Source organism: Schistocerca piceifrons, chromosome X (genome assembly GCF_021461385.2).
Source record: "Schistocerca piceifrons isolate TAMUIC-IGC-003096 chromosome X, iqSchPice1.1, whole genome shotgun sequence".
NCBI classification, from domain to species: domain Eukaryota; kingdom Metazoa; phylum Arthropoda; class Insecta; order Orthoptera; family Acrididae; genus Schistocerca; species Schistocerca piceifrons.
This window is the reverse complement of record NC_060149.1, coordinates 898,161,259-898,305,437: the sequence shown is the minus strand read 5'-3', so window position 1 is coordinate 898,305,437 and position 144,179 is coordinate 898,161,259. Positions and strand designations below refer to the sequence as shown.

The 144,179-nt window shown below is 42.1% G+C and overlaps 1 protein-coding gene across 1 annotated transcript; it reads left to right on the top strand.

The window, feature by feature from the left end:
• The first annotated feature begins 29,669 nt into the window (after positions 1-29,669).
• On the top strand, positions 29,670-137,523 carry LOC124721429 (ras-related protein Rab-4B). Its single transcript, XM_047246403.1, has 6 exons — positions 29,670-29,901; positions 30,519-30,599; positions 60,243-60,357; positions 72,846-73,063; positions 110,237-110,332; positions 135,387-137,523. Exons 1-6 carry the CDS (start codon positions 29,886-29,888, stop codon positions 135,497-135,499), a joined length of 639 nt encoding a protein of 212 aa, XP_047102359.1. The 5' UTR covers positions 29,670-29,885; the 3' UTR covers positions 135,500-137,523.
• The last annotated feature ends 6,656 nt before the right edge of the window (positions 137,524-144,179 follow it).

Sequence of the window (144,179 nt, the reverse complement as noted above, 5' to 3'; positions counted from 1 at the left end):
AATTCACTATCATCCAGTCTCTATTCTAAATAATATCAATTATTTGTCTATAATTTTATAAATTATAAAATGCTCAACTCTCCACCGTGTCCTGGAAGCATCTGACTGCTTCAGCTTTCAGCTACTATGGGTGCTACTGAACTCACTCACCACCCCCACAAAATTCTCAACACCCATTCGTTCATCCTAAGATCATGTGATACTAAGTCATCACACTTATATAAGGAGTCACCCCCTGGTCATCTTTCTCACTCGTCTTGTTGTCCGCCGCATCGTTCATTTGTTTTTCGTTGCTTTTTCATTGTTCTCTGCAGTTCTCTCGCCCATCCTTTTAGTCAAGTACATCAGCAGCAGGCCCTCAACACCCAAGAGGCGTAGAGTCCAGGATACGCCATTACCCAGTAAGTAAATAATTTTTATTTTTCATTCTCCATTTACCTGTATATCTTATATATTCCGCTTATTAATTATATATACCTCATTGTTATAGTGGACCTCGCAGACTTGATCCTCGATTGCGAGGAGAGGACTGGGGTCCAACAGGCTCCTGTGCTCGAGACACAGCCATAATTGCCTTGTGAGCACAATTTTAATATCTAATCTGTTCCTCACTTATATTACCCATTTAATTTTTTTTTATTTTGTATCTCTTTTTTTTCTTTGTTTCTAGATCACTTATGGCAATTCCAGCTCGAGTTGGAAGCAAAGCTGGGGGGTGTCCCATATAGTCCCCTACATAATTGGATTCACCCCCCACTTCCATGTGCCCCAGAACACAACCACTCATGTAAGTATAGAGAAAAATAAATCGTCTTTTACTCTAGCTAACCTTTCAAAATAACTAAAATTAGTATATCTCATTGTTTTACAGGAAACGCTATTGAGGACCTTATGGCTGTCGATAGACAGATTGAGGCCATTCAACAGCAGATACATCATCAGCCTAGTTGTAAGTTTAAAAAAAATTAGATATCTCTAATAATATTAATATACTTATGTCTTTTTCTCCAAAAATTCCATTTATAAATATCTTGTTTGTTCTAGGTGATTATAAGCACTTATTGGACGATGGATAGACGATTTTTTTGACGGTGCCATAGACTGCCTGCATGAATTGTTCATGGCGTGGAGTCAGAGCCACAAAGGTAATTACTCACTCTCCTTATAACCATGTCTGTGACTGTTAGAATTCACCACGGTAGACAATGTACTCATTTACTTTATCTCTACAGCGGATGACTCTCAGTACACTGTGGTGCGCATGCTTGTGGCGGCGGTCAGCAGTGCCCGCAGAGACATGCCTCCCTGGTGAACATGCCGCTGCCAAGGTCAGACAGCCTGGCTGTTTGCACTCGGGCTCTCCCCAACCACCACATGCGCCAGCTGCCGCGCAGGAAGCTGCCGCCACTGCCTTCGCCAAGATCACGGAGTCCGTGCCCTACTGTTCGCACTGGGGGGCGCCCCGGCCACCACTTGCGTCTTCTCCTCCTCCACCGACACCATCCTGCGAAGTACAGAGCGCACCAGCTAGTTGCACTAGCTCTAATTATAGCAGTATTATTAGTGATGATCCTGTGGCTAGTGGCAGTTCTCTCGCTCATCCTTTTAGCCAAGTGCATCAGGTTGGTCACACCATACCACAGTTGCAGTACTCAGTGATTGTGGACGCCTTTGAGGAACGAATCTCGCTCTCTAGGATCGAAAACCTGGCCAGGTGGTATCACGATCCTGTTGGATTTCTAAACGCATGCCTTCCTGTCATGGAAACAGAGCTCCTCAAGGTAGTCAATGATCCGTGGTATTCCGCCATTAAATGCAGCGCAGTGCTATGCATTGAATTATCGCACCCCCCCCCCCCCCCCAAAAGTTGAGTCTGTTGATGGAGAGACTAGTAATCATTATCTTTGGGGGGAAAATGGAGTGATAACGCGGATCACATCAATCGCCAGTGGTTTTGTAAATCCACCTTTAGTGCTATATTGGGCCAGTTTTCCAAGATGGAAGTCAATGGCTCAGCGAAAGCACTCAGCAGAATTCTACACCTGGACATCTATATACATGTGTATGATTCGGTAAATGGAGGGTCTAGCTATATCAAGCTCCCTAAAGATATAGCTAATAAGCATGCATGCATTAGTGTCGAAAATAGAAAAGATCAGGCTTGTTTTCCATGGCCAATTCTGGCTTGCGAAAAGATAGTACAATTACAGAGCTCATCCTAAGCGTCCCAGTACATACAATGTAGGTCATAATATTCATTCGTGTTATAGCTTTGATGGTATAGAGTTCCCCACCAAGATCCAGGACATACATAAATTTGAGGCGCAGAGTACCGGCATATCGGTTCATGTTTATGGCCTGGAGAAGAAGAAAAGCAAGTCAGATGAGCAAGACAAGCATATCGTCGTCGGCCCCCTCCATTTTTCAAAATTTGGCAGTGAGCGTGAGTTGCATGTAAACATGCTGCACTTCTCTGAAGGTGATAATTATCATTACGTTTGGATCAAAGATATGTCCCGACTTCTTTCCTCCCAACTGTTAACTAATTGTCGTGTGAAACATTTTTGTTTAAGGTGCCTCAGTTATTTCTCCTCTGAAGAGTTATTAGCTACGCATCTAGTAGACTGCACCTCCAAGGATCCGGTACGTGTTATTATGCCTACTGAGCAAAACAAATTCATGACGTTTAAGAATGCTCACCACCAGGAGCGATGTCTGTTTGTAGTGTACGCCGACTTTGAGTGCCTCCTCGCTCCTGTGACCCACTGTGAAGGCGACCCTACAACCTCACACACCACCTTTACAGAGAAACACGTACCATGTGCGACAGCGTACCAAATTGTATCGTCACTGACTCCAGCCCTAACCGATACAGACCTTATGTCAGGGATAATCGTGCGGTTTGATTGCTCTCTGAGATTGAAAAATTTTAACAGGAAGATGACACACTTTACAGTGGCAACGTCCCCATGACCAAATCGAAGGAGAATGAAGATTTTTATAATAGCGCCACTGATTGTCATATTTGTGGGCCTCCTTTAGATAGAAAAGCGGAAACGTCGCGTAGGGTCCACTGTCATCTTACGGGGAAATTCCGTGGCACAGCTCACAACGCATGCAATTTGAAGTACCAGTTACCTAGACACATACCCGTGTTCTTCCACAATTTAAGTGGGTATGATGCTCACTTTCTAGTTGAGTAGTTGGCTGATTTCGCCTTGGAGAAAGATCAAGTTAGTGTCCTACCTGAGAGCGTCGAGAAGTATATTTCATTCTCCAAACAAATGACGTCAAGAATTACGCTCCGCTTCCTTGCTACACTACGTTTTATGCAGGCACCACTACAGAGACTTGTTGAGACTCTATCTCTGGGGGATATGCATATCACTCAAGCTGAATTTCCCGATGAGGAAAAGTTTCAACTTGCGACTAGGAAGGGGGTTTTTCCATATGAGTATGTGGATAGTATGGCCAAACTCAACGAAACCAGGCTACCCGACATAACTGCATTCTCCAGCAATCTCACAGGTGACGCCAAACGAATGCAGAGTATGAGCATGCCATGAATGTCTGGCGCGAATTCAATATTTCCACTTTCGGAGAGTACGCACGGCTTTACATGGACACAGACGTGCGCTTGCTTGCGGACGTTTTCGAGATGCTCCGGAGTCTAAGTATGACCACATATTCTCTGGACCCCACCTTTTATTACATGGCACCTGGGTTGTCTTGGGACGCGATGCTCAAGAAAACGAAGTGCAGCATCGAATTATTGACTGATCCTGACATGCTTCTTTTCTTTGAGCAAGGGATTCATGGGGGACTTTGCCAATGTGTCCATAGACACGAGAAAGCAAATAACCCACGGATGGGTCACAGATTCAACGCATCCCTCGATTCAAGTTATATAATGTACCTCGAAGTCAATAACTTATACGGGCACGCAATGGGGCAATCACTGCCGATTTCCGAGTTTCGGTGGCTGTTCGAAGATGAATCCAAGGGATTAGGTGGAAAAATCATGGGGGGTATGGCAGCTGATGCTGATGTAGGGTATGTGGTGGAGGCAGAACTCACATATCCTGTTAGTTTGCATGATGCGCATATCGATTTGCCGCGGTGTCCAGAGCAACTAGTTCCGCGAGGAGGTTCCACACCAAATGTGATGACAACGCTCGGGGATAAGCAGAGGTATATAGTTCGCTATCGTAACCTCTAGTAATGAGTAATGCCTCAGTTTGGGTCTGTAGCTGGTTAAAATCACACGGGCCACTTCCTTCAAGCAGTCCCCCTGGTTGAAGGGGTATATTGATTTGAATATGAGACAGAGAGCTTCCACGATGTGTGACTTTGAGAAAGATTTTTATAAATTAATGAATAATTCAATTTTCGGTAAAACTATGGAGAATTTTAGGGGGGGGGACGTGAAATTTTTATTAGAACCGAATGGGATGGTTGTTATGGCGTAAGAAAATGCAATGCCAGGCCAAATTTTAAGCGGCTCACCATATTCAATAATAACTTTGTTGCTATGGAGATGGCGAAAACTGCAGCAGAGTTTACTAAACCTATCTATGTGGGGATGTGCATACTAGACCTGAGCTCGAAGCTCAGAGATTATCGAAACAACCTCATTCGAATGAGCTGTATTGCCCGCAGCAGCCGAAGCCATCAACAGTCGAAGTCTGTCCAATAGTTCATCCGGCTCATTGTGATATATATACTGCGAGAGTTGACTGCTCACCCCTTTATGCTGAAAGTTTACACCCTCACCAATGCTTTTAGGTTGCTCATTCAGTAAAGGTTGTATAATGGTTGTGTATTTAGAGTTTTGCGGGTTTCTCAGTGTTCCGTCAGGATTTTTATACAGCTCAGTCACTTGTAGTATTTCACTATACACTTTGCGATCATTGGTAGAGTATTTTAAGTTTTTGAGGGCCTTAGGAAGATTAGATTCATTAAGCCAGGTGTTCTTTTAAACTCTGTATCCCCGATGGGTATTGTGCTATCGGATAAACTTATAGTCTGAGAGCCTAGCATGTACGGTCACTCCTGGCTGCCACCAAATGTTCTATCTTTGGTGAATTCTGCTGTTGGATCATTATCACGCGAAGCCATCTTACTGATAGATTGGGTAAGAGGTTTAAAAGTTTCTCTTAGTGTTTGCTCGTGATCCATATGTCCCAACCTCAGCAAACGTAATTTCTCTCGAACTGCTTTGCGCGCCTGAATGACTTTATGCTTTGTCAACATCTCGGAGCATACTAATCAGAGCTCTACATATCACTTGGTTTTATATATACTTTGTTGTTGTTCTTCTTATTCATGTTTCCTACACCTCCTTCTTCAATAACAACAACCTCAGCTTCTGTCTTCCCCTCAACTGCGCTAATTCTATTCTCTTGCCGATTTTGGTTAAGTGCAAGAAGTTTCTGAGTGTCCTTTAATTCCCTTACAACCTTACCGAGTCTTGCCTCGAGATTCTTAAATTTCATATCAGTGTACATGCGGGCATTCGGTCTATGCACACCTAACCTCTCAGACTGAGCATTCGCCATGCGTGCGAATTTGTCCATGGTGTAGTGTCTAGTGACGCACTCAGCTATTTTGTACATTTATATATGGAGAAACTCCTGGAAGTTCCAGCAACACCTACCATCATTCAGTTTCCGACTTTTATCAAAAACGAGAAACCCGCATTGTACGTGGTTCCAACAATTAAGAACATATCTTTACAAATTAATTGTATGATATGTCGGTCCCTACATGAGCTCGGTAAATGTCTTTTAAATTGAGATTGTGTTGTTTGAAGGCTATAATGAGGTTGGCATTATCTCTCACCAACTGTTTTGGGATCCTGGAATATGTCTGACTCAGATAAAATACGTCAACACTCATATGACGACCAAAGCAGAAATATCTACGAATTTGACCCTGCTTTTAACAGTCACATCGTCAAATATGAATACAGTGTTAGACTTTACCTCCTCAAGAAGGCAGATGTCGTCGCTTTCACTGAATGCTCTGTATGTTACACCATCTACCTCATCTAATATTTTCTGCAGTAACTGGTACTTGGGTTGAAAGAGTATTTTGGAGAAGACGAAAAGGTGCTCGAAGCGGCTCCGTCTATGTATGTTAACAGAGCCACGAGGACATTTGTCTTGCCACAGTTGGAAGGACCTACAATTATCGCTCGTTTGCTGTCGGGAAGGAGTACTCCATTCTTCTTATTGGTCTTCTGGTCTTGGTCATCATCACACGACCAGTCACCTACACCAAAGTCATTGCGGCGAGGGTGCTTCACCCAGCCTGCCATGATACCTACTGTACTAGGCACTGGGGTGCAATAGGCTTTTATATGATAAATAATATGTGGTGGTGGTTGTTGGGATGTTTAAGGGGGACTAAACAGCGAAGGTCATCAGTCCCCCAAATAATATGTGTGTGTAGCCACTATAGCGCAGTCACCTTACCAACTGAGCCACAATGGCGGCACGATAGAATGAAGTCCAAGTGGTATATTTAAAGGGAAGAGTGTCACATACATTAATGTACATAAACATATACTAATGTGTATTAAGGTATGTGACATTTTTGTCTAGAGAAATAAAAAAGACAAAGAGAAATTTAATATTATAAATATATTTATTTATTCATGATATACAATTATGATCAGCATGGAAAACAATAAGTTCAGTCTTTTTTAAACGATGCATCAGAAGTACAGTATTTCGAAAGTAGCTGAACTCAAATTCAACACGTATATCTCGTAATGTTATAGGCTCATTGCAATAGTCTTGTATTCCATCAGTAAATTTGAGTTCAACATTTTCAACACCTATTCGAGGAGTAGCACAAGACTTCGGCACTGCAGTTATACAGGTACTAAAACAATGATCTATATCTTCTATGTGAATGCTACATGTGTGAAGCAACTTAATGATGTCACTGTATACAGCTTGAACATATGGACGCCATCTATTTAGTCTCTCTATTGTACTAGTTACTGCCATGTCTAGATTGAATAAGTTATCAATAGTCGAGTGCTGCATGAAAATACTATGACCCTCAGCACTTTTAATTCTTAGTGTAACATCATCATACATTGATAGAATACTCACAGTTAGACTGCTGCAGTACATGTCCTGGTAGGAGTGGGATGGAGCGTATTCGGTAGTTATATGCTTCTTGATGAATTTTTTCAGATGACAGAGTTCATCCTACTCGTTGTCAGAAAACCTAACTTTAATATTTTTGGGTACATTTTCGAGTACTAACGCAGTTGACAGGCTACTGTCTTGTGAGACTTCAAGTCCTACATGAAGATGCTTTGAACCACTAACTGTTAACACATAGCATGAGGCGAACAGTAAAGGCTGTGGTGCACTGAGGGTCGGTATCTTTTCATCCACAACATCCACACCAGCACAGTTAGCCACATGTTCTTGCACTGATGGTTGTACGTCTCTTGTGTGATGATCAATGGATGGCGCATATGAAGGAGTCCGGTACTGTGAAGCCACCTCAAATGCAGTCTCTGGGACTGACGTTAGCACCTCGTTATCCTGCTCCAGCATGCTGAGAAGCTGTACTACAGGATCCTGCGTGGAAGAGTCCGAGGTCATCACATGTGTGGGCCCCAACAGGTTGGAACCTGCTGATGCTAATGTCACGGGTGAAGCTAGTGGACAAAGAAGAATATTCATAAGCATAATATGCTGCTGTTACAGAAATAATAATAATAATAATAATAATAATTTTGCGAAATAGATACTTACTTTTCTGCTGCTTTCTCCTCCTATTCTGCTGCTGCTGCTGTTGCTGCTGTGGTGACTGACACTTCATCTTGACTGACTGACTGACCTGAACAGAGATCGAACAGCTGCTGAGTTCTCTTTACATACCATCCACCTACGTCATCATGATGCTATGTTCATATTGGCTGAATCATGGGATCACATGACCTATTGAAGCGCCCTCTAGCAGTGAGCTCATGAACTAGATCAGTTCTTCGGTCTGCTGGATCGGAGGCAGTCATCTCTTGTGGGCTGGGAGCTTATATGGTGCTTTTAGAAAAGGCAGACAGGTCCAATAATAGCAGATGTTTCCATGAGATGGGTAATGCATCTTTAAAGAATCTCGCTGCAATGCATTTATTTGCAGCACTGTATTCTTCCTCTTCATATGTTCTAGAATTAATGTGCGCTTCGATTCAGCATGTAGGAGGCTATGGGGGCAGTCTTCAACTGTATGCTTACAAACAACATAGCTGTTAAACTCATCCCACTCAAACACCAATAACTCATCAATGGAACACATTAGGCGTGGCCACAAGGATGGGGGGATGAGCAGCTGATCTTCAATGGTATATACGAGGTATATGAATATGCTTAGACCGAAGCAAATTGATATCAACTGGACGTCTCTTCCGTTTTGGGAGAGTGAATGCTTCATGATGAATATCTCGGCAGTTTGCTCATGCATATGAGCATGTGCTGTTTACGATATGCATCCTGTCTCCATCCCTATGCATTGCCGAAATCTGCTGAACAGAATTCTTGTACTTATTCCTCCTACACTCCTCCATTATCATACTCTTCCATATGTTATGTAGTGAACTGTGGCCACAGTCCTCCCTCTAATGTCTACATGTAATGCATCTATTGAAAGCTGCTCTATCCTTCACATTCATCTCGATGATCAAACACGTGACGATGGTTTGACAACGACAGCTCAGTGAAGACTGAATGTGCAACGAAAATTCAGGTCATCTGAGTGGCAAAAAAAAAGGGTCGCCATCTTGGATAATGGTAGTTGAGTGGACGTGGTCCAGTTGGCCTTTTTCCAGCCAAAATTCAAACTTACTGTCAAAATCCGCCATCTTGGATTACGTCATGGTGGCGCTCTCTGGTGGCGATGATATCAACTAAGCCAGCTGGACTCCTGACCTCGTGGCGAACTCACTTTCATGATATTGTTTAAATAATAATAAAGACAAGTCCGGTTTTCTCGCCATTATCGTGCTGGAATTTGAGCTTCACACCATTTTTCTTGGGGAGAGGGTTAGGTTAGTGGAGGTAGGCAAAGTGCACTATCTTACACCATGTGGTGAATACACTGGGTGTAGCCATCTTGACTGACATCACGGTCGTCATCTTGGATGACGTCACGGTTGCACCGTCTAGTGTTAACAAAATGTACTAAGTCAGTTGGAGTCCAGACCTAGTGGTGAATATACTGGGTGTCGCCATCTTGGATTACGTCACAGATAAGGGCGCCCTCTGGTTGTGGCGATGTGTACTAAGTCAGTTGGAGTCCTGACCATGTGGTGAACACAACTGCATGGAATTGCTTAAATAAAGTATTACGTTCAAGTCCTTTTCCCACAAATCCTTAGGAGGTGCCGCAGTCTGGTGACTGAGGTTAGTAGAGTGTACTTTCTTTCACACCTTTTTTTTAGTTTAGTAGACATATGGGAATTGAATTTTGTTTACCGCAAAAATTAAATGTTGGTGCCAGTTGGTAGGAAGAGGTGGTGGGCAGGTGACTTAGGTTAGTGGAGGTAGGCCAAATGAGCTACTCTTGTGTGATTTTCTTTGCTTAGTAGAGATAAGAGCGGTGTGGTGCATTATTGTGTTGGAATTTGAACTTCCCGCCATTTTCTAGGGGGTTGGGGGTTAGGTTAGTGGACGTAGGCCAATTGGTCTATTTTCCCACCTTTTTCGTGGTGTGATTCATTATCATGCTGGAATTTGAATTTCGCGCGAATTTTTTTCTGGAGGGTTAGGTTAGTGGAGGTAGCAAAATTGACCTATTTTCCCACCAAAATTCAAACTTCCCGCCAAAATCCGCCATCTTGGATGACGTTATGCACTGTTGCCAAGTCTACAAGACGCCATCTTGGATGACGTCATCGCCGCCATCTTGGATACATCTGGCCACAGTGGCATGTGGGGTAGCACATACTTTGTCCCACTACTCACTGCATGTGGCTCCACATTGGCGAGCCTAGAGATTCTGGGCCCTTGCGCTGGTTCAGATAATATATTGCGGAGCTCGTAGAAGGGCGATCATGTGCACATTAGGTTCGCTTCGAATTTTCACCATATCGCGAAAAACGCTGTTCCGGCGAGCAAAGAGGACGCTTCTGGAAAATTTTGGGCAGTTGTTTGGACTGCAGGTAAGATCTTGCAGAGGATGTCGAACGCAATCTAGCACATTAGGTCCGCTTCCGAGTTTCACCACCGCCAGACCATCGAACCGAATTTTTGAAATAGAACACTCATTGACTGGACAGTGTCTCGTCAATTAGGCAGAGTGGGGGAAATGGCATCGCATCTCATAGAGGCAAAATCGCGAATTCTCTCGCATGGTCCGAGCTTCCACCTTTTTCCAGACTGGTGTTCTTGCACCAAATTGTTGTAAACTTGTCTAAACTGTAAAATTAAGAGACTGGCTCAAGAAACAATAAACGTTTCGGAAGAAAGAGAGAAATGTTTGGTCTGTGGCCTCTTATCGGCAGGGTTTCTAACTTTTTGTTTGATTGGGCAGCCAGTACTTTTTGCGGTCTTACTGCACAGAGTTCAGACGAGCGTCATTTTTAAGGTACTCTGGTGTGGGACGTGAAGAAAAGATGAAATCTTTTTTGGGACGCGTAGTAGAGAAATTCTAGTTTCAAGGTGCGGAAGGAAGCAGAATGGCACCGAGCAGTAGCAGTAATCTTCAGCTGTATCGTTGCTGTGGCGAGAGATCCTACTTCTGTGCTGGCCGTGGGCAGCAGTTGCATCGCAGATCCCTTCTGCAGTTGCTGAAATAGCAGCCCATCTCCTCGACTATTAATGATGGTAAGTTCTGACAGGAAAGCAAGACGTGGTGTTTGTGATGCAGATGAAGGCACGTTTACAGTTAAAGCGTGGGGGAAAACATTTTTAATCAGGTTCTGACAGCTGATGGCTTAACTGTGTCTCAGTTATTTGGCTTCCTGCATGTATTTTCCTAATCCCACCGGAACAACGTAGTCATCATGACCAGTGCAAAACCCTGTAATTAATTTACTTGAATCACCTCATGAGTTGGTTACCGGACTACTTTCCTGCCTTCCCTCCAGCCTTTGCTGTTCGGTTTTGGTCAACTGTTTGATTATATGGATTTTATGTTCCGACTTCTATTCACCTCCAGTGTGTGTAAGAGCTAACTATGACATTTGTTTATCATGATCTGTTTCCCCATCGATCTTTTAATTCAGTATACAGAAAGAGATGAACCCACTTATACCCGTTTTCACTATTACTTTCAACAAGAAGCACACCCACGACTCACTTGTCGACGCCAACACGTTTCCATCTGTTTCCATTGTGTGCAGTTCATTAAATACATCTGAGTCACAGGGGAAACGGGATGGGGTGAACATTGTATCTATGATAATTTTAAGTTGTGGGGGTGCCTTCAGCACTGCATGCGTAAGTTAATGTGGAGTTTGTTTCAAAATTGGTGAAGGATGAGTGAAATATAAGATATTATGGGGAATTTAACGATGTTATGCTCAAACAATTATGGGGCATTTTGAGTTGCTATTTAAGGATTACGTTTCAGGGAGAGAGATAATTTTATTGGTAGCAGCACTTCTTTAAATTTTATGTGTTTCCTGTCAGCTTTGACAGTTCTTCAGCATTGTATGTGTCAGATCCACATGACGTTCTGCACGGCATTGACACAGTGCTGCAAAATTTTGGGAGGATATTCTGACGTGTAGCGTAATTGTGGGAAAGTCTTGGTAGGGTGTACGTATTGAATTGAAGGTATTGGATGATGTTCAGTTTGTGGGGCACTCAACTGCGCTGTCTACAGTGCCCATACAAAGTCCCGAATTTTTCAAACTCCAATGTTTACACAGTCCAATCTAGCTAATGTCACGAATGACGATGATGATGATGAAATGCTGAGAACAACACAAACACCCAATCCCTGGGCGGAGGAAATACCAAACCTCACCGGGAATCGAATCCAGGAACCCATGATACAGAAGCAGCAACGCTAGCCACTAGATCACGAGCTGCGGAAGAATTGGAGGTATGAACATCAGTTTATTACATGACATCCAAGCGAATATACTTGAAATCGAAGTAACGAAGGAATAAGTATGTCTCAGCAACAGGTATCGAAGGACAAACCCATCGATGAGGGACTAGCGAAACTTTATAAGGCATTTCGAAGTAATTCCAGGGAAGCAGATGCTGTCTGCACGTCATTTAGTGTTAAAAGTGGAGTCTGACAAGGCATAGGGCACAACGCGATCAGTTTACGTCAGGTTTCGTTTGGTATGCAGACAGTAAGGAGTTTGTGGTAAATGTGCATGGTTGACCATGAGACGGAAGAAGTAGGTATGCCAGTTGGTTGCAGAGGTCTAGGAAGCCTGCTGAGAGGAAATGGAGAAGATGAGGATGATTGCATAATATGAATAAAAATGTAATCATTGTAAGTAAAAAGTTTCTTTTAGAGTACTATAAGTGTCGCCCACAATTTGAAAGCCGCAGTGTCTGGGTGATTACCATGGTGGGCAAAATGACAAGGCCACCTATAAGTCAGCTAGAGGTTAGAAACCACAGCTCAGTGTTTTCCTTCTTGACATACTTTGTAATAGTGAACAAGGGGTTTGGTGATCCCAACGTGGGTTGCCTCATGGTGGTAGTGGGTTACATGATTTGCCAGTATAGTATGCGTTCAATGCAATGCCACATTCCTAGTAAGTTGCACATGACTGCCGAGCTGTTTCGTTATGAATATAAAGCGCAGACCCTGCCACACCAGAGAATGGAGAAGATTAGGATTAGTGATTACGGTGACTCAGAGGAAGTGCACGAGGTTGTAATCAAGAAAAAAAAAACAGGTCGTTGGCCGAAGTGAGTTAATCGGTAATCAAATGATGTATACTACAGAGGATCATTCTACCACTGATAAACCTGAAATAGAAGGAATAGTTGAAGTAAGTGTTGATGTGGAGGAGTCAGTAGAACCTATTAAGACAGAAGGTAAGAATGAACTTGAAGAGGTTGTTTCCGATGGAGGGACGCGTGAACGAGAACAAGGTAGAATCTTCGAATGCGAGTGTTTGTACGTAGCGAGCAGTATTAGGTACGAGTCTGTCACCCTTCTGGAGGCTCATTCGAGCATCATCGGTACGTCTTCCGCCCTTTCTTGTAACGGAGAAGGCCAATGTGATGCGATAGAGATAGTGGTACGAAAAGTGACTCGAAAAGCACAGAGTGAAGCTCAAGAAGTGAAGGAAACGTGTGATGAACATGGACAACCAGATTAAAAGCATGATGAAGAAAATGTCTGAAGTCATGGCTGGAATGATGAAGAGTATGAAGGATGGTACAAATGAGATGGTGACAAAAATTGGTCTAGAAGCGAAAGAAACAAGGACAATGGTTGAAAATATGGGCAAAGTGACAAAGGAGATATTGGCAAATCCCGAGGAACAGTTAGGGGTTTTAGCCCCGCAAGTGGCACAAATTCCCCAGTTGCAACAACATATTGACAAGGCTGAGCAGTTACAAATTGCATGAGGAGGCCAAATCAAAAAGCTAGCAAATCAATTATAGCAATTAGAAGAGAGGGTGAACCAGGAGTCTGTGGACACTGAATAGTGATTATCCAAGACGATAGAGCACCTGAAAATTATGAATGGAGAAACAATGGAACAAGCTTTCAGAAAGAGATGCAAGGAATGGGGCAAAGTGAGCTGAAGGCATCTGTTGATCAACAGCCTGCCCTCTTGTCATTATAACAAGAGCTAGTTGACCATGAACATTACCTGCTCATCCAAAAATTCCATACCTTTACAGATGACAGCAGAGGATTACATTCAAAAGCCTGAATTTACCAGTTCAATCGCTCTTTCCCCCTCCTTGACCTGTGAGGCAATATTTGGGATCGATATGAGACTATCTTGATATCAATGCCACTATGAACATGCATGAAGTGAGATTATTCTGCACCTCATACGTGAAATTCAGGAGAGCATTTTTAGCCCAGTACGGGCCACGAGAAAAGCAGGAGTGATTTGAGTAGGGCATCATGGCGATAAGCATGTATGTAGAATAAGGATACGGTAATACGATGAAGTTTTTGGATGAGATGGTGCTGATAATCAGTTCCTCAATGTCCCCCTTACTATATCTGATATCATCAGGATTTGTTATGAGCAGTTACCAATACGTAATAGTTTCTGGTGGTGCATTATGAAAGCTGTTTGGAAGTTTTTCAAGAAATTCTGGAGGAGTTATGATCCATAAAGTGCCAGGAAAAAGAATGAGTCGCTGTGGTTGTCATGTAGGAAGAAATTGGAGACTGACTACTGAAAACAGCGAGAATGGAACCCTCTATGGTAGAAAAGGGACTGGAATGTATCAGGGGAGAGCCACATATTCTGTATCTTTTCAAAACAGGTCGCGGCAGAATTAAGTGTAATGGGTGTATGTTTCGGAGACTGGCGTAAGGGAAGGATGATGACTGGTTATACATAGCTTAGTGCTAATGTACTTTTGCATGTTAGGTGTAGGGAGTTCTGTTAATTAGCTTAGTGAAGGGTAAGAGAGAACAGTACGCCACAGTACTGTACAAAAAGGGTTTTGAGCTCCAGTGTATGAGAAAGCGTGATTACGAGGGAAAGAAGTTAGTATACTGGACGTCCCAGGAGATGACGGCATTATAAGGTCATTTGGCGAAGGGAGAAGTGATAGTGTTGTGAGTGTATTGATAATGGTGTAAGTGATCATTCGTGAGAATTTAGTAGACTGATTCGTGGGTTCGAGCTGTGATGGCGTATGCATAAGATAATGGTGTTCAGTAGTTTTCACCGTGAATGAAAATTGGTGCAAGGAAGTGTCTTCTCTTGTGATCGACGACTCAAGCGGGCAATAACCAGACAGTGATTAATTTGTGATGAAGTTATGGAAAGAGATGCTGTGGATCTAACGTGGAAACTTTTGTTGATATTGATGACAACGTAGCTAGTATAGTGAAGAGATGCTTAAGAGAATTTGTGTAAGAGATTTTATAGAAGAACTGGAGAGAATTTGTGTAAGATGTTTTTGTGGAATTTATTGTGGAGTATGTTTTATGGATTAATTCCCTCAAAAAGTTGAGGAGGGGTGGTTGATGAATAAAAGGTTGTGAATAGAGTTGGTTTCTGATGGGATCTTATTACTTGATCATTTCTGACCAGATTAGGAGTCAGATATTGTGTGCTGATATAAATGCGCAAAGAACTACTGTAACAAACCATAAAGAACCACAGCATGTTGTTGGCATGTTACTAAATATGGAATGGAATAGCCGACACAGAGCAGTTTATAAGACCTGCTCGGGATCGATTGACCAGAGTCTGGTGGAACGAAAGGGATGACTTTACCTTACATCTCGTGCCTGGATGAGTAAGAATAACGGCGTTATTGTTGGTGTTTGTATTTGGTATTAGAAATCTGTGGGGTTCGATCGTTATCAGGATCATACGTAATATAGGTATTTTGAGTCTATAGTGGTAATGTCTCTCCTCTCATATTTGTAAATAATGAAGAAAATAATTGGTTAGTTGGTAAGCTTGTCCTGTCACTTAATGGTATGATATCGATTTTATTGAAGGGATGTGTTGATCACATGATGGATATGGCTACAGTAATTGCACAAGCAGCAAGAGAAGAAAAGTTACGATTACAGGCATACCCAACCTTGTATGGGATGATGTTTCAGTAACTGGAGAAGGATATGATGGGAAAGGAGAGCCTTTAACCTCATTACAAGTGACACATCAGAGTTGAGAGTAATAGTTGTAGGTGTTGGTGATCAATGTAGATCAAAGTCAGCCCGATTGTTCCTTTGTGTGTGGAGGTATTTAACCTATATGTAGTCACGTTTACGTTGTAGCCATAGCTTAGTATAGTTTTTCTCCTTCTGCCATTCTGTTCTTGAGGACTAATTATCTTCATTAGCAGGAAGACTACTGTGATCGAGATGGAATCGTTGAAGTCACTGAAATCTTGTTGGACACATAATTATCAGTAATATTAAAACATGAATTGAATAAAAGTATAGGTAAGAAATGACAAGCACGTCTTTCATGCTTGGTGCTCTGAGATGAATATCACGTTTCCTATATAAAATGAACAAAATAATAAAATAAATTTCCTTGATCACGAAATTATAAGAAATAGAACAATGCACAAATTCAACATCTACAGAAAACAAACATAATAGTTCTTGTCATTCAAAAGCCAACAAAGAAGCATATTTTCGAACCTGTATAGAGAGACCAATAAAATATCCATTTAGTAAAGAAAACATAGCATCTGAATTAAAGATACTAACAAACTCAGCAAAACATAATGGTTACAACCCACCATAATCAACAAAAATTATACCAGACAACTACACACAAATGAAAAGAACGTAAAAGACAGCATTACCTTAACAAGGACAAACTGTAGCAAACACATACACAAATCACAGTCACGCCACACTGGGGAAAGATTTCACAGAACACAAAACTCATTGCTGTAACAAATTTGTTATAATATAGAAAAATCCTGTAAATTTACTCATTCAGGTTCTGTAAGTTAAAAGGCGATAATTGTGAGGAAATTTACATAAGAAACACCGGACGAAATTCGAAAATAAGAAACTCATTGGCCTGAACCTGTCTTTGTTTAGTACACACTTAGAAGAATGGACCCATACAGTCAGTGACATGACACAATGCCTACCAGTCCTAGATACTGAAATTTTTTTGAAAGGAATAGTAGTTTTCACGTAGATAACGAAAGATCCTGACATTATTTTAAACAAACAGATCTATCTAAAAAAACAAATTCGTCGAAAACTCGCTAGTGTACCTTAAGGAAAACACATTTCTTCATTCTGCCAACACAGATAATACAAATTAGAAGTAACATTATATATATTCTATGATGTCGACCAAAAGAAATCTGTGCATGTACAGCAACTGCGAATGAGTGCTGCATATACACTCCTGGAAATGGAAAAAAGAACACATTGACACCGGTGTGTCAGACCCACCATACTTGCTCCGGACACTGCGAGAGGGCTGTACAAGCAATGATCACACGCACGGCACAGCGGACACACCAGGAACCGCGGTGTTGGCCGTCGAATGGCGCTAGCTGCGCAGCATTTGTGCACCGCCGCCGTCAGTGTCAGCCAGTTTGCCGTGACATACGGAACTCCATCGCAGTCTTTAGCACTGGTAGCATGCCGCGACAGCGTGGACGTGAACCGTATGTGCAGTTGACGGACTTTGAGTGAGGGCGTATACTGGGCATGCGGGAGGCCGGGTTGACGTACCGCCGAATTGCTCAACACGTGGGGCGTGAGGTCTCCACAGTACATCGATGTTGTCGCCAGTGGTCGGCGGAAGGTGCACGTGCCCGTCGACCTGGGACCGGACCGCAGCGACGCACGGATGCACGCCAAGACCGTAGGATCCTACGCAGTGCCGTAGGGGACCGCACCGCCACTTCCCAGCAAATTAGGGACACTGTTGCTCCTGGGGTATCGGCGAGGACCATTCGCAACCGTCTCCATGAAGCTGGGCTACGGTCCCGCACACCGTTAGGCCGTCTTCCGCTCACGCCCCAACATCGTGCAGCCCGCCTCCAGTGGTGTCGCGACAGGCGTGAATGGAGGGACGAATGGAGACGTGTCGTCTTCAGCGATGAGAGTCGCTTCTGCCTTGGTGCCAATGATGGTCGTATGCGTGTTTGGCGCCGTGCAGGTGAGCGCCACAATCAGGACTGCATACGACCGAGGCACACAGGGCCAACACCCAGCATCATGGTGTGGGGAGCGATCTCCTACACTGGCCGTACACCACTGGTGATCGTCGAGGGGACACTGAATAGTGCACGGTACATCCAAACCGTCATCGAACCCATCGTTCTAACATTCCTAGACCGGCAAGGGAACTTGCTGTTCCAACAGGACAATGCATGTCCGCATGTATCCCGTGCCACCCAACGTGCTCTAGAAGGTGTAAGTCAACTACCCTGGCCAGCAAGATCTCCGGATCTGTCCCCCATTGAGCATGTTTGGGACTGGATGAAGCGTCGTCTCACGCGGTCTGCACGTCCAGCACGAACGCTGGTCCAACTGAGGCGCCAGGTGGAAATGGCATGGCAAGCCGTTCCACAGGACTACATCCAGCATTTCTACGATCGTCTCCATGGGAGAATAGCAGCCTGCATTGCTGCGAAAGGTGAATATACACTGTACTAGTGCCGACATTGTGCATGCTCTGTTGCCTGTGTCTATGTGCCTGTGGTTCTGTCAGTGTGATCATGTGATGTATCTGACCCCAGGAATGTGTCAATAAAGTTTCCCCTTCCTGGGACAATGAATTCACGGTGTTCTTATTTCAATTTCCAGGAGTGTATTTCATAAAAATTCCTCATGCTGATTACATATCGGTATATACAAATCATGTAGTCGTATTATTTCATGAACATTGTGAAATATTGTCATTGGGTAATGCTAGAGAACATAATGTATAAAGCAAGTCGAATTACAATGAAATGAAAAATCACATACGCATAAAACGCTACAACACACACTGTAATTAGCTTATTATAAGAAATATGTTTGTTTTGTGTAATACTGATACCACTGATCATGGGAAACGCCTGAAATTAGATCAGTGAAATAATATATTGCCACAAAGCAGTTTTTGTCCAACAAAACAATTACTGAATAACATGACATGACATATTTACATAAAAGATATAGTTTAACAGCGTAATTAGGTCATTGGGGATAAATTTATTTTAGTATATTAGTGAATTTTATCTTCCAATATCATCATCAATGAACGCTTTAACATGTGTTCACCATAAATTGGGTGGTCTACTGCAATCCATATTGAAGTGTGTGGGCCACGAACGTTCACGACACTTGAATGCTTTTGTATATATGCGCTGTGCAAACTCTTGAGATCTTAACTTCAGTATAGCACCCCAAACATATTCTAAATAGATTCACTGCTTCTATTGCAGCTGAAGGCATCGAAGTCTTGAAGGAATGGTTTGCAATTTAGTGTTATCCAATCCTCGATGTATTTCAGCTTGCTGTTTAGTTGATGCCACTCCATCTCAGCGAACTGCAAATTCCTATCCCACTGAACATTCTCTTCTTCTACTACAACTTTTACATCTATGTAAGGTGCTGTAGCAACATTAACATCTTCTGGCGGTCAGCTGAAGTACAGGTGAACAGCAACATTCTGAAACGAGCTAGCTAGATGAATGTTGTTGCCATTTGGTATTTCCTCGCCAATTTAAACTGTATACTGTACCAAATAACAACAACCATGCTGCACATGTTTTAATTATTATGGAGGTGAAATTTTATATTTCACTGACGCCGTTTGGTTTTATATTAGCGTACTTCATCCACAATATGTAATCCTGTTGTCAATATCTCCTTCTGAAGAAGACGTTTTTATAAATGTTGAAACATGAGAAATGGGTTTTAATGAACTTCCCATTTTGCAACTGATTGGCTGTTTACTATTTCTACTAAAATAAATAGCCATGGTAGGATGTTACTAAGAGTTTGTCAACAAAATTTACTGTTGTATCTACTGCTTTCAGGCAACAATATTTCACTCTTGGTACCTCATCAGACATATTTTAGTCATTCAGAAGCAATGGAACAAATCATCATTATTTTCTATGGTATGATACGTTTTACTCATTTCGTAATGAAATCAAGCATTCAGTTCCATTCTCAGTAAATTTAGATCAAACTTCATTTGCATTATCACTAAAAATTCACATAAATCAAAGTCCTTCGTCAAAGTACAGTTGACATTACAAAGGCTATGATGGTACTGGGTATGAGGAAAATAGATAAAATGATACCGAAATTGTTTGTTTCTCTCTTCCACCACTTGTTAGCAATGGAAGCCTATTACTTGACAAGTGAAATGGCGGATATGATATTCTGCTATCGATTAGCAAATGCACGTAGCTTGTGAGCCCATGCCCTCTACACTGAAAAATATACACAGCGTAGAGTACACTCTGATAAGCTGTTCAGCAGACTTTTCCAGTGTCTGAGGCACGCACGTACCCTTGCACCTCGAAGACTGAGAGTGGGAGGTCCTGCATAGTATGCATGCCTGATGTGGTGATGTGTGCTACGTTCGGTGGAAGAAACCCCTGGGACCATGGTGCGCTGATTAGCAGCAGCAGAAGGCGTGTCTTACGCTCTTATGTGGGGGATACTTCATGAACAGTTGCTGTACACATATCATTTACAGTGCATTCAGGCCCTAAGGCCACAGGATCATCATGGTAGATGGCGGTTCTGTGAATGGCTGTTGCAGATGTGTACCACAGACCCACTGTTCACATCCAAGACTTTATTTACAGATGAGGCTGGATTCACAAGAGATGGTGTTGTGAATTTCCATAGCCAGTATGCATCGGCAGATGTAAATCCCCAAGAAATTCAGGAAAGAGGGTATCAACACCAATAGGGTCATACATGCTACCACAAAGATTAACTGGGGCGCATTATCTTTACTTTCTCATTAATTTATTGCTGACCTTGCTGGGGGCTGTGCCATTGCAGCAATGAATACAAATGTGGGTCATGCATGATGTCACACCAGCACATTTTTGTCACAATGTGTGCGAACATCTGATGCTGACATTTCAGGACCACTGGACTGGTAATGGGCGGGGGGGGAGGGGGGCACACCTTGGCCCACTCGTTCCCCAGGCCTCATTATTCTAGATTTTGGTTATGGAGACATTTGAAGGAACTGATCTACGCCACGCCAATCAACGATGTGCAAACACTACAGGTTCGCATCTTCAATGCATACCAGCAGATACAGCAACAATGGGGTGTGCTTCAAAGGGTGTGTCATTCCTTATGCTAGAGGGCAGAAGGGTGTGGGTGCATTGTCATGAATGGACGCGACATTGAACACCTCCTGTAAAGTATGCATTTCTGGATCCATGTTTATTGGACTTCTTGTTTTGATGAGTAATATTATCCCTCAAAGTATTCGACACTTTTTTGAACATTCTGATGGTAGAGCACTTGTCCGTGAAAGGCAAAGGTCCCGAGTTCGAGTCTTGGTCTGGCACATAGTTTTAATCTGCCAGGAAGTTTCATATCAGCGCACACTGCGCTGCAGAGTGAGAATTTCATCCACCCTGTATATTATACATCAATTAGCATGTAACTTTAATCAGCTTTCCATTGCTATTTTCTGCTAAGTTCAGAAGTTCATTTTGTTTCCTCCTTTCAAGACGATGTTTATTCTGTTCAGTTACTCTTCCAATTCCTTTGCTGTATCTGTCTGAATTACAGTGTCGTTGGCAAACCTCAAACTCCATGTCAGTGACCTCAGTAGTCATTTGATATTGTGAGAGAACAGAATGGGGCGCTCTGGGGAACTCACGGCTTTGAATGTGGTCAGGTGACTGGGTGTCACTTGTGTCATACGTATGTACGCGAGATTTCCACACTCCTGAACATCCCTAGGTTCACTGTTTCTGATGTGATAGTGAACGGAAACGCGAAGGGAGATGTACAACACAAAAGCATACAGGCCGACCTCATCTGTTGACTGACAGAGACCGCCGACAGTCGAGGAGGCAGACATCTATCCAGACCATCACACAGGAATTCCAAACTGTATCGAGATCCACTGCAAGTACTATGACAGTTAGGCGGGAGGTGAGAAAACTTGGATTTCATGGTCGAGTGGCTGCTCATAAGCCACACATCACGCCAGTAAACGCCAGACGACGCCTCGCTTGGTGTAAGGAGCGTGAACATTGGACCATTGAACAGTGGAAAAACGTTGTGTGGAGTGACGAATCACGGTACACAATGTGGCGATCCGATGGCAGGGCGTGGGTATGGCGCATGCCCGGTGAACGTCATCTGCCAGTGTGTGTAGTGCCAAACGTAAAATTCGGAGGCAGTGGTGTTACGGTGTGGTCGTGTTTTTCATGGAGGGGGCTTGCACCCCTTGTTGTTTTACGTGGCACTATCACAGCACAGGCCTACACTCATGTTTTAAGCACCTTCTTGCTTCCCACTATTGAAGAGCAATATATCTATAATATTGCATTCAGCTTCGTCTCCCTTGTACAGACACACTACATATTCTTTCCACATTTCAGCTTTCCCTTCATTGCTTAGTACTGGTTTTCCATCTGAGGTCTTGATATTCGCACAGTTACTTCTCTTTTCTCCAAAGGCCTCTCTACTTTCCTGTAGGTGGTATCCATCTTATCCTTAGTGAATTATGCTTTTAAATTCTTACATATGCCCTCTGCTTAGCCATTATGCATTCTTGTCAATCTCATTTTTTAGACTTTTTTATTCCCTGTCACCTGCTTCATTTGGTGCAGTTTTGTATTTTGTCCTTTCATCAAATAAATTCAATATGTCATATGATAGCTAAGAATATCTACTCGGTCTTGTCTTTCTACCTATTTGGTTCTCTGCTGCCTTCAATATTTCATCTCTCAAAGCTACTCATTGTTCTTCTACTTTATTCCTTGTTTTTTTTGGTCTCTTTCCTTCCATTGATTGGGCTTAACGTGTTGTCGCTTTTAACTTATTTTACTTATTAGTGTTCTAAGTATGACCTAAGCTGTTTCTGCACCCAACACCAAAACCTAAAAAAATTGTATTCCTTTCCTCTGTTCTAATAAAGTGTTGCATAATGCTCCCTCTGAAACTGTCAACAACCTCTACTTCTTTCAACTTTTCCATTCTAATCTCATTAATTTCGTATCTATTTGCAATTTCTTTAGTTTTTGTCTATAGTTCATAAAAAATAAATTGTGATTCAAGGCCACATCAACCTCTGGAAATGTCTTACAGTTTAAAATCTGGTTCTAAAATCTCTGTATTGCCATTATATAATCAATATGAAACTGTCCAGTGTCTACAGGTATCTTCCAAGTATACAACCTTCGTTTATGTTTCTTAAACCAAGTGTTAGCGATGATTAAATTATGCTCTGTGCTGAATTATACAAGGGGACTTCCTCTTTCATTATTTCCCCCAGTCCATGTTCATCTACTATTTCTCCTTCTCTTCCTTTTCCTACTATCGAATTCTAATTCCCCACCACAATTAAATTTTCGTCTCCCTTAACTTTCTCAATAACTTCTTTTAGCTCATCAAACATTTCTTCAATTTCTTCATCTGCAGAGCTAGCTGGCATATAAATTTGTACTCGTGTGGTGGGTGTGGGCTTAGTGCCTGTGTCGATAGCATGTTCACTATGCTGTTCATAGTAGCCTTCCTACATTCTTATTTTCTTATTCATTATTAAACCTACTCTTGCATTACCCCTATCTCATTTTGTATTTATAACCCTGTATTCTTCTGACCGGAAGTCCTATTCCTTCTGACACTGAATTTCACTAATTTCCACAATATCTAACATCAACCTACCCATTTCCCTTTTTAAACTTTCTAACCTACCTACCCAATTCCAGGCTCTACCATTCCATGCTCTGACCTGTACAATACAAGTTTTGAATCTCCTGATGATGACATCCTCCTGAGTGGTCCCACCTAGAGGTCCAAAGGGGAACTATTTTACCTCCAGAATATTTTTCATAAAAGGATGCCATCATCATTTAACCGTACAGTTGGGCTGCATGCCCTCAGGAAAAATTGCAGCTGCAGTTTCCTCTTGCTCTCTGTCATTCACAGTTACAATTACAAAATGTTTCAAGCAAATGTTCTTTATCCATCAGTGGGACATCAATCAGCATATCAACAGTGGTACGACTTTTTTAAATACGACCCTGTATTTTTTGTTCGGTAATTCATTTCCTCTCATAAAGACCTATTCAAAAATGGATCACTGTGTACCATTCACTGAAACACAACGTTATTAATTACATAACACAATATTGACGTTGATGCTCCCAGCGCTTAGTGCACGTACTCTGGGTAATGGATCACATCCACGTGCTGACACTGACAGAGGACAAATGTAAACATAAGTAGACTGCACACCCATCATTCCAACAACCATCGCCAGTTGAATAGTTGTGTGAATAGAACGTACACCAACGAAGAGAAGGTAGAAATGCTACTCATCTATGGGGAATGTTAAGTATTTGCAATACTGTCTTCTTATGTTTGGGTACATTTAGTGCAGTAGTTTAGTCCTTTTAAATACTGTTGTGTAGAGTAGTCATACGCTAAAGACTGTCCTTCCTACAAACCGCATCGACATTACGTTTCTTTTATTATTATTATTATTGTTGTTGTTGTTGTTGTTGTTGTTGACGGTAGGCGAAATGCTACGCAGGCAGCGGAACTGTACAGAGAGCGATATCCTGACAAGAACCCACCTTCCCGATGGATTTTTTCTTGTCTTGTTGCGATGCTTCAGGAAACGGGAAGTTTCAGCCCACGACAATGCAATCGTCGTAGCACTCGCACAAACGAAGCTGCCGAAGTTACTGTTCTCGCTTCCGTTGCTATGAATCCACATGTGAGCACACGAAAGCTTGAACACGAGACTGGCATTCCCAAAACCGGCGTACATCGTATTCTTACACGTCATCGTTTCCATACTTAGCATGTACACCTACATCAAGAATTGCATGGTAATGATTTCCAGAATCGTCTACAGTTCTGTCAGTGGGCACAGCAGCAAATATTCGCCAACCCGGACTTTTTCGCCAATGTTCTATTTACCCATTAATGTTCCTTCTTAAACAAGGGACAGGTAAATACAAGGAACATGCATTATTGGTCCAGCGACAACCCACGATGCCTTAGACAGGTGGAACATCAGCGTCAATGGAGAGCCAACGTCTGGTGTGGGATGCTTGGTACAAGTAGTGGCCCTTATTTCATCAATGGTAGTCTAAACGGCACAGCATATGCCAACTTTCTCAGACGAATTCTTCCTCCTCTTCTGGATGATGTGGCGCTAACAACCAGAATGCTTATGTGGTATCAACACGATGAATTTCCTGCACATAATGCCTTGCATGCACGTCGTGTTCTAAACTGAAGGTATCCTGCCAGATGGATTGGTCGAGGAGAAACAATTACTTGGCCTGCTGCGTCTCCTGATTTAAACCCTCTGAACTTTTATCTTTGGGGATGCATTAAAGACGTTGTCTATCGCTATATTTCAACAACTCCAGAGGACGCGCAGGAACGTATCGTGCTTGCTTGTAATTCTCTTCAGCAGGCAACACTGGAAGCAGTAATAATTCTTTCATTCAACGAGTGCACCAGTGTATCGGGGTCCAGGGTCACCACTTTGAGCACCTTTGAGTGTTCTACTCCTGGGCAATGGTACAGGAGAGTCAAAGTCATTTCCTTGTTACGTTTTTCCTTGGTTTTCATTTGTTTTCTGACAACTCCAGCAAGTGGACGAGTTTGTGATTCCGGGCTCAAAGTCAATGTTGTGTTATGTAATTAATAACGTTGTGTTTCAGTGAATGGAATGGAAATGCCGTGTGGCTGTGGCCTCCTGCCAGGTAGACTGTTCGCCTGGTGCAAGTCTTTGGAGTTGACACAACTTCGGCGACTTGCGTGTCGATGGAGATGAAAAGATGATGATCGTACAACACAACTCCCAGTCCCTAAGCGGAGAAAATCTCCGACCCAGCCGGGAATCGAACGTGGGCCGTTAGGTATGACATTCCATCGCGCTGACCACTCTGCTACAAGGGGCGGTCTTTCATTGATACATTTTTAAATAGGTCTTTAGGAGAGGAAATGAATTACGATATAAAAAATACAGTGTGTCATTTAAAAAAGTCATCCCAATGTTCATATCTTTGTAAAAAAACAAAGCTACAACGAAGGCAACCATGCCGATTGATGTCCCCCTGACAGCTAAAAAACATTTTGTAATTTGCATCTGGACAAAGTTATTTTGGGTGGTCAAGATAAATGGGACACCACAAGGGTGTCTCCTCTGAGGGTCGTCAGGTTGCATTTCCTCTGATGTTTTGGCAGATATTTGCAATCTATTTTTTGTAGTGTGTAGCTGGAATCAGCCCAAACAAATATTACTCAACACATATGTCATGCATTGCACAGTGTCGACATGTACCGCAGGTTCATTTCCACTGTAAACAAAATAATTTTTAAAGTAAAATTTTACTTTCCTATTCGATAGCGTGATCCAAAATTAGTCTAGTGTGATATTTTAATTTATTGAAATGTACTAACACTGACTGTTAAATATGGGCAGTTTAAGACAGGATGGGACATTAGACAGAGGAAGTTCTTTACGTTTTCTGCTCCTTTTAATGCTGATCTCTAAAGTGAATATCTCGCCAGACTAATTTGGAAGCACTCTATCGATTGCGCACACCAAATTGCACATTAAAAATGTTTGTGACGAGAAAAAAACCGAGGTGCTCTGTTGACACTGGGAAACGTTGTATTTATTTAGGCTGGCTCCAACTACAGTTTGCAAAAACGACATTGAAAATATCTGCTGAAACATCCCTATATATATATATATATATATATATATATATATATATATATATATTAAAAATATCTGCTGAAACATCCCTATATATATATATATATATATATATATATATATATATATATATATATATATACAGGGTTATTACAAATGATGGAAGCGATTTCATAAATTCACTGTAGCTCCATTCATTGACATATGGTCACGACACACTACAGATACGTAGAAAAACTCATATAAAGTTTTGTTCGGCTGAAGCCGCACTTCAGGTTTCTGCCGACAGAGCGCTCGGGAGCGCAGTGAGACAAAATGGCGACAGGAGCCGAGAAAGCGTGTGTCGTGCTTGAAATGCACTCACATCAGTCAGTCATAACAGTGCAACGACACTTCAGGACGAAGTTCAACAAAGATCCACCAACTGCTAACAGCATTCGGCGATGGTATGTGCAGTTTAAAGCTTCTGGATGCCTCTGTAAGAGGAAATCAACGGGTCGGCCTGCAGTGAGCGAAGGAACGGTTGAACGCGTGCGGGCAACTTTCACGCGTAGCCCGCGGAAGTCGACGAATAAAGCAAGCAGGGAGCTAAACGTACCACAGCCGACGGTTTGGAAAATCTTACGGAAAAGGCTAAAGCAGTAGCCTTACCGTTTACAATTGCTACAAGCCCTGACACCCGATGACGAAGTCAAACGCTTTGAATTTTCGGCGCGGTTGCAACAGCTCATGGAAGAGGATGCGTTCAGTGCGAAACTTGTTTTCAGTGATGAAGCAACATTTTTTCTTAATGGTGAAGTGAACAGACACAATGTGCGAATCTGGGCGGTAGAGAATCCTCACGCATTCGTGCAGCAAATTCGCAATTCACCAAAAGTTAACGTGTTTTGTGCAATCTCACAGTTTAAAGTTTACAGCCCCTTTTTCTTTTGCGAAAAAAACGTTACAGGACACATGTATCTGGACATGCTGGAAAATTGTCTCATGCCACAACTGGAGACCGACAGCGCCGACTTCATCTTTCAACAGGATGGTGCTCCACCGCACTTCCATCATGATGTTCGGCATTTCTTAAACAGGAGATTGGAAAACCGATGGATCGGTCGTGGTGGAGATCATGATCAGCAATTCATGTCATGGCCTCCACGCTCTCCCGACTTAACCCCATGCGATTTCTTTCTGTGGGGTTATGTGAAAGATTTGGTGTTTAAACCTCCTCTACCAAGAAACGTGCCAGAACTGCGAGCTCGCATCAACGATGCTTTCGAACTCATTGATGCGGACATGCTGCACCGAGTGTGGGAGGAACTTGATTATCGGCTTGATGTCTGCCGAATCACTAAAGGGGCACATATCGAACATTTGTGAATGCCTAAAAAAACTTTTTGAGTTTTTGTATGTGTGTGCAAAGCACTGTGAAAATATCTCAAGTAATAAAGTTATTGTAGAGCTGTGAAATCGCTTCAATCATTTGTAATAACCCTGTATATATTCTAACTCTAGTTTCCAAATGTTTAGGGTTCAGGATGTTATCTATAGTGTTTTCAAAATATTTTTGTTGACTCGCAAGCTCTATGTCAAGCTGAAGTCTTGTGTACATAAATTTCATTTCCTCAAACTAGGCTGTTCTTTCATATTGTTGCTCTCATTGCACTTAACTTTATACTTCACCCATTACTTTAAAAATTTAATTCCTGCACATTCAAGAATTTTTTTTTCACTTCAAGCCATGCATTTTACATTTGTACTGATCTTTCTTGTAACAATTAGAAAAAACCTGATGTTTCACAAGTCACCAAATGTGGATCACTTTCTTCATTGTTAGTCACGCCTACTGAACACTGATTTTTGATAAGACATGCACTGTTTTCACCTGTTTCTTCTCCAGCTGCTCTTTTCTTCAGCCAATTCATCAAATCCATGATGCAAAATAAAAATACAATATAAAAGTAAAGTTACTTATTCTTTAATCATCACATGGGTCACTTTGCAAATGAAGGTATTAATGCCACTTCTGGGCTCCAACGAAAGTGGAATTAACACTAGTGTCGCTTTAGTGTTTCACAAATACCGATCGAATACCATTTGTGTGTCCAATGAAAATGGAGTTAACACTTGTGCTGCAAGTTTAACTCCAGTGTAGCTGTAGCCTGCAGTCATTGGAAAAGACATGTTACCTTGCATTCAGTTAATTTCGTGATTGTTGATGGCAAAAAAATTATATTGACATGGTTTCGGATGAATATTTCCAGTAAGTCATTCCCACCCATTTTCATCCAACTAAAGCATTGGGAGTAATAATATGTTCAGAATGGGGACACTTATAGTATCGAGTTCCGCAGGACCTGACTTTTGGACCACTGGCCTTTTTCCTTTACATTAATAACCTGTTACTGTCTTTAAATAATAAGGTAAAAATAGTGGCATTTGCTTTCGATACGAGCAATTGATCAAGGGGTTTTGCTCCACAGCTCTGGTTACATCTGAAACAACAAATGTGTCTGGGCGAGAAATGAGGTAAACATTTAGGAGCAGCAGCGAAAGAATGAAAATTTGACTTTATCTAAAGTCGTTTCCGCACTAAATAAAAGATTTTGTTGAACGATGCTTACCAATGCTGAAAACTTAGTAGTAAGTAAATGCACGTTATAATACCTGTTGAGCTGCAGGTTGTACGCAACTTTGAAACCTACACAATATCTTCCTCTAGTTTTATTTTTTTAGACAGTTGACTACGTCCAAAGTGATATAAAATCTCCATCAATCAAAAGACTATAACTGCTGTTCATACTACAAATAAATAGAGAAAACTAACGGTATCAGAACGCCGATAGTGAAACAAAACATTATGTTTTCATGTGTTCACCTTTAAAAAAAGACTATTTTACGAATAGTTTTGAATCCGTCAATCGATCGAGATGATTCTAATTTATGTTTGTTCTAAATAATAAAATTTCGACACTTCTTCTGAGACAGAAGCTAGAAAAGCGGTTAGATGTTTGGGTACAATATCCTTCAATTTTTTTTTTTTTTTTTGTAGTATTGATGAAAAACTTCTGACGTGAATAATGTAATCGAATGTAGCCACGATCAACCATGAAGTTCTATGGAAATTCGGGGAAGCTTCTGTTTTGTAGTATCTTTGTATTGTTTCCGTGTGTTTGTAATTATTGAAAGTTGTTGATTGGTGCTTAGTTTGAGTGTAGCGTCTGACGTATGTGAAGTGTTGTTGGAGGAGAAATCGAACGCAGTTCTGGAGAAATAAATGCGTCGGAGTAAATTTTGCGGCAAAGGCGTAATAAATATGTGATCTACAGAAGTTTGAAATTAAATGTAGTGACGTCAATGTTGAACGATGTCAGAGTCGTACGGTAATTATTACATTAATTATACTGTAACAAACAAATGTCATTACTTCGTATAATTAGGCGATGGTTTTCATTTGTCATGACTCTGCATGGTTGGGTAAGGGAAACAGATAGCGTTGTTTCTACGTTTACTGACAACACTTTACCTTTTTCCTTTCTGTCTGAATGTTAATACGAAAAATGAAAATTACTTTTTTTGTTAGATTGAGCACGCAATACTTATGGATTTTAAAAAAAAATTATGTTATAAACGAACGTTGACGGTGTTTACGTTTCAGCCTTAGAGTTGAGTAGCATCGGGCTTTGAGTGTGAGATAATGCACAAATTTCGCGATTTATTTGTGTTGACCATTATTGTATTTGTTTGATGAATGTTTATATTGTCTGAGGGGAAAACATTCGTCACGTAAAGTAAGACTGAGAGCTGTATAACAATGCTAATGTTTTACACTTGCATATGTTGTGCCTGTTACTAAGTTCTGGAAAAAAATTTACTACCAATATGCTTTCAAAATGAAAGAGACATTTTCACCTGTAGGTGATCCAGTATTTCAGTGTTGCATATTCCATTAATATACCACTAAGCCCTGGTTACTTATTAAAATTGATTTTTATTTCAGATTTCCTGTTTAAATTTTTAGTTATTGGCAGTGCTGGTTCAGGAAAATCGTGTTTATTGCACCAGTTCATAGAATGTAAATGTAAGTATTCATAAATAACTATACTAATGTGTGTGTGTTTTGGAGAAAATTTTACTATCGGGTATCTTTTTTTTTTTTTTTTAAATCATGTTTGTAGAAAACCTAGTAGTCCACATACAACTAAAATATTAGTAGCTCTATTTCTAAAGCACATTATTTTGTGTATATAATGGATGAAGTGACAAGTACAGACAATAAATATTCATTTCTGCGGTATAAAATTACCATGTTGTGCTACTGATGGATATTTTTCTTGTAAGTACATTGTCAGGATGCCTCTTACATTCTCCCAGGCCAACCATTTGGCTCGAATGAGTGTGTGTACCCTGCCTCTCCCCTATAAATGTTGATTGTGATGACAGACTGATCTGTTGTGTAGCTGGAGGTCTGGGTTAGAGTGAAACGTGGCAATTTGATTGAGAGCTAATAAAGTGAGCTAATGTGAATATGAAATATAGGTTGTGGTAATAGATTGAACTGCACCATGGTCAGAGGTGTATGTTTGTTCCCTAGAAAACAAATTTTCATCACAAGTATGTAACACTACAATTCATAAAATTGGTGTTACATGGTAGGCAAATCTTCAGGTACTGTTTTGGTGCATATTGTGGGTGAGGGGAGGGGGACCTCACTATATAACTCTTACGCTCAATTTCTGTTCAATGTAGGATGTTTCATACAGTGAACACACAAATGCTGCCATCAAAGTGACTGATATCTAGATATTATTTAGGATTAAAAAATGCTTGCAGGTTTGTTAGAGAGTTGTCAGGCCTTCTAGTGTCTTGTCGTAAATGGGTCTAATACACTGGTATAGAAATATTTCATTATCTTAACAATTTGTTGATATTAATATGTCCTTTATAAATATCAATTTATATATCAGAAAGTATAGCATGAATATTATCATTGTAATGTTCAAAGGTTTTCAATTAAAAAGTTTTTTTCAGTGTGGTCATTGAAAACTTTTTTGAATAAATTGCCTTGTTTCCTGTAACATGTAATATCATACGTCTGCTTTAAGTCATGGTCAAAAGGCAGACCACTCATCAGAATCCAATATGCACAAAATATCCTCCGCAGCACGGATTTTAGTTATTCTCATGACACCATATTTGTTGGCTTTGCCAACTTCTAATGAAAATGTCCCTTTTCAGTGTAACCTACAACTCAAATTGCACTACAGATCACACTGTCACAGCAAACTGCAGTGCACAGAAATGATATAGAAGCAAAATAAAAATGTTTAGTGGTATCTTCTGTCTGTGCAAGTCACCACATGCCACATTAACAAGGCAGTGCTTGGTATCAGTAGGTTCAACCCACACGTTTTTACATTGCATAACAAAACTGCCTTTTAAAGCGGTATGTAACCCATTAATGCTGTCTCTCTTTTTCTGGTATCAAGTAACTTCAAAGAGCCAGTCATCGCCACTTGGCATTCTCCGTCCCCTCTGTGCCACCCTCCTCCGTGTTTTCAGGTGCATAAAATAACTTTTTAAAGTATCTGCAAAAGCAACCAAATGAAAACAGTGGGGCATAGGATATATATCTGGGAGAAATGAAACTCAGATGCCAATCTAATTTTAATATGGATTTTTGTTGTCACCAAAATAAACAAATTGCACGACAGTTCTTAATGCAGGACAGTATTCAATTCAGATGCTCATCTTCATTATTGAAAACAATTCCACTGGTCAGTATTCACCTCACCACCTTAAAAACATGCTGGTCACTTTGGACCAGTATAGATGGTGCAGTACTGGTACCAGGCAATTATTTAACCCACCACCCCATACGTAAGTCATGCCAGCGAAATGGTTTGTATGTGCCAGTCTGTAGTATGCAATCATTTCAGTAAGGTGGAGACATGATAGATCAGTAAAGAGGACTATCAAGTTTTCCCTGTAGGTCTCAACATTGGTTCTGAAACCAACTCATCTCGCTCTGTTCGTCCACGAGACCCAGAAAGCAGTAGGTACCAGCACCCAGGTGGATGCTTGACTTCTGTAAGGTACCGGATACAGTCCCGCACTGGCTAATGAACAAAATACAAGTGTACTGAATACCAGACCAAATGTATGATTGAACTGAAGAGTTTCTAGCGAACAGAACCCAGCATGCCATTCTCCAGGGAGAGGTGACTTCAGGCGTATCTTAGGGGGGTTTTATAGGTCCATAATTTCCACAATAAAATACATATGAGATAACATCAGAAGTTCCAGGAGGCTCTTCGCAAACGATGCTGTTATGTACAGAACGATCATAATGCTAGAAAATTGTAATAAAATTCAGGAAGACCTGCAGAGGAATGTAAGTTATTGCATATACATAGATAGAAAGACCTATTACCGTATGCTAATGCAATTGCAGATAAATTGCTGGAAGCAATTATATCTATAAAATGCCCAGGAGTTTGCATATGGAGCGATTTAAAGTGGAACAACCACTTAAAAATTATTGCAGGAAAGGCAGATGCCAGACTGAAACTCATTGGAAGAATATTCATGAAAATGTAGTCTACCACCAAAGAAGGTAGTTTACAAAACCATCATTTAACCAGTACTTGAATAATACTCGTTAGTATTAGGATCCGTACCAGATAGGATTGATAGAGGAAATACAAAAGATCTGAAGAAGTACAGTGTGTCTCGTGACAGATTAAGTTAGCGAGCATGAAAGTACCATGAAGATGATCAACCAACTCCAGTGGCAGATGCTAAGAGAGAGTCAGTGCATGGTTTGCTGCTACAGTTCTGAGAGCATACATTCTTAGAAGAGCCATCAAATATAATGCTTCCTCCTATGTATATCTCACAAAAAGACCATGAAAATAAGAGATTGGAGCCCAGATGAAGTCTTACCAGCAATCGTTCTTCCAGCTAACCATTCTCGAATGGAACAAGAATGGGGGGGAGGGGGGATGACAGTGGTATACAATAATAATAATAATATTTTATTCTCGTTAAGCTTACAGAAGCAATAGACAATGTCAAATTAGAAAATATAAACAAAATTACTTGCAGGAGTTATAAGTACAATATTACAGTAGTTTTATAAATAGTCAATAGACAGGAGATACAATATATAAAGTGAGGTAGTACAACCAAATCAGTCAGAATGTACCAGTACAAAAAACAGGAAAAAGTCAGAATACAGAATACCAAGACAGGAAAACATATTATATACAAAGAAATATTACATCAGATTATAATAACTGCCCTTTGCAACTGTGCAGAGAAAAACAGATTAATGCTTATTACTAGCTACTGACAAATAGGTAACTAGAACTGCTAATGAAATAATTAATGTAGTATATCGGGAGCAGCCAAACTTTATAATATTATTTGTTTTTGACTGCAATCAAGAAATTCATCAAGGGAATAAAAAGGATGCTTGACCAGCCACTCATACAGTTTTGGCTTTATCTTTTCAATAGGACAATCGAATTTGCAAAGAGAAAATTTATTGCAACATTTGGAACCTATTACATGATAGCTTTTTAAAGACTTAAGTTAAACGTTGAAAAGGTACATCGACGTGTTTCCTGTTTCTCATATTATACAAATGTATATTTTCTTTTAATTGCTGGTTTGGTAAATTGTTCATGGTATGTGGAACATACGTATATATGAGAGAGAGAGAGAGATGTTAACAACAGTCATAACTTTAAGTTTCACAAACAATGGCTTGCAGGAATCTAGTCTACCAGAATAAGTGATAATTCTTACAACTTTTTTTTTTTTTTTTTTTCAGTAGAAGAATATCATGTACATGGCTACAGTTTCCCCATGATAGTAAACCATAAGAAATAATGCTCTGAAAGAAGGCAAAATATGCTGATCTGATACACAACCTTTTAACCTTCTCAACAAATAGATTACTCTAGAAAGCCTAGCAGATATATAGTTTATATGGTAATTCCAATTAAGTTTACTACATACCAAGAAATTCAACATTATTTGAAACATTCAGAAATAAGGTATCTCTTGAGCTGAAAAACATGAACTGTGTTTTATTTTCATTTAATAAAAAACCGTTTCCTCTGAACCATTTTGATGCTTCACTGATGGTATTTTCTGTTATATTTTTTAACAGTTCCATGGCAGGGTCATTGTTGATAAAGGTTGTATCGTCAGCATATAAGATTGAATGGGAACTTACATTAGATGGTAAATCATTAATCGTAATCAGAAAAAGCAGTGGGCCAAGCACCGAGCCCTGGGGCACACCACACAGGACATCGGCTACATTGGATCTATCTTCATTAATACAAACAATCTGTTTACGGTGCTCCAAAAAAGACCTAAGAATACAGAATCCACTGTTTTGAATACCTAAAATCTTTAATTTATGCAGAAGTAACTTTTGGTTCACACAATCAAATGCTTTACTCAGATCACAAAGGTGACCAGAGCAAACTCCTTATCTTCGAATACCTGGAGAACCTTTTTAACGAGCGAATCAATAGCGTGAGTGGTTGAACTATTTTTCCTAAAACCAAATTGCTCATTGGAAGTAATAGAATTATTATCTAGAAAGTTACACATTTGGTTGTACATAAGTTTCTAATACTTTAGAAAAAACAGGAGTGAGGGTAATGGGGTGGTAACCAGATGGACATTTTCCATCTCCTTTCTTATACACGGGAACAACTCTGCATAACTTCAGTACATTGGGGAAAATTCCCTGTGTCAGCCACTTATTTATAACACAACTTAGAGGGCCGACAATGCATTAAATAACATTTTACAATATCTTACAGGATATGCCGTATATATCGGCACTGCTCGAAGACTTAAACTTATTTGCAATATTTAAAACCTCCTGCTGCGTCACTTCAGAGAACACAAAATTATGTCTGTCATGCCTTAACCCCAAATTACAATTTTCCATCATTTGAGCAGCAGTTTCTGCGGGTTTAATGATATTTTTCTGAATATCCCTAACTGACTGTATACAGAAATTGTTAAAATCATTTGCTGAGACAGCTACCTCTTTTGGTTTGTTATTTTTGGCGACTGAGTTTATTATATTCCAAGCTTTTTTACATTTATTTTCTGATGCCTCGATACTTATAGTGTTATGTTGTTTTTTTGCTTCAATAATAGCTGCCCTATATTTTTTCTTAGCTTCTGTAAAGAAAAATTTGGATTGATGAGTATTAATCTTTTTATTTGGATCAAAGAACAATGTAACTTTATTATTCTTTAAATTGGCTAATTTGGGAGTAAACCACTCTTTATTTCTCTTTTTGGTTTTAGATTCACTGGCGGTCACTTTAATTTTACATTTTCTTTGCGGAATAATCATTTCAAGCAAAGTATTGAATATTGAAAAAATTCTCAAAAACACAGTTAGCTGACAAATGTTCTGTTTTAGCAAACATATCAAACCAATTGAAGGAACTAATCTGGGATCTAAAATTAAACAATTTTGTGTCATCTACAGGTCTTGTTGCAAAAATACAAAGTACCCCGGCCACACACTGCAAGGTGGGTTACAGACTATAGATGTAGACATGACCGTGACATGCCTTGAATGAAGTTGTCTTATTTGTTGGTTATTAGCCATTCATTCATTCACACATTGTGTTCTGTAATAATGGGATGTGAATGAGTCATGTTGTACATTGACAGAAGCAACCATGGCTGGCTACTTTTGTAAAGCATACTGACAACAAATTTTACATAATGTACTCAAACTTATGATGCTAAGTTCATCCTAAATTCATTCTTGTTATTAACCACAAACAACTTATGAAATACGTGTGTTGGCATGTAAATGTAAGAATCCTTAGGTCCCTCAAGAGGCTTCTATCAATTTAGCCTTCCCAACTTGTCTACAAGGAATGGCATGTCACTCACAGCCATTAAACACTGAATGCGAACAGTGGTTATAAAAAATCCTAACTGACGAGGACCAGAGACAAGTTTCGTGCCTTATCAATGACAATTGGTTGCAAACCCAACAGTAATTACTTCTGCCAGTGAATGCAGGTCCATCTCTACTACTTTCTGATGGAATATGGCAAAGGGAACTGCATGCAATGCCCATTGGGTGCCTTGCAAAAGGCCATTGCTCACAGAAGCCTATAAAGCTGAACATAAATGAATGTAACATATTGCACAAACATAGGAAAATAAATTCACTACTGTACAGCTACATTATTGATGGTAAACAGCTGGAGACAGTGTCTGCCGTAAAATATCCACGCGGGACTATCCGAAGCGACCTTAAGTGTAATGAGCATATAGTTTTGTGAATTTCTGCGAATTTGTTTTATTCATCTCATAACTTAAATTTGCAATCCATCTAGTTTGCACACAGGAGACATGTGAAACATTTATGTTACAGTTACAATGATTTTTACATTAATAAATAATAGCACTACAATAAATAATAACACTGTAAGGATATTACTTGGAGTATGTAACACATTGTATCCAGCTCAAATTTTTAGTTTGTCTTGCATGTATTCATCCACTGAGTAATAACACTTCAGTGTCAGTACCTCATATAGCTTTCTTTTAAGTGAACCTAAATTCATCTGCATCAACTCGTTCCCTTTTAATTTATTACATATTTTCGTTTCCATGTATTGAGGTCCCTGGGCATATAGTCTGAGACGGTGGGTGGGGAGCTTCAAATTTTCTTTGTTTCTGGTATCATGTGAATGGACAAAATGGTTTCCCTCAAATACTTCATATCTGGAGTACAAAAATATAATAATCTCATATATGTATAAGGATGACAGAGTTAATATTTTAAGTTTTCTAAATAATGATCATCATGTTTCTTTGTGATTTGTTACGGTGCATATATTTCGAATGATTTTTTTTCTGTATTTTTAGTATCCGCACTATGTTTGTTGAGTTACCCCAAAAAACAATACCATACCTAATAATGGATTCGAAGTAGCTTGTATATGCTACTTTTAATGTGTCCATGTCAGTTGCAGTTGATAATATTTGCATTGCAAATGCAAAGCTGCTCAGTTTGTTTGCTAGGTATTCAGTGTGTACCTACCTGCCAGCTCAAATTTTTATCTACATTTAAACCTAAGAATTTGGCTGAGTCAACTTCTTCTATATCTTGGTTGTTGTGTACAGTCGTAATCTGCTCGCATTTTGACTGCTTGGTTTTTAAATGCATCATGTGAGTCTTAGATGTGTTTAGTTCAACCTATTTAGCTGAAACCAAGTTTCTAAGGTACTGATCACAGATTTGGAAATTTTTTCCGAATCCCGATCTTCATCTATGACAGAAACAGTGGGAAAAGCAGACACCAGACTCGGATTCATTGGAAGAATCTTAAGGAAATGTAACTCAGCCATGAAAGAAGTGGCTTACAAGGCACTCGTTCACCCAATTTTTAGTATTGTTCATCTATCTGGGATCCCTATCGGGTACGACTGAAAGAGGAGATAGAGAAGATCCAACGAAGAGTAGCACGTTTCGTCATGGGATCATTTAGCTGATGAGAAAGCATTACAGAGATGCTAAACAAACTCCACTGGCAGACATTACAAGAGAGGCATTGTGCATCACGGTGAGAGTTACTGTTGAAACTTTGGGACCGTACTTTTCAAGACGAGTCAGACAGCACATTACTTCCTCCCATATATGTCTCGTGTATTGGTCACGAGGAGAAAATTCGAGAAACTAGAGCCAATACAGAGGCTTACTGAAAATCATTCTTCCCACGCACTATTCACGAGTGGAACAGGGTTGAGTGGATCAGATAGTGGTACCGAAAGTACCCTCTGCCACACACCATTAGGTGGCTTGCGGAGTATGATGTAGATGTAGATGTCATAATTGGGCCAGACAGCACAGAAATTGGGAAGTTACTGACTGGAGGAATATAATGGGATCCTACCAGTCACAATTTTGTGCCTTGTAAAATGTTGGAAGATTTTGATTGCACTGCAGTGACAGCCCAATGATACAGTTAACCTGCAGTGCATTAATTGTGTTATGGTTTTCCTCAAATGACGACTAGGTTGGTCACAGTGTTGTGCTTTCTATAACATCTTCACGATTAGTATGCTGCAGATATTTCTGTCTTGCAAGATAACTACTGGGTCCACAGGGCTGCACAGATAGCTTCCTGGTTTGACAAACATTCAGGTTCTGTGTTGTACCTTGACTGGCCCACTAAATCTTCCATTCCTAATACTGTAGAAAATGTTTGGTGCTATTTGGAACAACAAGTGAAAGATAGAAACCAACATCCGTGCAATGAGGTACCTCAGTGGGATGTAATCATCAATGACTGGATTTAGTTAGATATTCCATACTCGAGTAAACTTGAGGACTCTGTTCTTCGCCAAATTAAGACTAGAAGTGATGCTACATGGCATTAGTATGATTTCTCTTGTGGGGTGACCACTTTTTGGTCTAGTTTGCTAATTTCATTAATGTCCAGCAGCGGGCTATTAAACTTTCAGAAAATTTTACATACAGTAAATGTGTGCAATTTAGCCCATATCTCCCACAAGTGCTGCAGACACATACTGTACTGGAAAGTGAGAAGTATGTTAAGATCAGTAAGAAAGTTCTGCGCTTCCAATATATTATTATTATTATTGTTATTATTATTATTGTTATTATTATTGTTATTATTGTTATTATTATTGTTATTATTATTATTATTATTATTATTATTATTATTATTATTATTATTATTATTATTATTATTCAAAATAATTCATTACTCTCAGTACTACTCATTAAATCTCTCACTTTTTGTTTGTTTCTTTCTTTTCCTTGTTTATAACTGCTTGCAGATAGGCACATGCATCACCACGAGACACTTCATGTGTCTGAAATTAGGTGCTTTCAGCTGATGACTCGTCACTCGTGAGATTTGGTTTGGAGAGGAGGGGAAAGGGGAAGGGGGCAGCAGAGCATCAGGGAGAGTAGTCAAGAACTGTGAAGCTTATTGTTCCTAAATAAGTCGATACAAATGTTTGACAGAGGCTATGAGAGAACTGTGTGTTGGAGTTGAATCTTCAGAAAATGTTAAGTGTCTCAGCATCTTGAAGCAGGAATTTCTTTACATGCCAGTCTATCAAAACCGGCTTTAGTAGCCTGTAATAGTCAGTGACATTTATTAATAATATTTTAACAAATTACGTATTTGAAGATATTTATAAATTTTGCATAGATTTAGGCATGTGGGACCACTCTGCATTATTCATTGAACTACCAAAAATTAGCAAAGAAATTTCGTGTAACAAAAGCCATATGAAAAAGAACTTTGCTGAAAAAAATTCAGCTATATTTATTAATAAGTTAAGAGAGGATGAATTGCCTTACAACAGCTGTGTTTCAAGTAGTAATACCTTTGGAAATTTTTAAGTAGCTGTCTTGAAATCTTTAATGATACTTACTTCTCCACTTAGAACCACATGCAACAAAACGACTAATAAACTTAAATGGATAATTGAGGGTTTAACAATTTCTGTTACCAGGAAGAGGCAATTCCACAATGAACTAAAATATAATAAAAACAGACATTTTACTGAGTATGTTTGACATTTTAATCCCATATTTAAAAAAGTTATGAAGGTAGCCAAACAAATGGCAAAAAGTGACTTCATTGTATAATATAAAAATAAGACAAAAGCAGTGTGGTCTGTTGTCAGATCTTAGTTAGGTGTAATGAAATATCAAGTATTAAAGCAGATGGTAGCCTTATTGTAAACCCAGCTCAAATATCGGAGTGTGAATTCTTCATAAAGGTGGCAAGTCAGAGGCCGATACATCAGAGTAAAGTAAATCCCTTTCTACTCCACCAAGAAGCTAAATAGCTCACAGATTTAAAAAAAAAGTCACAATAAAGGATGTGAAAAATGTTATATTATCATTAAAAAATAAAAACTCTTCTGGGTGGGATGGCATACCCACTAAAGGGATTAAAACAGTGTGTAACATACTAGCACCTCTCCAAACTAAAATAATCAATATTTTGAGCAGGGATGCTTTCCTGATGTGACGAAGTATGCCAAAGACAGACCTCTGTTCGAGAAAGGGTTGCGGGAAGGCATGAGAAACTGTCACCCTATTTGTACTCTTCCAGTCCTGTCGAACATGTTAAAGTAGTTGCAAACCAGATCAAAAATTGTATTGTAAAAAATATAATTATAAGTAACTAACTTGGATTTCAACCAGGAAAAAACACTATGGATACAGTGAATAACTTTTCAAAAAAGTTATGCAAATGATTGGAGCGGGGGAGTAAAGTTCCTGGTATCTTATGTGGTCTTACAAAAGTGTTTGACTCTGTGAACCATGCCATGGCTATATACAAATTAGATAAATATGGGATTAAGGGCAACTTGCACAACAGAAAACATAGGGTAGCTATCACTTCAAGTGCAGTGAATTACTATTGTAAATTATGTACAGTATCACAAGATATGCCTCAATGCCCCATTTTGGGCAATCCTGTTCCTATTCTGTGTAAACATTTTACCCAAATATGTAAATACCCCATCAGTTCTGTTTGAAGATAATATTTCTGTTTTAATTGAAGATGACGGTGCAGAAAAAATTCCTAGCTGCATTGTAACCACCCTGGATACATTAGGAAACTGGTTCCAGTTAAATGGGTTGAAACTGAACATTGCAAAAACCCATTTGGTACATTTCAAAACCAAACATTTGAAATGGGTCAAACTTAAAATGCGACATAACAATCAACTTGTGGAAGTAGTTGACACGATCAGATTTCTTAGACTAAATGTGGACAAGAACTTAAGCTGGAATACACATATTGACTTCCTGTCAAATAACTGAAGCAGTTTTGCATTTGCGATGCAAATACTAGTGAATTCCTTTGACTTGAGTACACAAAAAATAGCATATCATAGTTATTTTGAATCTGTCATTAGATATGGTATAATTTTCTGGAGAAGTTCAAATAGTGTACCTCAAGTACTGAAAGTGCAAAAGACAATTATCAGATACATGTGTACTGCACAACAAATAGTATCTTGTCGCCCACTATTTCGGAAACTACAAATCCTAACTGTTTCCACGGTATACATGTATGAAATTGTAATCTTCCTACACATCAGACAAAAATTATTTGAGGAGAATCATTTTAACCACACATGTAACACGAGTTATAAAAATAATTTTATGCTATCCATGCACCAGTTGAAATTATACACACAGACTCCACAGGATATGGGGATGACGATTTTGTTAACATCAGCTGTTCTATGTTTATGGTGAAATTTTACCATGGCTTTGACATATCTCCTGTACCTGAATCAAATGATTTAGACTATGTACATTATGAGATTAATAAACCACAATTCACAATACTGTTCCAATTGCTGGTATTTGTTATGATATCCACAAAGGGAAAAAAAAAATCTTTCTTACCCTGTTGTCTTGCAGCATGCTGTGAATTACACAGACGAGTCGATGAATCCCTTTAATTATTAGTATGGTACACACCAATCCTCTTCCATCCTTCTATGTTGTCACTCGTGGAACACTTTGTGTGGCTCTCCTTATGCTCACTTTGGCTTCATATAGTTTTTGTTTCTCAACAAGGCTTTGGTTACTTTTAAATCTATGGTGAAGCTATCTGTGCTTTTGGAGAAACTTTCTAAGATGGTTATTAAATCGTAAAAAAGTCATTTCAAACCCCCACAAGTTCGCTCATAGCATGCTTGTAAGGCTTATTATACAATACTCTTGAATTTTATTCATTTGTACTTAACATTTTCACTCTCTCAGATGGATGTGTGATGTTAACTGCTCAGGTAATCTGTATTCTGTTTTTTGTTGCAGAAATATTTTTTACCCTTAAAATTTCCATTTCCATTTACCAAAGATGCTGTAACAGCCTTATGACCACTGGTTCTGTGCTCTGCAGTAGCGGAGTCAAAAAGTTTGGTCGTCTGATAAATGGCCCAAAGTAATTTTGATGTACAACTTATAGGTCAAATATCAAATGAACACAAAATCTTAAACATTGCTGTGAAACAGCAGGTGTGTAATTCAGAATAGATTAAAAATCAGCTAACCATTTGCAATTAAAGATTTATTATCCCTTGGCCATAGTTTCAATATTTGTTAAAATATCTTTCTTCAGAAGGCCAACTGCAGTTGGCCGTAGTCCCTTAGATACAGTACATGTAACTTACGCAAATATTTTATCTGGGGATGCCTATTGCATCATGTGATGTAAGAGGCCAATACTTCTGATGAAGGTATTTTTACAAATATCGGAACCGTTGTTGTTGTTGTTGTTGTCTTCAGTCCCGAGACTGGTTTGATGCAGCTCTCCATGCTACTCTATCCTGTGCAAGCTTCTTCATCTCCCAGTACTTACTGCAACCTACATCCTTCTGAATCTTCTTAGTGTATTCATCTCTTGGTCTCCCTCTACGATTTTTACCCTCCACGCTGCCCTCCAATACTAAATTGGTGATCCCTTGCTGCCTCAGAATATGTCCTACCAACCGGTCCCTTCTTCTTGTCAAGTTGTGCCACAAGCTCCTCTTCTCCCCAATTCTGTTCAATACCTCCTCATTAGTTATGTGATCTACCCATCTAATCTTCAGCATTCTTCTGTAGCACCACATTTCGAAAGCTTCTATTCTCTTCTTGTCCAAACTATTTATAGTCCATGTTTCACTTCCATACATGGCTACATACAAATACTTTCAGAAACGACTTCCTGACACTTAAATCTATACTCGATGTTAACAAATTTCTCTTCTTCAGAAATGCTTTCCTTGCCATTGCCAGTCTACATTTTATATCCTCTCTACTTCGACCATCATCAGTTATTTTGCTCCCCAAATAGCAAAACTCCTTTACTACTTTAAGTGTCTCATTTCCTAATCTAATTCCCTCAGCATCACCCGACTTAATTCAACTACATTCCATTATCCTCGTTTTGCTTTTGTTGATGTTCATCTTGTATCCTCCTTTCAAGACACTGTCCATTCCGTTCAACTGCTCTTCCAAGTCTTTCGCTGTCTCTGACAGAATTACAATGTCATCGGCAAACCTGAAAGTTTTTATTTCTTCTCCATGGACTTCAATACCTACTCCGAATTTTTCTTTTGTTTCCTTTACTGCTTGCTCAATATACAGATTGAACAACATCGGGGACAGGCTACAACCCTGTCTCACTCCCTTCCCAACCGCTGCTTCCCTTTCATGCCCCTCGACTCTTATAACTGCCATCTGGTTTCTGTACAAATTGTAAATAGCCTTTCGCTCCCTGTATTTTACCCCTGCCACCTTTAGAATTTGAAAGAGAGTATTCCAGTCAACATTGTCAAAAGCTTTCTCTAAGTCTACAAATGCTAGAAATGTAGGTTTGCCTTTCCTTAATCTATTTTCTAACATAAGTCGTAGGGTCAGTATTGCCTCACGTGTTCCAACATTTTTGCGGAATCCAAGCTGATCTTCGCCAAGGTCGGCTTCTACCAGTTTTTCCATTCGTCTGTAAAGAATTCGCGTTAGTATTTTGCAGCTGTGACTTATTAAACTGATTGTTCGGTAATTTTCACATCTGTCAACACCTGCTTTCTTTGGGATTGGAATTATTATATTCTTCTTGAAGTCTGAGGGTATTTCGCCTGTCTCATACATCTTGCTCACCAGATGGTAGAGTTTTGTCAGGACTGGCTGTCCCAAGGCCGTCAGTAGTTCCAATGGAATGTTGTCTACTCCCGGGGCCTTGTTTCGACTCAGCTCTTTCAGTGCTCTGTCAAACTCTTCACGCAGTATCACATCTCCCATTTCATCTCCATCTACATCCTCTTCCATTTCCATAATAGTGTCCTCAAGTACATCGCCCTTGTATAGACCCTCTATATACTCCTTCCACCATTCTGCTTTCCCTTCTTTGCTTAGAACTGGGTTTCCATCTGAGCTCTTGATATTCATACAAGTGGCTGTCTTTTCTCCAAAGGTATCTTTAATTTTCCTGTAGGCAGTATCTCTCTTACCCCTAGTGAGATAAGCCTCTACATCCTTACATTTGTCCTCTAGCCATCCCTGCATAGCCATTTTGCACTTCCTGTCAATCTCATTTTTAAGACGTTTGTATTCTCTTTTGCCTGCTTCATTTACTGCATTTTTATATTTTCTCCTTTCATCAATTAAATTCAATATTTCTTCTGTTACCCAAGGATTTCTACCAGCCCTCGTCTTTTTACCTACTTGATCCTCTGCTGCCTTCACTACTTCATCCCTCAGAGCTACCCATTCTTCTTCTACTGTATTTCTTTCCCCCATTCCTGTCAATTGTTCCCTTATGCTCTCCCTGAAACTCTGTACAACCTCTGGTTCTTTCAGTTTATCCAGGTCCCATCTCCTTAAATTCCTACCTTTTTGCAGTTTCTTCAGTTTTAATCTACAGTTCATAACCAATAGATAGTGGTCAGAGTCCACATCTGCGACTGGAAATGTCTTAATATTTAAAACCTGGTTCCTAAATCTCTGTATTACCATTATGTAATCTATCGGATACCTTCTAGTATCTCCAGGATTCTTCCATGTATACAACCTTCTTTTATGATTCTTGAACCAAGTGTTAGCTATGATTAAGTTGTGCTCTGTGCAAAATTCTACCAGACGGCTTCCTCTTTCATTTCTCTCCCCCAATCCATGCCGAATTCCAGTCACCCATGACTATTAAATTTTCGTCTTCCTTCACTACCTGAATAATTTCTTTTAGCTCATCATACATTTCATCAATTTCTTCATCATCTGCAGAGCTAGTTGGCATATAAGCTTGTACTACTGTAGTAGGCATGGGCTTTGTGTCTATCTTGGCCACAATAATGCGTTCACTATGCTGTTGGTAGTAGCTTACCCGCACTCCTATTTTTTTATTCATTATTAAACCTACTCCTGCATTACCCCTATTTGATTTTGTATTTATAACCCTGTATTCACTTGACCAAAAGTCTTGTTCTTCCTGCCACCGAACTTCACTAATTCCCACTATATCTAACTTCAACCTATCCATTTCCCTTTTTAAATTTTCTAACCTACCTGCCCGATTAAGGGATCTGACATTCCACACTCTGATCCGTAGAACGCCAGTTTTCTCTCTCTTGATAGCGACATCCTCTTGAGTAGTCCCCGCCCGGAGATCTGAATGGGGGACTATTTTACCTCCGGAATATTTTACCCAAGAGGACGCCATCATCATTTAACCATACAGTAAAGCTGCATGCCCTCGGGAAAAATTACGGCTGTAGTTTCCCCTTGCTTTCAGCCGTTCGCAGTACCTGCACAGCAAGGCCATTTTGGTTAGTGTTGCAAGACCAGATCAGTCAATCATCCAGACTATTGCCCCTGCAATTACTGAAAAGGCTGCTGCCCCTCTTCAGGAACCACACGTTTGTCTGGCCTCTCAACAGATACCCCTCCAGTGTGGTTGCACCTACGGTACGGCTATCTGTATCACTGAGGCACGCAAGCCTCCCCACCAACGGCAAGGTCCATGGTTCATGGGGGTAGGATCGGAACCATGCTCAAGGAATACTAGCTACAGATTGGTGGGTGGTACAGACAGGTATTCATTTGAGAAGAGATTGAAAGATCAGTCAACCAATTGCAAATAAAGGTTTATTATCGGAACCATGGTCAAGGAATAGGAAACTTTTATTTGCAATTGGTTGACTGATTTTTCAATCTCTTCTCAAATGAATACCTGTCTGTACCACCCACCAATCTGTAGCTAGTAGGATGAACTTTCTCTCTAATATGGTAATATTCAGAAATTTTTTGTTTGTCCTCCAAATTTTCCCACAAATGTTCTGCCTCTATTGCCACAGTGGCGAGGAGTCTGTAAAAGTACTAGATTACTATGCTTGACACACACACACACACACACACACACACACACACACACACACACACACACAGCGCGCGCGCGAGCGTGTATTGTACACAGGAGTGTCATTTAAACACTTTGTCTTAGCTTTTCTCACTGTTTCTATGAGCCTTCATAATACTCATTTTCCATTTGCTGGGTTGTCTATCCTATGCTTCTCCTTCATATTTATTATGTCCTGCAAGAGATAAAATAATACTTTTCTGATGTAGGTCTACAGCATGTGTGTTAATCATCAATAAGAGGAGCTAAATAGAAAATGTTACACTTTTCGTTAGAGCCACACTGAAAAGTCACAATCACTGGTATTTGACTCGTGTGAACTTCTATCAACAATCCATCATCTCACTCAGTATGATACATTTTGTCATCGCACATAACTGTAGGGTTGCTGTGCATGAAGGATATCATTAAGAATGATGCCCTTCACTTTTTCCACATAAACAACTGTGATATAATGCGTGATTTGCCATTGCAGACTGCAAATGTTTATATGAGGGTAAGTCAATTATTGTCTGCAAAGTAGTTATAAAATTTTATTGTAATCAAATAGGAAACTTCCAAGAACATCATTTTTCGACATAGTCTCCTTGCATTTCAACACACTTGGTCCATCGTTGTACAACCTTTCTGATGTCCCCATAAAAGCAGGTTCTCGGCTGAGCTGCAAGCCAGGAATGCATCACTTCTTTCACTGCTTCGTCCGAGGCAAACCGACGGCCCCTTAATGCCTGTTTGAGGGGACAAAACAAGTGATATTCAGAAGGGGCAAGATCAGGACTATATGGAGGATGATCCAGTATTTCAAATTTGAGTTTCTGGAGCGTTTCAGCAGTGTGGGCAGCAGTATGTGGACAGGCATTGTCGTGCAACAACACAACACCTTTTGACAGCAATCCTCGGCATTTGCTTTGAATTGCAAGCTTTGCGTGGCAGTAAGCATCTCACTGTAACATACACTGTTTATTGTTGTGCCCCTTTCCCCATAACATTCCAGTACTGGACCTTGTGCATCCCAAAAAACAATAAGCATCAGTTTTCCTGTGGATGATTGGATCTTGAACTTTTTCTTGCACAGCAAATTTGGATGTTTCCATTCCATACTCTGCCGTTTACTCTCTGGCTCGTAATGATGGATCCATGTTTTGTCACCAGTAATGATCCTGTCTAAGAAGTTGTCCCCTTCATTACCATAGTGATCCAAATGCTTTTTGCAGATGTCCAAGTGTGTTTGTTTATGCAACTGTGTGAGTTGTTTTGGGACCCACCTTGAACAAACTTTATGAAACCCAAGTCTGTTGGGAATGATTTCATAGGCAGAACTGCGACTAATTTGCAGACGATGTGGCACTTTGTCAATAGTTAATCATCTGTCTAAGAGAATCATTTCACGTGAACACTGGTTTCTTCATTTGTGGTGGAAAATGGTCATCCAGCTCCTTCATTGTGCGTAACACTTGTGCAACCATTTCGGAATTTTTGAATCCATTTGTAGACACTCCGTTGTGGCAAAACACTGTTCCCGTACTGTACCTAAAGTCTTAGATGAATTTTAGCCCCTGATACACCTTCCGACCACAAAAAGTGGATCACTGAATGTTGCTCTTCTTTGGTGCAAATAGACAGCGGAGCAGCCATGATTAACAGCATGGCAGCAATAATGAAACTAACCTAGCAGCTTGAAAATTGCAAAGATGTAACAACAAATAAACAAAGCATGTGTCATCAATGTAAAATGACAGTACTACCAAAATAAACAAAAATATAACTAAATTGTGGATAATAATTGACTTACCCTCGTATGTATAGTACATTCATGGTAGCATGCAGTTCTCCATATAGTCTTCACTCTCCTAACAAAAAGACTACCTAAAAGTCCAAAAGGTGCTTTTCATTTGTGTTACAGTCGACCATGCTTCATTTGTTTATATTTCAACATTCAGCAGAAATACACATTTTCTGTTCCACAAAGTGTTCACATTATCATTGTTCAGGAGAAAAGTCTGTAATTTAATCCTGAGTGTCATACATAATGACTAATACATACATTACTTTCATTATTTGCTATATCTGCAAACAAAGGATTCATATTTATAAACACGTTATATAAGTTTTATCTGAATGCTGTTTGTAGATTTTTAGCAGTTCTTTACATGCCATAGATGAAGTTGAGACAATGAATATTTTGCCATTTCAATACTGCATGTCTCATTTCTGTCCTTTTATTATATGCTTGTTTGTCTTCTTCATGCCAGCATTTTTTTTATGGTTATATTTTGTCACATGGTCATTAACTGAACATCAATGAGGAATGGATAACTAATAACCAAGTAGGACATTTACATCAATGAGTATTTCGTAAATACACAAGATTATGATGAAAACTGCACAATTCGGACAGATCATCACTTCTCGTACATCTTCCAGCAATCCTTCATGGATTGATGTTTTCTCAACCACTTTCTTAATATGTTCACAGTTTGAGATGAGTCATGGGGGGGTGACATTACCAATAGCTTCTTTTGTCAGCATTTTTGTCTCATTAAGAATAAACATTTTATTGTTCCTTGCCACTATTTTTCTCCTCGGCCCATTGAAGTTCAATTCAACTGAAATAGGCATGTTACAGATGAAGTCCGAGTATGCTCCAAACTTTCATTGTATCTAGTTTCTATTTGCTTCATTTGCACTTTCAGAGCTTTATTTAACACAGTGAAGCAGTATGGTCCATTGTCCACTTCTGTCATTGATTGTTATTGTTAAGAAATTTCCAAAAGTCTCCAAAATAATCATGAAAAGTCATTTCAAATTTTTTTTTAAATGAATAAAAATTGTTCAAGACCACATTAGCTGCGTATAGGTTCTTTTATTAGGCAACACAACTGGTTTTGCACCATTATTGGTGCAGCTTCAGGTGATAATCTGTACTGAATATATGACCAAAAGTGTAGGGCAGAAAGATGGCGTGAAACAAAGGATTCTGAATGTAGGAACTATGAGTAGCAGCTGGATATTTTCGGTGCTACAGGAATGTAATGGAAATCTGACATATGGACATATTTACACAAAATGAAATGTAACTCACAGAAAATATGTACATAGATGAAATGTGTGGACTAACCAATCATCACAGTGAGAACATGAAAACTTTAAAGCATCACATACACGTTTTGTACTTAGCTGACACACCCTATAACACTTCTTTAGAAATGAAAGCAATCATATGTCCATGTTTGATGTTTAATTATGTCCCAAAAAGTTTGAAGTAAATAAAAAGTGAGTATACTCTTGTACATGGACTTCCCACCACTTAATTAACATAAGTATGTCATAGCAAATGATCAAACTGACCGCCGTTTTCGTGCTGGCACAGACCCCCTAGATCCTATACTCAAATTCCTCCACTTGATGCTTTCTTTCTGCCCTACACTTTGTGACAGTGTGTATACACGCTGATGGAAAAAATCTCAGCACCAAAAAATGTAAAGTAATTTCAGAAACACATTAGTGTAGGTAACAAATTTAAGTAATTAACATTGTAAGATCATAGGTTAATGCAAGTCCAAAGTAAGCCATTGCAAATGTGAAATGCTGTTACATTAATAACTGGTGAAACTGCCAGACCGTTGAATGCAAACATGCATGCATTGTGTTGTATAGGTGCCGGATGTCAGTTTGTGGGATGGAGTTCCATGCCTGTTATATTTGGTTGATCAATACAGGGATGGTTAGTGCTGTTCATGGATGATGCTGGAGATGTCGTCTGATGATGTCCTATGTGTTCTTGACTGGAGACAGATCTGGTGATCAAGCAGGCCAAGGCAGCATGTCAACACTCTGTAGAGCACATTAGGCTCCAACAGCAGCATGTGGGCAAGTGTTATCCTATTGGAAAGCACCCCTTGGAAAGCTGTTCATGAATGGCTCCATGACAGGTTGAATTACCAGATTGACGTACAGTTTTGCAGTTAGTGTGTTTGGGATAACCACGAGAGTGCTCCTGTTGTCATATAAAACCGCACTGCAGACGATAACTCCAAGTGTAGGCCCAATGTGTCTAACATGCAGACAGGTTGGTTGCAGGCTCTCAACTAGTCTCCCAGTTGTTAGTGCAAAAATATAGTTTGATGCCAATCTGAAAAAATACTGTCAACATCCATATATATTATAAAAATGGTTGGATGTATGTGTGTGTTCCACATCTCCTCCTAAACCACAGGATCAGTTTCCACCCAACCCTTACTATCAGGCAACAATAGATGTTGGGCTAAGAACCACCAACCTATCATGGTTCAGGAGAAATGACTTCATAAACAATGAGATGTGTGGAAAACTGTTGCATCATGCCTGACGTTTAAATTTATTACTTCTTTGCTACTAACAATATTCATAATATAGTTCACAGACAGTATCCACATATGCCACTGAATGTACCTGCATAAATATATTGTTGTACAACAGATAGTTCAAGAGATGTGACATCATAAACACTGAGATGTGTGAAAAAATGCCTCATGGTGCATGAAGTTTTAATACATGTATTCTTTACTACCACGACACTCATACAGTTTAGTCAGTTTAAGGAAATCCTAGAAACATGGCACCACTTTTGACAGCTTTCAACTGCAAAGTGCAAATGGCTTTAGGCAAAAATAATAGCTATCTATAGAGGTATGAAGAGGTGTTGTCATAGCGACATTTACAAAATTGTGTTGCAGACATGTGAAACAGCTGCACCCAGCATGCAGAAACTGTACGCTACCGATACAGTTTCATTTTTTGTTTTCATTTCTTTTAGAAAATTGTCAAAATGAATTCCTGGGCAGTGTTGGGTTTGTCAGACAGCATTTAAATAAATACAACAAACGTCCTATCAAATATACAATATGCAATAGGGAGCATTTAATTTCTAATTGGTCACAGATATCTATTCCTACAGATACCAATGTGATTTCTCTCAATATGAAAAACATGTACTCTAACGTTCTGACCAACCAAGTTTGCGAAATCATATCTAGTAATTTACAGATTTGTGGTAGATGCCCTTGTGATGAAATACGAGGGTAATCCCAAAAGTAAGGACTCCTTTTTTTTAATATATAAGTACATCAGTTTACAGCTTGAAAATTTAGCTATTTTTCGACATAATCATCATTTCTGTCAATGCATTTTTGTGCCCGTGTCATACCAGCTTGCCGCCATGCTGTTCAGAAAGTTATCAACCTCTTCTTTCACCTCATCGTCGGAGCTGAGTTGCTTTCCAGCCAAATGTTCTTTTAACCTAGGGAACAGGTGATAGTCACTGGGCGCCAAGTCAGCCAAATGTTCTTTTAACCTAGGGAACAGGTGATAGTCACTGGGCGCCAAGTCAGGACTATAGGGTGGGTGGGTGATTATGTTCCACTGAAACTGTTGCGGGAGAGCAACAGTTTGCCGAGTGATGTGTGGGCGAGCGTTGTCATGGAGAATGTGTACACCCTTGCTCAACATTCCTCTTCTCCGGTTCTGAATTGCCCGTTTGAGTTTTTTCAGAGTCTCACAGTACCTATCAGCATTAATTGTGGCCCCAGTTGGCATAAAGTCGACCAACAATACCCCTTTCTGATCCCAAAAAACGATTGTCATGACTTTACCGGCAGACTGTGTTTGTTTGAATTTCCGTGGCTATGGCGACGAAGGATGCCGCCACTAGCACGATTGTTGCTTGGTCTCAAGTGTAAAGTGGTATGCCCAGGTTTCGTTACCCATGACAATTGAGTCCGGAAAGTTGTCCTGTTCGGCTGCAACGCAGTGAAGAAATGCGCGGGAAGCATCAACTGGTTGCCGCATGTGATCCTCAGTCAGCATATGAGGCACCCATCTTGTGCACACCTTCTAGTAGTTCAATGTTTCCATTAAAATTCTGAGCAGTGCTTTGGGAAACCTCCACTTCCAATAATGTGGTTGACACATACATTTGGTTTCACAGGTTTTATTTCTATAACTGTCAGGCACCCCTCACTGAATTAGTTATGGACAGTCCATCTCTTAATTAAGTAATTAAGTCTCCTTTGCTAGATACACACATTCTGCACCTTCTAATTATATTATGATAGATAGTCACTGTGCAGTATAGCATAACTAACCTACAACAGTCTGACACACATTAAATGATACATGTGGCACTTAAATAAAAAAAGTTAATCAGCAATCATTGTTAATTGTCTTACTTCACAGTCCATTTACTTATTCACAAAACTAAATCATTGCACCATTAAATCTTGGAACAGACTGACTTTAAAATGCCTTCAGGCTCAGTGCTTATATAGCTTACAAAATGACTACTAAAGTTTCAGATAAGTATGTGTCAACCACATTATTGGAAGTTTTTGAATGCAAAGGGCACTGCAAGTAGACAGTGCTGTACCCACCCATATTTATGACCAATTTTTTGCCATGGCCACTGGCACCCGGGAACTATAAGCTGATACATGACACGGTATGTCACAGTTTGGCCAACTCCAAAGTCTGCCATTGCTTCGCATTTCCACAAAACAGGACACACAATTTCTGGTATGGAGAATAATTTAAAAGTTTTACGTAAAGAGGATGTAAGATGAACATCAACAAAAGCAAAATGAGGATAATGAAATGTGTTTCTGGAGATGAGACATTTGTTAACATTGAGTATAGATTTAGATCTCAGGAAGTCCTTTCTGAAAGTATTTATATGGAGTGTAGCCATGTACGGAAGTGAAACATACACGACGAATAGTTTAGACAAGAAAAGAAAAGAAGCTTTTGAAATGTGGTTCTACAGAAGAATGCTGAAGGTTAGATGGGTAGATCACATAACAAATGAGAAGAAACTGAATAGAATTGGGGAGAAGAGAAATTTGTGGTTCAACCTGACTAGAAGAAGGGATTGGTTGGAAGGGCACACTCTAAGGCATCAAGGGATCACCAATTTAGTTCTGGATGGAAGTGTGGGGGAGGGAGAAGGGGAGGTGGGGGGGTAAAAAATCGTGCAGAGAGATTGAGAGACTGAGAGATGAATACAGTAAGCAGATTCAGAAGGATGTAGGTTACAGTAGTCACTCGGAGATGAGGCTTGCACAACATAGAGTAGCATGGGGAGCTGCATCAAAGCTGTCTTTGGACTGAAGACGCAACTACTACAACATTTAAAGAAAACAAAGGGAGCACCTTAAACATTTTAGAAGTGCAGATTGAGATCTTTGAAGCAGTCAGCCACCCACACCTTGATAAACCAAACTGAGTTGAAACACCATAGCATTTTGATTAATTTTGATTGCCCAAACTCCCAGAAATTCGCCATCTTCAGATCTTGCATACCAGATATGTATTGATGTTTTAAAGCCTGCTTAATATAGAAACAATGAATATTTTTCAAATTTTTTTTAAAAAAAAGTTCATACTGTTTATACTTTCAAATTCATTCAATCACCACAGTGCTTTTGCTTTGTGTATTTATCATTTAATCCTCTAATATGATTCTCAGTTTTCAGTTATTCACAGAGTAAATGGCAATCTGTTCTCTGTGCCGTGTCACGTTATGCCTGCTCAGCATGTGTTCAGTTCATATTAGTACCTCTGTGTGACCTCTTCTACCACGTGACTGTCACAATAACCCACTGTAATGGATACCATACAAGATGGACTCTCAATAGCCTGGTGCAAGAACCTATCATTATATGACCACTTTAAACTTTCATAGCTCCTTCATCACTGTCTTAAAGCTGTTGTCACAGGGGATGAGGCAGCTAACGTTGACATGCATGCTAACACAATATCCAGTGTCACGAGACAACAGTGCCATCGGCACAGGGAACAAACTGGTTAACATTGTTTTGTGAAGTCCAACAGCAGTTGTCAGCTTTATTTGGCTCGCAAACTATGCAGTTTGTTCATGATAATCAACGTATGTAGAATTCCAATGTTAGCTCTATTAAAACGCACATTTCCTTTCTTGAGAACATGCTAGTTATGTTGTTCTGTCTGTAACATATATAAATAAAAACTTAAATATCTGTGAATAGACAAAAATAAAAGATATATATCTATTCGGTAAGGATATCAGCTTATAAAAGTTCACCAAATCGAACAAACTCATGCCTGACAGAGTGTGCACTTACATGTACATAACATCAAATATTACACAAATCATTTCTATTAATTTCATAGGAACGTCCCACAACCTTTTAGAAAATGTGAAAGGGGGGGGGGGGGATTGTATACAGGATGATGTGAACCCTGTACTGTTCCACCATCGGTTCCGTGCCGTGATGCCTCAACCAAGTACACTACGGTGAAACTCAGCTTTCAGTGACCTCGAATTTTATAAGTGTTTTCTACATGCTTTGATCATTGAAACGTCATTGACATTTAATTATAAGAAATCTTTAAAGAACAACAAATTTTCATGAGTCTTCAGTGGGTCATGATACACGAGTTACAAAGCGAAAATAACTAAATATGAAAGTCCTTTAACCATCAACATAACCTTTCCAGTCATTTTATTACAGTAAATTGTACCAATAATCACTCATTCTAGTGACATTCAAAGTGCTGTTGGTTAGAAACAGCACATATTTATAGGGAGTAACATATAACGTAATACCGACCGAATATGGGCCTCTACTCAATGTGGCAAGTACAGTATGGCACCTTGCTTTCTGCTTGTGGTTTTGGGAGCGTTCTTGCTTCCTGTTGGTTCTACTTTATGTTGGCAAACTATTGCAGAACTTATTTTGTGTTTCACATGACAAAATGGCTTCTCAACAAGAAATAGCAGAAAGTTATGTCACAAAATTCGTAGAGCACCACATCAGTATTAGCTAACATGTTCTGTGTGCTGAGAGGTTTAGCACAGTTTAATTGAACTTTCTGAAAAGTTTTTTCTTATCAATTCTTCCTGGTTAACATGTGTTCTCTTGCTGCCCCATTTTTTTTCTGTTTATGCTGGACTGAAGTCGGTTTAAAAAAATTCCAGTTCATTTTTGTCTGTAGATAATTTATGTAAACTGTTTGTATCCACCTGGCGGAGATCTCGTATGTGCTAGCTGCAATCCTCTTTCACTAGGGCTACGTTTAGTAATGAGTCAACTTTTTAGACCTCGAATCAGTGATATCTTTCACTACACAGTGTCTGTTACCACTATTTCTCACTCCATAAGCATTTTATTGGAGCAGGAGTATCAATTACCACTGTTTCTGTCCCGTATATTCTAATTTGCAGGGATTTGCTCTTGTTTCCAAGGTATTTTATTTGAGCGTGATTATTGACACTTTCACCATTCGCATTATGGTGTATAAATTCAGAGTTTAGCCATTCAGTGATCCACCTTTTACGAGCTAATGCAATTAATCTGTTCATAACTCAAACACTGGGACATCGTACATTCTCTCTAGGCTTATGAAGCAAAAATCGGTGAGTAAAAACCAGTACCTATTTGTTGCTGTTATATGCTATGTATTAACAGCCTTTCATTTAAAAGAAGTAGTCAATACAGATTCTCAAAATGGTTCAAATGACTCTAAGTACTATGGGACTTAACATCTGAGGTCATCAGTCCCCTACACTTAGAACTACTTAAACCTAACTAACCTAAGGACATCACACACATCCATGCCCAAGGCAGGATTTGAACCTGCGACCATAGCAGCCGCATGGTTCCAGACTGAAGTGCCTTGAACCGCTCGGCCACTGCGGCCAGCACAGATTCTCACCTGAATATACTCCCATAATGGTACATTGCCTAATAAAAGATCCCGTATACAACTAATGTGACAATGAATAAATTTCATTCGTTTTCACAATTTTTTTCAAATGATTCTTTAAGATTATTCTGCAGAATTTTTGAAAATTTGTTTACGGTAATAATGTGTAATCTAAACTGTGGTTGCCCTAACTACAAAATAGCCCATCATTGATGCTGGAGGAGGGGGGGGGGAGGGGGATATTTTGGAACAGGAAATGAAAAAGCCAGTCCGTAAAAGACTGTGGTATTCATTTTCTCACAATACTCATTTCATTTCCCAGAATAGAACCCTAATAAACAGTTTGGAATGAAGCCATGAGCTGAGGCAGCGTAAAGTCCAATTATCATGCCATGCTTCCTAACAGTGCTTTGGTCGTTGCTTTTGCTGTGCTTTCTGTCAAGGTACACAAAGTCTTCGAACAGAATGCTTCTCACAGCATGCAGATACAGGTATCACCAGGCCTGTCTGTCAGTTTTCTTGATGGTAATCTTTTTATTCTAAGAACCAAGCCAGTTAAGACACTTTTTAAGAGACAAGTTTAATCTCATTAAACAACTATGTTTCTTTGAGACTAAAAAGAAGTTTGTTTAACATAGGGTACTCCTTGCAATGATGATGATGATGATGATGATGATGATGATGGTGATTCTATACATGTCTTCATGTTACATTGTGCTGAATGTGTTCCTCTTGGTTACCCACCTGTTTTATCCTTTTTTTGTTTTTCTGTGCTTCCAGGAGAGCCTTTCCCCATGCTTCCAGGAGAGAATGGTCTGATGATGCTTCATCATTCTCGTCTTTCTTCCTCCCCTGATTATTTCCTCTTCTCAGCATTGTGGAGTTATGAATGTTATGTCCAGTTACTGTTCTGTCCAGTACTCTTGTAACTTCTAACATTGAACACCCCACTGTTGTAATCCAGTTGGCAGTGCTCAGTCTAAGAGCACACAAATTCACACCCTTTTCTGTGGAAAGGGACTCCCTTCAATACCTGTAGAAGCTGGCAAATGTGTTCTCAGATAATCTTTTTTATGACAAAACTTGGTGTTGGGACTTGACAAAATTACTGTTAAAACAGTGTGTTGTGTACCTAGTTCTGCGTAGTCAGCGCGTACACAACTTTCCCACTAGAGCGTGCTCCGCTAAGCACAACAGCGCTGGCGCATCGCTCGTCCGTCTCCGCACTACGAGATGGCGCTGTCTTAGAGACGGACCAACTTCTGCTTCCGCCGATCCGCGTATTAATATGTCATGCAGCCAATGAGATTGCTGCTAACGTAGAACCCTTTCTTCTCGCGGATCACACTCGCGCAGTGATACCTGAACGCGTGAGGTATTATAACGAGTGTACAGACCTCCGAGTAGTCAGTCTGCGTTAGTCTGTAGCCAAGTTTCAGTCTGCTCCTAATAAGATTATCATATTCCTGTACATAGCCATGAAGATAAATGTATAGACACTTTGTCATGTATCAGAGATATGTGAGAATAAGATTAACGTACCAAGACCAAAGGAACTGCAGATTGTCAATTGTAAATAGCATCCAGAATCAAGTTAAGTAAGGTTTATGATTGTTATTATTTTAATAAATGTGTGTGAAAATTAATCAAGTTTTGTTTAAAGTTGGTCACCGTCAATCTGCTACTCTAAGCGTGCAAGTGGCATTTCTATCGTCTGACCTAACAGCAGAAGATAAACATGCCACCATAAGACCACGAGACCTATTGCTGACACTCGCCTACTTTGTTAGAGCGACAAGTCAAATAATCTGATGGTGTGTGTACCGAAGGTCTTACAGTACGCACATCACACAGTGCTAATATAAAAACACTAGGTCACAGCGACAGCTGATGAATTCACAGTATGGTACATTTCACGAGAGCTGAGGAGCATGAAAGCACCTGATACTCAACCCTACATACTACTGTGTAATAGTGGCGTGCAATACACTGAAGTGACAAGTCATGGAACACTGATATGCACATATACAGATGACTGTAGTATCGCGCACACAAGGTATAAAAGGGGAGCATGGACAGCTGTCATTTGCACTTGGGTGATTCATGTGAAAAGGTTTCTGGCATGATTATGACCACACAGTGGGAATTGACAGACTTTGAATACGGAATGGTAGTTGGAGCTAGGCAGTTGTTGGGAAATTTAGTATTCCAAGGTGTGCTGAGAATACCACATTTCAGGCATTACCTCTTACACTGGACAACAAAGTGGTCGACGGCCTTCACTTAATAACCAAGGGCAGCAGTGTTTGTGTAGAGTCATCAGTGCTGACAGGAAAAAAAAATGCTGCATAAAATAACCACAGAAAACATTGTGTGACATATGATGAACCTATCAGTTAGGGCAGTGTGGCAAAATTTGGCATTAATAGGCTGTGGCAGCAGGTGACCGATGCAAGTGCCTTTTGCTAACAGCACTACATCGCCTGCAGCACCTCTCCTGGGCTTGGGACCATATCAGTTGGACACTAGATGACTGCAAAACTGTGAGCTGATCAGATGAGTCCCAATTTCAGTTGGTAAGAGCTGATGGTAGGGGTCAGGTGTGGCACAGTTCGCACGAGGCCGTGGACCCAAGTTGTCAACGAGGCACTGTGCAAGCGGGTGGTGGTTCTATAATGGTGTGGACTGTGTTTATATGGATTGGACTGTGGCCTCTGGTCCAACGGAACCTATCATTGATCGGAAATGGTTATGTTTGGCTACTTGGAGACCATTTGCAGCCATTCATGACTTTGTGTCCCCAAACAACAATGGAATTTTTAAGGGTGAGAGTGCAGCATGTCAGAACATTCTGGCCAATTCGAGTGAGTGATTTGGCCACCCAGACACAAATCCCATCGAACATTTATGACACATAATCAAGAGGTCAATTCCTGCACAAAATCCTGTGCCAGCAGTACTTTTATGATTATGGATGGCAACAGAGGCAGCATGGCTCAATATTTCTGCAGGGGTCTTCCAACAACTTGTTGAGTACATGCCATGTCGAGTTGGTGCATTACGCCAGGCAAAAGGAAGTCAGGCAAGATGTTAGGATATCCCATGACTTTAGTCACCCCAGTGTAGCATGTGCATAACTTCCTGATTTGTCAGTTGGGGATGCTGGGTCATTGTTGGTGTTCTGTCAGCAATAACTTCCTGTCCTGTCCACCAGGCTGTAACGTCCAAAGTTGCAAGTTGTTATAATTGCACTGTAGTGTCATTTTAAGTCCTTGTGGAACTAATAATTCCTACACCTACAGTGATGAATTTTATTTCAATAACAATTTGAGTAAAAGTAAATTCAGCAACTTATATATGTTTTGTTACTGCTGCTGCATGATAAGTGTTCACTATTGACATCATTTCCAGTGGAAGTGGATAGTGATAATTGTACAAGTATTCTTGAAAAAAGAGGTAGCAGTCTGTTCATGATTTCAGTGGTGATTATTAATGGTAGCCAATTTCCTAGTTGAAGCACTGTTTGACTACTAAGAACAGAAAAAATAAACATTGAAACAGTGCTGTTTAATCTTTGGCCCAGAGTACCATGTACACTCGTTTTCATTATTGTTTTCTGTTGAAAAGTTGTGTCAGTCATGTTCCCAGAAAAGCGTTAGAATTGAAAGTTATGTTGAATTTCAGGACTGGAACATCTGTTTTTTTTTTCCCCTATCATTCATGGCACACTGTAATTTGTAAGAAGTTACAAAATTTTTCTGATTACCTATGCATACCACATTCTTTTTCCTCTTATGATATTTCCTACAAAAAGAAGTGTTTATTTCAGTTTTCTTATTTGGGAAAACTATGGAAATTGTTTCTGGTTGGACTGTCTAAATCATATATTTCATGATCTCCCCTTTCAGAGTGTCTTTAAAAAAATCAGTAAACAAATACAAGTGTTACTATAGTGTGACTACAATAAACATCACATACAGAAATGTTTGAGATTTAATTTCTGTTTCAGAATATAATTATAAAATTTGTTTCAGTTAAGGATGAAAGTAGTCACACGATCGGTGTTGAGTTTGGATCTAAAATAGTGAATGTTGGAGGAAAATCTGTGAAGCTACAAATATGGGACACAGCAGGTCAAGAAAGATTCAGGTGAAATAATTATCTGAATTGCTGCACAAACATAGCATTTAAGTATTATTTTTGTAACAGTTCTTCAGTTTTCTAGCTCTAGCTCTACTTGTCTAGTTTCTGTAAATCAGGTATTGTACAATACTTTAAGAATATTTCAGTAACACTAACTGTTTTTACTGAGGGTTGTTTGCATAGTATAAATAAATATTATTCGTAATGTATTTTATTCCATTATTTATGTGTAAAAATGCCGTAACATCGGAGCTACTCATTTTTTATGGCAGATAGTTTGTAACGCAATCCAAAGTTAACAGGATTCTACATTGAAATACAACTTCCATACTATTCTAAGAATGCGTGGGAAATTGGTTGTGTCTCTCACGTTTCTACCATCTTCCTCAGTGATCATATTTGTGGAAAGTTGAACCTGATTGAAACAAAAATTATTTTCAGTTTAATTTTTACACATGGGACTTTGTGAGACTATTGCCACTCCTTTGTAATTAAAATTAAATTATTTAACTGAAGAAGAAAAAAATTCACCACGCAAGAGATATATTACCTTTCATTGAACTATGCATAAAATTCTAAATCTAAATGTATAACTGATGATCTGGATGGTACGTCGTCAAAAGAGAAGTATTTCTGAGGTTTTCCTAAACCAGTAATATGAGAATATAAAAGCCAGGTGGTTTGAGGTAGCATGTCTACAAGGAGAATATTGGCTAAAGAAGCACAGTCAAATGATGACAGTGTGCAAGACAGGAGGAGGGCAAGTGTCTTTACAGTTAGTTAGTTCATGCACAAATCCCATAATGAAGCAAAGCCTTCAGTGTTGTGGAACAAGTAAACAACTTCAAGTTACGTCCTCGTGCACTACTCACTTGGTGTTTCATCTACTACTTCATGCTAAGGAGTTATGTGACGTTGCTGATTACAGACAGCCTATATACTTGATAATTTAAAAATCTGTATAATACAAATGTTAGTATTAGCTGGAATTTGCAACCTCAGGTACAAATATACTAATAAGTCATACAAGTCATTAATAAGATACTCTTTTACTCGATTTTGGTTTTCTGGTGATTTGTCATTTCCTGTCTACTTGCCAAGGAATTTAAATGCCATTCTGAACATTACGGGTACACACAATCTAAGTGGAAATTAATTTCACTTCTAGTATTGTGGCTGTGATTTTCATAGTTCATGATAAATTATCATGTTATTAACCACAAATACAGTTGACCGTTGGGGAGTAAGTGCATTAACACATGAATGTAAGAATCCCAACAGCCTTGTAAAGGCTTCTGCAAGATGTTCGGTTATCAACTTTAAACAATATTCTAATTACACACTTCTGTAGAGTACATACTGCTTGTTTACTTTAGCTGCATCACTTCAGGACATTATGCCATCACATAGTATTGCGTGAAAGTGTGCTAGCAAATCCCATCTGCGAGTCAACACGATCGGAGAAATTTCTAAGTGTAAAACAGACATAACCAAGTTTCTTGGTTAACTTACCAACTTACTGGTGCTATTTCAGTTTCTTATCCATCTCGATGCTTAAAAACTTCACACATAGCATTTAATTTTATGTGTGCGCATTTACCTCTACCAATGCTTCTTTATAAGTCATTTTCATTTGTTTGAATATTATTCTGAATGCTTCAGCAAATCAGTAATGCAAGTAACATTCAGCTGCAGTCTGTGCTGCAGTGTTTGGAGTAACCTTGAGAGGTAATGGGTCACTCACACATGTTGTTACACATTCAACAGAACATATCATCAAAAGTTTGGCATATATATATATATATATATATATATATGAGAATGCAGAGCATTCTCAGTAATCTGCTTGAGATCGTCCTCAGTTGTGTAGTTGAGGTTATGAGCTAAACTGTTACTGCTGCTCCTCTGACCGTCCCCCCTCCCATGATTTTTGATTTTCTGTGTCAAACTCTTTCCCCAGAGAGCCTAAACACAGGTGAAATAACAGAGTCCTGCACTTGTCTTATAAATACTTGTTACATGCAGGGAGTCCTGTGCTGATTCTGGTATTCACTGTTCTCTTGTGGACGGATGACTGATACCAAGAAAGGAAAAAAATTGGTGAAGGGTGAAAGGAAAGGCAAAGAGGAAAACAAGAAAGAGAAAAATTGGAAGAGTAGAAAAGGGATAACAGTGTGTAGTACGGGATAAAACAGATCATCATGATAAGTCAGTACCTTGAATTTAGGTGTTAGTGTAAGAACACAAAGTAAGTCAGTAGTCTGCATGCTGACTCGCTGCTCTTTCGAGTGCAGTTATACGCACCTACGGTTGTACACAGAGAAGGCTGGTTAGCCTGAGAGTCAAAGTGCAGCATTGCCATTACGAGTAGAAAGGTGCACATACTCAGGTAGCTCTGCAGTCTCTCTCACACAATTTTACATAAACTATTTGGTAAAAAATAATTTTTATGTTACTTACAGCTTTATATTTGGCTTCATGGTGAAGTGCCCATCATTTTATTAATCGTCGTAGTTATTGTGATATTAAGTAAGACACTGCATGAAATTCTAAAAGTTTACAATGAAAAATAGGGATTGCTATAATTTTGCACTTGGTGCATATTACATCATATGTTGCTGCATATGAAATTTAGCTGACACATTGAAAATATTTCTTTAGACTTGGGACGAGGTGCCTGTCTCCAATATTGAGATAATTGATTTTTGTCACTCACTCAGTTTAGAGTGCACGTGCACACACCAGTGATAAAGCCAGAATGAAATATTCATAACATCCCTTGTATCACATAATGTTTGAGGTATTGAAACAAAATTGTGGAAAATGATAGTATACAAAGAGGAGAGTATTTTTCTGAAATTTCATTATCTGCCTCATTATTCAAATAACAATAAATTTTTTCAATTAAACAATGTGATTTTTAAGGGCTATTGATAGCTGGTGAAACAAAAATTGCTGTGGTGTGTGCAGTAACTTAAGTGGAGAAATGACAAGTTTATTTTTTTATGTAAAGAATGGGTTTTTTCATAAACTACTGACCTGCCCCCCCCCCCCCCCTCCTGCCACTTTTGTCCCAATTTCAACTACATTAGATTGCTAGTGTGATGAATATTTGTAAACACTGCTGTGTTTTGGCAAAATAAGGCAATTTTAACATGGCAGCAAGAAAATAAAAATGTAGATGCTACTCAAAATTCACCACTAATGCCACTTCCCTTAAGTAAAAAAGGTTAACAAGTCAGGCAAAAACAAATCACTGCTTTTGTTGGATTTTCAGAAGTTTGTAACCTAGTGTGTTTTTAACAATGAGCAGCTGGTACTGAAATTTATCAAGGTATTTTCTTTCTACACATCCGTGCTCTGAGAAAAATGAAAAGAATTCACAGTACATGGTGCACAATCTTTTTGTTCTTATCCCCATTAAAAGTGATTGCTGAGCTGTTTCATCTCAAATATCTTTTGATATGTTAAGGATATTATCTATTCTCATGTTGATGAGTAGTTGCACATGGCTCATAAAAGAAATTAACCATGTTTTTCTGAATATAACTATTCTTCTTTTGGCTCTGGAATAGTAGTTTTTGTTAATATAATACATTTATAACTCTGAAGTTGTGGTCACTCTCATGACCTGTAGAATCCTGTTCACTACTTGTCAAGCGGAAAATAGATTATCAGTATCTTTGATGAACTAAAAGATATTTAAGGTGAATATGTTTAATCCTTTACTCATAGGATCAAAACAGTTGTTGAATACTGCCTCCTTGTCGAATATGGGGTGTCCAGGAAACCTGCTTTCTCAGATCAAGACAACTTTCAAAAAAATTGTATTCATGAATTTTATTGCAAAAGAAAAAAATACAGTACTTCCCTAAGTGTTAGGAAACAAACAAAATAAGAAATCTCTTCAGTATAATAATTCCAAGTTTACGCTACATAAAATGTACGAGCCAAGTAATGAGCTTTGATGCTTCTGTCCTAGTTGCAAGTCTTCACGTTGCTGTAGATCTGAGGCATGGCCAGTCAGGCACGGTGCTTATGTTCTCTTCTCAAAGAAGTCACTGCTGTCGCGTTGTTGTCCTGGAGAGGTGTCAATCAGCGTTCAGTTGGCTGAAGTCTTCTTCACAGCCCTTTCTGCTCTATTTTTGCCGACTGGTGAGCCGGCACTTCACTTTACACCGTAACAACAATGGTGTGCTATTTGATGTGAATTTTGTTATTCTCTTATTTCTCAGATCATTGAAGTGCAGAAAGAAAATTCTTTGAGTTTCCGCACCAGCTGTTCATTACAAAAAACACACCGGGCTACAGGATTCCACTGAAATTGTAACAGGAGTGATTTAATTGTCCCAGACTTCTTACCAGTTTTCTCCCTTTGAGCGATGTAATCAGTAGTGAGTTTGGACTAAAAACCTACATTTTTCTTGTTGACATGTTAAAATTTACTTCTTGAGCCAAAATACAGTGGAGTTTACACACCACCACCTCGCTGACATGCTAGTGCAGATGCTATTGTGACAGACTCCTGAAACAGCGGTTTATTAAGTGAGGAACTAAGGCCATACCAGGTCAACAGCTTATGAAAAACCACGTCCTTGGTATAAAAATAAACGTGTAATTTCTTCACTTATGTTTCACCAGCTATCGATGGTCCTTAAAAATTAAATTATTTCATTGAAAAAATCTATATTTACTTCTGGTTTATCACTGGCGCATGTCCCCCTGCAGGTCCGGGGGTTAGAATAGGCCCGAGGTACTCCTATCTGTCGTAAGAGGTTACTAAAAGGAATCTCTCATGTATTGGCCTTTATGTGATAGTCCCCTGTAGGGTTTGACCTCTATTTTTCAAAATTTTCCCGAAGAGCGAGCCAATTGGGGAAGGGCGCCTTACATGTGCATCGTGTCCATCATGCGCCGAGACCTATCGCATCCTTGTCCACGTGGGTCTGCACTTCTGCTCACTCTCCAACTGTTGGACGAGGTCACCCTCCTGGGTGCGTATTTTTCCATCAACTGTGCAGTATCGTTTTCTACGCTGACGATGGTAATGGACTTGTTTGCATGGTTGCGCCTGATATCCAGCACAGTAGCCAGTCCGTTGTGGTGGTGCCGCCATGTACACTTTGGTTGTAGCCCCCTGACAACACATGGATCGCTCTGCTGATGCCTGCGCTATTAACTCCTCATGTATGCCAAGGGGTAGATGCCCATCAATTCAACGCACAGAAGTACGACTCCAAATCGTTCCCCTCCCTGGCCACACCATGGGAGGAATGTCGGCTCTTATTCGCCCCCGGTACCTTGTCTGTTCAAGAGCTGATGGGGAATCTTTCATGATGATGAAGCCTCAGTTTGTTATTGAGCATTTTAGAGGACAAGTTTGGGGAGATGGAGGGCTTGTCCAAAATGATATCTGGGTCAGTCTCGATCAAAACAGCATCCTCTGCCCAGTCATAGGCATTACTCGCTTGTGACAAGCTGGGGGATGTTTCTGTAACCATCACGCCCCATAAGAGCTTAAACATGGTCCAGGGTATTATATTTCACAGGGACCTTCTTTTGCAGTCGTACGATGAGCTGCGTGCCAATTTAGAGTGGCGAGGTGGAGATTCTGGCGTCCGCTGAGGACCTAAATCTCTCCAGACCCTCAGACACAATGGATATAGACTGCTCAGGCAATAAGTCGGTGTTTCCACCGTCTGGCTGAGGTACGGCAACTGTTAAGCTTTCCACCTGCTTTCTGCATTGCTCCAGGAAACCTGATTCCTGACAATGTGGACCCCTGCCCTCTGCGGCTATAAGGGATATTACAGGAACCATACCGACTATAATCGAGTGTCAGGTAGAGTTTGCATTTATGTCCTAAACTCAGTCTGTAGTGAAAATGTGCCCCTTCAAACCCCTCTTGAAACTGTGGCTGTCAGAATAAGAACGACACAGGAAATAACTGTCGGCAATGTATATCTTCCTCCAGATGGTGCAGTACCCCTGAATGTATTAGCTGCACTGATTGATCAAGTCCCTAAACCTTTCCTACTTTTGGGAGATTTTAATGCCCATAGCCCCTTGTGAGGTGGCACTGTGCTTACTGGCCGAGGCAGAGATGTCGAAACTTAACTGTCTAAGTTTGACCTCTGCCTCCTAAATACTGGGGCCGCTACACATTTCAGTGTGGCCCGCGGTAGTTACTCGGCCATTAATTTATCACTTTACAGCCCAGGACTTCTCCCATCTATCCACTGGAGAGCAAATGACAACCCGTGTGGTAGTGACCACTTTTCCATCTTCTTGTCACTGCCCGTCAGACCCATGGACGCCTGCCCAGATGGGCTTTAAACAAGGCGGACTGAGAAACTTCACGTCTGTCATCTCCGTTGAATCTCCCCCATACAGGAACATAGATGTGATGGTTGAACAGGTGACTACAACAATCATTTCTGTGGCAGAAAACGCGATCCCCCACTCTTTAGGGTGCCCCCAGCGAAAGGCAGTCCCTTGGTGGTTGCTGGAAGTCGCTGAAGCAATTAAGGAGTGTCGGTGAGCTTTACAGCAGTGTAAGTGGCACCCTTCCGTGGAGCACCTAATAGCCTTTAAATGGTTCCATTCCCCCATTCGCCAACTTATCAAACAAGGAAGCAGGTGTGCTGGGAAACATACGTCTCACCCATTGGGTGCCATACATCACCTTCCCAAGTCTGGGCAAGGATCAAACTTGTTTTCGGGTACCAGACTCCAATAGGTGTTTCTGGTGCTAATATAAATGGTGTATTATTTACCGACACAATTGTGATTGCCGAGCACTTTGATGAGCACTATGCTCGAGCCTGTGCAACAGAGAATTACCCCCCAGCCTTTCGCACTCTCAGATGGCAGCTGGAAGGGAAAGTCCTCTCGTTCACTACACGCCACAGTAAATCCTCTTAATGCCCCATTTACAGAGTGGGAGCTCCTCAGGGGCTTTGCACATTGCCACGACACAGCTCCTGTCCCAGATCGGATCCGCAGTCAGATGATTAAACATCTCACATATGACTACAAGCGACATCTCCTCGTCATTTTCAACGGGATCTGGTGCAATGGCATCTTTGCATCACAATGGTGGGAGAGCACCATCATTCCAGTGTCCAGTCCCGGTAAAACCCTGCTTCATGTGGATACCTATTGGCCCATCAGCCTCACCATCGTTCTTTGTAAACTGCTGGAATGTATGGTGTGTCGGTGGTTGGGTTGGGTCCTGGAGTCTCGTGGCCTACTGCCCCATGTTGGGGTGGATTTCTCCAGGGTCACTCTACCACTGACAATCTTGTGTCCCTCGACTCTGCCATTCAAACAGCCTTTTCCAGACGCCTACACCTGGATGCCATCTTTTTGATTTACGAAAAGCATATGACACGACCTGGCGACGTAATATCCTTGCCACATTATACGAGTGGGGTCTCCGAGGCCCACTTCTGATTTCTATCCAAAATTTCCTGTTGCTTCGTACTTTCTGTGTCCAAGTTGGTGCCTTCCATAGTTCCCCCCCATATCCAGGAGCATGGGGTCCTGCAGGCTCTGGTGTATCTCTATTTTTAGTAGCCATTAATGGTGTAGCAGCAGCTGTAGGGCCGTCCATCTCACCTTCTCTCTATGCAGACAACTTCTGCATTTCATACTGCTCTAGCAGTAGTGATGTTGCTGAGCAGCGCCTACAGGGAGCCATCCACAGTGGGCAGTCATGGGCTGTAGCCCATGGTTTCCAGTTTTCGGCAACAAAGTTGTGTGTTATGCCCTTCTGTCCGCTTCATACCATTCATCCGGAACCAGAACTTTACCTGAATGATGATCCACTCACTGTAGTGGAGACATATTGATTCTTAGGACTGGTTTTCGATGCCTGATTGATTTGGCTTCCTCACCTTCATCAGATTAAGTGGAAGTACTGGCAGCACCTCAATGCCCTCCACTGCCTGAGCAACACCAACTGGGGTGCAGATCACTGTACGCTGCTGCAGCTCTACAGAACCCTTGTTTAATCCTGCCTTCACTATGGGAGTCTGGTTTATGTTTCGGCGGCACCCTCAGCATTGCGTTTACTTGACAAAGTGCACCACTGTGGCATTTGCCTAGCAACAGGAGCTTTTTGGACAAGTCTGGTGACCAGCGTCCTGGTGGATGCCGGAGTCCCTCCATTGCAGCCAGTAATGTTGCACACGTTTGTAGTTCTCCTGCACATCCAAATTACCGTCTCCTTTTCCCACCCATGGCGGTTCATCTCCTGCATCAGCGACACGTAGGTTGCGACCTTGCCTGGACCTTTCACATGGCCCTAAGGATTCATTTAACCCCGCAGCTCTCCGCTGCCACTTCCTCTCGATTCTTAACATGTACCGAGGCCATGAAGTGGTTTACACTACATTGACGGCTCAATGACTTACAATCACATCGGCATCGCATATGTCCGTGGAGGATGTATTGAACAGCATTTCTTCCCTGATGACTGTAGTGTTTCCAGTGCCGAGCTGGTGGCTATATCTCGTGCTCTTGAGCACATCCGTTCATGTCCTGGGGAGTCGTTTCTTCTGTGTACTGACTCCTTGAGGTACCTACAAGCTGGTGACCAGTGCTACCCTTGTCATCCTTTGGTAGTGACAATCCAGGAGTCCATCTATATGCCCTGGAACAGTCCAGTCATTCAGTGGTGTTTGTCTGGACCCCAGGTCACATCGGAACCCTGGGCAATGAACTTGCCATCAGGCTGGCCAAACAGGCTACGTGGAAACCACTTATGGAGATCAGCTTCTCTGTAACTGACTTAAGTTCAGTACTATGCCGCAAGGTTTTGCAGCTTTGAGAGACTGAGTGGCATTACCTCAGTATGCACAACAAACTGTGTGCCATTAAGGAGACTACGAATGTGTGGAAGTCCTCCATGCGGGCATCTCTGTCGGCTCTGTATTGGCCACACTTGGGTGACACATGGCTACTGAGGTCGGTGCAGCACCCGGCTGACAGTGGCCCATATCTTGTTGAGCTGTCCGTCTTCGTCCGCCCTGCGACGGACTCTTCAGTTACCAGACTCGTTGCCATTAATTTTAGCTGACAATGCCTCATTGGCTAATTTAGTTTTACATTTTATAAGTTTTCGTGCATGTCCTTTGTTGGGTTGTGTTGTCCACTCTAATGCTTTTAGGCTCGCTGTTTCAATGTGTCGCAGAGTGGCTGGCTTTTCCTTTTTATTCTTGTGGTTGGCCAGCCATGGTCATCTGCTCTCTTGTTTTTATCCCCTCTACCTGTTTCTTGCTTCTCTCTGTGGTTTTCTTTTCCTGTTTTGTCCATAGTAGTGTTGGTTGTCCTTCTGTCGTTCTTTTGGTTCTTCCATTCTCCTGTTATTGTGCTGTATGTCTCCTTTCTTTTCTTCTTTCCCTTGTGTAATTATTTTACCGGGAACAAGGGACCGATGACCTCACAGTTTGGTCCCTGCCCCCTCTCCTTTAAACCAACCAACCAAACATCGGGCACATGTGCTCGAGTCTGAGTGTATTACATAAAACAAATTTTCTTGGTATTGGAGATAGAAACCTCCTCCCAGTTCTAAAGAAAAATTTGGTATGTTAGCTAAATTTTATACAAAACAATGTATGATGTAATATGCACCTAATGCAAAATCATTGTGACCTTTCATTACAAACTTTTAGAATTTGTGCATTGTTTTACTTAAATGTGAAAAATCGCAATAACTATGATCATTTATGAAATAATAGACACTTCATCATGAAGCTGACATACAAAGCTATAAGTAACATGAAAATCATTTGTTTACCCTGAATAGTTTCTGTAAAATTGTTTGAGAAATGTTGCAGGGTGTGCACCATGATTCTGTTAGTGCAGAGCATCACCAACCTGTGGCACCAAAGGCTGGCAAACCATGTCTCATACATTCTGGCTTGCTGGCAGGCACGGTTCTGCACCAGTTGGTGCTGCCACCTGGCTGCCATTGTGTGCTGGCTCATTAGATGAGACAGAGAAATTTTCCATGCTGCTTCAAGCTGCCTCACGCTGGCCTCGGCGAGTCAGGTAACCTGCTCTCTTTCCGTGTCTACACTTAGACAGCTGTCCGATTGTCCGTCTTTATCTTCCATCTCCATCATGTGCGTTTTGAAGTAGCTATTTGGCTGAAGAAGGATCAACAGACTCTGTTAAGGAAACAGTCATCAGTATTGTATTCAGCAACATGTTCCACCACCTAGTGACTTACTTAGCTGCTATAAACTGTTTGATAGTAAACATTTATTCTATATTTACATATGTACTCCACAAGTGATCATAGGAGCATGGCAAGGGTACATTGTACCACTGCTAGCCATCTCCATTCCTCTTCAACTCACAAATAGAACAACTGTTTATATGCTTCCACAGGAGTCCTGTGTTCTCTTATGTTGTCTTCATGATCCTTACATGAGATGTACATTGGTGGTAGTAGAGTTGTTTTGCAGGCTGAGTCAATAGGGAATGAAATATAATTAAGGTTCAGTTGTGTGAAATGGAATCGGTGAAAAAATTTCGGAAATTTTATTCAATATGTGATGACACCCAAAAATTTGTAGCAGACCAGGACTCTGCCATTTATTTAAAGTGGTCACTGTGCCGTTTATTTCAAGTGGTTGCTGTAACCATTTAGTTGTTCCAGGCACACCTATAATGCCATTTCGAATTTTCTATTACTTCCAAATACTTCAAGGAGAGAAATGATTTGGAACATTGTTCCAGGAAAAACAGCGATCTCTCTAATATTGTAACATGTTTCAGTTCACACATTCACGATCACATTTAGGTTGTTTATTCTCATTGTAGATGAAGGAATGTAAGATCTGAAGACAATTTCTTAGAAGATCGAAACGGTCGTCAAAAAATAAACAACTTCAATGTGACCATGACTATGTGTATTGAAGTAAACTGTAAGAAGAGGTTCTCTCACAGGGTATGTGGAAATAGCGTCACCGGTTGAACAGATTTGTTTGAGGTGTTAATGTTAATGTTCCTGAGATATTAACATTCCTGAGTCTGCTCTAAAGCCCATTCGCGGTGGTACAATTTCTGCATATCATGTGGGATAGTATCTGACTACAGTATTCAGAAGTAATAGGAAGGAATCATTAGAGGCAGTCATCCTTTTTGGAATGGATTTCATGCCATTGCGTATTCATTAGTTAAATCTCCATTGGCTTCATTCATTCCATTTCAGTGATTTTAGTTCAGTTAGTATACATGGAAGGGTAAGCCACAGTCCTCCATATAATCCATTCCCTCACTGGTGATATTCCCATAAAATACTTCAGAGAACTTGTGGTTGTAGTGTCAGAAAGTACAGTAAAACATTTTTTCAACACTCCCATCTAAAACTCTTTCTCATGCATAATAATCACTCACTTCTGTCTCACAAAAACTTCCATAAGAGAATAAATTATCTCCCATTAAATTAGTCCTCACCTGCACATGACTCTCTTCACCTTCATTGGTGGCACATGTCTGGGCTACTGTTAACAGCTAGCCACTGGATGCATCCCTCCTAGCCACAATCCTGACATCCATGTGCAGATCACATTCCTCATGCATTATTCATATTAACTTCACTCATTGTATTTCAGCAGTTCTAATTCAATCTGTACTTATACAGGGTGTTACAAAAAGGAACGGCCAAACTTTCAGGAAACATTCCCCACACACAAGTAAAGAAAAGATGTTATGTGGACATGTGTCCAGAAACGCTTAATATCCATGTTAGAGCTCATTTTAGTTTCGTCAGTATGTACTGTACTTCCTCGATTCACTGCCATGATTTCATACGGGATACTCTACCTGTGCTGCTAGAACATGTGCCTTTACAAGTACGACACAACATGTGGTTCATGCACGATGGAGCTCCTGCACATTTCAGTCAAAGTGTTCGTACGCTTCTCAACAACAGATTCGGTGACCGATGGATTGGTACACGCGGACCAGTTCCATGGCCTCCACGCTCTCCTGACCTCAACCCTCTTGACTTTCATTTATGGGGGCATTTGAAAGCTCTTGTCTACACAACCCCAGTACCAAATGTAGAGACTCTTCGTGTGCTCGTATTGTGGACAGCTGTGATTCAATACGCCATTCTCCAGGGCTGCATCAGTGCATCAGGGATTCCATGCGACGGAGGGTGGATGCATGTATCCTTGCTAACGGAGGACATTTTGAACATTTCCTGCAACAAAGTGTTTGAAGTCACGCTGGTACGTTCTGTTGCTGTGTGTTTCCATTCCATGATTAATGTGATTTGAAGAGAAGTAATAAAATGAGCTCTAACATGGAAACTAAGCATTTCCGGACACATATCCACATAACATATTTTCTTTCTTTGTGTGTGAGGAATGTTTCCTGAAAGTTTGGCCGTACCTTTTTGTAACACCTTGTATTTAAGTTAATTAGCTTCATTTTACTTTTGAAATATGAAACCAACAAACTGTATCTCTTTCTAGATCAGTTACAAGGAGCTATTACCGTGGTGCTGCTGGTGCTCTTCTTGTATACGATATCACAAATCGTGATTCGTTCAATGCTTTGGCAGACTGGCTGTCAGATGCACGATCACTTGCCAGTCCAAACATAGTTATTTTGCTTGTTGGAAATAAGAAGGACCTTGATGCTGAAAGAGAAGTTACCTTCCTGGAAGCCAGCTGTTTTGCTCAGGAGAATGGTAAGTTTGGCATTTGCTCATGGCACTATAATACACTCCTGGAAATTGAAATAAGAACACCGTGAATTCATTGTCCCAGGAAGGGGAAACTTTATTGACACATTCCTGGGGTCAGATACATCACATGATCACACTGACAGAACCACAGGCACATAGACACAGGCAACAGAGCATGCACAATGTCGGCACTAGTACAGTGTGTATCCACCTTTCGCAGCAATGCAGGCTGCTATTCTCCCATGGAGACGATCGTAGAGATGCTGGATGTAGTCCTGTGGAACGGCTTGCCATGCCATTTCCACCTGGCGCCTCAGTTGGACCAGCGTTCGTGCTGGACGTGCAGACCGCGTGAGACGACACTTCATCCAGTCCCAAACATGCTCTATGGGGGACAGATCCGGAGATCTTGCTGGCCAGGGTAGTTGACTTACACCTTCTAGAGCACGTTGGGTGGCACGGGATACATGCGGACGTGCATTGTCCTGTTGGAACAGCAAGTTCCCTTGCCGGTCTAGGAATGGTAGAACGATGGGTTCGATGACGGTTTGGATGTACCGTGCACTATTCAGTGTCCCCTCGACGATCACCAGTGGTCTACGACCAGTGTAGGAGATCACTCCCCACACCATGATGCTGGGTGTTGGCCCTGTGTGCCTCGGTCGTATGCAGTCCTGATTGTGGCGCTCACCTGCACGGCGCCAAACACACATACGACCATCATTGGCACCAAGGCAGAAGCGACTCTCATCGCTGAAGACGACACGTCTCCATTCGTCCCTCCATTCGCGCCTGTCGCGACACCACTGGAGGCGGGCTGCACGATGTTGGGGCGTGAGCGGAAGACGGCCTAACGGTGTGCGGGACCGTTGCCCAGCTTCATGGAGACGGTTGCGAATGGTCCTCGCCGATACCCCAGGAGCAACAGTGTCCCTAATTTGCTGGGAAGTGGCGGTGCGGTCCCCTACGGCACTGCGTAGGACCCTACGGTCTTGGCGTGCATCCGTGCGTCGCTGCGGTCCGGTCCCAGGTCGACGGGCACGTGCACCTTCCGCCGACCACTGGCGACAACATCAATGTATCAATATCAAATAACCATTTTCTGATAAGAACTTTTCTTTATCATTTAGACTTCATGAAAGAGAGTTGGTATTCACCTTCTCAGAGTAAAAATTAGGTAAAAGAGTACATAAAATAAGGGAAAGCCCCACGTGTTGAGCAATTCGGCGGTACGTCCACCCGGCCTCCTGCATGCCCACTATACGCCCTCACTCAAAGTCCGTCAACTGCACATACGGTTCACGTCCACGCTGTCGCGGCATGCTACCAGTGTTAAAGACTGCGATGGAGTTCCGTATGTCACGGCAAACTGGCTGACACTGACGGCGGCGGTGCACAAATGCTGCGCAGCTAGCGCCATTCGACGGCCAAAACCGCGGTTCCTGGTGTGTCCGCTGTGCCGTGCGTGTGATCATTGCTTGTACAGCCCTCTCGCAGTGTCCGGAGCAAGTATGGTGGGTCTGACACACCGGTGTCAATGTGTTCTTTTTTCCATTTCCAGGAGTGTAGTTCAGGTGAACCTTAAAAATTAATGATGATGTCCCATAACATATCTGTTACAAAGTTTGTTGAAAATATATGTAACTACTTCGTGACACTCCAAATTATATCAAATAACCATTTTCTGATAAGAACTTTTCTTTATCATTTAGACTTCATGAAAGAGAGTTGGTATTCACCTTCTCAGAGTAAAAATTAGGTAAAAGAGTACATAAAATAAGGGAAAGCCAACTACTCACTTATAGCAGACTGATGTGTGGAGCATAGAAACATGTAATGGGAGACACTATTTGCACTGCCTTTCATCCTCTTGGTCTTTTCTAGTAAAAGTACATGCACAACCACACAGACACCCAAATGCAAACTCCTGTGACCATGACAATAAATGATATTAGATGAACTGAAGTTCATGAATGCGAAGTCTGAAATATAGTATAGTTTTCTATACAATGTCTAGTCACATTTAGTCCTCCCCCCCCCCCCCCCCCCCCGCCCTCCCGTCCCTAGCATCACCAAATTTAAAACCACTAAACTCAGAGTAATGAAAGCCCTTTCTGTAATCATTGCTGGCAGTACAAAGCTGATGAATAGAACAATGCTGTTGTCAGCACTTGACTGGTGCCAACTTGAGAAATATCAGAGAATGTCGACTTTTCAACATTCAGCATTTTAAGAAAAAGTTACACACACAGCACTGGTTCCTGTGAATATATTTCACCAATATATATACACACTTTGATCAGTCATGTTACTGAGCAGCTTCCTGTTCTATTTTAAACATAAGTTATAGTTAAAACTTTCATCAGTCAACGATACCACTCGTACTGCCAACTTAACAGCATTGACCAGACATAATCACAGATATTGCTACCCAGGGGAATAACAGCCTCAGTGTACAACATTAATACATGCGTACATTTTCAGGGTGGTCAGAAACAGTCTGCTGAGAAGCAGTTGGTAAGAAAAAATTGATATGTTGTGCCATTTCTGAGTTAATTAGCATTGAAATTAGCCAGTCAAGCTGATATAAGTGCAAATTCAAGCGGCCTACCAGATGCAGTCAGTCTCAATTGTTCTCATATTGTAGATGATAGTGCACAAGACTGCTAAGCCTTTGGCTCAGGTTTGATCCTTGCTAATTTCCCATTTCTAATTTTTGTATCGCTGCCTTGTTTGGTTTTAGAGAAACCAAATGAAGAACACATTTAGCAACACTGTCTCTGCCAGGCTGCATGAATTTGCACGCTTAACATCCTGCTTGACTAATTTCATGGTTAATTAACTCAGATTGGTGCAACATATCAAAATTTTTTCTTAAGTTATTTCTCACCACAAGCTACCCTTTAACACCCTTACAGACTTCTCAGACTGTTTTGACGATCCTGTATAAATACACATTTAAAACAATAAGTTACAGTACTTACTGCCATACAGTAACCTTAATTAACAAGCATCAAGAGATATGCTGGACATTTTGCACATAATATGCTTCTACGTGGTGTGTTTTGAAACACTCTGGCATACAGAGAACATCATCATAATTTGGACACCACAAAGACGTTTCTTTTCAGAACACTTTTCCTTTGTGGTTCTTTCTTACATTGGCAGGCACATGTCTGGTGCTGCAGTTTTTCCACAATAGGTGGTGAGTTTTTGTGGCAAAATGCCTGTTACTAACTCTGTGCAGACCTAAGAAAGAAAAAAACTTCTGTATCTTGATTGCGTTGCAACCCTGAGAATTTCCTAGTTCTATATACAACTTGGAGAAGTTATATTTTTTTCATTTTTCCTTTTGTCAATGTTTTGCATCTCCTTATAAAAGATAAATGCATTTATGATGCTGTTTGCAAGCAGAGGAATGAAAAAGTTGTGCCACCATTTGAATTGCTTTTTCATGAAAGGTCTCTTTTATATACCCCTACTTCATGAATATTAGTCACTGACTTCCCTGCCCTGTCCTCCCCTTTCATAAGTAGAGTTATCTCCATGTTGACATATCCCTTATGTCTGTCCATTTCAGCTACAGCACATATTCCCAAAAATCCTGTCCTTTTTTGTATTTTCAGCCTGACAACCATATATTAAGGGAGATTTTTTTTTCTGTCAGTCACAAAAGTACATACTGTATAACAGTGATCTGTGTATATGATATAACCACTGTCCTGTGTATATGATATAACCTCTGTCAAAATAGTTTTCCAGTAATCTAGTCAAAACTACCGTAACACCTGGCTGCTATGCCCCTTTCCCTACAAACACATCCATCCTAAGTATATACACAATCAAAGTGTCTTAAACAACATACATGCAAAATGATTAATTTTTTTTTACTTTTTTACGTCCATCCTTGTGGCTGGAGGTCTGGACGATTATGACAATTCGCTATTGTAAAAAAATGAAACACTGAAACACCTACAGCTGTCATTTATTGTGTACGAGGTGCGACAATAAAGTAATGAGACTGATGTGAAAAAAAATGTTGCTTACTGTTTTAGTCAAATTTAGTGTTGTTTCCTTCAAAGTAGTTCCCTTCTGATTGCACACACTTTTTCCAGCATTTCTGTCATTGATGGTAACATTTCTGGAACTCATCTTCTGTAATATCCTCCAAGACACTCGTCACAGCTTTTTGGACATCTTGTGTTTGAAAATGGTGTCTCTTGACCGCCGTTTTGACTCTTGGAAATAAAAAAAAAAGTTGCATGGGGCGATATCTGGTGAATAAGGTGGCTGTGGTAGTACTGAAATTTGTTTTGAGGTTAAAAATTGCTGTACTGACAGATCAGTATGGGATGGCACATTATCATGATGCAGAATCCAATTATCAGCAATGTTGGCGCGGACACGAAGAACTCTTTTATGAAGCCTTTCTAAAATTTCTTTGTAGTAATATTGGTTAACTGTTTGTCCAGGAGACACCCACTCTTTATGAACAATTCTCTTGGAATCAAAGAAGCACACAAGCATGCATTTCACTTTTCACTTTGACATACAAGCTTTTTTTGGTCTGGGTGATATCTTTGAGCACCATTGCAAACTTTGGCATATTGTCTCTGGATCGTACTGAAAAAACAAACTTTCATCACCAGTGATGACACAGCTCAACAATTCTGGATTGAAATAGCATACCGTTGCGCAATATTATGCAGCTCCATTTCCATGATGAGAGACTTAAATATGTGTTAACTTATTGCAGCACAACTCACAACTGAGCAGTTGCATTGATGTGCCGCTTGGACTAGAAGCAACTTATAGACCAAGGTCAAAGATATTGTGCCTATGCAAGCCTGCAGGGTTGCCACATCTTGTAAAGAAAATCAGTCTCATTACTTCATTGTCACACCTCGTAGCTACACAATAAATGACATCTTGTGGATGGCTGTAGGTATTTTGTTTTCTTACAAAATGAAAATATCCTCATAAACCACCAATATCTTAGTCAAATGTTGTGCACTCATATGGGACAAATGAAGAAAATGACGCAGAACTCCAGTAATAAAAAAGCAGGCTAATTTTGAAAAGAGGATCATGGTTAGACTCGTTACAGGGAATATATTTGCCATTGTTATTGAGGTGCAAGTTGGACAAAATTGCTTTGAACCTGTCATAGCTCATAATGGGCATATGAGAGAGATTGTGAAAAATTGACACTTTTGACCCAAAATCACTGATTTTTGAATTCTTCGCAAAGTGCATGGAACTATTACTGCAAAATATGAGTATATATCCTTAATTTTGCCATTGTCCATTTGCTCCGAACACAATTCAATTTCAGCTTAATTTATGTCTGCATTTGATTTTGTGTTTTTCTGAATACACATTGGCCAAAAATTCTGGTACAATGTAGAGACAATGATCAAGCGTGAATGCTTGCAGATTTTTGTGAAACAAGGACAGAAACTTAATGGTTAAAGGGTGAATTTTTGAAGACAGATGTTCACATTGTTTGACATAGTTTTATTTTATGTCTTGCACCATTATTGTAGACATACACATTGTTGATAATTTAGTAATGTTACTTTTAATAATCTTACACATTTCCAATATGTAAACACTGCCAAGAAGTTATTTGGAGAGACATCTGTGTGTTCCTGTTGGCTTCGTATAATGCCTCACTCTCACAACTCTGTTCTGAGTGAGGAGAATGTCTGAGCTACATGGAGAGACTCCCCAGAATATGAGACTGTACTGCGTTACACCATGAAACAGTGCGAACACTCTCCAGGCTTCTGCTGTACAAGAGTGTGCCTTGGAATAACATGCTTCTTCAGCTCTCTACTTGTTTTTGCTGATGTGTACTTTCATTTTCAGTTTCCCTGTATCCACATGCTGAAAAATCTTGTTTCTATAGCCATGAATTTTCATCTTGGGCTCGATTTCCCTGCTTCTTAGATAACACTTCAGTAAGGCACTTTTCTTTATGTTGATTATCAGGTTATTTCTGCGAAACCAATCACCCAACTTCTTTGTACCTTCATTTGTGTCCTCTTGAAGCTCATGATCATGTTTGCTACCAAGGAGGAGAATGCTATCATCTGTAAAGACTGTACTGGTAATAGTACCTCAGTTTCGATAAAAAGAGCATCCCCTTCCCAGTCAAGAGTGCTGCTCACCTGTAACAAACTGGTGACATACTGGTGACTGTCACTCCCCATAATAGTCTAAATCTGGTTCAGAGCCTCATTTCCCACTGAGACCTTCTCTTGCAATCAGATGACAAACTACACTTCAACTTGGAGCGATGGGTTGTTCATTTTGTCCATTGTGTTGATAGAAGGCCAAAGGACGATAGTGTCGCTACCGGTGCCTTCATCTTAGCCTTTGAGGCAGATTCATTGCCTCAAAAGGTCGAGGTGATGGTATTCTGATGCATTGCGAAATCATATGTTCCTCCCCACCATGAGCTGCTTCAAGTGCTTGTAATTTGGGTTCATGTCTACATGTTTCAACACTAGCACCATTTGTAGAGATTGTAGACAAGAGCTGCATACGAATGCTTCTTGTGCCCCTGCATCCATCTGTGTTAAGTGTGGAAAGTACCTTTCTCCTAGCTCACCAGGTTACAATGTTTTCCAGAGACAGAAGAAAATACCAGAAAACAAGACTCTGGACAAACTAACTTGCCAAGAGGCCAAGAAGTAGTACAAGCAGTTGCACCCAGTATGTAAAACAGTGTCATATGCTATAGCTATGGTGACGATGCCCCCTTTGGCGATGGTACTCCTGCCCTTTACACCTCTTACAGTAGGCCCTCAGGGCTACTCAACCGTGCTTGTCCCCCTGATGGTTGGGAGCTCCCCTGTTGCTGCTTCTCCCACACGTACTTTGGGATTGATGGCTTCCCACCCACCAGGGACAATGGTTCCCACATCACAGTTGGAGACAGATCACCTCCCTTTGGGTTCTTTTGCCAGGAAGGGGTCCCTTGGGACACTTTCTTCGAAGGTTTCTGCCAGTCTACAACTGGACACCAGCCAGTGGCTGAAGGAGTCACTAGCTGCTGATCACAGGACGTCGTGATCATCATATGTTATTGAAAGTGATTTACAGAAGCCCTCACAATTATTGAAATCATCTAAGTAGAGGAAAGACAAGAAAAAGTCTTCCAAGAAGGCCCTGATGCCACTAGTTCCCACCTGTTCCACAGCTGCGGCAGAGATTCCAGTGACCCCTGATGCCCCAATTCACTGATCCCAGATCCTACATGTGTTGTACCATAACCCCTCAACAAGTGGCAGCAGGTGATCATAGGGCATACCGTATTTACTCGAATCTAAGCCGCACTTTTTTTCCGGTTTTTGCAATCCAAAAAACCGCCTGCGGCTTAGAATCGAGTGCAAAGTAAGCGGAAGTTCTGAAAAATGTTGGTAGGTGCTACCACAACTAACTTCTGCCGTCGAATATATGTAGCGCTACACAGGCATGCTTTGCAGTCACAGAGATAAATACTAGCGCCAAAATCTCTGCGTCAATAAATAAATTTTAAAAACAGGTGGAAGATGAGCTTTTTTCTCCGCCCCGAGTTTCGACCACTGCATTTTCATACATTATCCAACGAAGTAAATACAAATTCCGTATTGTTCATCTTCGAATGTAGCAGCATTTCAATGTACTACGAAAATCCGACTGGCAAAACTGTTTGGGATGTTTGTCAATATGGCTCTACATTCTGAATTTTTTCCTACCTGTGAGAAGACGCGGTTGTTAATAGGAACTTTTATGAATTGTGAATCACATGCAGTATTCTCTTCACCATAAGGATAATACGAATATAAACATTTTGCCATGTATTCTTTCGTGTTTGCTGCTATCTCATTTAAATCCTGTCTGCCTAATAAACTACGAAACTAGAGTGAGACAATAGCAAACGCGGAACAATATATGTATCATGTCATGTTTATATTTGTATTATTCTTATGCCTAATAGTGATACAGTCAGCAATGAAGCATGGCAATTGACTAGATTTTTAAATCTAAGATGACTCTAATTTCTGTGCAGAATGTAATGTACTAAAGAGGCGTCTCCAAAGATTTTCAAACGGAGAAAAATTTTCACCAAACTCTCGTTCAGAACATCTTCTATCATACACAGTCTATTATTTGGTTCTTGTTGATCATTATCAAAGAAAACGGCAGTGTAAGTAACAACAAATAGCAGTCCCTTGCCATTGTTTCACTAATGAGACGATTCCTTTTTTTTTTTTTTTTTTTTTTTTTTAATTGTAAGCGCGGTAGCGCACACGAAAGCAAGCCATGCTGCGAGCGGCGACAGGTCGTAAACGCTCATTATTAGAATGCGACAAACAATGCATGACACAGTGCAATAATGCATTTTCAGCTTAGAGGAAGTAAACACCTATAACAAAGAGAACGGCAGATCAAAGAAAAATAAGCAGTCAATTCAAACCAGACGAAGCACGTGAAAAAGGAAGGGTACCCGTATAAATACGGACGGAGCGCCTGAAGCATAGCAATGGCTACCTGGTAAAGCTTAACTGCTAAGCTCACAACTCGAACCAAACTACTATAGCTGTATCGTCAATCATTCGGCCTAAATTGTGTCTCATATTACAATGGACCAACTTTGTTTCAATTTGGAGGTGCGGCCTAAAACTTTTCTCTCCCCTTGAATTTCGAGTCTCAAATTTCAGGTGCGGCTTAGATTCGGGAAAAAATTTTTTCCTTGATTTCGAGTCTCATTTTTCAGGTGCGGCTTAGATTCGAGTGCGCTTAGATTCGAGTAAATACGGTAACCTGTCCACTTGGTCCTTTCATGGCCTCACAGTATATCGACAACATCGTTCTCCAGTGGAATTGTAGTGGATTCCTCCATCACCCGGATGAGCTATGACGGCTTGTAAGCACTTCACCTGCCTTGTGCATTGCCCTTCAGGAGATATGATTTCCAGCAACGTGGACCACAGCCATTTGTGGATACCAAGAATAATATAAGAATCATGCTTCCTATGACATGGTGTTGCGCAGAGTTTGCACATAGGTTCTAGACACTCTTTATAGCAAACTTGTGCCTCTTAATACACCTTTGGAGGCTATGACTGTTGAGGTAAAGGCATTTCAAGACATCTATCTGCAATGTTTACCTCCCCCTGATGGTGAAGTGTCTCAGAATATATTGTTCGCATTGGTTTCTCAGCTCCCCCCACCTTTCCTAATTTCGAGAGATTTAAATGCCCATAACCCTTTGTGGGGTGGAACAATGATCACTGGCTGTGGTAAAGACCTTGAAAACTTACTGGCACAATGTGATCTTTGCCCCTTGAGTATTGGTACCCCCACAAACTTCAGTGTGGTAAACAGAACTTTTTTGACCATTAACTTTTCCATTCATAGCCCTAGTTTTCTCCCATCCATCCACTGGAGAGTCCACAATGACCTGTGTGGTAGTGACCACTTTTCAATCTTCATGTCCCTCCCTTAGTGTCTCTCCTGTTGATGCTTGCCCAGATGGGCTCTCAACAGTGTTGACTGGGATGCTTTCACCTCTGCTGTTGTCCTTGGCTCCCTGTTGCACAGAGAGATCAGTGAGGCAGTCCAGAATACAACTACAGCCATTCTTTGTGTTGTGTCTAGGAATCCTACATACTCTGTTCGCTAGACAATCAATCAAACAACTCGTATTAATGAGTTTTATTACAACAAGTACAAATACTTAACTTTGATCTGAGAATTCTTGTAGTCCTTTGTACTTGATCATCCAAAAGTGTAACTACACAGATGTGTCGCAAGCAAAAGGCGACCTACGAAATATTGTCTTATGCAGAATAGACAAACACAAGTAACACTTCTGGTCCTAGTGACTGCTACTAACAAAATCTGTAAACTGAACTGCAGTGACTGCTGAGCTCTAACTGAGCTACGTGGAGATTACTACTGAAGAAGCTACAATGCATCGGTTATGAAAGTGGCTAACATTGAAGCTGCTATCATAGTGGCTAATGTTGAAGCTGCTATTGAAGTGGGCTGCCACCAGTCGGGTGCGGCACTTATGTTGTCTTCACTTAGGGGCCGCTGCTGTTGCATTGTTATCCTGGAGGGAGGTCGGTCAGTGTGCGATTGACTGACCTCTTCTGAGCCTTCTCTTCTCTGTCATTACCGACTGGCATGCCAGCGCTGACTTTCCGCCACTTTCAGTAGCTGATCCCCTGTTAATTGGATATTCCTCAACAGAAACAGTACCTTGGTGGGCATCAGATATTCCAGAAGCCATTAGAGATTGTAAGCGGGCTCTCCATTACCATTAGTGGCACCCATTGCTGGAGCATCTCATTGCTTTTAAATGGCTCTATTCCCAGGTCCATCACCTAATAAAACAACAGAAGCAAGAATGCTGGGAATTGTAGTTTCAACCATCGGACCATGTGTCTCCCATTCGCAGGTTTGGGCAAAGATCAGACATATCTACAGATGCTAGAGCACAGCAGGTGCACGTGATACCTTCAATGGCACTGTCTGCACTGACCCAGATGCCATTGCTGAGCATTTTGCACTGCGTTGTGCTCAAGCCTTTGCATATGAGAATTATCAACCTGCCTTTTTTGTCCTAAACCAGCGGGTGGAGCTAAAGCAGTTGTCTTCTACTATACCTCACCTGGAGCCATATAATGCTCCATTCAGTGAGTGGGAATTCGTCAATGTTCTAGCCCACTGTCCTGATGCCTGCAGCCTCAGGGCCAGATTGCATCCTCGACCAAATGATCAAGCACCAACCAGTGGATTGTCAGCCTCATATCTATGCCATTTTTAACTGCATCTGGAGCGAAGGTGAGTTCCGATTGCAATGATGAGAAAGCATTATCGGGGTCTTCTGGCTCCATCCCAGGGTGGTTTCACCAAGGCTGTTCCAATACTGATAATCTGGTTTACGTGATGTCTGCCATCCAAACAGCTTTTGCCTGACGTCAACACTTCATAGGCGTCTGTGTCAATCTGCAAAAGGCTTATGATACCACATTGCACCGCCACAAGCTCCCAATTTTTATCCAGAACTTCTTATCGCACCATGTGTTCTGGGTTCGAGTTGGTGCTTGCTTGCCGTCTGTCCTCTATGCCCGATCATCCATCCTATGCCTCCTCTCTTGATGACTCCCTCAACTGCCAATATGGGGTAAGCTTAACTCCTTTTTGCCTCCCAGGTTTCGCTTTCATATAGTGCTTTGGAAGCTTAACCTTACATTGCCTGTCACTTTCTCTATGGGTGAAAACCCTTCACCACCTTGGCGTCATGCAGGGTCTGTGTTCATCTTGAACTTAATTTGCTTCCCAATGGTATTACTCGAGATTCGACATATCACTGTAAGTTTCTCAAAGTTTGCACGCAAATTGGAGACAGCACCTTCATCTACACTGATGGTTCTAAGATCCTTCGTGGTATCAAATGCGCCTTTGTCATGGGCAACAAACATTTTAGATACTGGCTTCTAGACCAGTGCTGAATTTTTACTGCAGAGCTTTCTGCCCTCTATCAGGCCACTGAGTACGTCCAATGACATAGGCTTCTCGATTGTGTATTATGTTGAAATTCACTTACTGCCCTCCAGAGCCCCTGTGTCCTACACACATACCATCCCTTGGTACAACAAATACGCAAGTGCTTCCAGCCGCTCGCTGATTATGGAGCCAATGTAATTTTCACGTGGGTCCCTAGTCACGTTGGAGCGTCGGGGAATGAAGCTGCCGATGGTGCTACCAAAGCTGCAGTCTGATTACCTAGGCCTTTTAGCTATTCTGTCTCTTCAGATGATCTCTTTGTTGCTGCACGTAGGAACATTGTGTCCCTCTGGCATGAACGCTGGTTTTCTCCATATGGGAACAATCTCTGGGAAATTAAACGCCTCCCAACAGCTTGGATGACTTCCTCTCGCCCCTTCTGTCATGAGGAAATACTTTCAGCTCGGCTGCGTATTCAGCATTGTCATTTCAGTCACTGTCATTTGTTAAATGGAGATGTTGCACTACTCTGTGCTTACTGCAACCAACCATTGACAGTGTGCTATTTTCTGACCCAATGCCGATTTAATAACTGTTTATGTTTTAATATATGTTTGTCATCTGAATTAAGATGTTTTAGCAGATACAGCATGAGCTGTAGATCACATTTTGCTTTTTATTTGTCAGAGTAATATGGTGAAGGAAATTTAATTTTCAACCGTTTGAGCACCCTCCTCAAAGGGGAAGTGATTGTTTTAAGCTACCCCTCTACTCCCATTGATTAGGCTCTGAGTATTAGGCCTTGAGTATCAACTGCATCTGGTAATTTACTGGAATGGAAATGAAGTCCCATGCTTCTTTACAGAGCGTAGGGGAACGATGCGGGAGACCCGCACCGCCTTACTAGGCAAGGTCCTAATGGAGGTGGTTTGCCGTTGCCTTCCTGCGACCGTAATGGGGATGAATGATGAGTATGAAGACGACACAACAACACCCAGTCATCTCGAGGCAGGAAAAATCCCTGACCCCGCCGGGAATCGAACCCGGGACCCCGTGCTCGGGAAGCGAGAACGCTACCGCGAGACCACGAGGGGCGGACGGTAATTTACTATTTAAAGTTATATGACATGGGTACTTATGACCTCAGCTGTTTTGCACCCTAAAGTAACAACAGCAACTCCTATTGTGGATTCCAGAGATTTTGGTCCCTCAGAAACATATTGTGGGTATAAATAAATAGTGGCTGCTAAAAGTATACTGTTATTGTTGTGGTCTTCAGTCCAGAGACTGGTTTGATGCAGCTCTTCGTGCTACTCTATCCTGTGCAAGCTTCCTTATCTCCCAGTACCTACTGCAACCTACATCCTTCTGAATCTGTTTAATGTATTGTTCACTTGGTCTCACTCTATGATTTTTACCCTCCACGCTGCCCTCCGATACTAAATTGGTGATCCCTTGATGCCTCAGAATATGTCCTACCAAGCGATCCCTTCTTCTAGTCAAGTTGTGCCACAAATTTTTCTTCTCCCCAATTCTATTCAATACTTCCTCATTAGTTATGTGATCTACCCATCTGATCTTCAGCATTCTTCTGTAGCACCACATTTCGAAAGCTTCTATTCTCTTCTTGTCTAAACTGTTTATTGTCCACGTTTCACTCCCATACATGGCTACACTCCATACAAATTCTTTCAAAAACGACTTCCTGACACTTAAATCTATACTCGATGTTAATAAATTTCTCTTCTTCAGAAACGCTTTCCTTGCCATTGCCAGTCTACATTTTATATCCTCTCTACTTTGATCATCATCAGTTATTTTGCTCCCCAGATAGCAAAACTCATTTACTAAATAAAATTCTCTCAGCATCACCCAATTTAATTAGACTACATTCCATTATCCTCATTTTGCTTTTGTTGATGTTCATCTTATACCCTCCTTTCAAGACACTGTCCACTCTGTTCAGCTGCTCTTCCAGGTCCTTTGCTGTCTCTGACAGAATTACAATGTCATCGGCAAACCTCAAAGTTTTTATTTCTTCCCCATGGATTTTAATTCTTACTCCAAATTTTTATTTTGTTTTCTTTACTGCTTGCTCAATATACAGATTGAATAACATCGGGGATAGGCTACAACCCTGTCCCACCCCCTTCCCAACCCCTGCTTCCCTTTCATGCCCCTCACCTCTCATAACTGCCATCTGGTTTATGTACAAATTGTAAATAGCCTTTCGCTCCCTGTATTTTACCCCTGCCACCTTCAGAATTTGAAAGAGAGTATTCCAGTCAACATTGTCAAAAGCTTTCTCTAAGTCTACAAATGCTAGAAACGTAGGTTTGCTTTTCCTTAATCTATTTTCTAAGATAAGTCGTAGGGTCAGTATTGCCTCATGTGTTCCAACATTTCTACGGAATCCAAACTGATCTTTGCCGAGGTCGGCTTCTACCAGTTTTTCCATTCGTCTGTAAAGAATTCGCGTTAGTATTTTGCAGCTGTGACTTATTAAACTGATTGTTCAGTAATTTTCACATCTGTCAACACCTGCTTTCTTTGGGATTGGAATTATTATATTCTTCTTGAAGTCTGAGGGTATTTCGCCTGTCTCATACATCTTGCTCACCAGATGGTAGAGTTTTGTCAGGACTGGCTCTCCCAAGGCCGTCAGTAGTTCCAATGGAATGTTGTCTACTCCCGGGGCCTTGTTTCGACTCAGCTCTTTCAGTGCTTTGTCAAACTCTTCACACAGTATCATATCTCCCATTTCAACTTCATCTACATCCTCTTCCATTTCCATAATATTGTCCTCAAGAACATCGCCCTTGTATAGACACTCTATATACTCCTTCCACCATTCTGCTTTCCCTTCTTTACTTAGAACTGGGTTTCCATCTGAGCTGTTAATATTCATGCAAGTGGTCCCCTTTTCTCCAAAGGTCTCTTTAATTTTTCTGTAGGCAGTATCTATCTTACCCCTAATGATATACGCCTCTACATCCTTACATTTGCCCTCTAGCCATCCCTGCTTAGCCATTTTGCACTTCCTGTAGATCTCATTTTTGAGACGTTTGTATTCCTTTTTGTCTGCTTCATTTACTGCAGTTCTGTATTTTTCTCCTTTCATCAATTAAATTCAATATATCTTCTGTTACCCAAAGATTTCTACTAGCCTTCGTCTTTTTACCTACTTGGTCCTCTGCTGCCTTCACTATTTCATCTCTCAAAGCTACCCATTCTTCTACTACGGTATTTCTTTCCCCCATTCTTGTCAATTGTTCCTGAAACACTCTACAACCTCTGGTTCTTTCAGTTTATCCAGGTCCCATCTCCTTAAATTCCTACCTTTTTGCAGTTTCTTCAGTTTTAATCTACAGTTCATAACCAATAGATTGTGGTCAGAGTCCACTTCTGCCCCTGGAAATGTCTTACAATTTAAAACCTGGTTCCTAAATCTCTGTCTTACCATTATATAATTTATCTGAAACCTTACAGTATCTCCAGGCTTCTTCCATGTATACAACGTTCTTTCATGATTCTTGAACCAAGTGTTAGCTATGATTAAGTTATGCTCTGTGCAAAATTCTACCAGGCAGCTTCCTCTTTCATTCCTAACCCCCATTCCGTATTCACCTACTATGTTTCCTTCTCTTCCTTTTCCTACTATTGAATTCTAGTCACTCATGACTATTAAATTTTCATCTCCCTTATCTACCTGAATAATTTCTTTTATCTCATCATACATTTCATCAATTTCTTCGTCATCTGAGGAGCTAATTGGCATATAAACTTGTACGACTGTGGTAGACGTGGGCTTTGTATCTATCTTGGCCATAATAATGTGTTCACTATGCTGTTGGTAGTAGCTTACCCGCATTCCTATTTTTTTATTCATTATTAAACCTACTCCTGCATTACCCCTATTTGATTTTGTATTTATAACCCTGTATTCACCAGACCAGAAGTCTTTTTCTTCCTGCCACTGAACTTCACTAATTCCCATTATATCTAACCTCAACCTATCCACTTCCCTTTTTAAATTTTCTAACCTACCTACCCGATTAAGGGATCTGACATTCCACGCTCTGATCCGTAGAACGCCAGTTTTCTTTCTCCGGATAACGACGTCCTCCTGAGTAGTCCCCGCCCGGAGATCCGAATGGGGGACTGTTTTACCTCCGGAATATTTTACCCAAGAGGACGCCATCATCACTTAACCATACAGTAAAGCTGCATGCCCTTGGGAAAAATTACGGCTGTAGTTTCCCCTTGCTTGCAGCTGTTCGCAGTACCAGCACAGCAAGGCCGTTTTCGTTAGTGTTACAAGGCCAGATCAGTCAATCATCCAGACTGTTGCCCCTGTAACTACTGAAAAGGCTGCTGCCACTCTTCAGGAACTACATGTTTGTCTGGCATCTCAACAGATACCCCTCCGTTGTGGATGCACCTACGCTACGGCTAGCACGCAAGCCTCCCCACCAACGGCAAGGTGCATGGTTCATGTAGGGGGAAAAGTAGACTAGTTTCATTAATTATTGTTCACATCTGTGAGACCTATAAAAAAATATGACATATGACTAATGGTGGATATTTACCATATACAAAGGAGGATGGCATGATTGGTCACAGGTTTGTTTGACTCACAGAAGACCAGAATCTGAATTGGCAGACTATTGAAGATATATGTACATCATTCCACAAAAGACTGCATACAAAATTTCAAGAACTAGTATTAAGATAAGAATCTAGAGGCATTCTTCTGCCTTGCCATGTATTATTCCCATAGGTAATGTGAAGACAAATTTAAATTATAGCTTGCACAGATGCATTTAAGCAGTCATTCTTCCCGCACTCTGTACATGCTTAGAATGAGAAGAAACCCTGACATGTGATACCATGCAAAGTACCCTCTCAGGGGCTCAGCATTCATTTGCTGAGTACAGGCTTGGTGACACAAGGGTTCCTGACCTGGGAGCTGGTAAGCACCGACAGTCCTCTGTCACTGTAAGCTCTTGGCATGCTTCAGTGCCCACCGTGGGGCGAGCGGTGGAATGTTGTGTGTTTCGGAGAATGAGGGCCTTGGCTTCACTGCCTGGACCGCAAGGAAGGTACACACCTCTATAAAAAACCTCTCAACCTCAAGGTGTGCTAAGTGCTGACAAGGTGAATAGCTGTTGAGATAAAACAGTCTCCAACAGCAACCTCTGGGGCATCTGTCACCCTCCAGTTTTATAAGGCTTGCTGAAGCATGCAGGCTCTGCCTGGGTCGATGTTTGTTTCCCTAGTATCTCATGGGATCCCTATGGAACGGTCTCGTCAAACTATTACTCCTGATGAGATGGCTGTACTGTCAGGTAGTACCTACACCCACTCATCAAAGAGAGCTCAGTTGGTGAGTCCTCCCACTAAGAAGTCTCAGAATCATAGTACGGGTATTGGTGTGCCATTAACACTTTCATTGTAATCAAGCGAACAGAGGAACCTTTGAAAAGGTCTCTGCTTTTTATATTCACAAGGTGTTGGAAGGTATTGCTGGGTCTCTAAAAAGTGTCAAATGACTTCGTAATGGAACACTTCTAGTTGAAACTGCTAATTCAAATCAAATATCCAAGCTTCTGGGATGGAAGGCCTTAGGCGAATACACAGTTGAGGCTGAATTGCATAACACCCCTACTAACGTTAAGGGTGTGGTTACCTGCTCCAATATATTGGAGGTGGATCCCACAGAGTTACGTGAAGAATGGAAAAATATTGGCGTCACGGAAGTGCAGGATTATATGAGGAGGGTCAATGGCAAATTGGAAAAATCAGCAACATTTATTCTAATGTTTAGTACTCTGGAATTGTCAGAACATATCCTTGCAAACCATATCCATCCTAAGGATAACCCGTATGTTCCTAACCCAATGCGATGCTTCAGATGTCAAAGATTTGGCCATACCACTGTGGGATGTAGTGGGAGGACTACAGGTGGCAATTGTGGAGGCTCTTCTCACAAATCAGGCAGTTCTTGTACATTTTCTCCCAAATGTGTAAACTGCTTGTGACGACATTCACCTTCTTTATTTCTTCATTTGTTGTCCTCAGTGTTGACATACTGCGTTGCTACACTGGCTGAAAAATGGGTTGTGGAAGTACACCACCGACTACTTCAAATGATGTAGCCGACAGGTGCACATTTGCGTTTACAGTACTTTACTTTCACAGTTCACAATCCCCCAGTAATACACAGTTATATGGCCAGTGCACTATTGTTTAACTTTCGATAAGCCTCATTAATAGGTTACAGGCGAACATCCACATATTGCTACAATAGTTTCCTGTTGAACATCTATGAGCAGTAAAAACCTAACCACAAAGTTCACAGTTCTTGAAGAATAGAAAGGTACATATGGATCACTGTCATTGTTTTAACACACGGCCTAATTGTGTAACACTTATTTCACAGTAAAGTTGAAGCATTGTTGTTGTTGTAACCAACACAGTTTTCTCTTCTGAAACTCAGTCATGGAGTGACTGTCTTAGGACCAAAAATCCCTTATATATCCTCACAATAATAGGTGCTGAAACCACACATTGTTCGAAGTTTAATTTACAGAAATTACAATTAAAATTTAACTCATTAAATTAACTGAATACATAAAAAAATTAGTTGTTTTTAACAGTTTCTTCTACTACAAGGGTAAGCCAAATTATTTGTTTAAATGATGAAATTAACAAATATTGTTATGCAAACAATACTTTTGACAAAACTGTTAATTACCTTGAAATTAATTAAGGGCTGGCTTTGCAAACATGTTTTTGAATAAAGCCAAACAACCATCAGAAGCCATCTAAGCCATACCACAACTCAAGCAACAACCTCATCCAATAAATAAAGAAAAACATCCTTTAAAAAGTAGTTCCAAGACCAAGAAAGTGGTACTTAAACCTTTGAATCGGCTAGCTCACTCCCTCTCTGATGGGGACTATGTTCTTTACCTCCCTGCACGTCCAGCGGTTAGAATAGGCCCGAGGTATTCCTGTCTGTCGTAAGAGGCGACTAAAGAGTGTCTCACACTTTCGGCCTTTGTGATGGTCCCCTGTAGGGTCTGACCTCAATTTTTTTCAAAATTTTCCTGAAGAGCGAGCCAATTGGGTAAAGGTGCCTTACATATTACATCGTGTCCATCATGAGCTGAGACCTTTTGCATCCTTCAGCGATGTGGATCTGCACTTCTGCTCATTATCCAACTGTGGGATGACGTCACCCTCCTGAGTGTGTATTTTTCCATCAACTATGCAGTATCGTTTTCTATGCTGACGATGATAATGGACTTGTTTGCTTGGTTGCACTTGATATCCAGCACAATAGCCAGTCCCTTGTGGTGGGGCCACCGTGTGCCCTGTTGGTTGTAGCCCCCTGACAACACAGGGATCGCTCTGCTGATGCCTGTGCCATTAACTCCCCTCATAAACCGAGGGGTAGATGCCCATCCCCCTGGGGCATCAGGACTCCTGGCAATGGTCATCCTGCCAGGTGGCCTTTGCTGCGGCTGGGTGGCGCCTGTGGGGAAGGCCCCTGTTCAGAGTGGGTGGCATCAGGGTAGATGACAAGCCATGAAGCGTAGTACATTATCTCTTGCTGGTGGTCCAACACCAGCAGTCTCTAAATGTTCACGGGCTCAATTCAGTGCACAGAAGTATGGACACACATTGTTCCCCTCCCTGGCCACACCTTAGAACATCAGGCTAAGGATAGCAGCGGCTCTTACTTGGCCCCGTACCTTGTATGTTGGAGAGCTGATGGGGAATCTTTTATGACGATGAAGCCTCAGTATTTTGTTGAGCATATAGAGGACAAGTTTCTGTAACCATCACACCTCATAAGAGCTCAAATATGGTCCAGGGTATCATATTTCACAGATACCTTCTTTTGCAGACCGACGATGAGCTGCATGCCAATTTAGAACAGCAAGATGTACATTTCGTTTGGCATGTCTACCGGGGTCCGAGGGATAATCAGGTTGCCACCGGTGCCTTCATCTTGGCCTTAGAGGATGATACATTACCCGAGAAGGTCAAGGTGATGGTCTAACGCTGTAATGTAAAACCCTATATCCCTCCCCCACTGCGGTGCTTTAAATGTTGGAAGTTCGGTCATATGTCATCCCGCTGTACTTCCAGCATCACATATCGAGATTGCGGACACCCATGACATCGCTATACTCCATGTGCCCCGCCTCCCATCTGTGTCAACTGTGTAGAGCACCATTTGCCTTCCTCGCCAGACTGCAGGATTCTCCAGAGGGAAAGAAAAATCATGGAGTACAAAACCCTGAACCAACTGACCTACTCTGAGGCTAAGAGGAAATTTGAATACCTACATGCTGTACACATGACATCGCCTTACGGCGCTGCTACAACAGTTCTAGCCCCATCAGCTCCGCCAACCGCAGTCACCTCTCAGAGCCAGAAGACCACACCCGCCCTCTTGATAGTGGGGGGCACTTTCCTCCCTGTTGCTCCCGCACCACCAACTTCAGGAATAACACCCCCTCAACCATCAGGGATGTCTGTCCCCACTTCTAAGTCAGAGAAGTGTACAACGTCTTTGGCTGCTCTTGCTAGGAAGGAGTCCCTTGGGTTACACCCTTCCCAGGTTTCTGCTAGTGGGAAAGATGACACCCGCCAGTGACTGAAAAGCCCAAAAGCAGCTGGTTGCAGGGCTTCACATTCATCCTCAGTCCCGGAGACTGAACCAGTGAAGTCTTCCCAGTCAGGGAAACACAAGGAACAGCGAGAGAAATCCAAAAAGAAGTTCCCCAAGACCAAGGGAATTGTGGTGACACCCATACCACTGCTACCTACAAGCTCTGCATCTGCGGATGAGGTGGAGATTCTGGCATCTGCTGAGGACTTAGATCTCGCTGGACCCTCAGACACAATGGATATAAACTGCTCAGGCAATAAGTTGGTGGCAGCAGGTGACACTGAGGCGTAAACTGCCTCATTGAATGTTCCAGCCTTCCCAGTCTCATGATGATGTCATCCTCCAGCGAAATTGCGGCAGTTTTTTCCACCACCTGGCTGAGGTACGGCAACTGTTAAGCTTGCCACCTGCTTTCTGCATTGCCCTCTAGGAAACCTGATTCCCGGCAATGCGGACCCCCTGCCCTTTGCAGCTAGAAGGGATATTACAGGAACCGTACCGACTATAATCGAGTGTCAGGTAGAGTTTGCATTTATGCCCTAAACTCAGTCTGTACTGAAACTGTGCCCCTTCAAATCCCTCTTGAAGCTGTGGCTGTCAGAATAAGAACGACACAGGAAATAACTGTGTGCAATGTATATCTTCCTCCAGATGGTGCAGTACCCCTGAATGTGTTAGCTGCACTGACTGATCAACTCCCTAAACCTTTCCTACTTTAGGAGATTTTAACACCCATAACCCCTTTTGGGGTAGCACCGTGCTTGCTGGCAGAGGCAGAGGTGTTGAAACTTTACTGTCTCAATTCGACCTCTGCCTCTTAAATACTGGGGCCGCCATACATTTCAGTGTGGCTCATGGTAGTTACTCGGCCATTAATTTATCACTTTGCAGTCCAGGTCTTCTCCCCTCTATCCACTGGAGAGCACATGACGACTTGTGTGGTAATGACCACTTTCCCATCTTCCTGTCTCTGCCCCTCAGGCCCATGGACGCCTGCCCAGATGGGCTTTAAACAAGGCAGACTCAGAAACTTTCACCTCTTGCTGTAACCGTTGAATCTCCCCCACACGTTATCATCGATGTGATGGTTGAGCAGGTAACTACAACAATTGTTTCTGCAGCAGAAACGTGATCCATCGCTCTTTAGAGTGCCCGAGGCATAAGGCAGTCCCTTGGTGGTCGCCGAAAGTTGCCGAAGCAATTAAGGAGCGTTGGCGAGCTCTACAGCGACACCCTGGGCGAGGCAGAGATGTTGAAACTTTACTGTCTCAATTCGACCTCTGCCTCTTAAATACTGGGGCTGCCACACATTTCAGTGTGGCTCGTGGTAGTTACTGGGCCATTGATTTATCAATTTGCAGCCCAGGACTTCTCCTATCTATCCACTGGAGAGCACATGACAACCTGTGTGGTAGTGACCATTTCCCCATCTTCCTTTCATTGCCCCGTCGTCAGGCCTATGGACACCTGTCCAGATGGGCTTTAAACAAGGTGTACTGGGAAACTTTCACCTCTGCTGTCACCATTGAATCTCCCCACACGGGAACATCGATGTGATTGTTAAGCAGATGACAACAACAGGTGTTACTCTATAGGGTGCCCCCTGTGAAGGGCAGTCCCTTGGTTGTCGCCGGAAGTCTCTGAATCAATTAAGTAGCATCGGTGAGCTCTACAATGGCGTAAGTGGCACCCTTCCCTGGAGCGCCTCATAACCTTTAAACGGCTCCATACTCGCATTTACCAAGTTATCAAACCACGGAAGCAGAAGTGATGGGAAAGACATGTGTCAACCATTGGGTGCCACACGTCACCTTCCCAAGTCTGGACAAAGATCAAACGTGTTTTAGGGCACCAGACCCCAACAGGTATTCCCGGTGTTAACGTAACTGGCGTGTTATCTACCGATGCAAACACAATTACTGAGCACTTTGCTGAGCACTAGGCTCGAGCCACTGCATCAGAGAATTACCTCCCAGCCTTTCGCACTCCCAAATGGCAGCTGGAAGGGAAAGTCCTCTCTTTTACTACATGCCACAGTGAATCCTATAATGTCCTGTTTACAGAGTGGGAGCTCCTCAGTGCCCTTGCACATTGCCCCGACACCGCTCCTGGACCAGATTTGATCCACAGTCAGATGATTAAACATCTCTCATCTGACTACAAGCAAGATCTCGTCATCTTCAACTGCGGATCTGGTGCGATGGCATCTTTCTGTCACAATGGCGGGAGAGCACCATCATTCCGGTGCTCAAACCCGGTAAAAACCCACTTAATGTGGATAGCTATCAGCCTCACCACTGCTCTTTGTAATGTGCTGGAACGTACGGTGTGTCGGCGGTTGGGTTGGGTCCAGGAGTCACATGACCTACTGGCTCCATGTCGGAGCAGCTTCCACCAGGGTCACCCTACCACTGATAATCTTGTGTCCCTAGAGGCTGCCATCCTAACAGCCTTTCCCCAATGCCAGCACCTGGTTACTGTCTTTTTTTTATTTACAAAAAGCACATGACACGACCTGGCAACATCATATCCTTGTCACATTATACGAGTGGGGTCTCCGAGGCCCAATCCCGTTGCTTCATACTTTCTGTATCCAAGTTGATGCCTCACATAGTTCCCCCCGTATCCAGGAGAATGGGGTCCTGCAGGGCTCTGTATTGAGTGTCTCTCTATTCTTAGTAGCCATTGATGGTCTAGCAACAGCTGTAGGGCCGTCCGTCTCACCTTCTGTCTATGCAGACGATTTCTGCATTTCAGACTGCTCCAGCAGTACTGGTGTTGCTGAGCGGTGCCTACAGGGAGCCATCCACAAGGGGCAGTCATAGGCTCTAGCCCATGGTTTGCAGTTTGCGGTCGCAAAGTCGTGTGTTATGCACTTCTGTTGTTGCGTACCGTTCATCCAGAACCAGAACTTTACCTGAATGATGATCCACTCACTGTAGTGGAGACATATCGATTCTTAGGACTGGTTTTCGATGCCCAATTGTCTTGGCTTCCCCACCTTCATCAGCTTAAGCAGAAGTGCTGGCAGCACCTCAATGCCCTCTGCTACGTGAGCAACACCAACTGGGTTGCAGATTGCTCTACACTGCTGCAGCTCTACAGAGCCCTTGTTCAATCCCGCCTTGACTACGGGAGTCTGGTTTATGGTTCGGCGGCACCCTCAGCGTTGCGTTAACTCGACCCAGTGCACCACTGTGGCATTCGCCTAATGACAGGAGCTTTTAGGATGAGTCCAATCCAGCGTCCTTGTGGAAGCCGGAGTGCCTCCATAGCAGGTTAAGCGTGCACAACTGCTGGCCAGTTATTTTGCACACGTTCATAGTTCTCCTGCGCATCCGAATTACCGTCCCCTTTTTCCACCCACAGCGGTTCAACTCCCGCATCGGTGGCCCAGGTCAGGGCTTTCAATTGCAGTTCGTGTCCGATCCCTTCTTTCTGATCTGGAGTCCTTGCCTTTACCACCTATACTTGAGGTCCATTCACATACATCTCCATAGTGTACACCTAGGCCGCAGCTTCGCCTGGACCTTTCACATGGCCTAAGGACTCAGTTAACCTCGTAGCTCTCCGCTGCCACTTCCCCTCGATTCTTGACAAGTACCAAGACCATGAAGTGGTTTACACTGACATCTCGATGGCTGATGCTCATGCCGGCTTCGCTTATGTCCATGGAGGACATGTTGAACAGCATTCCTTGCCCAATGGCTGCAGTGTTTTCACTGCCGAGCTGGTGGCTATATCTCGTGCTCTTGGGCACATCTGTTCATGCCCTGTGGAAGTGTTTCTTCTGTGTACTGACTCCTTGAGTAGCCTACAAGCTGTCAACCAGTGCTACCCTCGTCATCCTTTGATAGCGACCATCCAGGAGTCCATCTATGCCCCGTAACGGTCCATTCAATCAGTGGTGTTTTTCTGGTCCCCAGGTCACATCGAAGTCCCAGACAACGAACTTGCCACTAGGCTTGCTAAACAGCTACGCAGAAACCGCTTCTGGAGATGGGAATCTCTAAACCTGACCTGCGTTTTGACTTGCACCACAGGGTTTTTTGGCTTTGGGAGATAGAATGGCATAACAGTATGCAGAACAAACTGCATGTCATTAAAAAAGACTACAAATGTGTAAAAGTCTTCCATGCGGGCCTCTCGCAGGGAATCAGTTGTACTCTGCCGGCTCCACATTGGCCACGCTTGGGCGACCCATGGTTACCTCCTGCTCCTTGAAGACCCGCCTCAGTGTTGGTGCGGCACCCTGTTGACAGTGGCCCATATTCTGGTGCACTGTCCCACTTTGACTGACCAGCGTCGAAATCTTGGGTTACCGGACTCGTTGCCACTCATTTTATCTGACAATGCCTCATTGGCTGATTTAGGTTTACATTTTATTTGCGAGGGTGGGTTTTATCATTTGATCTAAGTTTTAGCACATGTCCTTTGTCCCTCTGTGTCCTCCACCCTTGTGCTTTTGGGGTGAAGGTTTTAATGTGTTGCAGTGTGGCTGGCTTCTCCTTTTTATTCTCATGGTTGGCCAGCCACTGTAATCTGCTTTCTTGTTTTACTCTCTTCTGTTTCTAGCATCTCTCTGTTGTTTTCTTGTCCTCTTTTGGTCCTTTTGGTGTTCATTGGCTTTCCTGCGTTCTTGTGGTTTTTCCTTTCTTTCCGTTTTGTGTTATATGTCTCATCTGTTTTATTCTCACACTTGTGGCATTGTTTTGTTAGGAACAAGGGATCGATGACCTCATAGTTTGATCCCTTCCCCTCTCGTTTAAACTAACCAACCAACATATGCTCTTTAGGGTATGGACTTCCAGTCGGAGTAACTGGAGGGCCAGGAACCAGCTAACATTCCCCTTGACCTCCCCGGTATGTCAACACCTCCAAGGAAGAAAGACACAAACAGCCTTCACTAAACAGTGGCTTCCACAAGGACTTTTGTGTTTCAGTGGAATTTAAATGAATGTCTCTCACATTTGGAAGAATTACAGCTCCTGGTCCAGGAGAAACTGTTCTGCATCTTTTTAGAAGAAACGTGTCTTAAAGTCACCAACACACCTGCATTGCGGGGTTACCACCCAGACAGGAAGGACGATATTACTGGAGACAGGGCTAAAGATGGAGTGACTGTTCTCATTGATGACAGATGCTCTCCTTTCCAGTCCCTCTTACCACTACCATACAAAAAATTTCTGTGAAAGTTCTAGTACCCTTTAATATCACAGTGTGTTCTTTGTATCTTCCACCTAATGATGCTTTGGATGCAGAAGCACCGACAGAACTCTTCTAGGCACTCCTGTGCCCGTTCCTCCTTGTGATGGACTTCAATGCACACAATGTGCTGTGGGAGTCAAAGTTTTAACCAGCCAGTGCTCGCAATGGGGGACAATAGTTTACGTTTTCAAGAAACTGTGCATTTTTTGGGTTTATTATTTGACTTGAAATTAACTTGGCTCCCATACCTGAATGATATATGAACAAAGGGCTTCCAGTCATTGGATATTTTGTAGTGCCTTAGGGGAGGGTCCCACCTCGTGCAGTTGTATAGGGCATTTGTTTGATCACATTTAGCTTATGGCAGTGTGGTTTACGGATCAGCCCATTCCTACCTCAAGGTGCTAGATGCTGTCCACTATGAGGGTATTTGGATATCGACTGGAGCCTCCCGGACCAGCCCAGTTCAGAGTCTGTGCGCAGAGGCTGGTGAATCACCACTCTGGATTCGGCACTGTGTCCTTTTGGCTTGACAGGCACTGAAAATCTCAGCGTCACATCAGTCATTGGCATTTAGTGCAGTGGTCCAACCCATCTTTGAATGGTTGTTCAGGAATTGGCCCCGTGCAACCAAGCCATTTGGGATATGTGCTGCAGATTGTCTCAAGGATTTGGATCTGTCAGGCATCAAAATACACAGCCAGTGATGAAACAAGATTGCTGCCTTGGTGTCTTCAAAGGCTCAAAGTGATTTTAAACTTTACACACTACAAAAAAAACCTTGTACTCCAGATTATGTTTTTATAGCTTTGTTTTTGTCCATTTTATGTATGTACCACAGTTTTATCATTGTTTAGACAGAGGGATACCAGCAAGAGAATGTCCTCAGATGTTCTGCTGTTTTCCCTGATTGGGTTTTTAAAGTGTGTCTTCCCGAACAATTTACAAATTATAATGCAGAATTATACGACATTCTGATGACACTGGAAAGGATTCACAGACATCACCATACAAGATTTCTTGTCTGTTCCGACTCACTTAGTTCACTGCAAGCACTGCACCAACTGTATCCAGTAGGCCAGCTGATTAAGCTCATCCATGACTCCTTACAGTGGCTCCAACACCATGGCAAGGAGGTGAACTTTTGCTGGGTACCTTGCCACATCAGGATACAGGGAAACGACATGGCCGGCAAAGCCATCAAGGAAGCATGTCGGGATGGTGCTGTCCGTCACTATCTCATCCCTTTGCATGCCATCATCTCATTTTCTGACAGACACATTAAGTGTCAGTGGGAGACTGAATGGTTGCAGATGACAGAAAACAAACTGCAGTAACTCAGATTGACTGCAAAGGCATGGCAGAATTCATGTCAGCCTCACCCCTGGAAGGAGATTCTGCTTACCAGACTGCACATTGGACGTAGCCCTTTAACACATGGCTTCCACCATTGTGTGAAGTTTGTGGCATGCCACTTTCAGTTCAGCATATTTTGGCCATGTGTGTCCTATGTACTGATATTAGGGCAGCCCTCAGTCTTGATGGAGATCTGCCCACCATCCATGCAGATACTGTTTCCAGTGTTACAAAAGTTGTGAAATCTTGTGAACTGTCAGGCCTTATCCCTAAATTGGTGGGGAAGGGAGGCAGACTTTAATATATTATAACCTGCTCTACATGTGGGGACAGCCTTCGTCCCCACTCATGAGATTGGCATGCTGACTTTTCGTCAGGGCGCTGGTGCCCACGATGTTGAGCGCCCCTGACCTCAAATCATCATCATCATCATCATCATCATCATCATCATCTACATCTACCAAGCACTTCAGTGGTTTGCAGAGTATGTATGTAGATGTAGATGCCCTCCACATACCACATTAGCCAATCACTTTACAGAGCATACATTAGTGCTCATAAACATAATGGAATCTGTAATTTTGTATGGAATTGAAGGAGTTTATGCCTTATTGACACTTGGCAGAAAGCACACGTCTTATAAAAAGACTCAAGAAAATCTTCTCGGTGACATTCCTTGCATTTCAAATGTAGAAAAGGAACATGACGTTGTGAGGTGAAGTCAAGGGCAGATCGATAATAAGAAATACCTCAATATTGCAGTACTTAGTATATGGACTTCACAGTTTGATGATATAGTCAACAGGCCGATAAACAACTGCACAATAGCAGGATTTGAATTGAACCCCACTTTCGGCAATTATTTTTTTGTTTTATTTGATTAATTTGTTTAATGTATAGAAAATACAAAATTGATGGAAAAACAGTTCAAGGTTCTTAATAAGATTGTTTTGGCCCTCAAAAGGACTCAGCATGTGGTTTCTTCTTCACTTAATTTGCAGTCCAGAAGTCTTCCACTTAAATGACCATTGCATTCCGCCAGGACAAAAAGTATGCAGGGTGGGTCATAAAACTCTCATTTTCTGCCACCTCCTCCCAGGCAGCTAGGGCAACATCCCAAAGGTCATTGGTGGGGAGAGAGGGGTTCTTGATGTAGGGTCAGACCAGTTTTCTCATGTGGTCAGGTTTGTCCCCACACATATGATTTAAATAGGGCAGAGGTCTAGTGTGGGATGAGATGAGAAATCTCATACTGTTCTTCAGATCACTTCTGCACTGTAGCTAACAATCGTATAGGAGACTGACCATGCTAGAAAGATATTAATCGCTCGCACTGATGGGATCATGATAGGTATTTCCCCATCAAACACTAATTGGTAGAATTGATGATCATCACAGAGTTTCCCCTTGACAGCCACACACTTGCTGTGCAGACCATCCTTTGAAAGCCAGCATAAGTGTGATAAGTGGTAGGTTTCTATTGCACCACAGTTAATCAAGGATTTTGCTATGATGTGTTTACAAGTTCATTATCCTGGACTTGGGTTGTTAAACATGAACATAGAGTTCCAACATGCCTCGTAGATTCTCCAGAGGGGCCAGTGATAGCAGTCATGTGTGCATGAGGTGTGCTTGCTTATGTGACTGTGGAATAGCTGATAATGACTATTCATTGTCACCAACAGGCTACCCTGTCATGGCTTCCTCCCACATTTGCTCCAACCACATTCTCTGTGCACTTAGCCCGCTTACGGTTCTCCACTATTTCTCTCTTACACATGCATGCTTTCTCTCTCTCTCTCTCTCTCTCTCTCTCTCTCTCTCTCTCTCACACACACACACACACACACACACACACACACACACCACTTGAGTAACAAATCCATCAGGGACATTTCAGCCCATCTAAACCTGCTCAAGTTTGACTGTCGTTGATGTGTTTGTGAAGTATAAACACAAAGGAACAACCACAACTGAACAAAGACCAGGCAGGGACCATAAAGCATTGAAGAGTATGGTTATAAAAATCACATGAAATCAGCAGGAGGAGTCACTTGTGAGTTCCAAAGTGCTACCAGCAAACCAGCTGTCACAATGACTGCACATTGGGAGTTAAAAAGAATAGTGTACAGTAGAAGGGTTTGGGTTTGGCGTATGTCTGGAGAATGTTACCTGCCATCATATGTAGTTCCAATAGTGAAGTAGAGAGCAGGTGGTGTTACAGTATGGGGTTATCTTTCTTGGTTAGGATGTGGTTCCCATATTGCAATGAAGGGAACACGTTTTACAGCTTTGTGAACTGTGTACAGTAGAGGAGCGATTTGTAGATCATGAATGTTTATATCAGCATGATACTGCACCGTGTCATAAAGCAGCATCTGGGAGGTAATGGTTTGTGGACAGTAACATCCTGTTAGGGACTTGCCTGCCCAGAGTCTCAATCCGAACCCAATGGAACACTTCTGGGATGAGTTATATAATATATTTCGCTCAAGAGCCCAGCATGCAGTATCACTACCTTTTCTGCTAGTATAATGTGTTGTATGAATTCCTAAGGGACCGAACTGCTGAAGTCATTAGTCCCTAGACTACTTAAACTAACAACAACATACATACCCATGCCTGAGGGTGGACTCAAACCTCTGGCAGAAGGGGCCGCGCGATCCGTGATGTGACACATCAAACTGCGCAGCGCCTTCTCTGGTTTCAGCTGTTGAGGAAGAATCGGCTGCTATTCCTCTGTGGACATTTAGACACCTCATTGAAAGGGTTCCCCAACAGAACTGAAGGCAAAAGATGGATACATGCCATATTAATATCTACTGGATACTTTTGAGCATGTGGTGTATATACAGTTATAAACCCCAATACTAGTGTATTGGTTGACTTAGGAACAGAAATGTGTGTGAAAACCAAATTTGAAGTGAAATTTTGGTATTTCCACAGTGATGATTTTACTTACACACTTTTGTAACTCTAGTAGTTTCTGATGAAACTCCACAGGAACATCAATCAAAGACCAATCCAGAGATGAGGTATTAAATGTTGAACATATTGCACAGTATTAATGTACTAATTTGTATCAGGTTGTGAATAACTTTCTGTTTTACTAACACCATTTTACACAATCACAAATGACCAAACCTCCAGCTGTGTACAGTTGTGGTTAAAGAAAACATGTTGTGCATATGTGAACAATTGAATTAAATTTGCTATTTGAAAAGCCTGGATTTGTTTGGTTTGTGCGCCAACAGTGTTACTGTGTCAAATATTTAGTCTTCTCAGTCAGAGGCCAATTTTTCCGTGTGCAAAAAGTATCGTGAGTTATGTAATAGCTGTTGTGGTATAGCAGTAGATTTGTAACAAACAGTAAATCATACAAGGCTGAAAAACGTGATGGTGGTGGATAACAGATATGTTCTATTTGACTGTAGAGAGACTGAAAAGTTCTGTCCATGCTTTACTGGCAATTATGGTACTGATGTATGTATGTACAGAGCAGTTTTGCAGTGTCCAAGTGAGTTATATAACTTGTGTGTATTTCTAATAATAATGGAATGAAACAGAAATTTGTTTGCATGGAATTTTTTCGAAAAGTGTCTGCCTTTATCGTTGTTTTGAATTTGTGTGATTTTAAATAATGGGGACTTCAGCATATTTCGAGGAATAGTCTGTACACAGGGTTGTAGTAAGTATCCTTATTGGTCGTGTGTTACAGTGTATCATTCAAAGATATACTTAAGAATCTTTTACCATCAGCCGGCTGGAGTGGCTGTGCAGTTCTAGGCACTACAGTCTGGAACCGAGCGACTGCTACGGTCGCAGGTTCGAATCTGCCTCGGGCATGGATGTGTGTGATGTGCGTAGGTTAGTTAGGTTTAATTAGTCCTAAGTTCTAGGTGACTGATGTCCTCAGAAGTTAAGTCGCATAGTGCTCAGAGCCATTTGAACCTTTTACCATCAGATTTTCCCCTCTTCTTGTTATAGTCAATGTATTTTCTCATTGATTAGGGCCTGACTTTAGGACTCCTGATGCCCCTGATCAAAAATCTCTGTTGTCCTCTCCCCCCATACCCCCCCCCCATACCCCCACCCCAAAAACCTGAAATACAGATATTTATATAAGTTTGTCTAACATGTGGAGATGTTTTTTGTGTGTGTAATACTTAACTATGAGTTGCAAACCTGAAACCATGATTTTATTAAAAAAAAAAAAAAACACATTGTGGCCTCAGCAGCCAAAGACTGTGGTCATGTGTGTGATTGCGTGTGTGGGTGTGCGTGTGGGTGTAGGCATGCGCTATCTCCAACAAAGCCCTTCTTGGCCGAAAGCTCATTTTTTGGCAGTGTTTTTGTTGTACCCGTACGTGACTCAGCATCTCCATTATATTGAAGTAGCAACTATCCTTTCCATAATTTTGTTAAAACTTAATAAAGTGTCACACAGTAAATGTAAATGAAAACACTATAATTGCCCTTTCATTAAAATTAAATAGAAACAGTGCAAACAACTTACATTACACTTGGAAAGATACCACAGGCAAAACACTGATCAGTGAAATAACAAAGTGTTTTTTCTTGTCCTGTCATTTCCAGACAAGCATATGATTTCCTCATAGTCCAGTTTTGTTGTCAGGTCTGGTTCAGTTGCAAGGACACAAAGATAACTATGACAGTTCTCTTTTTGTGATGTTAAATAATTATTTACATGTTTTACAGCAGAAAATGATCTTTCTGTGAGAAACTGGAAGCAGGAGTATTTAAGAATATTTGAAGAGCTATGTTCAAATTTGGGTAAACATTCTCTAAGTTGCTACCTTTTAGCATCTTGCATCATTCTGGAAGAGAGTATGACTCATATTTTATTGTTTACATCAGAGATGTAGCTTGTGGAGTGTAAACTGAGTCTTCAGGAACTGAATTGTAGACTTGCTGAATGCAGGACGACACTTTCCAGATTTCAGGTGGACTTAGCTCACTCATGTTTGACAAAAAATGTAATGGTTCATTGAAGTCCTTATAAGAAGAAACTCTGTTGTTCAGTTCTTCAATCAGTTTATCCAAAAATCAAAAGGAAGGATATCGTCATCTCATCAGATTCATTAATTTCTTCAGTGTCTGAATCAGATCCATCAAAGAATTTTTTGTTTTCCTATTACATTTCTTATTCACGTGTCATTTGATTTAATGAACTAAAGCAAACTGTATTTAGTCATCCATGTGAAAATCATAAAGAGTACATCTGCTACTTGCTGCTGTTATACATGCATGTGCGATGTAAGAAAGTTAAAAAAAATTACGATAAGTTATTTCATCATTTGACTCAAAAAAGTTAAAAATATCTGTTTATAAAACTGCCTGGAAAGTTTCAAAAATACATTGTTTTATTTATGAACGGGAAAAAAGCATGAATGTCTTTTGTTTAGAGTTTATTAACCCTCTAACTAGAACATCTTTTATTCGGCAGTTAGGCGGAACATCAGTATCCTAGACCACTAGAACTTATGAACTACATTTTTCTCCCCGTTTTTGAATTTTTCACTGTTCCAAATCGCTTTTATCAATCCTTAAGGCATAAATAAACATAATACTAAGTTTTTAAACCATAAAATTTGTTATGTTACCAACAAATACAAAATTATTACTGGAAAGAACTTCAGTCTGCAGTTTTTGGTTGTTTACATTTTACTTGTTTGGAAACTTTTTGTGTTTAACTTTATGACAATTACTTGTAAAGAAACTGAATACTCACAACTAATGCAACAACAAAATTTAACATTCATTTTTCATGGCACAAGTTTTGCACACTTTTCATGAACACTCCAAGCACATTGGCTCTTCACAACAAATACATTTGTATGCAGTTTTCCTCTTTTTTTGATATGGACAAAATCGACAAGTTTTTCTTTTCTCAAGCATGTCCGTTGGACATGGAGTGTTATCAACTCAAACTAAAAATGTATTGCATTGGCTAACAATTTGTTTTTCTTTTGCTGCATCTTCCTCTACAAACGAAATAATATTTCGTAGCTCTTGAGGCGGGTTGGAGGTTGCCAGTCAGGATTTCATGAAATTGTGGACCAAATATAGCAGACTCTTTTCAGGAAATCAAAACGTGATATGGTTTTTGTTTCTTCAAAAAGTCCATAAAGAATACTTGCGTTTGATCTGGCCATGGCCACTATGTGATAAAAAATTGCCAACGGCCACCACCTTGTTTTATGATTAGCAGAATCAACACTGCACTCCATATCTAGTGTGTCTGTTCCACTTTTTGTGCCATTATAAAAAGATATGATTTCAAGTTTACCATTTGCAACGTCAGTGTAATTGGAATGATACATTGTCTATAGAAGTAGTACTGCCTTATTTTTTGGGGGGACATAAGAAAGCAGGGTCATGTCTTTTGTAAAGCCGTAATTCACAAGCGCTTGTTGCTTGAAATTCGGCTGGTATCTGGGGTTTGTTCCTTTGTAGTGCCCCAACTAATGTCAAATTGTGAGCTAGTGGCTCCTGAGCAAGTTCTGAAGAACAAACCAGTCATCACAACTGATATTTCTGTTTGTGCCGTACAGCCCTTTAGATGGACGGATTACAGATTGAGTGAGGATGCTAAATTTTTTTTTCTGCTACAGAAAGTGTGGCTCCATCACATTCTTTGCTGCAGTAGACGTGAGCATTTTAACTATATGCATTATGTACATCTGCCAGACCCATGACTTTCATGCTGTTTTGTGGGTGTTTTGGGCATATATACACTATGTGGTCAAAAGTATCTGGACACCTAGGTGAAAATGACTTACAAGTTCGTGAAGCCCTCCATCGGTAATGCTGGAATTCAATTTGGTGTTGGCCCACCCATAGCCTTGATGATAACCTCTACTCTCGCAGGCATATGTTCAGTCAGATGCTGGAAGGTTTCTTGGGGAATGGCAGCCCATTCTTCACTGAGTGCTGCTGCTCTGAGCAAAGGTATCGATGTTGGTTGTGAGTCCTGGCATGAAGTCGGCATTCCAAAACATCCCAAAGGCTTTCTATACAATTCAAATCAGGACTCTGTGCAGGTCAGTCAATTACAGGGATTTTATTATCGTGTAACCACTCCGCTACAGGCCGTGCATTATGAACAGTGCTTGACTGTGTTGAAAGATGCAGTCACCGTCCCTGAATTGCTCTTCAACAGTGGGAAGGAAGAAGGTACTTAAAACATCAGTGTAGGCCTGTGCTGTCATAGTGCCATGCAAAACAACAAGGAGTGCAAGGCCCCTCCATGGAAAACGTCACCACACCATAACACCACCATCTCTGAATTTTACTGTTGGCAGTAAACACACTGGCAGTTGATGTTCACCGGCCATTCGCCATCCCACAGTCTGCCATCGGATCGCCACATTGTGTACCGTGATTCGTCACTCCACATAACATTTTTCCACTGTTCAATGGTCCAATGTTTACGCTCCTTGCACCAAGTGAGGTGTCATTTGGCATTTACCGGCATGATGTGTGGTGTGGCTTATGAGCAGCCGCTTGACCATGAAATCCAAGTTTTGTCACCTCCTGCCTAACTGTCATAGTACTAGCAGTGGATTCTGATGCAGTTTGGAATTCCTGTGTGATGGTCTGGATAGATGTTTGCCTATTACATATTACGACTCTCTTCAACTGTCGGCGGTCTCTGTCAGCCAACATACGAGGTCAGCGTGCACGCTTTTGTGCTGTACGTATCCCTCCACGTTTCCACTTCACTATCACATCAGAAACAGTGGACCTAGGGATGTTTAGTGTGTGGAAACCTCACGTACAGATGTAGGACACAAGTGACACCCAATCACCTGACCACGTTCGATGTCCGTCAGTTCCGCAGTGTGCCCCATTCTGCTCTCTCACGATGTCTAATGACTACTGAGGTCACTGATATGGAGTACCTGGTAGTAGGTGGCATCACAATGCACCTAATATGAAAAATGTATGTTTTTGAAGATGTCTGGATACTTTTGATCACATAGTGTATATACAGAATTTAACCCGCCCTCTGAAAGGCACCAAAGTTTCATTAACTGTCAAATGTGCCCCAGGGGTATAAATTTGCTGACAGTTCCGAATCTACTTGTTAAATGTTTCCGTAATAGCAGCAGCTGGATCATTTTTCTCCCTCTGTTTCTTCGTGCCTGATTCATCAAATTGCAATGCTCTAAGCAATACTCTTAATCACTTTTCTGTTATAATTGGTCGAAAAATTGGCCTGCCCGAGACTGAAGTGGAAAACAGCAAGTTCATATTGCTGATCTGAATATGGTGCTAAGAACTGAGAGTCCAACCACAGCATTCACTTCAATTAGTGTCTTTGTATGCTATACTTTCCTTTAGTTCAATAGCAGAACACATTTTCGCCAACTTTTAATTGGTATGAATTACAGTCGTCTCAGTCATGTTGTTGGTAAAGAAAAGGTGCCATACTTACCTGGCATTGGTTTTTTTTCCCCACAGCGAGGGCAGGGCCTCGTGTATTGGATAGCCATACTTTTATGATGTTGGATGCTGCTGTTCATGTCCTCGAATGTACAGGAACTGATGACCATGTGAAACATTTATTTCTGCCATAGTAAGAAACTGGAAGACAACTCTCATCTTGATTGTCATGGTCTGAACACACAGGTGAGCTGGAAACATCAGTAGGCAGCTGTGGAGTGATAAGTCTGCTTCCGCTAGAACTTGTGTCAGGCTGTCATTGTTCTCAGATTTCTTCGCGGAACGGTGTATTTTCTACTTCAAGTATTCTCAAATAGTTTTATCACCATGATCATCATCATTGGGAGAGTCATCATTATCTGTTTCATTATGAGGATCTAGGATAGTAAGGTCTTCATTCGGAATGTATGACTCATCTGAATCTACTTCCGAGTCAGATTCTTCAAAGCAATCTTGAGAGAGTGCAAAGGCTACAATTTTTTTCAACCAATTTGAAACATATTTCAGACCTTCCATTGTAAAACTGTATGGAAAACAGGAAAAATGTGTGTTAATGAATTTTAATAGAGATATTTCTATTGCTGTAACAAGTTTCCATAGTAAATTGGATTACGTGTGTGAATAACGGTATACTTAAATTTAAAACTTAAAATGGGAGTTGTTACAGTTTTTTGTCTCGCTATGAATACAAAAATATTAACCGTAGTGTAGAAGCAAAACTTCCAATCATAATCATCATCATCATCATTTAAGACTGATTATGCCTTTCAGCGTTCAGTCTGGAGCATAGCCCCCCTTATAAAATTCATCCATGATCCCCTATTCAGTGCTAACATTGGTGCCTCTTCTGATGTTAAACCTATTACTTCAAAATCATTCTTAACCAAATCCAGGTACCTTCTCCTTGGTCTGCCCCGACTCCTCCTACCCTCTACTGCTGAACCCATGAGTCTCTTCCAATCAAATTGATGAAATGTTGCAACAAAGACAACAAAACTCTTGGAAGAGGGGAACACTGGTCAAAAAGACCAACAAATACATGACACCTTTGGGAACACGCAGTCAGAGAGACTGGCAAAAACTTGTCACTTTTAGGAACACCCGATCTGTCAGACTGGGAAGAGAATGCACATTTTCGGAACACGCTCTCACAGACCAACAATAACAAAAAATCTACTTACTGGAAAACAATGAATGCGCCAACAATGAGCTGTTGACCAGCCGCCGTTCGGGACCCAACTGAGGATTACTCAGCTTCTTCATTGTTGACGTCAACTATGGCAGTATCTCAGACTGATGTTCTGTTCAGATGAAGTTAACAAAACAACACTGGTGTGGATGTACCTTAACTCCATTTAAACACAGTTTAACATAATTATCAATCAAAAATGAAACATATGAGGACATTCGCTCATAAGTTATTAAAATAACTAATTAACATAACTATATCAAACTATTTCCTACCTTTGTTACTAATATTGAGAATAAATGACACTATGTAACACCCTTCTGCATGTGTATGTCAACTAATATACCCTGGTAAGTGCGATATTTAAATTTTAGGAATATGCACGTGGCATGGAAACCAATCAGCACTGTTAATGTGTGTCAGTTAATTTACCCATGTGAGTGGGAGATTTAAAGTATAGGAACTTGTATGATGTCCATGGTTTTCAAACAATTTTGTCCAAATATTGCTGCCCCCTAAAAAAACCTGCAGCCTGGGCAATTGCCCAGTTTGCCAACCCCCCCCCCCTTTTCAGTACAACTGTGATTCTAGTTGTTAATGAAGTTCAATAGTTTTCAGTAGTTATCATGCCAGTGATAATGCTTTATTATTATTATTATTATTATTATTATTATTATTATTATTATTATTACTTGTTAAAGCAAAAAGTCTGAAATTTTCTGCTTTGCAAATAAAATAAAATGGCTTTGAAATGTTTCAGAGCTGATGTTTCTTGAAACAAGTGCCAGAACAGGAGAAAATGTTGAAGAAGCATTTCTTAAATGCTCAAAATCCATATTGGCAAAAATTGAGACTGGTATGTATTCATATGTTGTCATATCATTTTAAATTGTCTATATGGATCACCTGAATTATATTGTATTCCCTCATACATAAAAGCACATGATAAAAAAAAATTCCACAAAATTAGCATGGGAACCACATTTTTAATGTTACTTGTTTGCTTCAGGTGGTAGAGGTTATCAGTGATAGGGATCAGAATTTGTATGTTTCCAGAAGTAAAACTAGTGGGTTGTGAGGTTGGTGAGGTTAGTAAGTTTCAAGATTTATTAACAGTGACAGTCTTCCATTTCATTATAAGTGTATATGTGTTAATAAAGTTTGCAGTACCGCTATTGTATGACACAGAACTACTTCTCTACAAAGAAATTAAACAAATGTGTCACGACCGAATCCTGCAGATGTGAACAGGTATTTACAAAAGCCTGTTACATGGAATCTTCTTATTGCAGACATGAATGGGTATTTACAAAAGCCTGTTACATGGAATCATCTTTTTCTATTCAAAATAAGAAATGTGCCATTATTCCACTAACTGCTTATTCATCTTAACTACTGACAGATTAAGAGTGCACCATAAACTTTTAGAAACCAATGTTTGAATAAGATTGGAACATACAGAATGAATGGCCCAAGTGAATCCAAACTTGAGAGATGGATGGAACTATGCACCAATAACAAGTAATTTAGATTGCAGAGAGATGACATTTATAAATGTGGGCCCCAACTGTTCTCTCTCTTTTGTGTCCAGAAAGACCATTGCTATACCAGGCTTAGTCTGCAAAGAACTGCTAAACAAAGTGAAAGAATGAAAGCAAGGTTCAGTATGGTCCATTGAAATCAAAAGGCACAGTATGTGCATTTGACCCTGAAATTTGACCAAAACATAGGATGATGGTTTGTTTTTTTATATGCCTGTAATGAACCATCCACTGAAATATTGTAACTACCATAGACGTGTCTTTGTTGGCGGTGCGACATCATCTTCTGTAGATTAGACTGGTGGCATGCTTCCCAGTGCTTGAGATTCCATTGTTCAGAAACTACAGATGCTTCATTTGGTGAATGAACATCTTTTATGTCATGCTTAGGTGGCAAAATGTGTTTTCGACAAGCCCTGCTTTAACCTGTGGTAGTGACGACAGTCTGTTGCTATAATGGTGACTGCAGTCTTGTAGCCTGCATTGTTGAGTGGCATCGCAGATGAAAACAAAGTGTTATTGCTTGGTGTTGAGATTGGATATAACATATGATTTTGAGTCTTACCTATTGAGAGCAATCTGTATAATAACCACAGCAATATGCAGGTTTTATAATTCAAAATAGTGTGCCCCCTTCAGCAAATTCCATATGCATTTCTGCAGGGCGATGCCCTTCCACATGTAGCAGGTAATTTGCAGGCACACATCGTGCACCATTGCTGTTGTGGCGTGCATATTCACTTGTTATACCAACCAACAAACATGGGTGGGATATGGTTTATTGGTAACATGTTCGTCACAGTCCCCCAGCAGCCACTGTTGATGGTTTGAGGGCTCGCATACAAACCATATGCAAGTGTCTTAAGATTGTAAATGTCTTCTATATTTGGTGTGACCTCTAGAGGCTCTGTGATTACTTCACACCACGCTGGGCCCTCAACATTGGAGATCATATATCATTGTGTAATTCTAATAATTTGTGCACTGTCAAGCACCTAATTTGTGCCATGAATTGGTGTCATAATTTCCACAAAAATTAGTGCATTTTAATATAATAATCAATTTTTCTGAGCCTACCAATGTGTACCACTTTTGCACACGTTAAATGTAAGTTGTCTGAACTTACTATTGGGAAAGATTGGTGCCTGTAACTTACCATTGACTGTTTATTTCTTATATCACAGTGTGTGTTTTAAGCAGAAACAGGGGACTAGGCCAGTGTTTACATTGATAAGAAAGAGGGAAGATCTACAACAAGTCAAAGAATGTACTGTGCCAGACCTCTAATGCAGATGTTAGCTTACTTCTTTACCTGTACAATTCAAGTCACATGCATATTGTAAATTATTAAAAAAGTTATGTGACATACATGAGAGGTTTCTAATAAGTCTTTGGCAATTCCCATTTAATTTTCTTTCAGAAGATTTTTTCCCTTTTTTTTTCAAAATTACATGGGTTTAACATGTTTCATACTCATCAAGTGCTACCAATTTTATTTCCAGTTTTATTTATTTTCTTCCTTTGTTGTTGGTTGCGATAGCTGCTGATCTTTGTTTGTATTCTTCATTGTCTGAACATATGTAATGATTTAAGCTCTTGAAGTTGTTGAATGTTTTAGCAAATACAAAATTCAAAAAGATGGAGTGTTCTAACATGTACGAGGGTGTGGTTTGAAAAGTTCTCGGAATCACCACGAGAGGTCAGCGCTAGTGCGACTAGTTGTTCTCGTGATATTCATTGGACTGTTGCCTGTAAACACATGCCACATCAGTGCTCTTGGAAGAGAGCAGTGGCGGTGATGTGGCTCTGTTGTTATTCCCATGTAGCGATTTGCGAAGATGGCAAAAATTGAGATTTGAGCAGTGATTAAGTACTTCATAAAGAAAGGTATGATAGCAAGGAACATTCATGCTGATTTCCATAATACACTGGGGGACTCTGCTCCTTCATATGCAACTGTTGCCAAGTGGACAAGTGAATTTAAATTTGGTCGGGAGAGCTTAGATGATGATCCACACATGGTCAGCCCAGATGTCTCTACTCCAGAAATCATTGCAAATGATAAACAAAATGGTCATGGAGGATCGCCAGTTGAAAGTGCGTGAAATTGCTCATGCTTGCTAGTTGTCATCTGAAAGGGTATATCACATTTTAACTGAAGAATTAGAAATGAAAAAATTATCTGCCGCAACTCTTGACGCTGGGTCAAAAAATGCATGCGATCGCCAGGCAAAATTACACGAACTAAGGAATGAAGTGTTGCCACCCCCACCTTATAAACCTTATATGGCTCCGTCAGACTTCCATCTCTTCCCAAACCTGAAAATTTTTCTTAGTGGTGAAGATTCATTTCAAACAAAGAATTGATAGCTGGAGTTGACAACTATTTTGCAGGCCTGGAGGAAACTCGTTTTTCAGATGGGGTCAAGACACTGGAACATCGTTGGACCAAGTGCATTAATCTACTAGTAGACTACATTGAAAAACAAAAAAAAGTTTCAGTGATGTAAGTACTTTTTTCTATTTTGTTGCGAGAACTTTTCAAACCACCCTCGTACCTGCGTACCATGCAGGGATTACACTGTTGGCGCCTCAGGTGAATGCTCCCCCATATATGCCAAGGAGTATGTACCTATTGTGGGGGCACAGGGTCTCCAAGCAATGGATTACTGGCCAGCTAGCCGTTACTAAGGCTGAGTAGCACCCATGGGGGAGGCCCCGTTTGGAGGGGGTGGGACCATTGCATATGAAATGCAAATGAAGCAGATGAAGTTATCTCCCGCTGGTGGCTATACTGCCCCAACAGTCTCTGTGAAAGGAAAGTCCTCTTTTAATGCAGAGATGTCCGGTTCTAAAAAGTTACCTCCCCTGCCTACACCATGGGAGGAATGTAGGGTTCAGCGGCAAGCAGAGAAATACCCCCCCCCCCCCCCCCTCAATATTTGGTCTGATGAGTATTTGCTCTTGGCCACATAGCCCTTAGCCAGCCGGAGTGGCCGAGCGGTTCTAGGCACTTCAGTCTGAAACCGCGCAACCACTACGGTCGCAGGTTCGAATCCTGCCTTGGGCACAGATGTGTGTGATGTCCTTAGGTTAGTTAGGTTTAAGTAGTTCTATGTTCTAGGGGACTGATGACCTCAGATGTTAAGTCCCATAGTGCTCAGAGCCATTTGAACCACATAGCCCTTATTCTTTATGGGGAACATAGAAGACAAGTTTGGGGAAGTGGCAGCCATCTCTAAAAGGAAAAGTGAGCCAATTTTGATAAAAACAGCATCCCCTTCCCAGTTGGGCACTGCTCGTCTATAATAAGCTAGGGACATATTGGTGTCTGTCACTCCCCATAATAGTCTAAGTATGGTTCAGGGCCTCATTTCTCACTGACACCTGCTTCAACAATCTGATGATGAGCTATGTGCCAACTTGGAGTGACGGGGTGTGCAGTATGTCCACTGTGTTCACAGAGGACCAAGGGTCAATAGGGTTCCTACTGTTGCCTTCATCCTGGCCTTCGAAGGTGATTCATTGCCTGAAAAGGTCAAGCTGATGATATACTGATGCAATATGAAACTGTATGTTCCCAAGCTCCCTTGTCCCCCCCCCCCCCTCCTGAACCAGCCCCCACCACCACCTCCATGTGGTGCTTCAAGTGCTTGAAATTTGTGCATGTCTTTGCATTGCAACGCTAGCCCCATCTGTAGAGGTTGTGTATGACCATTGCATGTGAATGCTCCTTGTGCCCCTCCCTCCATCTGTGTCAGCTATGGAAAGCACCATTCTCCCTGCTTACCAGATTGCACTGTTTTACATATAGAGAAGAAAATTCAAGAATATAAGACTCTGGACAAACTAAATTATCAAGACACCTGGAGGAAGTATGAGCAGTTGCACCCAGCGTGTATAACAGTGTCATATGTTACAGCTATGTCGCTGTCGCCGCCTTTGGCAATGGTACTCCTGCCTGTTACAACTTCTATAGTGGCCGCCTCAGAGTCGGTCAACCATGCCTGCCCACCTGATGGTTGGGGCCTCACCTCTTGCTGGTTCACTCACACCAACTTTGGGGTCGATGGCTTTCCACCCACTAGGGACATTAGTACCCTCCTTCCAGCCAGACACAAACCACCTTCCTCTGGCTTGTTCTCTAACCATGAAGGGGTCCCTGAGGACACTTACCTTCAAGGTTTTTGCCAGTCTGCAACTGGACAGTAGTCAGTGGCTGAAGGAGCCACAGGCTGCTGGTCACAGCACTTTGTGGTCATCACCTTTACGTGAAATAGATTCAGAGAAGCCCTTGCAATCAACGAAATCCTCTAAGTAGAGGGAAGACAAGAAAAAGGTCTCTAACAAGAAGGACATTCTGGTGGCCCTCATGCCACCAGATCCCGCCTGCTTCCCCTTGCGGGTCCGGAGTAAGAATAGGCCCAAGGTGTTCCTGCCTGTCATAAGAGGCGACTAAGAGGAGTTTCAACCATTTTGGCCTTCAATGTGATGGTCCCCATTGGGGTTTGACCTCCATTTTTCAAAATTCTACAGAAGTACGAGCCTTTTGGGAAAGGACACCTTACATGGTGTATCACCGACCCTCAGTGCACTAAGACCTAGGCACTCACCATCGTAACGTCGTCATAACTGCACCCACTGTTCGTCAGTTTGGGCCTAAACACCTGATGGGTTGCACACGTTATGCCCATAGTGCATCCCCATCTGCACCTACGATCATGATGGACTTTCCATGGCACCCAAAATCCAGCACGGTAGCCAGCCCGTTGTGGTGGGGTCGTCATGTACCCTCTAGGTTGTAGCCCCCTGACAACACAGGGATCGTACTGCCGATACCTGAGCTGCACTGTCCCCACGTCAGCCAAGGGGTAGATGCCTGTCTACCTGGGGCATCAGGACTCCCCGGGGCGAAATATTTCCCCCGCTATTTAGTCTGTTCTCGGACCAATGGGGGGGGGAGACATTCGCCACCTCCAAGCCCATGTTCCGTGTACAGCATATCGAGGATATCTTCGGAGAAATCGAGGCTCTTAGTAAAATGCGTTCGGGGCCTATTCTCATAAAGACCACCTCCACTGCACAGTCGGTGGCGCTCCAGGCAGGCGACAGACTAGGGGACATCCCAGTGTCCATTGTCCCACATCTGGCGCTCAATAGGACACAGGGGATTATTTTCCATCAAGACCTCCTGCTGCAATCTGATGAAGAGCTCAGGGCCTACCTGGAGCACCATGGCGTGCGTTTCGTCCGGCGAGTCCAGCGCAGCGCCAAAGATCGTTGCGTCGACACTGGGGCCTTTATCCTCGCCTTCTAGGGGGATATTCTCCCGGAGAAGGTAAAGGTGATGTGCTACCGGTGCGACATGTGACCTTACGTCCCGCCTCCTATGCAATGATTTCGATGTTTACGCTTCGGGCACATGTCGTCACTGTGTGAAGCTGAGCCCCTTTGTGGCGATTGTGGACGTCCTCTTCGTGAGGGACATACATGCACCCCACCACCTCGGTGCGTCAATTGTCCTGGCCTCCCCTCGCCTAGATCTTTCGACTGCCCCACATATCAGAAGGAGAAGAAGATACAAGAATTGAAAACCTTGGACCGTCCGTCTTATTCTGAGGCTAGGAAGAAATGACTGCCTCCATCCCGTGATGTTGACAACGTCATTTGCTTCGGTCGTGTCCACTCCTTCCACAGTATCCTCACTCCTATTCTGTCCCCCCTCCACCTCCTCACCCCATCCGGGGTCTATGCCTCCACCTCCCAAATCCCTCCCTTCCAAATCATCCTCCCTCGCAGCCCCTGCCCCCTCTGCCCCAGGGGCCACCCTTTCTCCTCCTCCTCCTCCTCCTCCTCCTCCTCCTCCTCCTCCTCCGCCGCCGCCGCCTGAGAAGCGATCCCTTTCTCAGGCGTCCATCGGGGTAACGTTATGGACCCTGGCTTCCGAGGTCCGGCATTCAAAAAAGGACCCCGAGCGTGAGGACTTTATTCGGGTCCAGCCCCCACAGTCCACCATCCCTGTGACTCATCGGTCTTTCAAGAAGGCCTCAAAGAAGGAGTATTTATCCCCCTCTCCACCCCGGCGAGTTTCATCTGATGCTCTATCTGACAGTCGCTGCTCCCAGCCGTCCTCAGTTTTGCCGGGATGCTCTGCTGCCAGGCGCTCAGCTGGCCTGTCGTCGGCAGACGATGCTGGCCCTCCTGCGCAACCCAGGAATGTGGCCGCAGCTAGCGACGACTCGATGGAACAGGATCCGCCTCCCGACGGTTGTAGCGATGTTTCCTCGAAACCTGGCCCTCCACGGCCGTCGAGGTGACCAGCTCTTCATTTGTTTTGTCCCCCCTTTCTCTGATTCGCGATGGCTCTGTTACATCAGAACATAAGAGGTATTCGATCTAATCGGGAGGAACTAAAACTGCTCCTCCACCTGCACTGTCCGCTCGTCATAGGTCTCCAGGAAACGAAGTTACGCCCAACTGACCGTATTGCTTTTACCCACTATACCTCCGAGCGATCTGACCTAACCCCTGCGGACAGTATTCCAGCTCATGATGGGATCATGTTGCTCGTTCGGGACAATGTCTGTTACCTTCCCATCCCATTGACCACCCCACTCCAAACAATAGCTGTCCGTATTACTCTTTCTTCCTTTACTTTTTCTGTTTGTACTGTCTACACTCCATCGTCATCCGCAGTTAGTTGGGCTGACATGATGCACCTGATTGCTCGGCTTCCTCCGCCGTTTTTATTGTTTGGCGACTTCAATGCCCATCATCCCCTTTGGAGTTCTCCTGCATCCTGTCAGAGACGCTCCCTCTTGGTGGATGTTTTCAACCATCTCAATCTTGTCTGCCTCAATACTGGCGCCCCGACTTTCCTCTCGGACTCTACTCATACCTACTCCCACTTGGACCTCTCGATCTGTTCTACCACTCTTGCCCGTCGGTTCAAGTGATATGTCCTTTCTGACACCTATTCAAGCGACCATTTCCCCTGTGTCGTTCATCTCCTGCACCACATCCCATCCCCACGTCCCTCAAGCTGGAACATACCGAAAGCTGACTGGCGACCTTTCCGGACCAAGATTTTCTCAGCTGTGACAGTCAGGTCGACTTCCTCACGGCTGTTATCATCAATGCTGCCGAACATTCCATTCCTCTACTACCTCTTCTTCACATCGGGTTTCAATCCCCTGGTGGAATGAGGCTTGCAGAGATGAGAGACGCTATCCGTGCTCGACGACGTGCTTTACACACCTTTCGCCACCATCCTACGCTGGCGAATTGCATTGATTACAAACGACTCCGAGCGCAATGTCGTCGAGTCATCAGAGACACCAAAAAAGCTTGTTGGGCCTCTTTCACAAGCTCGTTTAACAGTTTCACTCCCTCTTCTGTCGTCTGTGGTGGCCTGCACTGGCTGTCGGGCATTAAGGCCCACTCCTCCATACCTGGCCTGACTTCAGGTAATGGGGTACTTGTGGACCCTATGGATGTCTCCAATGCCTTGGGCCGCTTTTTCGCGGAGGTTTCAAGCTCCGCCCATTATCACCCTGCCTTCCTTCCCAGAAAAGAGGCAGAAGAGGCTCGGCGACCTTCCTTCCACTCGCTGAATCTGGAAGAGTATAATGCCCCCTTTACCATGCGGGAACTCGAACGTGCACTTGCACTGTCCCGGTCCTCTGCTCCGGGGCCAGATACCATTCACGTTTAGATGCTGACACACCTTTCTCCAGCAGGCAAATGCTTTCTTCTTCGTACCTATAATCGCATCTGGACCGAAGGTCAGGTCCCCATGTGTTGGCGTGAGGCCGTCGTTGTTCCCATACCCAAACCTGGGAAGGATAGACACCTTCCTTCTAGTTACCGCCCCATTTTTCTTACAGGCTGTCTCTGTAAGGTGATGGAGCGCATGGTTAACACTCGGTTGGTTTGAATTCTTGAATCTCAACGGCTACTTACCAATGTTCAATGCGGCTTTCGTCGACGCCGCTCCGCTGTTGACCACCTTGTGACCTTGTCGACGTTCATCATGAACAACTTTTTGTGAAAGCATCAAATGGTAGCTGTGTTCTTCGATTTGGAGAAGACTTATGATACCTGTTGGAGAGGAGGTATCCTCTGCACTATGCACAGGTGGGGCGTACGTGGTTGCCTGCCCCTTTTTATTGATTCATTTTTAACAGATCGAATGTTTAGGGTATGTGTGGGTTTCGTATTGTCTGACGCCTTCCTCCAGGAGAATGGAGTGCCTCAGGGCTCCGTTTTGAGCGTAGCCCTTTTTGCCATAGCGATCAATCCAATTATGGATTGCATTCCACCTAACATCTCAGGCTCTCTTTTCGTCGATGACTTCGCGATCTACTGCAGTGCCCAGAGAACATGCCTCCTGGAGCGCTGCCTTCAGCGTTGTCTTTGACAGCCTATACGCATGGAGTGTGGCTATTGGCTTCCGGTTCTCTGAAGAGAAGACGGTTTGCATCAACTTTTGGCGATATAAAGCATTCCTTCCACCATCCTTACATCTCGGTCCCGTTGTTCTCCCATTCGTGGAGACAACGAAGTTTCTAGGGCTCACACTGGACAGGAAACTTTGTTGGTCTCCGCATGTCTCTTATTTGGCTGCCTGTTGTACACGTTTCCTTAATGTCCTCCGTGTTCTTAGTGGTTCATCTTGGGGAGCGGATCGCACTGTCCTGCTTCACTTATATCGGTCCATAGTCCGATCAAAGCTGGATTATGGGAGCCTCGTCTACTTGTCTGCTTGGCCATCCCTCTTACGCCGTCTCAACTCCATCCATCATCGGGGGTTACGTCTTGCGACTGGAGCATTCTACGCTAGTCCCGTCGAGATTCTTTATGCTGAAGCTGCCGAATTACCAATGACGTACCGGCACGACGTACTGCTTTGTCGGTATGCCTGCCGACTGTTGTCAATGCCCGACCACCCCTCTTATCAGTCCTCCTTCGACGATTTTCTCGACCGTCAGTATGGGTTGTATGTGTCTGCCCTGCTGCCCCCTGAAGTCCACTTTCGTCGCCTGCTTCGACAGTTGGATTTTGCCCTCCCTACCACCTTCAGAGAGTGTGTGAGCCCGACACCACCTTGGCTCCAGGCTCCGGTTCACATTCATCTTGACCTCAGCTCGCTCCCGAAGGAGGGTACTCCGGATGCAATGTATTGCTCACGGTTTGTCGAACTTCGTGCGCGACTCGCCAAAACTGACAATGGTGTCGGCTGTGCCTTTGTCGTCGGGGACATCACCTTTAAATACCGGCTCCTCGACCAGTGTTCCAGCTTTACGGCCAAGCTTTTTGCTCTCTCTCTCTCAGGCCGTTCAGTATGTCTGCCGCCACCACCATTCTCCGTATGTACTCTGCTCTGATACACTCAGTGCTCTTCAGAGCCTTGGAGGGGGGGGGGGGGGGAGGGGGGCGCCTTACATGTGCATAGTGTCCATCATGCCTTGAGATCTATAGCCCACTCTCTCATTGTTGCACTGCAGTCCAGCTCATTCTCCATCTCTTGGGCAAACATGCCTTCCTGGGTGTGTTTTCCACCATGCACTATGCTGTGTCGCTTTTTGCGCCGACGATGACCATGGACTTCTTTGTACCTGATATCCAGCATGGTAGCCAGTACATTGTGGTGTAACTGCCATGTACCCTGTTGATTGTAGCCCCCTGACAACACAGGGATCACTCTGCTGATGACTACGCCTTTAACTCCCCACATATGCCAAGGAGTAGATGCCTGTCACCCTGGGGCATCAGGACTCCCAGCAGAGGCCATCCTGCCAGTTGGCCTTGTGACATCAGAGCAGATGACGCACGATGAAGCGTATCACATAGTCACTTGCTGGTGATCAAACACCAGCAGTCTCTGAGCGTTCAAAGTCTCAGTACAATGCAAGAAAGTACGACCCTTAATCATTCCCCTCCCTAGCCACACCATGGGAGGAACGCCAGACTAAGGATGGCAGCAAACTTTATTCAGCCCGAAACCTCATATGTAGGAGAACAGATGGGGACTCCTTTGTTTCGATGAAGCCACAGTTTTTTTGTAGAGCATTTAGAGGACGAGTTTGAGGACTTGGAGGGCTTGTCCAAAATGCGATCTGAGTCAGTCTTGATAAAAACAGCATCCTCTGCCCAGTCACAGACTTTACTCACATGTGACAAGTTGGGGATGTTTCTGTTACCAACACGCCATAGGGGAGCTTAAATATGGTCCAAGGTATTATCTTCCATAGGACCTTCGTTTTCAGTCTGACGATGAGCTGCGCGCCTGTTTAGAACGGCGAGGTGTTCATTTGGTGCGGCGCATCAATCGGGGTCCGAGGGATAATCAGGTGGCCACCAGTGCCTTCATCTTGGCCTTCGAGGGTGACACCTTACCCAAGAAGATCAAGGTGATGGTCTACCTCTGTGATTTCAACCCATATATCCCTCCCCCGACGTGGTGCTTTAAGTGCTGGAAGTTCGGCCATGTGTCTTCCCGCTGTACATCCAGCATCACATGTCGAGATTGTGGACATCCATCACATCCCAATAATCCATGTGCCCCGCCTCCCATCTCTGTCAAATGCAGAGAGCATCATTCACCTTGCTCGCCAGACTGCAGGATTTTACAGGAAGTGAGGAAAAGCATGAAATACGACACTCTAGACCGATTGACCTACACTGAGGCTAAGAGAAAATATGAGCGCCTATATCCTGTGGCTCTGACCTCCTCATACACCCTCAGGTGTTGCGTTTACTCGACCCAGTGCACTACTGTGGCATTCGCCTAGCAACGGGAGCTTTTAGGACAAGTCTGGTGACCAGCGTTCTGGTGGAGGCCCGAGTCCCTACATTGCAAGTTAGGCGTGTGGAATCGCTCTCCAATTACGTTGCACTCATTTGTGGTTCTCCTGCTCATTCGAATTACCGTCTCCTTTTCCCACCCACAGTGGTTCATCTCCCTCACCGACAGTCAATAGTCAGGGCTTACAACTGCAGTTAGTGTGCGATCCCTTCTCTCCAAACTGGAGTCCTTGCATTTACCACCTATACTTGCAGTTCATTCACAAACTCCTCCATGGTGCACACCTAGGCCTCGGCTTCGCCTCGACCTTTCACTTGGCCCTAAGGACTCCTTTAACCCTGCAGCTCTCTGCTGTCACTTCCTCTCGATTCTTGACGTGTTCCGAGGCTCTGAAGTGGTTTACACCAATGGCTCGATGGCTGATGGTCATGTAGGCTTTGCCTACATTCACGGTGGGCATATTGAACAGTATTCCTTACCTGATTGCTGCATTGTATTCCGTACAGAGCTTGTGACCATTTCTCGTGCACTTCAGTATCTCCGTTCATGCTCTTGGGAGTCTTTTCTTTTATGTACTGACTCCTCGAGCAACCTGAACACTATCAACCAGTGCTACCCTCGTCATCCTTTGGTAGCACCTATCCCGGAGTCCATCTATGCTCTGGAACAGTCCAGTCATCCAGTGGTGTTCGTCTGGACCCCTGGTCATGTCGGAATCCCAGGAAATGAACTTGCTGACAGACTGGCCAAATGGACTACGCAGAAACCACTTACGGAGATAGGCTTCTTTGAAACTGACGTGCATTCAGTATTACACCGCAAGGTTTGGCAGTTTTGGGAGACAGAATGGCATAACCTCAGTACGCACGAGCTGCATGCCATTAAGGAAACTATGAATGTGTGGAAGACCTCAGGGCGTGCCTCTCACAGGGGCTCTGTGGATCTCTGTCAGCTCTGCATTGGCCATATGTGGCTGATGCATGGGTACCTCCTCCATCAAAAGGTCCCACCTTGGTGTCGCTGTGGCTCACAAATGATGGTCGTCCATCTCTTGCTGGACTGCCCACTTTTTGCTGCTCTGCAGCGGACTTTTAACTTTCCCAGCACCCTACCTTCAGTGTTGGGCGACAATGCCTCAACAGCATCTTTAGTTTTACATTTTATTCGTGAGGGTGAGTTTTATCATTTGCTCTAAGATTTAGCACATGCCCTTTGTCTCCGTGTGTCCTCCACCCTAGTGCTTTCCGGGTGGAGGTTTTAATGTGTTGCAGAGTGGCTGGCTTTTCCTTTTTATCCTCATGGTCAGCCAGCCATGGTAACCTGTTTTCTTGTTTTAACCTCTTCTACCTGTTTCTTGTGTCTTTGTGTGTTTCTTGTCCCCTTCTGTCCATTTACGTGTATGTTGCCCTTCAGTCATCGTTGTGGTTTTTCCTTTCATTATGTTTTGTGTTGGAAGTCACATTCTCTCGTTCTCACCCTTGTGGCATTGTTTCCTTTGAAACAAGGGCCCGATGACCTCGTAGCTTGGTCCCTTCCCCCCTCTTTTAAACCAACCAACCATTATTCCTGTCCCTCCATCAGCGTTACTCTCCTGGACACCTGCTCAGACAGGCTCAACAGTGTTAACTGGGGTGCTTTCGCCTCTGCTGTCCCCCTTGGCTCCCCATGACATGGAGATACCAGTGGGGCAGTCCAGAATACAACTACAGCCGTTCTTTCGGCAGCTGTTTTCGCGACCACTCCAACGGAAGACAGTCCCCCATGGTGGTCCTCAGAAATCAGAAATCACAAAGGCCATTAGAGATCGTAGGCAGGCTCTAAAACGTCATAAGCAGCATCCATCAATGGAGCACCTCTGTGCCCAGGTCTGCCACCTAATAAAACAACAGAAACGAGACTGCTGGGAATAGTACGGTTCAACCATCGGACCAGGTACCTCTCCTTCGCAGGTTCTGCCAAAGTTCAGATGTCTCTTTGTATAGCAGACCCTGCAGGTGTACCTGTTGCCAATGGGCATCACTGTGAAGGTCTGGATGGGGGTTTTTCGGGGACGGCCAGCTCGTCCCACGCATCCCCCGATCGGACTATGGCTGTGGCTGCTCAGGATACTGCCCACATTGAGCCCGACCCCTCACCCATGGTAGAGTGGGAGGTCGTTTCGAGGTGTGGCAGGGGGCGAAAGACATTCCAGAGGGCTGAACGGAAGGCCTCTCCAGTTTGTCTGACAAATCGGTTTCAGGCTCTGTCTCCGGCTGATACTGATGTTCGGCCGGACATGGCTGCTTGTCCTGTTCCAGAGGTTGCCCCTCAGTCTGATAGATCCGGGGTTGTGTGGCGTGGACTGGGCAGTTTTTTAGGTTAGATGGCCTCGGGCAAGTACAGAAAGGGCAACAGCCTCAAAGGGTGCAGGGAAAAGTCAGGACATGCAGGGACCAAGCAGCGATCGGTATTGTAACTGTAAACTGTCGAAGCTGCATTGGTAAAGTACCGGAACTTCAAGCGCTGATAGAATGCACCGAAGCTGAAATTGTTATAGGTACGGAAAGCTGGCTGAAGCCAGAGATAAATTCTACTGAAATTTTTACGAAGGCACAGACGGTGTTTAGAAAGGATAGATTGCATGCAACCGGAGGTGGCGTGTTTGTCGCTGTTAGTAGTAGTTTATCCTGTAGTGAAGTATAAGTGGATAGTTCCTGTGAATTATTATGGGTGGAGGTTACACTCAACAACTGAGCTAGGTTAATAATTGGCTCCTTTTACCGACCTCCCGACTCAGCAGCATTAGTGGCAGAACAACTGAGAGAAAATCTGGAAAACATTTCACATGAATTTCCTCAGCATGTTATAGTCTCATGTGGAGATTTTAATTTACCAGATATAGACTGGGACACTCAGATGTTTAGGACAGGTGTAGGGACAGAGCATCGAGTGACATTATACTGAGTGCACTATCCGAAAATTACCTTGAGCAATTAAACAGAGAACCAAATCATGGAGATAAGATCGTGGACCTACTGATAACAAACAGTCCCGAACTTTTCGACTCTGTAAGCGCAGAACAGGGAATCAGTGATGATAAGGCCATTGCAGCATCCCTGAATATGGAAGAAAATACGAATATTAAAAAAGGGAGGAAGGTTTATCTGTTTAGCAAGAGTAATAGAAGGCAGATTTCAGACCACCTAACAGATCAAAATAAAAATTTCTGTTCCGACACTGACAATGTTGAGCGTTTATGGAAAAAGTTCAAGGCAATCATAAAATGCGTTTTAGACAGGTACATGCTGAGTAAAACTGTGAGGGATGGGAAAAACCCACCGTGGTTCAACAACAAAGTAAGGAAACTACTGCGAAAGCAAAGAGAGCTTCACTGCAAGTTTAAACGCAGCCAAAACCTCTCAAACAAACAGAAGCTAAATGATGTCAAAGTTAGCGTAAGGAGGGCTATGTGTGAAGCGTTCAGTGAATTCAAAAGTAAAATTCTATGTACCGACTTGACAGAAAATCCTAGGAAGTTCTGGTCTTACGTTAAATCAGTAATTGGCTCGAAAAAGCATATCCAGACACTCCGGGATGATGATGGCATTGAAACAGAGGATGACACTCGTAAAGCTGAAATACCAAACACCTTTTTCCAAAGCTGTTTCACAGAGGAAGACTGCACTGCAGTTCCTTCTCTAAATCCTCGCACGAACGAAAAAATGGCTGACATTGAAATAAGTGTCCAAGGAATAGAAAAGCATCTGAAATCACTCAACAGAGGAAGGTCCACTGGACCTGACGGGATACCAATTCGATTCTACATAGAGTACGTGAAAGAACTTGCCCCCCTTCTAACAGCCATGTACCGCAAGTCTCTAGAGGAACGGAAGGTGCCAAATGATTGGAAAAGAGCACAGGCAGTCCCAGTCTTCAAGAAGGGTCGTCGAGCAGATGCGCAAAACTATAAACCTATATCTCTGATGTCGATCTGTTGTAGAATTTTAGAACATGTTCTTCCCGCGAACCATATGCGACTGGAACAGGAAAGGGAGGTAATGACAGTGGCACATACACACCGTTGGGTGGCTTGCGGAGTATAAATGTAGATGTAGATGTATTACATTCAATGGGACTGTCTGCACTGACCCAGATGCTGTCACCAAACATTTTGCTCTGTGTTATGCTCAAGCCTCTGCATCTGAGAATTATTGATCTGCCTTCCGTGTCCTAAAACAGTAGGTGGAATGAAAGTAGTTATCTTTTACTACACGCCATCTGGAATCCTATAATGCTTCATTCAGCAAGTTGGAATTTGTCAGTGTTCTAGCCCACTCCCCTGACACTGCCTCAGGGCCAGACTGCATCCATAACTAAATGTTCAAACACCTATTGGTGGATTGTAAGTATCATATCCTTGCCATTCTTAATCACATCTGGAGCGAGGGTGAGTTCCCATAGCAGTGCCAAGAAAGTATCATGGTCCCAGTACTGGAATTGGGTAAGCACCTTCTAGATTTGGACAGTTATTACCCAATTCATCTCACCATTGTTCTCTGTATGTGCCTTGAAAGAGTGGTGAGCTAGTAGCTCCTTGAGTCTCTGGGTCTACTGGCTGCGTCGCAGGGTGGTTTTTGCCGAGACTGTTCCACTACTGAACATCTTGTCTCATCATATTTTCCATGTTGAAGTTGATGCCAACCACAGTTCTCGCCATATCCAAGAGAATGGGGTCCCCTATGTACCAGCCATCAATGGTCTAGCAGCAGCTGTGGGGTCCTTAGTATCACGCTCCTTGTATGCTGAAGACTTTTACCTCTGCTACTGCTCCTCTAGTGGGGATGTCACTGAATGTGAACTGCAAGGCACCATATGAAAGGCACGGGCATGGGGGCTTGTCCATGGCTTTCGGTTTTCAGCTGCCAAGACTCGCATCGTGCACTTCTGTCGATGTTGTGCCTTTCACCCACAACCATAACTGTACTTTAATAACCAAATAAACATAGCCAAAGCCTTGCAGACAAATAAAAATTACGCGAAGCAAAATGTAGTGTGAGGAGGGCTATGCGAGAGGCGTTCAATGAATTCGAAAGTAAAGTTCTATGTACTGACTTGGCAGAAAATCGTAAGAAATTTTGGTCTTCTGTCAAAGCGGTAGGTGGATCAAAACAAAATGTCCAGACACTCTGTGACCAAAATGGTACTGAAACAGAGGATGACAGACTAAGGGCCGAAATACTAAATGTCTTTTTCCAAAGCTGTTTCACAGAGAAAGACTGCACTGTAGTTCCTTCTCTAGATTGTCGCACAGATGACAAAATGGTAGATATCGAAATAGACGACAGAGGGATAGAGAAACAATTAAAATCCCTCATAAGAGGAAAGGCCGCTGGACCTGATGGGATACCAGTTCGATTTTACACAGAGTACGCAGGGCAACTTGCCCCCTTCTTGCAGCGGTGTACCGTAGGTCTCTAGAAGAGTGTAGCGTTCCAAAGGATTGGAAAAGGGCACAGGTCATCCCCGTTTTCAAGAAGGGACATCGAACAGATGTGCAGAACTATAGACCTATATCTCTAATGTCGATCAGTTGTAGAATTTTGGAAACGTATTATGTTCGAGTATAATGACTTTTCTGGAGACTAGAAATCTATTCTGTAGGAATCAGCATGGGTTTTGAAAAAGACGATTGTGTGAAACCCAGCTCGCACTATTCATCCACGAGACTCAGAGGGCCATAGACACGGGTTCCCAGGTAGATGCCGTGTTTCTTGACTTCCGCAAGGCGTTCGATACAGTTCCCCACAGTCGTTTAATGAACAAAGTAAGAGCATATGGACTATCAGACCAATTGTGTGATTGGATTGAAGAGTTCCTAGATAACAGAACGCAGCATGTCATTCTCAATGGAGAGAAGTCTTCCGAAGTAAGAGTGATTTCAGGTGTGCCGCAGGGGAGTGTTGTAGGACCGTTGCTATTCACAATATACATAAATGACCTTGTGGATGACATCGGAAGTTCACTGAGGCTTTTTGCGGATGATGCTGTGGTATATCAAGAGGTTGTAACAATGGAAAATTGTACTGAAATGCAGGAGGATCTGCAGTGAATTGAGCATGGTGCAGGGAATGGCAATTGAATCTCAATGTAGACAAGTGTAATGTGCTGTGAATACATAGAAAGAAAGATCCCTTATCATTTAGCTCCAATATAGCAGGTCAGCAACTGGAAGCAGTTAATTCCATAAATTATCTGAGAGTGCGAATTAGGAGTGATTTAAAATGGAATGATCATATAAAGTTGATCATCGGTAAAGCAGATGCCAGACTGAGATTCATTGGAAGAATCCTAAGGAAATACAATCCGAAAACAGAGAAAGTAGGTTACAGTACGCTTGTTTGCCCACTGCTTGAATACTGCTCAGCAGTGTGGGATCCGTACCAGATAGGGTTGATAGAAGACATAGAGAAGATCCAACGGAGAGCAGCGCGCTTCGTTACAGGATCATTTAGTAATCGCGAAAGTGTTACGGAGATGATAGATAAACTCCAGTGGAAGACTCTGCAGGAGAGACGCTCAGTAGCTCGGTACAGGCTTTTGTTGAAGTTTCGAGAACATACCTTCACAGAGGAGTCAAGCAGTATATTGCTCCCTCCTACGTATATCTCACGAAGAGACCATGAGGATAAAATCAGAGAGATTAGTGCCCACACAGAGGCATACCGACAGTCCTTCTTTCCACGAACAATATGAGACTGGAATAGAAGGGAGAACTGATAGAGGTCCTCAGGGTACCCTCCGCTACACACCATCAGGTGGCTTGTGGAGTATGGATGTATATGTAGATGTAGAGTAGATGTGAAGGAGACTTATTCCTTTTGAGGACTGGTCTTCAATGCTCGGTTGATGTGGATTCCCCAGCTTCACCAGCTTAAGCAAAAGTGCTATCTGCACTTTAATATACTTCACTGCCTGGGTAACAGCAGCTGGGACACAGATCACACTATCCTTCTGCAGCATTAAAAAGCCCTGATACAACCCTTTCTTGATTATGGAAGGCTGGCATGTGGTTCGGCACTGACCTCAGCGTTGTGGATACTGGATCGATAAACCACTGCAGGGTTGACTCGCAACAAGAGCCTTTTGAACTAGCCCTGTGACCAGCTTACTCATGAAGGCTGGGGTCCCTCCATTGTGGATCAGGTGCCAACAACAGCTAGTCAATTATGCTACTCATGTCTGTAGCTCCCCTAAGCATCCAAACTAAAGCCATCTCTTTCCAAAGATTGAAATACATCTCACGCAACAGCAGCCCAGATTGGGGCCCCATAAGAGCTTAAATATGGTCCAGGGTATCATATTTGACAGGGACCTTCTTTTACAGTCTGATGGTGAGCTGCGCGCCAATTTAGAGTGGCGAGGTGATAATCAGGTTGCCATCGGTGCCTTCATCTTGGCCTTCGAGGGTGATACATTGCCCAAGAAAGTCAGGGTGATTGTGTACTGCTGTGATGTAAAACCCTATACCCCTCCCCCGATGCGGTGCTTTAAGTGCAGGAAGTTCGGCCATATGTCTTCCCGCTGTACTTAGAGCATCACGTCAAGATTGCGGACCCCCATAACATCTGTGTCAACTGCGGAGAGCACCAAACGCCTTGATCGCCAGACTGCAGGATTCTCCGGAAAGAAAGGAAAATCAGGGAGTACAAAACCATGGACTGACTGACCTACACTGAAGCTAAGAGAAAATTTGAACACCTGCATCCTGTGCATATGACATCGTCTGCGCCACCGTAGCAACACCCCCCCCCCCCCCCCCCAACCATCAGGGGCGTCCGTCCCCACGTCCAAACTGGAGAAGGATAGGCTTTCTTTGGCTTCTCTCACTAGGAAGGCGTCCCTTGGGTCACTCCCTTCCCGTGTTTCTGCTAGTGAGGAAACGACACCCGCCATTGGATGAAGAGCCCAAAAGCAGCTGGTCGTAGGGCTTCACGCTCGTCTTCAGTCCCGGAGACTGAATCAGTAAGTCTTCCCAGCCAGGGAAACCCAAGGACAGTGAGGGAAATCCAAAAAGAAGACCAAGGAAGTTCTGGTGGCACCCACACCAGTGCTACCTACAAGCTCTGTGTCGAGGATAGAGTGGAGATTTTGGCATCCGCTGAGGACCTAGATCTCGCCAGTCCCTCAGACACAATGGATATAGACTGCTCAGGCAATAAGTCGGTGGCAGCAGGTGACTGAGGCATAAACTACCTCATTGAATGTTCCATGCCTCCCCAGTCTCTCGATTATGTCAACCTCCAGGGGAATTGCGGCAGTTTTTTTCCACAGCCTGGCTGAGCTATGGCAACTGTTAAGCTTTACACACGCTATCTGCATTGCCCTCCAGGTAACCTGGTTCTCGGCAAAGCAGACCCCTGCCGTCTGTTGGCTATAAGGGATATTACAGGAACCGTACCGACTATAATCGAGTGTCAGGTGGAGTTTGCGTTTGTCCTAAACTCAGTCTGTAGTGAAACTGTGTCTCTTCAAACCATTCTTGAACCTGTGGCTGTCAGAACAAGGACGACGCAGGATATAACAGTCTGCAATGTATATCTTTCCGCAGATAGTGCAATACCCCTGAATGTATTAGCTGCAGTGATTGATCAACTCCCTAAACCTTTCCTACTTTTGGTAGATTTTAATGCCCATAACGCCTTGTGGGGTGACACCGTGCTTACTGGCGGAGGCAGAGATGCCAGAATTTACTGCCTCAATTCGACCTCTGCCTCTTAAATACAGGGGCTGCCACACATTTCAGTGTGGCCCATGGTAGTTACTCGGCCATTGATTTATCAGTTTGCAGCTCAGGTCTTCTCCCATCTATCCACTGGAGAGCATATGACGACGTGTGTGATAGTGACCACTTCCCTGTCTTCCTGTCTTTGACCCAGCGTCAGGCCCACGGACGCCTGCCCAGATGGGCTTTAAACAAGGCGGAGTCGGAAACTTTCACCTCTGCTGTCACCGTTTAATCTCCCCCACATGGTAACATCAGTGTGATGGTTGAGCAGGTGACTACAACAATTGTTTCTGCAGCAGAAAACACGATCCAGCGCTCATTAGGGTGCCCCTGGCGTAAGGCCGTCCCTTGGTGGTCACCGGAAGTCGCTGAAGCAATTACTTACTAAACGACGGAAGCAGGAGTGTTAGGAGAGATACATCTCTATCATTGGGTGCCATACGTCACATTCCCAAGTCTTGGCAAAGTTCAAATGTCTTTAGGTGTTCCCGGTGTGACCATAAATAGTGTGTTATCTACTGACGCGATCGCAATTGCCGAGTCTTTGCTCAAGCCTCTGCGTCGGAGAATTACCCTCCAGCCTGCCACACTCTCAAATGGTGACTGGAAGGGAACGTTCTCTTATTCACTACACGCCACAGTGAATCCTATAACTCCCCATTTACAGAGTGGGAGCTCTTCAGTGCCCTTGCATAATCCCCGACACAGCTCCTGGGCCTGATCAGATCCACAGCCAGATGATTAAACATCTCTCATCTGACTACAAGTCACATCTCCTCGTCATCTTCAACCGGATCTAGTGTGATGGCGTCTTTCCATCGCAATGGCAGGAGAGCACCATCATTCCGGTGCTCAAACCCAGTAAAAACACGCTTGATGTGGATAGCTATCGGCCCATCACCCTCACCAACGTTCTTTGTAAGCTGCTGGAACATATTGTGTATCGGCGGTTGGGTTGGGCAGGTCCTGGAGTCATGTGGCCAACTGGCTCTATGTCAGGGCAGCTTCAGCCACGGTCGCTCTACCGCTGATAATCATGTGTCCCTCAAGTCTGCCATCCGAACAGCCTTTTCCAGATGCCAACACGTGGTTGCTGTCTTTTTTGATTTATGAAAAGCATATGACACGACCTGGCGACATCATATCCTTGCCACATTGTATGAGTGGGGTCTCTGGGGCCCACTCCCAATTTTTATCCGAAACTTCCTGTTGCTCAGTACTTTCCATGCCCAAGTTGGTCCCTCCCATTGTTCCATCCATATCCAGGAGAATGGAGTCCCGCAGGGCTCTGTATTGAGTGTGTGTCTATTTTTTAGTGGCCATTAATGGTCTAGCAGCAGCTGTCAGGCCATCCATCTCACCTTCTCTGTATGCAGATGTCTTGCACTTCTGTTGGCGGCGTACCATTCATCCGGACCCAGAACTTTACCTTCATGACGATCCACTCACTGTAGTGTAGTGGAGACATATCGATACTTAGGACTGGTTTTCGACACTTGGTTGACTTGGCTTCATCTTCTTCAGCTCAACCAGAAGTGCCGGCAGCACCTCAATGCCCTCCATTGCCTGAGCAACAACAATTGGGGTGCAGATTGCTCTACGCTGCTGCGGCTCTACAGAGCCCTTGTCCAGTCCCGAATTGACTGTGGGAGTGTGGTTTATGGTTTGGCAGTGCCCTCAGCATTGCATTTACTCGACCCTGTGCACCACTGCAGGGTTCGACTAGCGACAGGAGCTTTAGGACGAGTCTGGTGACGAGCATACTGGTGGAGGCTGGGGTCCCTCCATTGCAGATCAGACGTGTGCAACTGCTCGCCAGTTACACAGCACACATTCGTGTTTCTCCTGAGCATATGAATTACTGTCTCCTTTCCCTGCCTGCAACAGTCCATCTCCCACATCAGTGGCCCAGGTCGGGGCTAATGATTGCGGTTTGTGTGCGGTCCCTTCTCTCCAAACTGGAGTCCTTCACTTCACCACCTGTACTTGCGATCCGTTCACGTATGTCTCCATGGTGTATGCCTTGGCCGCATCTTCGTCTGGACCTGTCAAGTGGCCATAAGGACTCCGTTAACCCTGCGGCTCTCCGCTGTTACTTCCTCTCGATTCTTGACGTCTTCCGGGGCTCTGAAGTGGTTTACACTGATGGCTCAATGACTGATGGTCGTGTAGGCTTTGCCTACATTGACGGTGGCCACATTGAACAGCATTCCTTACCTGATGGCTGCAGTGTATGTAGCCATTTCTTGTGCACTTCAGTATCTCTGTTCATGCCCTGGGGAATCTTCTTTTATGTACTGACTCCTTGAGCAGCCTGAAAACTATCGACCAGTGCTACCCTCGTCATCCTTTGGTAGTGTCCTTCCAGGATTCCATCTATGCCCTGGAACGGTCCAGTCGTTCAGTGGTGTTCGTCTGGACCCCTGGTCACGTCGGAATCCCAGGAAATGAACTTGCTGACAGGCTGGCCAAACAGGCTACATGGAAACCACTTCTAGAGATGGGCATCCCTGCAACTGACCTGCGTTCGTTATTACGCTGCAAGGTTTTTCAGCTTTGGGAAATGGAATGACAAAATATCATTATGCACAACAAACTTAAGAGCCATTAATGGGACCACAAATGTGTGGAAGTCCTCGATGAGGGCCTATCGCAGGGACCTCCTGCGCCGTGAAGACCCACCTCAGTGTCGGTGTGGCACCCTGTTGACAGTGGCCCATATTCTTCTGCTCTGTCCTTCTTTGGCTGCCCTAAGACTTCACCTTCGGTTGCCAGACTCGTTATCATTGATTTTAGCAGACAACAACACATCATCTGATGTGGTTTTACATTCCATCTGTGAGGGTGGGTTTTATCATTTGATCAGAGTTTTAACGCATGTCCTTTGTCCCTCTGTCCTCCACTCTATAGGTTTTAGGGTGGAGGTTTTAATGTGTTGCAGAGTGGCTGGCTTTTCCTTCTTATTTCTGTGGTTGGCCAGCCACTGTAATCTGCTTTCTTGTTTTACTCTCTTCTGTTTCTTGCATCTCTCTGTTGTTTTCTTGTCCTGTTTTGTTCCTTTCAGTGTTCCGTTTCTTTCTTTCTTTCTTTCCATTTTGTTCTATGTCTCACCTGTTTTATTCTCACACTTGTGGCATTGTTTTATTAGGAACAAGCGACCGATGACTGCGTAGTTTGGTCCCTGTCCCCCTCTTTTAAACCAACCAACCATCTCTAATGTACTGTCACATAGACTAGTCTGTCCAATGATGGAGGGACTGATGACCTAGTAGTTTGGTCCGCAACCAACCACTTATTATCCAGTCATATGATTTTTCCAATCCCATACTACTGGGTATTCAGGCATTCTGATCCAGACACTTAAGTTTGCTATTTTAAGTAAATGCCTATTCATGAGTGTGGATGAAGAACCGAACTAAAAGCTACTTATTGGCACTCAGTAAAAAGCAAATATCAGAACAACAGTGAGGACAGGAGACAACGAGTGCTGTAGTCAACAATGATTTGACGGTGGTAAAACAATCAAATATTTCAACTTCGAATTGAATGTGTTGGGGACCAGGAGACTTCAATTGTTGCTCCCAGCTGTCCGGGTGCAAATGTGGTTGCAGACTGTTTACAGTGATGGCTCAAGATAGGCTTAACTGTGAGACTTGAGCACCAATGTGTGAATGTGAATAATACTTCATGTCTGTGAAATACTATACCTGCTATTTTTCAAAGGCTGTCAAATGTAAACAGGTTTGTGTGCATGGGTATTGTTGTGTCAAGGCAAGACAGCCTAGACACAATGAGAGGAAGCCGAAAGGCACGCGCTTAAACTCACGCAGGCTGGCGTGAGGTCTGAAACAGGATACATAATGAATGCTATAAAGAAAAGTACGTAGCTTCTGGAATACTTAACTTTAATCCATAATTGGTGAACATTGGTCTTGTTGATACAGTATTATCATCTCAATATAACTTGGTGATGGCGCCTTGCTAGGTCGTAGCAATTGACTTAGCTGAAGGCTATGCTAACTATCATCTCGGCAAATGAGAGCGTATTTGTCAGTGTGGCATCGCTAGCAAGTGCTAGTACGTCTCTCTAGACCTGCCGTGTGGTGGTGCTCGGTCTGCGATCACTGGCAGTGGCGACACGCGGGTCCGACGTATACTACCGGACCGCGGCCGATTAAAAAGGCTACCACCTAGCAAGTGTGGTGTCTGGCGGTGACACCACAGGTATGATTTGTATGCAAACAAAAAGTAATATAATTTTCTGCACAATATATTTACCTTCTACACAAATAGGTGGCTGAGTAAGTGTTTAAAGACTAGATTCAAATTATTTTTAATTGACATCCTCACACCTTTTCAGTGAAACAGAATGCAGACAGTTGGAAAAATGTCAGTATTTCTTTCTTCTTCACATACCACTTCCATACTCAGCTTTGTACCCCCAGTGATGCATCAGCTTAACTGTATGTTAATTGCAGTAATGACTTAATCCACAGCAATATATTAATCATTTTTAAATCATGAAAAGGAGAATGTATATTCAGTGCATAATTAAATGAATATGTATATTGCTTATTTTAAGTTTGTCATACCCGTTGAGATATCTTCACGTATGCCCAGGGGTAGGTCTACCTTCCGGAGGTATGTGAATCCTTGTACCACTGCTTAAGTTCAATTAATGAAAGTACTACAGACTCAGAAGAATGAACAGATAACTTTTGTGTGTGTGTGTGTGTGTGTGTGTGTGTGTATGTGTATGTATTTTGGCAGATAGCATATTGAATTAACACTTTTTCAGGGGAAGTGGATCCAGAAAGAATTGGCTCAGGAATACAGTTTGGAGACAGTACCACTCGCCGACTCCACAGAGAGAGCAATAGGCGACCACCCGATTGTATTTGCCGCATGTGAACAGAATGTGTCTGTTTTGTGATAAATATTTTTCATTGAGAAGTCAATGAATTGTTGTTGTGTTTTAAAATGTGAATCATAATGCATGCTGAGGTTTGATTTATGTTTATAATAAAAGCTATATATTGCATATATAGAATACTATAGAATATTTGTAACAAATATAAAATTAATAGATTACACTAATGCCATAAACAAAGTTTGCTGTATTAGTCACTGGCAAATGACTTAAGAGAAAGTATCATGTGGCACAAGAATCTCAAAATAACATATAAGGGAAATCATTTCCTGTAATCTAAAATAAGTGATGAATGTAGTTGTACTTAAAAAAAAAAAAAAAACATTGTATGACAATGCCTTATGGTACTTAAAGGTTTAATTCACAGAAAACATTTTATAAAATACTAATGTTATGTTCATTCAAAACTCTATGCTACTGAAATTACACTTTATTCCAAATACAAGCTAAATGGTAAGATTTTCTCACCTTGTGTTTACTATAAGGATCTAATGATTTAAACATAACTTCTGCTGACATTGCATTGTGTACAACTAAGTTGAAAAATATCTATTTTAGTTAATATACTACTACATAGTAAATTAAATCAGACATCAAAACTATTCTCATTTACACTTACTTGTTTATTAAAAAGTACAGATACTAATGACATACGTCAACCCATACTTGTATGGTCAGATATCCATTTATTACACTGCAGAGTCACTATTGTCATTAACTGACATTTAAATCATTTTGTCCATACATAAAAATAGGACTTCTACAAATCATATATGTAGTAAAATGAAACTTGGAGCTGTTAACACATTGTTGCCTCTGAAGAACAGTTAAAACTGTTGAATTTGGTTGTTAGTTCCAATGTTACGTGTGTAGGACAAGGCAATGAGCAGTGAATGAATTTTGGATACATAACAGGTCAAAATACACGTTTAAGTGAGGTGTCTTAAACGTAGCACCAGAACTTGGCTACAATTAGACTTTTAGCCAGGAATATAATCATAGAGACTTTTAGGACATAACTACATTTATATAGCCGAAAAAAGTGTATATAGAATCAGCAAGTGACCTCCTCTTGGAAACACCAATTATCATCTAAGAAAATGTATGGTGTTATTTCAAATGTATGTTCAAATAGACAAATATTGTAGAATACTAACAACATAAAAAAGAGCTGTGCACTAAGTAACGTAGGCAGCCAGCTTGCTTAACCATTCCTTAAAATAACTAGATAAGTTACATATCATGTAAAATATTTAATGTACTCAATTCCTGTATTTCAGTTGTCACAAATTCACATTTCAATCCTCTTTGATTATTGTGGTCTCTGAAAGCCTGGTGACGACTATTACTAGTTAAACGGGATGTATATCTTTATGAAAGAAAACAATTCTCATTCATATTCACAACCTGTTTTAAAACAGGATTTATCAGTTGAAATCTGTTGACTTTTCCTGCACGTGTATGGAATTATAGTAGTGCTACATGCATTTTATTACAAGCCAAACATTTTGAATTTAAACCAGTAAAAATAAAATAAACTCTTAAGAAATTAGACTATAAGACCAAATGAATAAAATCACGGCTTCCAATTATCTTTAAAAATATTTATATTGTGCATTAATTTATTGATTTCAAATTTAAGAAATCTTACACTCTTCAATTTGTAAAGCAATTTTACATATAATAAAAAGCTGTTAGTTGAAATAAAACATTTATTGGGAACCAGCCACTGCTGTCAGATTAATGTGCCTGTCTGTAAAGCTATCCTTGAAAATGTAAATGTGCGTTGTAATCATCGTGGTCCTGTTAAAGACATTATAGTGTCCTCCAGCTAAAGTCCAATTTTTGACAAGAAACATGGAGGGTTGTTAGTCATGGAATCCAAATCACACTGTGATTTGGCAATTTATTTTTAAATAATTGTACCAGGTGTGAACATATTGTAACAAAACTGCCATAAACACATGCAACTCACCAATGTGAATAAACTCAAATTTGAGACATACTGATAGTCAATTTTTTTTACTTACAAGTGGTGTGTGTGTGTGTGTGTGTGTGTGTGTGTGTGTGTGTGAAATTCACATTTCAGTCCTCTTTGATTATTGTGGTCTCTGAAAGCCTGGTGACGACGCGCGAGAGGGGATCCTAAATTTAGAAGTTGGATCACTTGTATTGCATTTACATACATCTAATTTGGTCTTTCATTTGTGTAGACCCTCATTCGAGTGATTACAGATTTGCGGTTTTGGGACTTGGAACCTTATTTCTGCAGATTTTTTCCAGGCAAAATTTTAACTTGCCAACTTGAAAATTCAACAGAGGAGGAAAATAATAATAATAATAATAATAATAATAATAAATGTATTTGAATATGCTTTGTGATTGGAATTAGTTATGTATTAGCATTTCCTTTGTTATATGCACTATGAAGTCTCAGTGCTTCAAGTATGCCAATATTTTTGCATTTGTTCATTGTACACAATCATTAGCATACTGACCACATTGTCCAGAATGTCCTACGCAACCCAATTACAAGGCCAACAGCTGCTTCAAAGCAAGTAAATGTTTTCCTGTGGACTGGGAGATTAATTACAGGCAGATTGGATAAACATAGCTGACTGGGTATCACATTTGGCAATAGTGAATTTGTGAACTAGGTTCTTCCTTAACTATGTTGGATAACAGTAAACTTATCACCTGAAAGAGGTTGTATTGCATTACATTACCATGAGACATGCTCAGCAACACCACTAAATCAATTATCAACATTACTGAAGATTTCATGTTGTAAAGATGGAAGAAAATAAACAAAAAAAATTCTCTAGAGCTGAAAACATTTAAGTAGACATCTGTAAAGTAAACAAAAAGGAACAATATAATTCACTACCTTAAAAGTTTTCAACTCTGAACACTGCCCATCAGTGGCTCAGAACCCCAATAAAACAGCAAGTGGTGTATTCTGCAGTTTTATTTCAAAATGTAGTGTTGTCAATATCTTTATACCCCATACCATAGAGAATACGTTGGTCAATAGCTGCTTGTAGCCATTAGGTGGGTCAACCAATTGGACATAAAGTGGAGCGAACCTTGGTGTTGCTTCTCGTGGAGTTTCAGCAGTTTGCTGATCACAAAGCATTCATACATATTACAGGTTGTTGGCCACGGATTTAGATGCCTTCATATATGGAAGAATCTTAGTAGATTTTAAAGCCATTGTTATTCAGTGCTAAAGAACCTATCAATACAGTGACGCAGGTATACATTTGCACTGTCTGCTTAGCTAGAGCTGTTGTCGACTCTGAAGGTTAATTTGAACCCGACAGTGATTTACTATGCATAGTGCTCTGTAGGAGGTATGCCCTTGACTTGCTCAGATCTTTGAGTAGACTTACCTATACAAATGTACACTTAAGGTGACAAAAGTCATTGGATACCTCCTAATATCATGTGTGACATCCTTTTGCCCAGCATAGTGCTGCAACTCAATGTGGCATGGACTCAACAAGACAATGGAGGTCCCCTGCAGAAATGTTGAGCCGCGCTGCCTCTATAGCTTAACCACAATTGTGAAAATGTTGCTGGTGCAGGATTTTGTACACAGACTGATCTCTCGATTATGTCCCATAAGTGTTCAATGGGATTGACGTCAGGTGATCTGGACGGCCAAATCATTCACTTGAATTGTCCAGAATGTTCTTCAAACCAGGTGCAAACAATTGTGGTCCAGTGACATGGTGCATCATTGTTTGGGAACATTCAGTCCATGAATGGCTACTTGGAGACCATTTGCAGCCAAACAACAATTTCCCATCAATAACTGGTTCAGGTGGACCAGAGGACCGAGTCCATTCCGTGTAGACAGAGCCACCATCAGCTTGCACTGTGCCTCGCTGACAACCTGGGTCTGTAGCTTCGTGGGGTCTGTGCCACACTCAAACGCTACCAACAGTACTTACTAGCCAAAATTGGGACTCATCGCCAGCCGCAGTGGCCGAGCGGTTCTAGGCGCTTCAGTCTGGAATTGCACAACCGCTACAGTCACAGGTTTGAATCCTGCCTCGGGCACGGATGTGTGTGATGTCCTTAGGTTCATTAGGTTTAAGTAGTTCTAAGTTCTAGGGGACTAATGATCTCATATGTTAAGTCCCATAGTGCTCAGAGCCAGTTTTGGGACTCATCTGACCAGTCCACAGTTTTCCAGTCATCTATAGAGTCCAACCAATATGGTAACAAGCCCAGGAGAGGGGCTGCAGGCAATGTCATGCTGTTAGCAAAGGCACTTGCATCTGTTGACTGCTGCCATAGCCCGTTAATGCCAAATTTTGCCGCACTTCATCGTACAACCCACATTGATTTCTGTGGTTATTTCATGCAGTGTTGCTTGGCTGTTAGCACTGTCAACTCTGTGCAATCGCCACAGCTTTTAGTCATGAAGTGCAGCCCATCGGCCACTGCGTCATCCGTGGTGAGAGGTAATGCCTGAAATTTAATATTGGCTCAGAATGGCTGGGAGCACTATGGGATTTAACATCTGAGGTCATCAGTCCCCCAGAACTTAGAACTACTTAAACCTAACTAACCTAATGACATCACACACATCCATGCCCAAGGCAGGATTCGAACCTGTGACCGTAGCGGTCGTGCGGTTCCAGACTGTAGCGCCTATAACCGCTTGATTTGATATTCTCAGCTCTCCTGATGCTATGGATCTCTGAATACTGAATTCCCTAATGATTTCTGAAATGGGATGTGCCATGTGTATAGCTCCAACTAGTATTCTGTGTTCAAAGGTTGTTAATTGCAGTCGTGCAGCCATGATCACCCGAGTACAAATGGAAGCTCCACAGATGAACCAACATTTTGTACCTCATGCATGTGATACAACCAGCATCTCTGTATGTGCATATCACTATCCCATGACTTTAGTCACCTCAGTGTATGGGGCATATAATTTAATGTGGACTCCAAACCATGGTGCAACTCAGCATTTTACACATTGACAATCATTGCCAGAAACGAAGAAAAAAAACCAAACAAACTAGGAGTGACCTGGGATTGAACCCAGGGCCTGTGAATCTGCAGCCAGGCATGTAGCCACAGAGATAAAACATAGCATTATTGATTGATAAACATGACTTTACTGATTTATCTACATGAACAGACTTAGACATAAAAAATCAGCCGCTCACTACGAGTCAGACGCTGTCAGTAGCCGCCCCTCGGGTACAGTCGCTACTTGTACTCTTTTTGTATCCAAAGAGGAAAGGTACCTCTTCCGCCAGCTTCCCATTCCGGAAGACTCTTTCTCCGCTGTCGCTGCTGTTGAGGTCTTATACATATAACAGGAAATGACAGGAAAAGGAAATGGTCAGGACAGGTTTGGGATAGGAAAGGGGGAGTCATAGGCTATTGTGGGACACACTTTGTCTGGCTCCTCCCCTTTGGCCTGTCCGGCTTGTGTTGTAACCATGACCAGAACGGTCGCGGGGTTGCCAAGAACGAAAGCGTGGTGGGACCAAACAGGAGCAGCCCACGAACAAACAAAACAAACGGGGAAGGACGGACACGAACAACAATGGACAACTGAACAAGACCTAACGAACAACCACAAGCAAATAACAGGGTCACAAGCGAAACCTCACGAATCCACAACATCCACTCATACACGGAAACCAAGTAAACACTGTGTGTAGGCGAGATGTCAATAGACTAACCCGAATATCAGATGCCTGCTGAGCAAGAGGCAGGCACTTAAATACCTGTTAGAGTACGTTGCTATTGGCCACTGGGACCACGTGCTCCACTATGGCGCCCTCCCATTATACGCGGGCCAGTAGCGCACGCACGCAGCCACGGCTTATGGCACGACGGCTGGAGAGACCTCTAATGGTAATCGAGGTCCATGCCGTCGGGTGCACATTCGAAACCCGCGGTGCTCTGTACCAGAGCTTGGGTGACCCTTCTGGTAGCTAAGCTACCACCGGCATAGCCTTCCAGATCCTCGCCCACACGGACAGTGCTACATTAAGGCAGTGTCCCCTGAGGAGGATTGTGTTCAATAAACTAATGGAAAACACACAAAATATTCATTGTATTAATACAAATTAAATTCAACTTTCTATAGAAACATCACAACGGCAGTCTATCTTAATAAAGCATTAAGTGTCGATAAGACAATTGTGCCTATTTTAACATGAATTAGTAGGACATTACCAACTTTCGACTTCGAGAAGATCTGTATTTACTTCATGTCTTGTATCATACTCAAGTATTATGAAAATGTCACAGTTCATAGATAAAATTATGTATTCACAACAACAAAAAATATGTCAGCAGAAAACAAAAGTGGCATTATGAATTTTGCAGTACCATACGGTTTTTGCTCTGACACTAAGGGATACTGAAAGTAGTAAGACAAATTTTGCTCAAGCGTTGTCTTAAAATTCCCTTATCGAGTTCCTACCTGTCTGCTTGTAGCTCTGCTACAAGAAATTAAAAACCTCGCATTCAGCGAGTCTCGAAAGGCGAACGAAAACACTGTCCTATTCGGACCAAAACCTCAAAAGCGTATTCAGCAGACGCAATTCACAATTTTGGAGCTTCTCCAGTGGCTGATGTGGCAATGTATCTTTGTTATACAATATTCTTATTGAGATCATTGTCATCGACACACTCGCCAGAAGACAGACGTGACCTGGCTTCTTCTTGTCAGCTTTTCTGACGGATATTCTGCCATTGCTCGAAACGTGAAGATTTACGGTTAATTCGAATATTCCATATGGCGAAGACCTGATGTTTCTATTCTTCCAGCTCTAACACTCAAAAAATAGTTACAATAAATGGCAGAAAAGTGCCTGTGAACCAACAATTAATAATGCAGTCATCATTAGTGGAATCTGATAAACTCCATCTGTCATCTGATAATTGTGAAAAACTACTTTTTTCGTCTGCACAGCACCACAGTATTTTCAGTGTGGATTTCAGGTAGAAAATTTGTTCGGCGCCAAACAATTAGGGTTTTGACTTGTTCTTGTCCATGTTGTAAGAGGCATGTGGAGATGATTGTATGAGGGACTGAAAGGAGGGAAATTCCTCTGTAGTTATTCACATCAGATTTGTGACCTTTTTCATGGAGTGGTTGGATCAGTGCACATTTCCTGCCATCTGGAAGTTTTTCACTTCGAAAGTTGGTAATATCCTACTAATTCGTGTTAAAATAGGCACAATCATCTTACACACACTTAACGCTTCATTAAGATAGAAGATAGACTGCCGTTGTGATGTTTCTATAGTAAGTTGAATTTAATTTGTATTAGTACAGTGAATATTTTAATTGCTTTTTCCATTAGTTTATTGAACGCAATAGTAATTATCAAAAAGAAATTAATCAGCAAACGTGTATTCTTTTACAATATCTAAAACACTCTGACAATGCTAAAGTAGTTTAAAACTTCTATGCCTGTAGCAACCTACAGGTTCTAACAATGTCATTAAACCAGTGTATTTTGAAGAGCATTTTCGTCTAGAAATGAGTTGCGTTGGCGGCTGATCGATCAAGAGCAGGAAAGGTAAAATTTTATGAGTACGCGATCAGGGGAACAAGTGCCTGAGAGATGACTTCCCTATCAATTTCCTGGATAGTTTTGTTTCTCAAATCAACAGAGTGTGTTATCATGCAGTAGCACACATGATGTAGTTTTGTCGGTCAGTTTTCTTATTCTGCAACCGAAAGGTGTCTCAATTGTAGGCAACAAATTCCAGTTGTGATGGACACATCCTTGAGGGAAGAGTACGTAGTGCAAAACACACTTTTGGAGCTATCAGATGGAAAATATTATGTTCACACTACTCTTTGCTAGAGTTTAGGTCTTTTAATAGGGCTCAGCCTTTCATTTCTTCTTAGGAAGTTAACGACAAGGGCATAACTAGTCACCAGTAACAGTCTTGCACAGGAATGCTCAATGAGCGACCTGACGATGTTCAAGCAAAACTGCAATAGTAATCACTCTGTTGATTTTTGTTGTGTTTAATTAGGACATGCAGTACTCCTACACCAGACTTCTGAACCTTGCCTGTTGAATGCAAATGTCGCATGATGGTTAAATGAATGGTAATCCATCACATATCAGTAGTCGAGACTTCCTTAATGTGGAAAATAATTCATGTCAGAACGACCTTTGTTGAAACAAGAATATCTTTTCTTGTTGTATTTTTCCCAAAAGCACTCGTGCTACACACAGTTCAAGTCTTTCGAGTTGCCTCCTCTGCATTCACCCCTCTATTATACAAAAAGTAAATATTGTGTTGCAGATGACCTTTCTCCACTTGCGACCCATTTTACAATGCTTAAACGCAGTTCATGATTTTCAAGTATACGATCTCCAATGCTTAACTGCAAGATGATAACTAGAAGTTCAAATTCGAAAATGACAGCTTATACATATACTGACAGCACCACGCTGCATTCAACTGGGTGGCGCCCGATTTCAGGTGGCAGGTGGCGTCTGGCCTGTGGCCGCTGCAGCTCGAGGAAACACTCAAGCATAAACTGCTCTGATCACGACGCAGCCACGAGCTGTCCTGCGGAATTGTTTCACTGGTGGGTACAAAGTAAAGGGAATTATCTTAGATATTCAAACAGACTTTTAACTTTAGACGATG

Bases quoted from the DNA above. Each gene is read 5' to 3' on its own strand.
- LOC124721429 (XM_047246403.1), top strand. The intron at 30,600-60,242 runs GTAAGTATTCAT...AATTTGTTTCAG, and splicing joins CCAGTTCATAGAATGTAAAT to TTAAGGATGAAAGTAGTCAC. The intron at 73,064-110,236 runs GTAAGTTTGGCA...GAAATGTTTCAG, and splicing joins CTGTTTTGCTCAGGAGAATG to AGCTGATGTTTCTTGAAACA.